This window comes from Triticum urartu, chromosome 3A (assembly GCF_056163025.1).
Source record: "Triticum urartu cultivar PI428250 chromosome 3A, HENAU_Tu73, whole genome shotgun sequence".
NCBI lineage: Eukaryota > Viridiplantae > Streptophyta > Magnoliopsida > Poales > Poaceae > Triticum > Triticum urartu.
The window spans coordinates 722344679-722475304 of record NC_141875.1 but is presented as its reverse complement, the minus strand read 5'-3'; the positions used below and the strand labels follow the sequence as shown (position 1 = coordinate 722475304).

The 130626-nt window shown below is 44.2% G+C and overlaps 4 protein-coding genes, 10 non-coding genes and 2 pseudogenes across 14 annotated transcripts; 10 read left to right on the top strand and 6 right to left on the bottom strand.

Moving 5' to 3' along the window:
• The first annotated feature begins 36119 nt into the window (after window positions 1-36119).
• Window positions 36120-37544, top strand: LOC147982185 (uncharacterized; annotated as a pseudogene).
• A 3781-nt stretch (window positions 37545-41325) lies between these two features.
• Window positions 41326-52398, top strand: LOC125549413 (GDSL esterase/lipase At5g03600-like). The gene is made up of 5 exons (XM_087517282.1): window positions 41326-41429; window positions 51103-51314; window positions 51429-51709; window positions 51804-52080; window positions 52160-52398. Exons 1-5 carry the CDS (start codon window positions 41326-41328, stop codon window positions 52396-52398), a joined length of 1113 nt encoding a protein of 370 aa, XP_087373408.1.
• Window positions 52399-56201: 3803 nt separating this feature from the next.
• Window positions 56202-57021, top strand: LOC147982184 (uncharacterized). Its single transcript, XM_087517281.1, has one exon. It carries the CDS (start codon window positions 56230-56232, stop codon window positions 56854-56856), a length of 627 nt encoding a protein of 208 aa, XP_087373407.1. The 5' UTR covers window positions 56202-56229; the 3' UTR covers window positions 56857-57021.
• Window positions 57022-58704: 1683 nt separating this feature from the next.
• On the bottom strand, window positions 58705-60122 carry LOC147982183 (uncharacterized; annotated as a pseudogene).
• A 9145-nt stretch (window positions 60123-69267) lies between these two features.
• Window positions 69268-74553, top strand: LOC125547303 (GDSL esterase/lipase At5g03600-like). Its single transcript, XM_087516230.1, has 6 exons — window positions 69268-69334; window positions 72943-73091; window positions 73247-73469; window positions 73584-73864; window positions 73959-74235; window positions 74315-74553. The coding sequence occupies exons 1-6, from the start codon at window positions 69268-69270 to the stop codon at window positions 74551-74553; spliced, it is 1236 nt and encodes a 411-aa protein (XP_087372356.1).
• On the top strand, window positions 72589-72662 carry TRNAI-AAU (transfer RNA isoleucine (anticodon AAU)). Its single transcript has one exon. It is a non-coding gene; the product is annotated as a tRNA-Ile (tRNA).
• TRNAV-AAC (transfer RNA valine (anticodon AAC)) lies at window positions 72710-72783 on the bottom strand. The gene has a single exon. It is a non-coding gene; the product is annotated as a tRNA-Val (tRNA).
• A 3431-nt stretch (window positions 74554-77984) lies between the features above and the next one.
• On the top strand, window positions 77985-78058 carry TRNAI-AAU (transfer RNA isoleucine (anticodon AAU)). The gene has a single exon. It is a non-coding gene; the product is annotated as a tRNA-Ile (tRNA).
• Window positions 78059-78108: 50 nt separating this feature from the next.
• Window positions 78109-78182, bottom strand: TRNAV-AAC (transfer RNA valine (anticodon AAC)). Its single transcript has one exon. It is a non-coding gene; the product is annotated as a tRNA-Val (tRNA).
• A 5049-nt stretch (window positions 78183-83231) lies between these two features.
• On the top strand, window positions 83232-88517 carry LOC125547304 (GDSL esterase/lipase At5g03600-like). Its single transcript, XM_048711236.2, has 6 exons — window positions 83232-83298; window positions 86907-87055; window positions 87211-87433; window positions 87548-87828; window positions 87923-88199; window positions 88279-88517. Exons 1-6 carry the CDS (start codon window positions 83232-83234, stop codon window positions 88515-88517), a joined length of 1236 nt encoding a protein of 411 aa, XP_048567193.2.
• Window positions 86553-86626, top strand: TRNAI-AAU (transfer RNA isoleucine (anticodon AAU)). The gene has a single exon. It is a non-coding gene; the product is annotated as a tRNA-Ile (tRNA).
• TRNAV-AAC (transfer RNA valine (anticodon AAC)) lies at window positions 86674-86747 on the bottom strand. The gene has a single exon. It is a non-coding gene; the product is annotated as a tRNA-Val (tRNA).
• Window positions 88518-91948: 3431 nt separating the features above from the next.
• On the top strand, window positions 91949-92022 carry TRNAI-AAU (transfer RNA isoleucine (anticodon AAU)). The gene has a single exon. It is a non-coding gene; the product is annotated as a tRNA-Ile (tRNA).
• A 50-nt stretch (window positions 92023-92072) lies between these two features.
• TRNAV-AAC (transfer RNA valine (anticodon AAC)) lies at window positions 92073-92146 on the bottom strand. Its single transcript has one exon. It is a non-coding gene; the product is annotated as a tRNA-Val (tRNA).
• Window positions 92147-99946: 7800 nt separating this feature from the next.
• TRNAI-AAU (transfer RNA isoleucine (anticodon AAU)) lies at window positions 99947-100019 on the top strand. The gene has a single exon. It is a non-coding gene; the product is annotated as a tRNA-Ile (tRNA).
• A 45-nt stretch (window positions 100020-100064) lies between these two features.
• TRNAV-AAC (transfer RNA valine (anticodon AAC)) lies at window positions 100065-100139 on the bottom strand. Its single transcript has one exon. It is a non-coding gene; the product is annotated as a tRNA-Val (tRNA).
• Between the last annotated feature and the right edge of the window lie 30487 nt (window positions 100140-130626).

Sequence of the window (130626 nt, the reverse complement as noted above, 5' to 3'; positions counted from 1 at the left end):
CAGTGTTTAGTTCATTGCATGTAATCCTATTAGTACTCTAGTTAGGAGTAGCAAAAAAACATTAAGTTCTCTCGCCGATAGGAATAAAACACCATGTATTTATTTACAGAGGGAGTAGTACATTTTTGGTGACATGCATTACTAGATATTGCTAGTCAAATACTAAAATCCAGATGGACGTGGTAGTACTCCTAAATCCAGACGGTGGTGCTACTAGTACTAGTAGTAGTACTACCAATGTAGTAGTAGGAGTACTAGCACTGTACTATCCGTTGGTCAAATTATTACGTGCTGCTCCTCATAGTGAAGTGACAAGACCCTGCGCCGGAGATGACACCTGAGTATAGGAGCCGTGTTTGGCATACCATAGTCAGCCTCACCGTCTGCAGTCAGTATCATCATGGCTGTAGAGCTAGCCTGCTTACAACTAGCCCTGTTCGACATAATTTCCTGTGCGTAGATGCTCGTGCATTGCACGGAACACCAAGATTGGGGGTGGACGGCTCCGGCAGCGGCCATCGCGCCAAATTTTTCCACGGCCTTCTACTCCTAGATGTGGTGGGGAGGAGATGAGGCTGATTGTGAGAGACAAGGAGTTGTTTGTAAATAGGGAACAAGTGCGGGCATCTTTTTGCAAAAATGGAGAAGCTTGGTTTGTATGTGTCAGATCTAGATCCAACGGCTATTGGTGAAAGATGGGAGGCACAACATCATCACCAACTCAGGACCTGTTTGATTCGCAGGATTTTGAAAACACAGGAATAGGTCCATGGTTTGATTTATACGGGTTTTCAGTTTGTATGGTATTAATACTTCGGTAAATATGGTATGAAATTAAAATACGGTTCGGTTTCGGTATATACCAAATTATTTCGGTATGGTTTCGGTATATACCATAAAAACCAAAGTTGACGCGAATTTGGAAATGACGTAATAATAATTAGCAAATTTATGACTCAAAACACATACTATTCTACACAAATAGTATATGACTATATATATAAGTATATATGCATGCATTGATTCATGTGTTGATGGTTATGGACGTGCTTAGCATTTTAAAAATAGAAAAATGACTATGTTACAAGAAAAAATTATGTGCTTAGTAGTGCATTTGACTCATGTACAAGAAAAATGACAACTTGTATGGTTGTTCATCTCAAGAAATATAAATTTATTTATTACTTCGGTTTATTCGGTTAACCGTTCGGTTTTCTGGTATATACCATAAAAACCAAGTTCAAATCGGTATGAAAAGTTCATACCATACCAAAACCAGAAACCATAAAAACCATAAAATTGTTTCGGTTCGGTTTGTTTTCGGTATGGTTTTTCGGTTCGGTTTTTAAATGCACAGAGTGAGGAATAGGACAAGGCATGGATACCTACCTGCAGCACTCGACTATCGATGTGTGGTGGGGAAAGAGGGAGGCCCAATTAACTATAGAGGTACAATGGCTGGTATATGTGTGGAGGAGGAGAGAGGCCTACCTCATGTATTAAGGAGATCGATCTGCCTCATGTATTAAGGGAGATCAATCGGCATCCATGCATATGTGCAGGAAATGAATAAGGTTGGGAGAGAGACAGAGCTAGAGTGTTGGAGGGGGTGGTAGTGGAGTTGCTTCTAACAAATGGTGGGATGGGCTTGCTAGACAAACGGAGGGCACGCCCGCAATATCAATAAGAGAGGAGATGGCTGCTTGTTGTCTGTGCACGTGCGTGTGAGAGACGGGTCAGGAGGCATGCACGAATGATGAGGGGGGACGATGTGGCTGTGGTAAGCAGACGTAACTACATAGGAAGATCAATCGCCCTTTGTAAGATAAAGGAGAGACATAACTTGTGAGGTACGTCGATCGATGGGGGGGTAGTTAAAGTCGATCTAGGTATATGTTGGGAGATCGATCAGTATACATGCATGTGTGTGTTAGAAGCAAATGAGGCACGAGGAGAAGGATAGAGAGAGAGAGGGATGCATGTAGGAGGTGGTACGAGAGGCATACTATATCGAGGGGGAGGAGTGTGCGAGTACGAGAACGATGAAAAGAGTGGTGGGAGTGAGGCATGGACGGTGACAAGAGAAGAGGGGAAGCTTGTGTTTGTGCTAGGAACACCTGGCTAGAGAGGCATATCGATCGATGTGTGCCGTAAAGAAGGAGCTGGGGGGCCTAGACACACCGTGGGTGAACGACCTAAAGTGAAAAGTCGAATTTGCGTGATGGAGCTAGAGAATGCTGAGGGAGGGTGAGAGGGATGCGGGTGTGTGCATGCACAAGAGAAAGTTAGCGCTAGCTACAAAGATAAGAGGGTTGTGTGGGTATAAAAGACGAATAGAGATCATATATTCTTCATTATAAAAAGCGAATTCAGATATTTGAAGAATTTATCATAGTGTTTCAAACCGACGGATGTGTGAATATATATAATGGTGATACACATGGTGTGGTTATGAACATGGTATACTACATTTAATATGTTTTATCTCTACTCTTATAAAAAACGGAGTTGTTGATGATGGTGTGGCTGTCATCCTGCATTATAGGCCGTCTGATTTATATCTGGCAGATAGCAAGGAAACTATGATGGTTGAAGTTGGCAACAATCATGATTGTAGATTCTTATTTAAATAGAGAAACGAATTCAAATTAGTTCGAATTGCAGCGGTAGTATAGACATTTGGAATGCACTAAAATGTTGGTATGAGTAGGTTACATGCATTATACAGCAAGCGAAAAAATTTAATCGGACATAACATGGATTCATACTCCCTCCTTCCATCTATATTGGGCGTAATGAGATTTTTAAGACCGCCTTTGACTATTGACAAGATTAATAGTACATGACATGCACAATGTGAAAATTATATCATTGGAAGAACCTTTCACAGAGGAATTTAACGGTGTGCTTTGTGTAAGTTGCATGTCATATATCATTGCTCTAATATTTGGTCAAAGTTAGCATCGAAAAATGCATTAGGCCCTATATAGATGGAAGGAGGGAGTAGCTTTGAATAGCATTTGTATAGTAAAACGGGGCAAGACTCTCTCTTTGTGTGGTGTGAATAGTTTTATTTTTTCGTTTTCTTTTTGGTTGAGGGAAGTGCGAATTGATTTGGTACGTACAAGTACAATAGTACTACACGTTAGGCTTGTCCCTAAAATTCAACCCGCGTCTTATTATATCCCGAAAATTCAGATATCGTGCTCCCAAAACTCGCACCTTCACAACCCGTGCCTTGCTATCCCGAAATTACAACGCGCGCGAAAACTCCCTCCAGCTGCCAAATCCCGACACGTGAAATCCCCCTTCTAACCCTGAGCCGAAAGGGCCGCTAGTTCAAATCGGTGGGGGTACTTTTGTAACACACCCTACATTTTGGACAAGCGCGTTCCTAAGTCATGCTTTGCCCCCTCCCATCGCCCCCTTTTCGCCATTCGAAATCCCAGGCCGTCATAACCTCTCCGATCCAGCCGCGAAACCCCACCCTCCTCCATCTGCCACGTCACCGCTGCCCAGCCGGAGCCTCTTCCCCGACGATGTCGTCCAGCGCAACAGCTCGATGTCCCTCGTCCACCTCCCCGGATGAGGATCCGTCGTCCATCTCGCCGTCCTGCCGGTTCAGCCGCCCCGTCCTCCACCTCCAAGGAGCTGCTCCGACGATCGCCTCGTCTATCGCGGCTGCTCCATCCCCACAGCGCCGCCTTAACCTGCTCCATCGGAACCGCATCATCCTCACTGACTCCTCGGACGAAGCTGAGGCCTACTCGGCGCCACCAAAGAGGTTGTACACTCATCGCATCGCACCTTCTCCTTAACTCGACCTCCCAGTGCCGACGGTGCTCCATCCCGCACCCCCATGGAGCGGCTACCTTGAAGCCGGTGCCGCGGGCGACATCTCCACGGCGGCTCTCCCCCAGTGCGAGGCCCCTTCGGCGGCGGCGTCCATACCAGCCGGATTTGCTGCTGCTGCTCCGGCTCTCGCTCGATCGCTCGCTCGCCCAGCTGCTGCTGCTGCTCTCCCCCTCGCTCGTGCTGCTGCTCTGCTCTAATTAAGCCACACTTCAGTCAACTGAATCGACTTTTGGGTCAGTCGATTTTCAGGGGTTGGGGGGGCTCGCCGGAGTTAAGTAAGAACCACCCGCAGCGGGGACGGGGGCTCGCCGGAGACGTACCCCACTATCTATCTTAGGGTTCAGGGTGGGGGGCGGGGGGCGGGGGGCCTAGAGGGCTGGCCGGGCGGCGGTTCCGAGTTGTTTCGGGGCGGCGAGGCGGCGCTGGGGCCGGCGGTTCGGCCGGTGGTGGCTGGTGGCTCAGGGGGTGCAGGTTGAAGATGAACTGCAGGCCCTCCCTAAACTACATGTCAAGTGCCTGTCTGCTACCATTGCATTCAGTTTCGACAGTAGCATTCAGATTCCACAGTAAATTTCAGTTTCAACAGTTAAGTTCAGAGTCAACAGTTTTTACCTCATCTGTTGTAGTCAGGTGGTTTTTGGTGATGTTAATTTTACATCCATTTTACATCATCTATTGGAGATGCTATTAGAATCCCACTTGAGATTGACGATGTGTGTCTTGTGCTGCTTCAGCCTTGACGTCTTACGGCTCACCGGAGCTGCTCCAACGACAGAACGATCCGTCACAATAGAGCAGTGCCCTGGACGCCGTCTACAGATTCCTCAGATCTTCCTCCACACCTCCGACAGCCACCTCTGCCTCATCTGCTTCAGCGACCAACCCAATGATGCTGAGGTCGACACGGCTACGGCAAAGAGGTTGTACACTTGTTGCATCACTTATTACTATACATTCACGTCGATCCATTAGGGCTATTTTGGTTCAATGGAAAAACATCGATCCACTGGTTGTTACCATCACTCTAAATTTCTGCATGCTCTCCTTACATAATCTCACCATATTTTTTTCGTATGCATGTCAGATATTGTACACAGTCATGCTGAACATGTAGAGAAAAATAGAAGAGTTTTGCGCGGCAATACAATGTAACGCCCTCAATGCGGCTATATCTCCCACGTGTCGAAGCACGACTTAGAGGCATAACCGCATTGAAAGCAATGTCGCAAGTGAGGTAATCTTTGCAAAAAACCCATGTAATACAATAAGGGAAAAGAGATACATAGTTGGCTTACAATCGCCACTTCACACAATTACATGAATAAAGCATTACATCAACCAGATACAATCAAGGTCCGACTACAGAACCAAAATAAAAGAAGACTACCCCAATGCTACACAGATCCCCGATCGACCCCAACTGGGCTCCACTACTGATCAACTAGGACGAAACAACACAAATGACAAGATCTTCATCGAGCTCCTCCTGAGCTTGGTTGCGTCATCTGCACGGACTCATCGGCACCTGCAAGCTGGTTTTGGAAGTATCTGTGAGTCACGGGGACTCAGCAATCTCACACTCTCGCGATCAAGACTATTTAAGCTTATAGGTAGGGTAAAGGTATGATGGTGGAGCTGCAGCAAGCGACTAGCATATATGGTGGCTAACATATTCGCAAAAGAGAGCGAGAAGAGAAGGCAAAAGCACGGTCAAACAACTATGATCAAGAAGTGATCCTAGAATCAACCTACATCAAGCATTACTCCAACACCGTGTTCACTTCCCGGACTCCGCCGGAAAGAGACCATCACGGTTACACACGTGGTTGATGTATTTTAATTAAGATCAACTTCAGGTTTTCTACAACCGGACATTAACAAATTCCCATCTGCCCATAATCGCGGGCACGGCTTTCAAAAGTTCAAAACCCTGCAGGGGTGTCCCAACTTAGCCCATCACAAGCTCTCACGGTCAACGAAGGATATTCCTTCTAGCGGGAAGACCCGATCAGACTCGGAATCCCGGTTACAAGACATTTCGACAATGGTAAAACAAGTCCAGCAACACCGCCCGAATGTGCCGACAAATCCCGATAGGAGCTGCTGTTGGGGAACGTAGTAATTTCAAAAAATTTCCTACGCACACGCAAGATCATGGTGATGCATAGCAACGAGAGGGGGAGTATGATCTACATACCTAGTAGATCGACAACGGAAGTGTTTGGTTGATGTAGTCGTACGTCTCCACGATCCGACCGATCAAGCACCGAAACTACGGCACCTCCGAGTTCTAGCACACGTTCAGCTCGATGACGATCCCCGGACTCCGATCCAGCAAAGTGTCGGGGAAGAGTTCCGTCAGCATGACGGCGTGGTGACGATCTTGATGTACTACTGCTGCAGGGCTTCGCCTAAGCACCGCTACAATATTATCGAGGACTATGGTGGCTGGGGGCGCCGCACACGGCTAAGGAATAGATCACGTGGATCAACTTGAGTGTCTCTGGGGTGTCCCTGCCTCTGTATATAAAGGACTAAAGGGGGGAGGCTGTCCGGCCAAGGAGGGCGTGCCAGGAGAGTCCTACTCCCTCTGGGAGTAGGATTCCCCCCCCCCCATCCTAGTTGGAATCCTAGTTGGAATAGGATTCGCGGAGGGGGGAAAAGAGAGAGAGGGGCCGGCCCCCTCTCCTTGTCCTATTCGGACCAAGGGAGGGGAGGGGCGCGCGGCCCATGTAGGGCTGCCTCCTCTCTTTTCCACTAAGGCCCATCATGGCCCATATAGCTCCCGGGGGGTTCCGGTAACCTCCCGGTACTCCGGTAAAATCCCGATTTCACCCGGAACACTTCCGGTATCCAAACATAGGCTTCCAATATATCAATCTTTATGTCTCGACCATTTCGAGACTCCTCGTCATGTCCGTGATCACATCCGGGACTCCGAACAAACTTCGGTACATCAAAATGCATAAACTCATAATATAACTGTCATCGTAACCTTAAGCGTGCGGACCCTACGGGTTCGAGAACAATGTAGACATGACCGAGACATGTCTTCGGTCAATAACCAATAGCGGAACCTGGATGCTCATATTGGCTCCTACATATTCTACGAAGATCTTTATCGGTCAGACCGCATAACAACATACGTTGTTCCCTTTGTCATCGGTATGTTACTTGCCCGAGATTCGATCGTCGGTATTCCAAATACCTAGTTCAATCTCGTTACCGGCAAGTCTCTTTACTCGTTCTGTAATACATCATCGCGCAACTAACTCATTGGTTGCAATGCTTGCAAGGCTTAAGTGATGTGCATTACCGAGAGGGCCCAGAGATACCTCTCCGACAATCGGAGTGACAAATCCTAATCTCAAAATACGCCAACCCAACATGTACCTTTGGAGACACCTGTAGAGCTCCTTTATAATCACCCAGTTACGTTGTGACGTTTGGTAGCACACAAAGTGTTCCTCTGGTAAACGGGAGTTGCATAATCTCATAGTCATAGGAACATGTATAAGTCATGAAGAAAGCAATAGCAACATACTAAACGATCGGGTGCTAAGCTAGTGGAATGGGTCATGTCAATCAGATCATTCACTTAATGATGTGATCCCGTTAATCAAATAACAACTACTTGTTTATGGTTAGGAAACATAACCATCTTTGATTAACGAGCTAGTCAAGTAGAGGCATACTAGTGACACTTTGTTTGTCTATGTATTCACACATGTATTATGTTTCCGGTTAATACAATTCTAGCATGAATAATAAACATTTATCATGAAATAAGGAAATAAATAATAACTTTATTATTACCTCTAGGGCATATTTCCTTCAGCTGCACATATCTCGTTCTCAGGGCACACTCAAATGAGACATCCTACGAGTAAAACCAACCCTCAAGTTGCCCCGAGGTGGCCCCGCAGTCTACTCGGTCAGACCAACACTCAGAGGAGCACTGGCCCGGGGGGGGTTAAAATAATGATGACCCTCGGGAGCGCGACTCCCAAGGGAAAGAAAAGGCTAGGTGGCAAATGGTAAAACCAAGGTTGGGCATTGCTGGAGGAGTTTTATTCAAGGCGAACTGTCAAGGGGTTCCCATTATAACCCAACCGCGTAAGGAACGCAAAATCCAGGAACATAACACCGATATGATGGAAACTAGGGCGGCAAGAGTGGAACAAAACACCAGGCATAAGGCCGAGCCTTCCACCCTTTACCAAGTATATAGATGCATTAATTAAATAAGAGATATTGTGATATCCCAACAAAATATCCATGTTCCAACAAGGAACAAACTCCAATCTTCACCTGCAACTAACAACGCTATAAGAGGGGCTGAGCAAAGCGGTAACATAGCCAGACAACGGTTTGCTAGGACAACGTGGGTTAGAGGCTTGGTTCAACAATATGGGAGGCATGATAAGCAAGTGGTAGGTATCGCAGCATAGGCATGGCAAAAGAGCGAGCATCTAGCAAGCAAAGATAGAAGTGATTTCGAGGGTATGGTTATCTTGCCTGAAATCCCGTTAATCAAATAACAACTACTTGTTTATGGTCAGGAAACATAACCATCTTTGATTAACGAGCTAGTCAAGTAGAGGCATACTAGTGACACTCTGTTTATCAAGTAGAGGCACATGTATTATGTTTCCGGTTAATACAATTCTAGCATGAATAATAAACATTTATCATGAAATAAGGAAATAAATAATAACTTTATTATTGCCTCCAGGGCATATTTCCTTCAGTCTCCCACTTGCACTAGAGTCAATAATCTAGTTCACATCGATATGTGATTAATACCAATAGTTCACATCTTTATGTGATTGGTTCACATCTCCATGTGACTAACACCCAAAGGGTTTACTAGATTCAACAATCTAGTTCACATTGCTATGTGATTTACACCCAAAGAGTGATCATGTTTTGCTTGTGAGAGAAATTTAGTCAACGGGCCTGCCTAATTCAGATCCGTATGTATTTTGCAAAATTCTATGTCTACAATGCTCTGCACGGAGCTACTCTAGCTAATTGCTCCCACTTTCAATATGTATCTAGATTGAGACTTAGAATCATCTGGATCGGTGTCAAAAACTTGCATCGACGTAACCCTTTACGACGAACCTTTTTTGTCACGTCCATAATCGAGAAACATATCCTTATTTCACTAAGGATAATTCTAACCGTTGTCCAGTAATCTACTCCTAGATCACTATTGTACTCCCTTGCCAAATCAGTGCAGGGTATACAATAGATCTGGTACACAGCATGACATACTTTATAGAACCTATGGCCAAGGCATAGGGAATGACTTTCATTCTCTTTCTATCTTCTGCCGTGGTCGGGCTTTGAGTCTTACTCAACTTCACACCTTGTAATACATGCAAGAACTCTTTCTTTGACTGCTCCATTTTGAACTAATTCAAAGTCTTGTCAGGGTATGTACTCATTGAAAAAACTTATCAAGCGTCTTGATCTATCTCTATAGATTTTGAAGCTCAATATGCAAGCAGCTTCACCGAAGTCTTTCTTTGAAAAACTCCTTTCAAACACTCCTTTATGCTTTACAGAATAATTCTACATTATTTCTGATCAACAATATGTCATTCACATATACTTATCAGAAATGCTGTAGTGCTCCCACTCACTTTCTTGTAAATACAGGCTTCACCGCAAGTCTGTATAAAACTATATGCTTTGATCAACTCATCAAAGCATATATTCCAACTCCGAGATGCTTGCACCAGTCCACAGATGGATCGCTGGAGCTTTGCACATTTTGTTAGCACCTTTCGGATTGACAAAACCTTCTAGTTGCATCATATACAACTCTTCTTTAATAAATTCATTAAGGAATGCAGTTTTGTTTATCCATTTGCCAGATTTCATAAAATGCGGCAATTACTAACATGATTCGGACAGACTCAAGCATAGATACGAGTGAGAAGCTCTCATCGTAGTCAACACCTTGAACTTTGTCGAAAACCTTTTGCGACAATTCTAGCTTTGTAGATAGTAACACTACTATCAGCGTCCATCTTCCTCTTGAAGATCCATTTATTCTCAATTGCTTGCCGATCATCGGGCAAGTCAACCAAAGTCCAAACTTTGTTCTCATACATGGATCATATATCAGATTTCATGGCCTCAAACCATTTCGCGGAATCTGGGCTCATCATCGCTTCCTCATAGTTCGTAGGTTCGTCATGGTCAAGTAACATGACCTCCAGAACAGGATTACCGTACCACTCTGGTGCGGATCTCACTCTGGTTTACCTACGAGATTCGGTAGTAACTTGATCTGAAGTTACATGATCATCATCATTAGCTTCCTCACTAATTGGTGTAGTAGTCACAAGAACAGATTTTGTGATGAACTACTTTCCAATAAGGGAGAAGGTACAATTACCTTATCAAGTTTTCTACTTTCCTCCCACTCACTTCTTTCGAGAGAAACTCCTTCTCTAGAAAAACTCCGAATTTAGCAACAAAAGTCTTGCCTTCGGATCTGTGATAGAAGGTATATCCAATAGTTTCCTTTGGATATCCTATGAAGATTTACTTCTCCGATTTGGGTTTGAGCTTATCAGGTTGAAACTTTTTCACATAAGCATTGCAACCTCAAACTTTAAGAAACGACAGATTAGATTTCTTGCCAAACCATAGTTCATACGGTGTCGTCTCAACGGATTTAGATGGTGCCCTATTTAACGTGAATGCAGCTGTCTCTAATGCATAACCCCAAAACGATAGTGGTAGATCTGTAAGATACATCATAGATCGCACCATATCTAATAAAGTACGGTTATGACGTTCGGACACACCATTACATTGTGGTGTTCCAGGTGGCGTGAGTAGTGAAACTATTTCACATTGTTTTTAACTGAAGGCCAAACTCGTAACTCAAATATTTTACCTCTGCGATCATATCGTAGAAACTTTATTTTCCTTTTATGATGATTTTTCACTTCACTCTGAAATTCTTTGAACTTTTCAAATGTTTCAGACTTATGTTTCATCAAGTAGATATACTCATATCTGCTCAAATCATCTGTGAAGATCAGAAAATAATGATACCTGTCGCGAGCCTCAATATTCATCGGACCACATACATCAGTATGTATGATTTCCAACAAATCTATTGCTCGCTCCATTGTTCCAAAGAACGGAGTCTTAGTCATCTTGCCCATGAGGCATGGTTCGCAAGCATCAACTGATTCATAATCAAGTGATTCCAAAAGTCCATCAGCATGGAGTTTCTTCATGCACTTTACACCAATATGACCTAAACGGCAGTGCCACAAATAAGTTGCACTATCATTATTAACTTTGCATCTTTTGGTTTCAATATTATGATTATGTGTATCACTACGATCGATATCCAACGAACTATTTTCATTGGGTGTATGACCATATAAGGTTTTATTCATGTAAACAGAACAACAATTTATTCTCTTACTTAAATGAATAACCGTATTACAATAAACATGATCAAATCATATTCATGCTCAACGCAAACACCAAATAACACTTATTTAGGTTCAACACTAATCCCGAAATTATAGGGAGTGTGCGATGATGATCATATCAATCTTGGAACCACTTCCAACACACATCGTCACTTCACCCTTAACTAGTCTCTGTTTATTCTGCAACTCCCGTTTCGAGTTACTAATCTTAGCAACTGAACTAGTATCAAATACTGAGGGGTTGCTATAAACACTAGTAAAGTACACATCAATAACATGTATATCAAATATACTTATGTTCACTTTGCCATCCTTCTTATCTGCCAATCACTTGGAGTAGTTCCGCTTCCAGTGACCAGTCCCTTTGCAGTAGAAACACTTAGTCTCAGGCTTAGGACCAGACTTGGGCTTCTTCACTTGAGCAGCAACTTGCTTGCTGTTCTTCTTGAAGTTCCCCTTCTTCCCTCTGCCCTTTTCTTGAAACTAGTGGTCTTGTCTACCATCAACACTTGATGTTTTTCTCGATTTCTACCTTCGTCAATTTCCGCATTACGAAGAGATTGGGAATCGTTTCCGTTATCCCTTGCATATCATAGTTCATCACAAAGTTCTACTAACTTGGTGATGGTGACTAGAGAATTCTGTCAATCACTATCTTATCTGGAAGATTAACTCCCACTTGATTCAAGTGATTGTCGTACTCAGACAATCTGGGCACATGCTCACTAGTTGAGCGATTCTCCTCCATCTTTTAGCTATAGAACTTGTTGGAGACTTCATATCTCTCAACTCGGGTATTTGCTTGAAATATTAACTTCAACTCCTGGAACATCTCATATGCTCCATGACGTTCAAAACGTCTTTGAAGTCCCGATTCTAAGCCATTAAGCATGGTGCACTAAACTATCAAGTAGTCATCATATTGAGCTAGCCAAACGTTCATAATGTCTGCATCTGCTCCTGCAATAGGTCCGTCACCTAGCGGTGCATCAAGGACATAATTCTTCTGTGCAGCAATGAGGATAAACCTCAGATCACGGATCCAATCCGCATCATTGCTACTAACATCTTTCAACACAATTTTCTCTAGGAACATATCAAAATAAACACAGGGAAGCAACAACGCGAGCTATTGATCTACAACATAATTTGCAAAATACTACCAGGACTAAGTTCATGATAAATTTAAGTTCAATTAATCATATTACTTAAGAACTCCCACTTAGATAGACATCCCTCTAATCTTCTAAGTGATCACGTGATCCAAATCAACTAAACCATAACCGATCATCACGTGAAATGGATTAGTCTTCAATGGTGAACATCATTATGTTGATCATATCTACTATATGATTCACGCTCGACCTTTCGGTCTCCGTGTTCTGAGGCCATATCTGCATATGCTAGGCTCGTCAAGTATAACCCGAGTATTCTGCGTGTGCAAAACTGGCTTGCACCCATTGTAGATGGACGTAGAGCTTATCACACCCGATCATCACGTGGTGTCTGGGCACGACGAACTTTGGCAACGGTGCATACTCAGGGAGAACACTTCTTGATAATTAGTGAGAGATCATCTTATAATGCTACCATCAAACAAAACAAGATAAGATGCATAAAAGATAAACATCATATGCAATCAAAATATGTGACATGATATGGCCATCATCATCTTGATCCTTTGATCTCCATCTCCAAAGTACTGTCATCCAAAGTACTGTCATGATCTCTATCATCACCGGCATGACACCATGATCTCCATCATCTTGATCTATATCAATGTGTCGTCACACGGTCGTCTCGCCAACTATTGCTCTTGCAACTATTGCTATCGCATAGCGATAAAGTAAAGCAATTATTTGGCGCTTGCATCTTATGCAATAAAGAGACAACCATAAGGCTTTTGCCAGTTGCCGATAACTTTAACAAAACATGATCATCTCATACAACAACTTATATCTCATCACGTTTTGACCATATCACATCACAACATGCCCTGCAAAAACAAGTTAGACGTCCTCTACTTTGTTGTTGCAAGTTTTACGTGGCTGCTACGGGCTTTAAGCAAGAACCAATCTTACCTACGCATCAAAACCACAACGATAGTTTGTCAAGTTGGTGCTGTTTTAACCTTCGCAAGGACCGGGCGTAGCCACACTCGATTCAACTAAAGTTGGAGAAACTGTCACCCGCTAGCCACCTTTGTGCAAAGCACGTTGTGAGAACCGGTCTCGCGTAAGCGTACGCGTAATGTCGGTCCGGGCCGCTTCATCCAACAATACCGCCGAACCAAAGTATGACATGCTGGTAAGCAGTATGACTTATATCGCCCACAACTCACTTGTGTTCTACTCGTGCAAATAACATCAACACATAAAACCTAGGCTCGGATGCCACTGTTGGGGAACGTAGTAATTTCAAAAAAATTCCTACGCACACGCAAGATCATGGTGATGCATAGCAACGAGAGGGGGAGTATGATCTACATACCTAGTAGATCGACAACGGAAGCGTTTGGTTGATGTAGTCGTACGTCTCCACGATCCGACCGATCAAGCACCGAAACTACGGCACCTCCGAGTTCTAGCACACGTTCAGCTCGATGACGATCCCCGGACTCTGATCCAGCAAAGTGTCGGGGAAGAGTTCCGTCAGCACGACGGCGTGGTGACGATCTTGATGTACTACTGCTGCAGGGCTTCGCCTAAGCACCGCTACAATATTATCGAGGACTATGGTGGCTGGGGGCGCCGCACACGGCTAAGGAATAGATCACGTGGATCAACTTGAGTGTCTCTGGGGTGTCCCTGCCTCTGTATATAAAGGACTAAAGGGGGGGAGGCTGTCCGGCCAAGGAGGGCGCGCCAGGAGAGTCCTACTCCCTCTGGGAGTAGGATTCCCCCCCCCCCATCCTAGTTGGAATCCTAGTTGGAATAGGATTCGCGGAGGGGGGAAAAGAGAGAGAGGGGCCGGCCCCCTCTCCTTGTCCTATTCGGACCAAGGGAGGGGAGGGGCGCGCGGCCCATGTAGGGCTGCCTCCTCTCTTTTCCACTAAGGCCCATCATGGCCCATATAGCTCCCGGGGGGTTCCGGTAACCTCCCGGTACTCCGGTAAAATCCCGATTTCACCCGGAACACTTCCGGTATCCAAACATAGGCTTCCAATATATCAATCTTTATGTCTCGACCATTTCGAGACTCCTCGTCATGTCCGTGATCACATCCGGGACTCCGAACAAACTTCGGTACATCAAAATGCATAAACTCATAATATAACTGTCATCGTAACCTTAAGCGTGCGGACCCTACGGGTTCGAGAACAATGTAGACATGACCGAGACATGTCTCCGGTCAATAACCAATAGCGGAACCTGGATGCTCATATTGGCTCCTACATATTCTACGAAGATCTTTATCGGTCAGACCGCATAACAACATACGTTGTTCCCTTTGTCATCGGTATGTTACTTGCCCGAGATTCGATCGTCGGTATTCCAAATACCTAGTTCAATCTCGTTACCGGCAAGTCTCTTTACTCGTTATGTAATACATCATCGCGCAACTAACTCATTGGTTGCAATGCTTGCAAGGCTTAAGTGATGTGCATTACCGAGAGGGCCCAGAGATACCTCTCCGACAATCGGAGTGACAAATCCTAATCTCGAAATACGCCAACCCAACATGTACCTTTGGAGACACCTGTAGAGCTCATTTATAATCACCCAGTTACGTTGTGACGTTTGGTAGCACACAAAGTGTTCCTCTGGTAAACGGGAGTTGCATAATCTCATAGTCATAGGAACATGTATAAGAGATGAAGAAAGCAATAGCAACATACTAAACGATCGGGTGCTAAGCTAGTGGAATGGGTCATGTCAATCAGATCATTCACTTAATGATGTGATCCCGTTAATCAAATAACAACTACTTGTTTATGGTCAGGAAACATAACCATCTTTGATTAACGAGCTAGTCAAGTAGAGGCATACTAGTGACACTTTGTTTGTCTATGTATTCACACATGTATTATGTTTCCGGTTAATACAATTCTAGCATGAATAATAAACATTTATCATGAAATAAGGAAATAAATAATAACTTTATTATTACCTCTAGGGCATATTTCCTTCAGCTGCACATATCTCGTTCTCAGGGCACACTCAAATGAGACATCCTACGAGTAAAACCAACCCTCAAGTTGCCCCGAGGTGGCCCCGCAGTCTACTCGGTCAGACCAACACTCAGAGGAGCACTGGCCCGGGGGGGGGGGGGTTAAAATAATGATGACCCTCGGGAGCGCGACTCCCAAGGGAAAGAAAAGGCTAGGTGGCAAATGGTAAAACCAAGGTTGGGCATTGCTGGAGGAGTTTTATTCAAGGCGAACTGTCAAGGGGTTCCCATTATAACCCAACCGCGTAAGGAACGCAAAATCCAGGAACATAACACCGATATGACGGAAACTAGGGCGGCAAGAGTGGAACAAAACACCAGGCATAAGGCCGAGCCTTCCACCCTTTACCAAGTATATAGATGCATTAATTAAATAAGAGATATTGTGATATCCCAACAAAATATCCATGTTCCAACAAGGAACAAACTCCAATCTTCACCTGCAACTAACAACGCTATAAGAGGGGCTGAGCAAAGCGGTAACATAGCCAGACAACGGTTTGCTAGGACAACGTGGGTTAGAGGCTTGGTTCAACAATATGGGAGGCATGATAAGCAAGTGGTAGGTATCGCAGCATAGGCATGGCAAAAGAGCGAGCATCTAGCAAGCAAAGATAGAAGTGATTTCGAGGGTATGGTCATCTTGCCTGAAATCCCGCAAGAAAGAAGAGTGCCACTGGAAAGGTGAGGTGATTTCGGTTGAAATCGATATAAAGATCACCGGAATCGGATGCACGGTTTGGAAATGGCAAGCAAAACAAATATGGCACCGGTCTGCAATTAATAGCAAGTAGCCTTCTAAATGCATCAAGATAAATAAGCTACTGCACTCAAACATAGCAACAGAATACATGGCAGGGATCCACTCAAGATTCTTGACAAAATATGAACACTGAGCTACGGCTAATTCATCCATTAATAGGTTCAAACAAGCATGGCAAAAGTGCAAATGATAACTGGTTTCAGACTTAGTGAAATTAACACAAGTCTGGAATTTATCATCAGGAAGCAAACTTTAGAGCATGAAAAATACATGCTACAAGAACTTAACATGGCAAATCAAGGCATGGCATGAAGCTACTCAAAGTACGTAACAAAAGTCCCTTAGTTACCTTGAGCCAAAAGGGAGCAGAAACTACAATTGCAAGCATGTGAACATGGCAAAAACATAAACAGATTCAGACTTTGTGAAAAACTGGAGCATGCAAAACAGATTAGCAAGTAGGCATGTTTACGAGCTCGATGCACTCACTACAGAGCATGGAATGACAAGCTAAGCATACACCCATCAAGAATACATGACATAGAAGCTAGACATGGCAAGAACAACAACATAGCATGCACAGATCAATAGCAACATCCTCGGCAAAATCGCTAACAAGTCAACAATCTGCCAGGATTCACGATATAGCAAAAGTAGAGCTCGATTGACTCAAGCTAGGGTGCTCCATAAATGCAAACAAAGACATGGATGGATAGAGCACCACAATGTTAACAAAACATCCTTACTGATCATCGTCAAAAGAGGCACGGATCACTAGGAAACAACATGAACATATGGCATAACGACAAAATCAGGACAAGGACTTAGTGAAATTCTAAGTCCCTGAAATCAGCATTACCGATTACGCTACTTTGCAAGCTTGTACTAGTCACCACAAATATCACAAAAATACATGACATACACCACTGTAAAGATGGCATGGCATATAACAAAACACATGTAGAGCTCAGGGTCATAGCATGCACACAATAATCATGGCAAAAATGACAAAATGCCATTTGCTGAAATAGATCTGACAAAATACTCACATAGCCCTCTTCCAACGACATTTCGGGCATCAAGATGAGCTCAAATGAAAATGATGCAATGAGATGAAATGATGTATTCGTTGAGACGAACATTTTGATATGCTACACGCACGAACGGAGCAACGGGTGATGAGTTATGATGCGAAAAGTCAACGTGGGACGGAGTGGTTCCGGGACGGGGTGGATTTGGGACGAGGGTGCGCGTTTGGTTGGTGGACTTGGTGGATCTGATCCATCTTCTCTGGATCTGACCGGAGAGGAGCTCCGGCGAGGTTGGAACTCCGGCGAGGCCGGCGTCGAGGGCGTGGGCGGCAGATCCGGTGAAGGGTAAGGCGGGGCCGAGCGGCGCGGCCGGATAGAGGCGAGGCGACGGCCGGCCGGCGGAGGAGGCGGCGGGGCCGAGCGGCGCGATGGCGGCGGAGGAGCACGCCGGGGCAGGCGCCGGTGGGCGAGCTCGCCGGCGGGAGGCGGCGGAGATGGCGGGCAGCGGCTCAGGGGGAGGAGCAAAGGGCGGCGACACGCGGGCTCGGCGGCGCGGATCTGGCCCGGGGCGGCTCGGGCGGGCCGGCCGCGGGCTCCGCGGGCCCAGCCGCATGAGAGGAGAGAGAGAGAGAGAGGGCGGCGGGAGGTGAGGTGGCGGCGTCCGGTTGGTTGGCGGTGGCGGTGGGGTGACGTGGCGCGACGCCACTGGCCGGAGCGAGGTGGAGGGCGGACATGTCCGTCGGTGGAAGAAACGTCCGGGCGCGAGGTGGAAGAGGACTAGGGTTTGTACTGCGAATTTTGGGGAGGGAATCACATATTTATAGGTAGAGGGAGCTAGGAAGCTCCAAATGAGGTGTGGTTTGCGGCCACGCGATCGTGATTGAACGGCCGAGAGGATGGAGGAGGTTTAAGTGGGTTTTGGGCCACTTTGAAGGGGTGTTGGGCTGCAACACACACGAGGCCTTTTCGGTTCCTCGGTTAACAGTTGGAGTATCAAACGAAGTCCAAATGGCACGAAACTTGACAGGCGGTCTACCGATAGTAAACCAAGGCCGCATGACAAGTCTCGGTCCAATACGGAAATGTTAAACACCCGCACACGAAAAGAGGTAAAAGGAGACGCCGGATGACATAGGAGCGCCGGATTGCAAAACGGACAACGGGGAAAATGCTCGGATGCATGAGACGAACATGTATGCAAATGAAATGCACATGATGACATGATATGCAATGCATGACACGCAAGCAATGACAAGGTAACAACAGTGAATAACTGGAAGACACCTGGCACATCGGTCTCGGGGCGTTACATACAATGTCATGTAGACATCGCTCCATGGTGGGTTCAATGGCAAACCCTCCCACCCCTCTCCAGATTGTAATCCAGAGGAAGATATCTGTTCTGAGGCGGATTCGGACGCCACTGACCACTCCTATTTACCCCCAAGGTGTTTGCTCTACCTTGGCATGATGATGTTAGTCATATCATGCATATGTTGCCTTGTAGTGCCTACTTTTAACATCATATATGTCATCTGCTTAGTTTAGACATGTTCTGTAATGCCACCTGTTTAGTTTCTATATCATATATGGGAATTATGCAGTCTCATGTCTTTTAGCCAGCCATAATATATGTGAAATGTGCAATGCCATCCTGTTTAACCAGGCATCATATATTTGAATGATATCTTGCCCATCCTTTTCTTCATTACATTTCCTTTTGTCGACAATGTTTGTACATTAAACTACTCTTCCTGTGAATCAGCCATTTGGGTGGGAGATGGAAAAATCTGGAGTGAAAACAAGGCCTTCAGAGCAGACAGTGCTACCTGTCGAAGCAGATCTCTTGTTGGGTCCCGATAGCTCCTCAGAGATGGATTCAGAGACAGATGACCAGTCCTATTCCCCCACTGAGGTGTATGCTCTAACTTGGCACGGTTATACTACTCATATCATGCATACGGTGTCTTGCATTGCATAGTTTAGACATCATATACACAATATTCAACACCATGTTCTTAGTTCAGACATCATATCGAATGCCCTTTGTTTAGCATATAAATCACATATGTGAATTAAATGATGCGATCCTGATTACTTAGATAACATGTAGGTGAATTATGTCATGTGATCCTGTTTAGTTATTCATCATATCTTTGAATTATGTTATGCTATGCTATCCAGTTTAGATAGACATCATATATGTGAGTTTATGTCATGCTATCCATTTTAGTTAAACAATATACATGTCAACTATTTCATGCCCTCTTTTTTCCACACTATCTATTGCATCTGTCTCTCATACAATGTTTGTACATTCAACTATGTTTCCTGTTTATCAGCCATTTGAATTGGAGCGGGTGATGCCAATATCTAGCGGACTAAAAACACGGTCTTCAAATAAAACAGTGCTACCTCTTGGTGGAGATAGCACCCCAGTTGTACATGCACAAGAACCAACCCTACCACACATAACCCAAACTCTCGCAGATTGTACCCCTACTATGATGGACAGAGAACCCGCTTCACCCAATCTAACCCCAACCCCAGCCGATAGTAACCCAGTTCATGTTGACACAACACCATCTCCACCACAGAGCTCCCAAACAAGAGCAGTTAGTAAGGCAGCTCCAGTGCCCATAGGGCCAGTACTATCACAGCGAACCCCAACTCCATCAGTTAGTATGCCTATTCCTGTGGAGGAAGCACAACCAGCTAGTCGTAGTTTAGCATCTATCGCATTTGATGTTGTAAAATCGTATGTGCGTATCTTCCCATCTTGGAAATATTATACTAAAGATGAAGGAAAATGCTAGTTGCAAGTGTTTGTCCAGGAGTTATGTGTAAGTAATGTTATTCATGGCAATTACTTTGCTTTGTCCCATACATCCTACCTCCATGATGGTTACAATACAACAAATTTTCCCATTTTCTCTATAGAGAAGGACCGATTTGGAAACTCAGGATGAGGTAACCTGTGCTAATACCTCTACTATCTTCAAGAATGCTTGGTGGCAGTATCAGAATTACCTGAAGAAAACGTACTTCACCGGCAAAGAAACTCATCAAATTCCCTTACGTTCTCCTGAGACACATTTACTGGATGATGACTGGGAACGCCTTGTTCTGTATTGGTCCCGAACCAAGAATATGGTAAGGTCTATGAGCTCATTTTCTATTTTTAAGTACTATATTCTTGCGTCTTACTGTACTGTGTTCATGTAGAACAAGTGCATAAACCTGAAGAACAACTATTCTAATTTAAGATTCCATTGCTACCATAGGACATAGATATATGTTTGTTTGATGCTTTTATTATGTACTAGTACTTGGCAATAGAATACTTGGTAGTTTAATCCTGTCCACCTTACTAATGAACTGGTTCACCGAAATGAGTTTCATATACTAGTACATGCTAAACTTGTTATGTGTCTGCTTGTTTCTTCTTTTAGAATGCTGACAGAATATTGGGGAAGAGTGCCTCATTAAGCAATGGTAAAGGAAGTAATGCAAATAAGGTTCAGGATAGTGACACATCCTGTCTTGGTTTAGTGTTGGAGTTACTGGCCACTACCGCTTGCACAAGCTATTCAAACTCACTGTATGAATCAGTTCGGTTTCTTGAGTCTCAACTAGAAGCTGAAAGACATCGATCAGCTGTGCTGCAACAAGAAGTGGACGGACTACGGAAGTCCCTGGAGCATTCAGATGCATACTTTCTGGTGCAACAGCAAGCGTTGGAGGATTTTAGCACCAAACAGGACAAAGCTAATCAGCTTGCTAAGCTTATTGCCAGCATGGTGGATACCCAGGATAACGTTTCTTGAGCTCTTCTGAAGTTGTTTCAGTTATGCTCTTGTTTTGCTGCCGCGTTTATTTGCACTGGTGGCCAATTTTGACGGCCAGTGTATATGATATGTTGCTTTGTTCCCTATATTTGCACTGGTGGTGAACTTTGATGCCCAGTGGATGTAATATGTGTAATAGCCGTGATAGCCTAGCATTAGTTGCTTGCTTATTTATTTCCTTGTTGTCTTGTTTATTTGTTTGCTTGTAGTCATTGCAGTTATTTTTCCGCGATTAACTAGTGGCTGCAATAACCTATTTTTAAAAACTAGGCCACAATAACCATGGGCTAATATTTACTGTAGTGACACTGGGCCTCCTACGGGGTGTAGAAACAGTGGGCCTTCTATGGGCCGTAGAAACAGTAGGCCTTCTATGGGCCGTATAAACAATGGGTCTTATACGGGCCGTATGATCGATTGGCCAAACATGGGCCAATAATAGGCCGCATTATGGCCGTAAACGGGCTAGAGTTGGAATCGTCCGTTCATGGGCCGACCGTAACGGGCAATCGTTAATAGGCCGTATTTGACGACGCTATGAAAACGGCCCAACGTATTAACGGACCACAAACGGGCCAACTGTAACCACGGGCTGAATTTGGCCCACAAGCAGAAAATGACAGTAACGGGCCGTAAGTAAACGAGTGCTGGAAATGAGCCCAAGAATAAATGGGCTCTGAGAAGGCCGAAAGATAACATGGGCTGGAAACGGCCCAACGGAATAACGGGCCGTTAATGGGTATAAAGTGATACACTGTTCATTACGGGCCAGTTTCACCACGGGCCGTTAATGGGTGTAAAGTGATACACTGTTCATTACGGGCCAGTTTCACCACGGGCCATTAATAGGCCAAGAGTTACATAGGGCCTCATATGGGCCGAAAGACATCATGGGCCATACATGGGCCAGAAGTGAAAACGGGCTGGAATCATATTGGATGGCCCAGATGACGCTACTGGGCCTAATTCGGATAGGGCGTAATGGGCCTTGGGTTAGCGGGCTGTAAATGGGCTATATGCGAACAGGCCGTTAACAGGCTTTCCATGGGCCGGCCCGCCACCTTTTGACCAAGTCAAACGGGTCGGCCTTTTCACAGGAATGGGCCTCTGTTGGGCCGTGCCACGTGTCGACGTATCATAGGCGCCTTCCGTCCAATGAGTGGTTGACATCTGTCCCAACGATGAGCCGACACGTGTTTCCTCCAACTAATGATGATTTTACACGTGGAAAATCCCCATTGGTCGGGGCTGTTAACAGGTTATCGGATCCAAAACCCGACCCGATAGCTTAACGGCGTTCCGTTACGGTGGATGCCACGTGTCGGTCACCCTTGACGAAAGCACTTCTATGACGCGCGATTTATCGTCATGGAAGTGGACACTTCCATGATGATAATTTTGGTAATGTCATGGAACACTTCTACGACAGTACAGGTATGACTATCTTGATTCTGTCATAAATTTGTCATGGATGTACATGCATGACAAAAAAGCGACCTACTATGACAAACACGTATCATCACGGAAGTGTATTTTTTTGTAGTGCTTGATGGTGATTCTTCTCTTCCACTTCTTCTTTTGGGAGAATCTTCTCTTCTCTTGTGGGGAGCTGTACACTCATTGGAGTAGTGTCCGGGTCTTCCACAATTGTAGCAGTTTCTCTCTCGACTAGAAGATCTTTTGTCATTGTAGGACCTTGACTTGGAACTTCTTTCCTTGCTTCTACTCTTGTAGAACTTGTTGAAGTTCTTCACCATTGGTCTCAATTCTTCATTGAAAGTTTGTTTCTCGCTTGATGATGTGGGAGCTTCACATGAGGCTTTGTAAGCACCACTTGAATTGTTATGGAGCTCCTCCTTATCCTTGAGTGACATCTCATGAGCAACAATTCTTCCAATGACTTCCATTGGCTTGAGATCTTTGTAATTTGGCATCATTTGGATCAATGTGCATACGGTATCGTATTTTCCATCCAAGGCTCTTAGGATTTTCTTGATGATGAATTTGTCGGTCATCTCTTCACTTCCTAAGCCGGCAATCTCATTTGTGATAAGAGCAAGCCTAGAGTACATTTCAGCGACACCTTCACCATCCTTCATTTTGAACTTGTCAAGTTGACTTTGAAGCACATCCAGCTTGGATTCCTTGACGGAGTCGGTACCTTCATGCATGTCAATCAAAGTATCCCAAATTTCCTTTGCATTCTCAAGACGGCTGATTTTGTTGAATTCTCCGGGACACAATCTGTTGAAGAGGATATCACAAGCTTGAGCATTGTATTGTAGCATCTTCAACTCATCTGCAGTAGCTTCACGATTCGGTTCTCTCCCATCAAAGAATTCACCTTGCAAGCCAACACACACAATAGCCCAAATGGCGGGGTTATGTCCAAGAATATGCATTTTCATCTTATGCTTCCAACAAGCAAAATTAGTACCATCAAAGTAAGGACCTCTACGGTGATAATTTCCCTCGCTAGACGCCATACTCTCCTAGGTTGTGAAACCAAGGCTATGACCACCAAAAACTATGGAAATCAAAGAAAATGGAGACCAGAGCTCTGATACCACTTGTAGGATCGAAAGTATGTCTAGAGGGGGGGTGATTAGACTACTTGATCAAATAAAAATCTATCCTTTTCCCAATTTTAGTCTTTGGCAGATTTTAGCTATCTTAGCAAAAGTCAAGCAATCTTAACACAACTCAAGCAAGCATGCAAAGAGTCTATGAGCAGTGGAAAGTAAAGCATGCAACTTGCAAGAATGTAAAGAGAAGGGTTTGGAGAATTCAAACACAATTGGAGACACGAATGTTTTTGTCGTGGTTCCGATAGGTGGTGCTATCGTACATCCACGTTGACGGAGACTTCAACCCACGGAGGGTAACGGTTGCATGAGTCCACGGAGGGCTCCACCCACGAAGGGTCCATGAAGAAGCAACCTTGTCTATCCCATCATGGCCATCGCCCACGAAGGACTGGCCTCACTAGCGGTAGATCTTCATGAAGTAGGCGATCTCCTTGCCCTTACAAACTCCTTGGTTCAACTCCACAATCTTTGTCGGAGGCTCCCAAGTGACACCTAGCCAATCTAGGAGACACCACTCTCCAAGAAGTAACAAATGGTGTGTTGATGATGAACTCCTTGCTCTTGTGCTTCAAATGATAGTCTCCCCAACACTCAACTCTCTCTCACAGGATATGGATTTGGTGGAAAGAAGGTTTGGGTGGAAAGCAACTTGGGGAAGGCTAGAGATCAAGATTCATATGGTAGGAATGGAATATCTTGGCCTCAACACATGAGTAGGTGGTTCTCTCTCAGAAAATGTGTATTGGAAGTGTAGGTATGTTTTGATGGCTCTCTCCACGAATGAAGAGTGGGTGGAGGGGTATATATAGCCTCCACACAAAAACTAACCATTACACACAATTTACCAATCTCGGTGAGACCAAAGTGAAAGACTCGGTCAGACCGATTCAGCAAACCTAGTGACCGTTAGGATTTTCGATGGGACTGAGATGCAACTCGGTAGGACCGATATGGTTAGGGTTAGGGCACAACGTAATCTTGGTGTGACCTATTACACAAACTCGGTGGGACCAATTTTGGTAATAAGCTAACCAGAGAGTTGGTCAGGTAAACTCGGTGGGACCGATCGCTCATTTCGGTGGGACCGAAATGTTACGAAAGAGAAACAGAGAGTTTACATTGCAATCTCGGTGGGACCGATCGCTCATCTCGGTAGGACCGAAACGTTACGAAGGGAAACAGAGAGATTACAACCCCATCTTGGTGTGACCGAAATCCCTATCGGTGAGACCGATTTTCCTAGGGTTTGTGGTAGTGGCTATGACATTTGAAACTCGGTGGCGCCGGATAGAAAGAATCGGTGGGGCCGAGTTTGAATTTTGGTTTAGGTCATATGTGGATGTGGGAAGGTAGTTGAGGGTTTTGGAGCATATCACTAAGCACTATGAAGCAAGAACCTCACTAAACAACACCTCATCCCTCCTTGATAGTATTGGCTTTTCCTATAGACTCGATGTGATCTTGGATCACTAAAATATAAAATGTAGAGTCTTGAGCTTTGAGCTTGAGCCAATATTTTTGTCCTTAACATTTTGAGGGGTCCACATTCCTCATCCATGCCATGCCATTCATTGAGCTTTTTCTGAAATATTAATCTTGGAATAGCATTAGCTCAATGAGCTATATGTTGTTAGGAATTACCAAAACCACCTAGGGATAGTTGCACTTTCACCGCCCATTGACCTCGAAGTTCACCGGAGGAGAATGACCTTCAACAAGCTTGGCAAAGATAGGGGAGCACTGCAACACGTTGATGTCATTGTGAGTTCCTGGCATACCAAAGGAGTGCCAAATCCAGAGGTCCCGTGTGGCCACCGCCTCAAGTACCACACTGCAACCGTCTTTGGCGCCTTTGTATATCCCCTGCCAAGCAAATGGGAAGTTCTTCCATTTCCAATGCATGCAATCGATGCTTCCAGGCATCCCAGGAAATCCTCTTGCTGCATTCTATGCTAGGATCCGAGCAGTGTCTTCCGCATTGGGTGTTCGCAAGTATTGCGATCCAAACACTGCCACCACTGCCCTGCAGAACTTGTAGAAACACTCAATGGTCGTGGACTCCGCCATGCGCCCATAGTCGTCAAGTGAATCACCGGAAGCTCCGTATGCAAGCATCCTCATCGTTGTCGTGCACTTTTGGATTGAGGTGAATCCAAGTTTGACGGTGCAATCCTTCTTGCACTTGAAGTAGCTGTCGAACTCTCGGATGGAATTCACAATACTGAGGAAAAGCTTCGGCTCATCCGATAACGGCACTGAAATACTTTGCCTTCGTGTAGTGGAGCGTCGGCGCAGTAGTCGGAGTAGAGCATGCAGTAGCCTTCCAGACGATGCCGGTTCTTTGATTGCATCCACCCCAGTGCCGAGCCACCTCGCCGCGGCCTTTCATTGCTCGCGAGCAGGCAGGCGAGGGTGGCAAGGACCATGAGATGCTCCTCTTCCTAGACATCGGCATCGGCTTCCCCCTCCAGTAGTGCGGCGAGCGTCTCCTCGTCGTCCGAGTCCATTGCCGAGCAGGTAAATCGCCAAACACCTTGCGGGCGTGGTGGGCGCACACAGCCGGTACACTGCCCTGCGCGGCCGAAACACCGGAAAAATCGCCTGGACGGTGGTGGAGAGGCCGCTGCGGCGAAACCCCCTCTATTTTTTGGTGGGAAATGGCCTATCTAGCGGTGGTGGGCGGTGGGTGGCGCCAGGATCGGTAGGGTGGCGGCCGAGCGCGCGCGGGAGGGGGGGTGGGGGCGAATGTGGACGGTTGGCTTGACTTTTCGCCTGACAGTGTGGCCCGGGCATGTTTTTCTCTTGTGCCGGAGCCCCCGAGCGCGCCCCAGTGCGCCTGGCTCGGCCTGCGATCGTCGGGCCCAAAAACTGGCCAAGCCGGCGGATTTCGGCGTCTTGGGGGCGCAACTGGGGCGTTTTTTCGGCGCGGGCGCGTAAAAAGTCACCTGGGGGTCTGTTGGGGCCGTGGTTGGAGTTGCTCTTAACATTTCACTTTTCAATGGGGAGATTTGTCTATAGATGATAAATGTCAAAGGAAGGATTGAAGTAGTACAAAGAGGTAGACCCTCGCTGTAAGTGTTAGGGCATCTCCGACACCGACTCTCAAAACGCCCGCATATGTCTGAACCGTGCTGTCCGAACATGTTGTACCATTCAATCTGAGCATGTATCTGTCCACAGGACGGTCCGGACACACTTTCTTCCGCAAACCAGAGACAAACATAGGGGGCTTTGCGAGCGTCCCAGCTCCCAAGCCTACGTCTGACCACCCTGACCCATCCAAACCCCCTTCCTCGCCTGCGCGCACTTCCCATCCGAAACAGTTCGTGCTGCTCTAGAGCATCAGTGCCACATTCATGCCCGGCCAGAGCAGATGTGACCACTGGCGCCGGCACTGAAGCGATGCGCCGCCCACGCGCACTTCCTGTCTGAAACAATTTGCGCCGCTACAGAGCGTCAGTGTCGCATTCATGCCGGCTAGAGCGGACGCGACCACTGGCGTCGGCATTGAAGGGACATGCCGCCTGCCCGCACTTCCCATCCGAAATAGTTCGCGCCGCTGCAGAGCGTCAGTGCCACATTCATGCCCGGCCAGAGCGGACGCGACCACTGGCGCCGGCATTGAAGTGACGCGCCGCCCGCGCTGCTTCCTGGTGCAGGCGACTGCTCCGCGTTTAAATGACACGACGGCTGTCCACACGTCCGTCTACCGCCCACATTAATGACACACAGTTGCCGAGGCATCTACTTCGACGCCACCCATCCGTCCCTCTGCCGCTCACTATTGCTATATGAATTGCTGCCCCAGCCATATCCGCAGTCATCCGCTTCCGATCCCTTTCACATCTCCGCACCACTCCCACCATGGTTTCCTCGCGCTCCAAAGCTCTCTGGGATGGGTCCATGCTGCAATAGAAGAAGTAGATGGCCATCATTGCCGCCAGCTGATTGGTCGGCAGGCGGATAGAGGAAGATGATGTCCCAATGAAGGACGCGACCGACGACAAGACAACGCCACCCTCCTCGTCAGCGCCACCCTCCTCGGTGCATTGCACCATGATCATCGGCGAGGCCCATGCACATTACATGGACATGGTGTGGGTGGAGCGGGAGGAGTACTTCCGAGTGGCGCAGGCCAATGCCGCCGACCACCACCAGCTCCTCTAGGGGCACCAATAGGCAGAGGGGCGGCTCGCTGCCGGTAGAACGATCACGGTGGACACGGACTTGGCGGACCAGCTGGCGCTGCTCTCAAGTCCTACCGCTCCGCCCGCGAGATCCGCCTCACCGTCTGGCGGTACCGCCAAGGTCAGCGAAACTGGAGGCCGCCTACAAGGATTTTGATGAGGCGGCGGACGAGGTGTTGGGAAAGACCGACGACGAGGCAGTGTACAACGCCGGCTCCGTCAAAGCCGTGCCCCGCCGCCACGACCATGAAGTCGGCACGTCCGTGGGCGCTACTGGCAGCGAGGAAGAGCAGAGCACGGTAGGTCACCACTGCTCGGGTCTCAAGAAGGACACAACTCCTCCCCTCCTATTGAAGCCAAGCTTGGTGGGCTGAACATCGTCGTCCGATTAGCCGCTTGGCGGTGATATGGTGGTGGACAGCTTCACTTTCTGGGTCTCCGAAAGTGGAGGTTACAGAGCCGGAGCTGGAAAGCGTCGAAGCAGAGCTGGCGAAGGCGAAGCTTCAGTTCTAGGGGCTTGTGGCCGGACACAGGGAACGGGCGCCGGCGATCATAGATTAGGCGTACTAGTTATATCTCCAGAGTCGGACCAGCACCTCTTAGTTGATGTATGTCCAAGATGTAATGAGATTGGTCATGTTTATATGACATACGACATGTTTATATGAAATTCGGCCGTTTTTGAACAAATTTCGTCCGGTTAGTTCACATTGTTGTCCAAATATATGTGGGCAGTGTTGGATGGCAGCCTCCCGCATTCGTGTCCGCAGACGGATGTGGGAGGAAATTTACGGGTTGCCGTTCGAGATGCCCTTACTAGGGAGCAGTTGTCCCTTGATTGGAAGTAGACACAGATCTTTAACACTTTAATTTTGGACACTTCTACTTCGGTACAGTTCCCTAAACACAATAACGGCTCAAATTAGCACATATTTCTTTAAAAAAGGGGCATGATAGTCATATTACTCTTCACCTACCGTATACATATGAGCTGTACATGGAGTAGGGTCACACAAACCGGCGCACGTAACCCTTCGTCCTGGGTCTGGCCCATTTATTTTTCTTCTGTTTTTAACCTTCAAAAAATAGATGCATGAAGTATGATTCAAACTCTGAACCTCTTGGATTGCTTCAACTCGCTCACTTGTTGTGCCTAGTTTCTTCTTTTATTCTTGTTGTTGTGCATCTTCTCGTTCTGTTTTTCTTCTTTTGTTTGGCCTTTTTTCTTCGGTTTTATTTGTTTTTAATCTATTTTTCATGTGCTAATTTTTTTGAAGCTTTTCTTAAAGTGATTTTTTTTCAAATCCGTGAACTTATTTTTAATCCATGTTTTTTTTCAAATGAATGAATGTTTTTTAATTTTTTCTTGTCAAATTCATAAAAAAATCAAATCAGTGATGTTTTTTCGAGTTCACGAACTTTTTCCAAATTTATGAACTTTTTTGTCAAATTCGTTAACTTTGTCAAATTCGCAATTTTTTTAAATCAATGAACTTTTCAATTTTATGAATATTTTTGTCGTACTTTTTTAAACTTATGAAGTTTTCTTTAATCTCAGGGTGGGTGGTAGAAACCGAGAAGTCAGTTTTTACCATTCAGTTTATTTTAAATTCCAATTAGCAAAACTATAAACCAAAATGACCATTTGGTTAATTGGCTTACTCAGTTCGATGTTCAGATTACATCGAACCAACTCGTCAAATGTGTTTCTTTATATTATGACACTCGGTCACATTATATAGCAGAGCTCTATGCCCCCATATTCGTTGCTCAGTGGGCTAAATTGAGCGCTATGAACGGCTGGGCGCACACGTGACCGAAAAGCTCAATCAGGTTTGGGCCTTCGTGGTTGGGTCCGCCCATATGGCGTGCAGAGAGCGAGCTCCACTCGCTACTTGGCGTGGGCTTGGCCCCTTGGGTCCTTAGCTCCACTCGCTACGGCGACAGTTTCTGTTTGTCTCGTCAATTCATTTTTCTTCGAACTTTATTATTCTTTCTGAAACCTGTTTAAAATTTTGAAATATTGTTTGAAATACTAAAAAAAATTTGTTTCAACTTTCAAATATTTTTTACAATTTTATAAAATCTTCTAGAATTTAGAAAATATTCCAGTTTTTTGAATTTTTTGTTCACAAATTTAAGAAATATTTGCATTTCAAAAAAGTTGATAATGGTATGAAGTATGAGGTTTGCAATTTGTGTTCACCATCAATTATTGGAAATTTCTGAACAAATTTCAAGAAATGGTTAGATATAAGAATATGTTCTTGTTGATTGATAATGACGGAAATTATAAATAACTGAAGCATTTAAATTAGGAAACTTACATGTTCACGACATCACCCGTCTGCGCTAGTCTAGCACACTCCTCTTAAGTGGTAGTTTTTTGGACCATGGGTAAATGACCCCAACTTCTTGCGCAGTTTGACACGGACATATGAGGCATCCATGCCAGGTTTAAACAACTTCCAACACCATTTGCATGCGGCAACATGTTCGGCCATTTATCGACCATTTTCACCCAAAAAACTTCAGAAAATGCAAAACTTTGGTCATAGAAGCCATTGGGAAAAATTTGGGGCCATTTGACGGATGTAAAAAATAATGTGCTTTCAAGTAGACCCTTCTCGCCCTATCTGAACACCGTCGGTTGCACATGGTTTATTTTTGGACATCCTTAAAATGACCCCAACTTTTGCAAGCAGGCATGCAATGATAGGCATCCATGCCTGATTTGAATGACTTTCGACATCGTATGCAAGTCGCAATATGCCCGACCATTTATCATCATTTTTTATAGAGAAAACTTCAGAAAATACAAAACTTGTCGAAAACTCAAATAACTTGGCATGGTGTCTTGAATTGGTCATAGATGGCAATGAAAAAACTGGGGCCATTTAAGAGATGTCGAGAAACTAGGTGCTCCCAAACGGATCCTTCTTGCCTACACGAACACCCCTCCATTGAATATGGTCTAGTTTTGGACATCCTTGAAATGAACCTAACTTTTGCATTGCAGGAAGGTGGGCATGCCCATGGTATGAACCCTTGCTAGGTTTGGATGATTTCCGGTACCGTATGCAAGTTGCGACATGTCCGGCCATTTATTGGTCTTTTTTCACCGGAAAAAACCAAAAAAATGCAAAACTTATTGAAACCCAAACAAGTTGTCATGGTGCCTTGAATTGGTCACTTCAAGGATTTCGAGAAACAAATGTTGTCACACAGAGCCTTCTCGCCTACCCAAACACCATCCGTTCAGCATGGTTTATTTGGACATCCTTAAAATGACCCTAACTTTTGCAAGCAGGTGGACATGCCCATTGTAGGCATCCATGTCAGGTTTGAATGATTTCCGACACTGTATGCAAGTTGCGATATGTCCGGCCATTTATCGGCCTTTTTCCACCGAAAAACTCTAGAAAATGCAAAAATTATCGAAAACCCAAAGAACTTGGCATGGTTCCTTGAATTGGTCATGCGAGGCTATGGAAAAATTGGAGCTCTTTTAAGGATGTCGATAAACAATGTGCTCTCAGACAGAACCTTCAATCCTACGGAACACCCTCTGTACAACATGGTCTATATTTGGACATTCTTAAAATGATTCAAACTTTTGCAAGTAGGTGAGCATGACCATTGTAGGCATCCATGTTAGGTTTGAACAAATTTTGACACTGAATGCTAGTTGAACTCATCCGACCATTTATCGGCCTTTTTTCACCGGAAAACTCCAGAAAATGCAAAAAATGCCAAAAGCCCAAACAACTTGGCATGGTGCCTTGAATTTGTCATACAAATCCATGGAATTTTTTTTGAGCCCTTTGACAGCTGTCGAGAAATAACATGCTCTCAAATGGAGCCTTTTGGCCTAGTCAAAAACCCTGAGTTGAACATGTTGTGTTTTGAACATTCTTGAAATAAGCCCTAATTTTGCAAGCAGGTGGGCATGCTCATGATAGATATCCATCAGGTTTGAAAGAAAAAGTATTTAAAATCATAATTTAAATAGTAAATGTTTTTAAAAAGCATTTAATAAATATTTGACAGAAAAAATAATTTCAAATCATAATTTTAAAAACTTCCTTTAAATTATTATTTTGGTATTAGAAAAGTTTTTTCAAATTTTTGGAAAAATTAAAAAAGGCAAATAAATTCAAAAGGGAGAAAAATGAATTAACGACAAAAAGAGAAGAAAACGAAAAATATAAGGAAAAAAACGCTCAGGCATGGCCCAACTAGGCGACAACATCGCTCCTGTCAGGAGCCTGTTGGGTCGGCCAAGCGCTCGCAGATTTGAAAAAGGTTCAACGACTAAGGAAAAATGTCCCTGTTTTCAAAATATGTTCACAAATTCATACCATATTCGTATTTTTAATACTTGTTCACAAATTAGAAAAATAATCGATGAGTTTCAAATAATGCTCACGCTTTCAAAATTTGTTTGGAATTTAAAATATATTCCTGTTTTCAAATCTATTATACAAAAATACATAAAAATTGTTCATGTATTGTCATGCTTAGCAATTTATGAAGACACGGAGATTTTATTTCGAATTTATGCACAATTTATTAAAATATTAATATTTATTTTTGAAATAACGCGCATTTTTTGAAATTTTAACAAGTTATTACGAGCATATTTTGGAAAAAGAAGAAAAAAAATTAAAACATGACCAAAATACAAATAGAAAAAAGTACAGAATGCAGGTTTTCTAGAAAAACAACATCAATAATCTGAAAAATATTCAAAAATATGAAAAATACTTCCTGGATTTGAAAAACAATTACAGGTTTGGCATTTTTTTTGCAAATATACTAAAAAAGTTCATGGATTTGAAAAAAGTTCAGTAAATGTTGCAAAAAACTGAGAAAAGTTCATGGATTTGGGAAAAATTCGCAAATTTTGAAAAAAAGTTCGCGAAGTTGAATAAGATTCACATATTTGAGAAAAGTTTGGAATTTCTGGAAAATTCACGCATTTGTAAAAATCTGGCAAAAATAAAAAATAATATAACAAAAAATAATATAATATAAGAATTGTGTAAAAACAGAAGAAAAACCAGCCAAAACTGCCCGATAGAAAAGGAAAACCAGAATCTTTATTTTTAGCGTTATATTTGACAGACTACAAAGAGATGGAAAAAGAAGTACTTCGACATAGGAGGTGAGTTATCCCGCGTGGTTAACTTGTCGGATTATGAACCATGATGTTCTGATTTTGAGGCTAACATTATGCACTTTTTTTTAACACAACACAGACGCAAACGCTCATATACACGCGCATACACTCACTTCTATGAACGCACAGACGCACATCCTACCCTTATGAGCGCCTCTGAAATACTGGGCCGGCATATCATCTTGAAATTTATAAAGTTACCGTAAGCACCTCGTCATTGACGGGAACGTCTTCTCCCAATGAATGCGCATCGCCGGAAATTCTGAAATAAATCCAGGAATACATGCGAGCACTAGGATTTGAACTCTGGTGGGCTGGAAATACCATAGTCCCTCTAACCATCCAACCACAGGTTGGTTCGGAATGCGCTTATTTTTTGAAGAGTGCAAAAAATTGGGCAAATAAAGAAATAAAAAAAGAATAGAACTAAAGAAAAAAAAAGGCAAAACATGTTGGGTGAATAAGCCATGTCCTGCACAGAGGCGATCGTCGTCGGGTGCGGCAGGTACGGTCCGTGCAGGGCACAAGCACGTGTGTGTGTGTGCGTGCGTGGGTATGTTAGTTGGCGACAAGTCTGGAGGGGTGATCGCGTCAGGGCGCTGGACCTGGCTGCATTGTGCGCGTACAAGCGCGACGGGCGCGCGAGCCTTGGAGCGCGGGGCGTGGAGATCGTGCGAGTGGGATGCGTCGGGAGCGCGACGTGGTGCGTCAGTGCGCGCACGTATAAGTCCCCCTCCCTCCTGGTTGTTGCAGCTGAGGTACCGAGTTCAAACTCGTGTGAAAATACAGAAAAGCCATCGGCACTGCGAGGTATTTGTGCGCCACCAAAACTTCCGTGTTCATCCTCTCGCCACACTATCTTGTCTCCGGTGATCACTGGCGAGCCGTGATTCCATTTTTGCTATCAGTTGGCATCAGAGCTTCGGTTGGATCCTGCCGGCGGCCATGGCGATCGTCCCGCACGGCACTGGAGGGGGCACGAGGTCGCTCTCGCTGTCGATGCTCATGCCAGACAACTACATGGTGTGGGCGATCAAGGCAGAGGCGATCCTCGATACCTAGACCCTTTGGGAGGCAGTGTTGCTGGAGGGCGATGCGAAGAAGGACAAGATGGCGAGGGCAGTGCTGCTCGGCGCACTCTCTGAGGATCTGTTGATGCAGGTGTCAACAAAGAAGACGACGGAGGTGTGGGCTAGCCTAAAGACGCGTTTTGTAGGAGCCGAACGTGTCAGGGCGGCACGGCTCTCCACCCTCCGCGGCGATTTTGATCGGCTGCGCATGGACGACAGCGAGGGTCTGGATGCATATGCTGGGAGGATCAGCGGCATGGCGGCGAGGTATGCGAGCCTCGGGTCAATGCTCGGTGACGCTGAGATGGTGAAGAAGCTGCTTGACACCATCCCCGACCGTCTGTACTCCACAGTGGCCGGAATTGAGCAATTCCACGACATCAACGAGATGCCGTTCGAGGAGGCGCTGAACGGGCTGAAGACTTTCGACAAGCGCTCACGGCAACGCGTGCAGGCCGGCGGCGAGCGGGTGGAGGAGCAATTGATGATCACGGCGGCGCAGTTGGAGGCACGACAGTGACAGCACGGCGGTGGCCTCGACCAGGCCGGTGCTACAACTGTGGCTAGCGCGGGCACTTCTGACGGGACTGCACGAAGCCGAAGAAGAGTGCGGAGGAGGAGGAGAGGGCTCTTGTCGCCGCCGCCGACGTCGGGCCGGCGCTCCTCTAGGCCATGGCTTAGGGGGTGATTGTTGCGTGAATAAGCCATGTCCTGCACGGTGGCGGTCGGCGTCGGGTGCGCCAGGTACGGTCCGTGCAGGGCACGAGCACGTGTGTGCGTGTGTGCATGCATGGGTATGTTAGTTGGCGACAAGTCCAGAGGGGTGATCGCGTCAGGGCGCTGGACCCGGCTACGTTGTGCGCGTACGAGAGCGACGGGCGCGCGAGCCCTGGAGCACCGGGCGTGGAGATCTTGTGAGTGGGGTGTGTCGGGAGCGCGACGTGGTGCGTCAGTGCGCGCACATATAAAGTCCCCCTCCCTCCTGTGTGTTTGCAGCTGAGGGTACCGAGTTTGAGCTCATGTGAAAATACAGAAAAGCCGTCAGCGCGATGAGGTGTTTGTGCTCCACCAAAACTTCTGCGTTCATCCTCTCGCCATACTATCTTGTTCCGGTGATCGCCGGCGAGCCATGATTCCATTTTTGCTATCAAAAAAAAATCAAAAAAAGAAGAAAGTCTGAAAAGATGCACAACAAGAAGAATAAAAAAAGTAACCATGCACAACTAGTCAGCTGTCCTAGTTTGTTAAAGCTGGTGGAAGTAAACTAGGTGCTTGGGAGTTCGAATCCTACCTCCCGCACCTATTTGTTGAAGCAAGGCTCAATTTCTGAACAGTAAGATTTCTTTTCTTCATGTCTTAGTTTGGAGTAAAGTAGATGATTAGTACAGAAAGTTGTCATGGAAGTTCAGTTCATACTTCAACTTATTCTGGCATTTCCCGAACATATATATGGATGATAAGGAAATGCGCGGCCGATGAGCTGACGGCGGTGCGCAACGGCGTGGAGGAGTGTCAGCGACGCATGGGTGCAGGATACTGAAGATCACCACCAAGCGGCAACAGAGCCCGATACAGTTCACCATCCGACAAGCGAGGAAGTAACGGCCAAGAACCAGGCCTCGAGCGGGCCTGCGGCGCGGCCCACTCGAGTCAAGATGAAGCCCAGGTGGAACGGTGGCCCTGAATGGGTTCGGTAGTTAAATAGCACTGTATAACGTTCGAATAGGTTGCCTTTGGACTGGACGGCGGCTGTGGCCGATTGTAATGAACTTGTAGCTGTGAGGGAGGTTGGGAGGAAATACACGGGACCGAAATTCTCCATTCCACCATGAACCCTAGTTGCTAGTCGTAGATCGATCCCGACCCTTACACTTGGTATCAGATTTGGCGGTCCTGGCGCTTCCTCAACACCATCACGAGACGCGGTGGTGAGCTCGGCGGCGGGCGGCGACGATGGAGAAGTTGTCGGAGGACGGGCGCGGTGTCTACGAGCTCCTTCGGGCAGATCTCGCGGTCGACCTCGACAAGCGCTTCCGCGACCAAGGTGCGGATCTCCTCAAGGCCATGGAGAAGCTGATCTCGACGAATACCTCGACCCTCGACGGCATGCTCTCTTCGCGTGTGGACGGGGTCCGCGACGAGCTGTTGATGGAGATGGAGCAGATCCGCGGTGACCAGTTGAAAGGGAGTTCTCCTCCACAAGAAGATCCGTCTCCATCGCGTGGTGCTGGGAATGGTCGCGGCGGTGGCCTGACTGATTCCCTCGGCTTCGACAACGATCACCGGGGGAAGGTGCATAATACTTATGTCCCTCCTCCGGTCAGAGGTGCGCGAGAGTCGAATTTCCCGTTCCGTCCTTCACTGGGCCGTGAGTCGAATTCCCTTGATACTGCTGATTCGTTTGCCTTTGGTGTTCGTCTGGAACTGCCACGATTCGATGGAGCCAATCCGCGTTTGTGGCAAACTCGATTTGAAGATCAATTCAGGCTGTGGGGTACACCGACCCATCGATGGATTTCTCTGGCCACATCTCAGTTTGAGGGTGCTGCTGCTCGTTGGTTGGAATCGATGCAACGTCGTCAACCGCAGGCGACTTGGTCTGAATTTTGTCAGAGTTTGCAGAACCGATTTGGGAGAAATCAACGTCAGACACTCTTGCGTTAGTTATTCAGGATATCTCAGACTTCGTCTGTAGCTGATTATGTGGAGCATTTTGCTGACTTATATGATCAGTTGTCTGCGTATGAGGATGCGCCCAATTCGTTGCATTACACTACATGATTCCTCGATGGACTCAAGCCTGGTGTTTGTGTTGCTGTCGCTTTGCAGAAACCACGGGACTTGGACGCAGCGTATGATCTAGCGTTGTTGCACGAGGAGTTGGGGGAAGGGATTACTCCTCTTAATCATGTTTCGTTTGCTCGATCGGGGCCTATGCCGTTGCCACTGCCACCTTCTAAAAGTCGCAGCTCTGACGACAAACGTAGCATGGAAATTCAGAAACCGGTTCAGACTGAAGATCGATGGACTGCATTGAGGAATTTTCACAAGTCTAAAGGTCTCTGTTTCGTTTGCGGGGAGAAATGGTCTAAGGATCATGTCTGCAAGTCATCAGTTCAGTTGCACATTGTGCAGGAGCTTATAGACCATATTCAGTCAGAAGAGACAAGGTCATCTGTTGGCAGTGATCATGATCAGGATAGAATGTCTGTTTGTAGTATGCACTTGTCTGCTGCTGCTGTTGGAAAACAATCTAATGCACCGACACTGCAACTTCTGGTTGAGATACAGGGTATGGAACTAATTTTCCTAGTGGTTTCAGGCAGTACCCACTCTTTTATTGATAGTAACTTGCAGCATCGATTGCTTAATGTTTAGTCACAACCTCCTGTGTCAGTAGCTGTGGCTGGTGGAGGCACATTGCAGTGTGATTCTGTTCTCAAAGCTTGTTCTTGGAGCTGTGGTCAAGCAGAATTTGCTACTACTTTCAGGTTGTTGCCCTTGGCTAGTTATGATGGGATTATTGGGTTGGATTGGCTTGCTCAGCACAGTCCTATGCAAGTGGATTGGGTGTAAAAGTGGATGTCCTTTTCCTACCAGGGTACAGTGGTCACTTTGCAAGGATTATTACCTGAGGATGTTGCTGTTACAGTGTTTTCTATTTCATTAATCAGATTTGTAGAAGAGAAAGTGAAACATCCAGAATTGCAAGTGTTGTTGGATAAACATGTTGTAGTATTTGAAACTCCTACCACATTGCCACCCAGAAGACTCAAAGATCATACTATTCCATTGATTCCTGGAGCAAGACCAGTGTCGGTGAGGCCTTATAGGATTGCTCCTCATTTAAAGGATGAATTGGAAAAGCATATCAAAGAACTGTTGGCCTCAGGAATGATCAGGCATAGCAACAGTGATTTTTCTTCTCCTGTATTGCTGGTTAAGAAAAAAGAGGAGGCACTTGGCAATGGTGATTGATTACAGACACCTTAATGCTATTACATTAAAAAGCAAGTACCTAGTCGTTGTTATAGATGAACTTTTGGATGAGCTGGCAGGTGCTTGTTGGTTTTCCAAGATGGATCTGAAAGCTGGGTATTACCAAATTAGACTAGCACCAGGAGAAGAGTATAAAACAGCATTTCAGACTCATAATGGACATTATGAATTTAATGTGATGGGCATGGGGTTGTCAGGAGCACCAGGGACATTTCAAGGGACAATGAATTATGATCTTTCCCCTGTTTTGAGGAAATCTGCTTTAGTGTTCTTTGATGATATTTTGGTCTTCAGTAAGACCTTAAGCGAGCATTGGGAACATTTGGATGAAGTATTATCTATTCTGCATAGAGAACAGTGGAAGGTAAAAATGTCTAAATGTGATTTCGCTCAACCTAAGATAGCCTATCTAGGACATGTTATCTCAGCAGAGGGAGTTTCTACTGATCCTGATAAGATAGTGGTTGTTCAACAATGGCCTACTCCCCAAAATGTGAAGGAGGTGAGAGGATTTCTTGGGTTAAGTGGCTACTACAGGAAGTTTATTAAGCATTATGGAATAATTGCAAGACCACTGACTGATCTACTTAAGAAGAATGTTCCTTTTGTGTGGACCAGTATTACAGATGAAGCTTTTGTGATATTAAAACAAGCACTAGTCTCTGCTCCTGTCCTAGCTTTACCAGATTTTACTAAACCCTTCATGATTGAGACTGATGCCTGTGAATATGGTATTGGTGCAGTGCTCATGCAACAAGGGCACCCACTAGCATTTGTCAGGAAAACATTGGGGCCCAAGAATAGAGCTCTCTCAGTCTATGAAAAAGAATATCTAGCTATCTTGTTAGCAGTGGATAAGTGGAGGCCTTATCTACAAGTGCAACATTTTACTATCAAGACAGATCAGAGAAGTCTGGCTCACCTGCAAGATCATAGATTACATACAGTGTGGGAACAGAAGTGTCTTACTAAACTGTTGGGTTTAAACTACCAAATTCAGTACAAGCAAGGTTTAGATAATACTGCAGCTGATGCATTGTCCAGAAGACCTCCAGACCAGTCCCAACTTTTCTTAGTGTCCAGTAATCAACCTGGTTGGTTGCTTGAGATCATGGATAGTTATCAGAAGGATGAGAAAGCTATAGCTATAATGCAACAATTAGCTATTCAACCAGCATCTAAACCCCCCCTACAGTTTGGTAAATGGATTACTTAAATATAAACAGAGCATATGGGTGGGTCCTGTTCCTGCTTTGCATCAGAAATTTTTTGCTGCTTTCCATGATAGTCCTTTGGGGGGCCATTCAGGGTTTCCAGTTACATAGAAAAGAATCCATGCCTTGTTTTCTTGGTTTGGTATGAAAAGGTTCATTCTGGCTCAGGTGCAGTCCTGTTTGCTCTGTCAGAAAGCTAAACCAGAGAGGGTTCCTTATCTTGGGATGATATCTCCATTACCAATACCACATCAAGCTTGGCATACTATTTCTATGGATTTCATTAGTGGTCTTCCTCAATCTTCTCAGTTCAACTGCATTTTGGTGGTAATTGATAAGTTTTCCAAGTATGGTCATTTCATTCCCTTGAGACATCCTTTTAATGCTCAGAAAGTTGCAGAGGTGTTCTTGGACAATGTTTATAAGTGGGATGCCAAAGTACATTATCTCTGACAAAGATCCAATATTCACTAGCCAATTTTGGAAAATGTTGATTGCTAGAACTGGGACTCAGCTGAATATGAGCACAACAAATCATCCTGAGACTGATGGTCAGACTGAAAGGGTTAACCAACAAGTGGAGTGCTATCTCAGGTGTTTCATTAGTGCTCAACCTCATAAATGGAGTAAGTGGTTATCCTTGTGTGACTTTTGGTATAATTTCAATTGGCATTCTGCTTTGGGGAAGTCTCCTTTTGAGATCCTGTATGGGTACACTCCAAGATATTTTGGTGTTAGTGAGTCTGATACAATTGCACCAGTGGAAATGCAAGAGCGGTTGCAATCTCGCCAGGCAATTACAGAGACAGCAAGACATCATCTGCTGCGAGCACAACATCATATGAAAAGCCAAGCCGACAAACACAGGTCTAACAGAACGTTTTCTGTGGGAGATCAGGTGTTCGTGAAAATGCAGCCATATGCTCAATTGTCATTGTATTCCAGGGCGAACCATAAACTTGCTTTTAAGTTTTATGGGCCATTCCAAGTTTTGGAGAGGATAGGGGACAGAGCATATAAGCTGGATCTGCCTGCAACCAGCCGCCTGCATCCTGTGTTTCATGTTTCACAGCTGAAGAAGTTCCTACCCCGCGATGCTGTTGTCAATCAGTCCTTGCCTACACCCCAAGCTGCACTTCAAATTCCGGTCCAAGTGTTGCAGCATAAGGTGTGTCAGGTCGGTCGCTGGAATATAGTCCGAGGACTAGTTCAGTGGTCTGATTCTTCGCCAACTGATGCTACATGGGAAGATTTGGAGTTTCTCAAACAACAATTGCTCCGTGCTCCGGCTTGGGACAAGCCGGCTCTCAAGGAGGGAGGATTGTCAGCGACGCACAGGTGCAGGATACTGAAGATCACCACCAAGCGGCAACAGAGCCCGATACTGTTCACCATCTGACAAGCGAGGAAGTAACGGCAGAGAACCAGGCCTCGAGCGGGCCTGCGGCGCGGCCCACTCGAGTCAAGATGAAGCCCAGGTGGAACGGTGGCCCTGAATGGGTTCGGTAGTTAAATAGCACTGTATAACGTTCGAATGGGTTGGCTTTGGACTGGACAAGCCGAAATTCTCCATTCCACCATGAACCCTAGCTGCTAGTCGTAGATCGATCCCGACCCTTACAAGGAGGGGAAGAGGGCATGCAGAGATGAGCAGCTGGCCAGTGAACGACGACGCCCTGTCCATGACAAGCCTGATTTCGACTTGCTTTGCTGGTCAATCCGTGTCCGGCTGTTGTGTGGATCCGACTCTGGTCTAGGCTGCAAGCCCGATTTTGACTTGTTTTGCTGGTCGATGATTCCATAAATTGAAGAGAGGGCCATGCCATGATGTACAAGCATCGCAGACAAGTGCTTTGCATTCCTGATTTCTAGTTGGTGAAACAGTAGCGATTGGGCGATCGTGATCCTCGGGCCGGCAGTAGTAGAACCATCCGCCACCAGAATCGATGAAGCTTCTCCCGGCCGTCCTCGGCCTCGCCCTCCTCCTGCTCGTCCTGAATCCGAATGGCGTGGAGGCCCGGCATGCGCCTACCGGTGGTCATGAGAAGAAGTGATAACCCACAAGTATAGGGGATCGCAACAGCTTTCGAGGGTAGAGTATTCAACCCAAATTTATTGATTCGACACAAGGGGAGCCAAAGAATATTCTCAAGTATTAGCAGCTGAGTTGTCAATTCAACCACACCTGGAAACTTAGTATCTGCAGCAAAGTGTTTAGTAGCAAAGTAATATGATAGTGGTGGTAGCGGCAACAAAAGTAAAGACATCAAAAGTAATGTTTTTGGTATTTTGTAGTGATTGTAACAGTAGCAGCGGGAAAGTAAATAAGCGAGAACCAGTATATGGAAAACTCGTAGGCAACAGATCAATGATGGATAATTATGCCGGATGCGGTTCATCATGTAACAGTCATAACATAGGGTGACACAGAACTAGCTCCAATTCATCAATGTAATGTAGGCATGTATTCCGTATATAGTCATACGTGCTTATGGAAAAGAACTTGCATGACATCTTTTGTCCTACCCTCCCGTGGCAGCGGGGTCCTATTGGAAACTAAGGGATATTAAGGCCTCCTTTTAATAGAGAAACGGAACGAAGCATTAGCACATAGTGAATACATGAACTCCTCAAAGTATGGTCATCACCGGGAGTGGTCCCGATTATTGTCACTTCGGGGTTGCCGGATCATAACACATAGTAGGTGACTATAGACTTGCAAGATAGGATCAAGAACTCACATATATTCATGAAAACATAATAGGTTCAGATCTGAAATCATGGCACTCGGGCCCTAGTGACAAGCATTAAGCATGGCAAAGTCATAGCAACATCAATCTCAGAACATAATGGATACTAGGGATCAAACCATAACAAAACTAACTCGATTACATGATAAATCTCATCCAACCCATCACCGTCCAGCAAGCCTACGATGAAATTACTCACGCACGGCGGTGAGCATCATGAAATTGGTGATGGAGGATGGTTGATGATCACGACAGCGACAAATCCCCCTCTCCGGAGCCCCGAACGGACTCCAGATCAGCCCTCCCGAGAGGTTTTAGGGCTTGGCGGCGGCTCCGTATCGTAAAACGCGATGATTGCTTCTCTCTGATTTTTTCTCATCGAAACTCAATATATGGAGGTGGAGTTGGAGTCAGAGACGCAATAGGGGGCCCACGAGGTAGGGGGCGCGCCCTAGGGGGGGGGGGCGCCCCCCCACCCTCGTGAGAAGGGTGTGGCCCCCCCGGTCTTCATCTTTGGCGAGGATTTTTTATTGTTTTTTCTAAGATGTTTCGTGGAGTTTTAGGTCATTCCGAGAATATTTGTTTTCTGCACATAAAACAACACCATGGTAATTCTGCTGAAAACAACGTCAGTCCGGGTTAGTTCCATTCAAATCATACAAGTTAGAGTCCAAAACAAGGGCAAAAGTGTTTGGAAAAGTAGATACGACGGAGACGTATCAACTCCCCCAAGCTTAAACCCTTGCTTGTCCTCAAGAAATTCAATTGACAAACTGAAAGAAAGAAAGAAAGAAAAACTTTTACAAACTCTGTTTGCTCTTGTTGTTGTAACTATGTCAAGCCAGCATTCAAGTTTTCAGCATAGATCATAACTAACCACACTTGCAGTAATTCTCAGGTCTCATCATTACTCATATCAATAGCATAATCAACTAGCAAGTCATAATAATAAATCTCGGATGACAACACTTTCTCAAAACAATCATAATATGACATAACAAGATGGTATCTCGCTAGCCCTTTCTGATACCGCAAAACATAAATGCAGAGCACCTTTAAAGATCAAGGACTGACTAGACATTGTAATTCATGGTAAAAGAGATCCAATCATAGTCATACCCATAAATTAATAGTGATGAATGCAAATGACGGCTGTGCTCTCCAGCTAGTGCTTTTTAATAAGAGGGTGATGACTCAACATAAAAGTAAATGGATAGGCCCTTCGCAGAGGGAAGCAGGGATTTGTAGAGGTGCCAGAGCTCGGTTTTGAAATAGAGATAAATTGTATTTTGAGCGGTATTGTCAACGAAACAACTAAGAGATGGCGATATCTTCCATGCTAAACACATTATAGGCGGTTCCCAAACAGAATGGTAAAGTTTATACTCCCCCTCCACCAACAAGCATCAATCCATGGCTTGCTCGAAACAACAAGTGCCTCCAACATACATCAGGTCCCAGGGGGAGTTTTGTTTGCAATTAATTTTGATTTAGTTTGCATAAAGCATGGGACTGGGCATCCCAGTGACCAGCCATTTTCTCGTGAGTGAGGAGCGGAGTCCACTCCTCTTGAGAATAACCCGCCTAACACGGAAGATAAGGACATCATTTGTTGATACATGAGCTATTCGAGCATACAAAACAGAATGTTTATTTGAAGGTTTAGAGTTTGGCATATACAAATTTACTTGGAACGGCAGGTAGATACCGCATATAGGAAGGTATAGTGGACTCATCTGGAATAACTTTGGGGTTTAAGGGATTGGATGCACAAACAGTATTCCCGCTTAGTACAAGTGAAGGCTAGCAAAAGACTGGGAAGTGACCAACTAGAGAGCGACAACAGCCATGTACATACATTAAAATTAATAAACATTGGATGCAAGCATGAGTAGGATATAATCCACCATGAACATAAATATTGTGAAGGCTATGTTGATTTTGTTTCAACTACATGCGTGAACATGTGCCAAGTCAAGTCACTTAAATCATTCAAAAGAGGATACCACCCCATCATACCACATCATAATCATCTCAATAGCATGTTGGCACACAAGGTAAACCATTATAACCATAGCTAATCAAGCATGGCACAAGCAACTATGATCTCTAATTGTCATTGCAAACATGTTTATTCATAATAAGCTGAATCAAGAACGACGGGCTCATCATATTTACAAAAACAAAAGAGGTCGAGTTCATACCAGCTTTTCTCATCTCAGTCGGTCCATCATATATCATCATAATTGCCTTTCACTTGCACGACCGAACGGTGTGAATAATAATAATAGTGCACATGCATTGGACTAAGCTGGAATCTGCGAGCATTCAATAAAGAGGAGAAGACAAGGCAATATGGGCTCTGGGTTAAATCAACAGTAATGCATATAAGATCCACTTCAACAATTTAATTATGGTCTTCTCCTACTGACCCCCAATCAAAAGAAAAGAAATAAAACTATTTACACGGGAAAGCTCCCAACAAGCAAAAGAAGAACGGGAAATATTTTTGGGTTTTATTTTTAATTATTACTACTACAGCAGAAAAATAAACTACTACTAATTTTTTTGGTTTTCTTAAGGTTTAACGAACACACAAGAAGAAAGCAGGAAAAAGAAAATAAACTAGCATGGATATTACAGTGAAAAAGTATGAGTACCGACATCTAGCAATGAGTGTGTGTGAACATAAATATAATGTCGGTGAGAAATACGTACTCCCACAAGCTTAGGCTTTTGGCCTAAGTTGGTTTATGTCCACGACTGGCCTGGCGGATATCCATAATAATAGTTGTTGGGGTCATACTGTGATGAGGAAGGATAGTTGGGATCATACTGTGATGAAGAAGAAGACTCTGACTGCCATTGGCTGACAGTCATCTCTGGATCCCAAGAATAAACAGATTGTCATGGAGGATCATCTTGTGGTTCCTGTTCTGGCTCCTCGACTGGTGTAGGGTTCCGGTAGGCATGAATAGCCATCAACGGAACAAGGTACGTGCCTGCAGTCAAATCAAACAAAGAAGGAGCAGGCAAGGTAATAGTCTCAAGATGATGTTTATTAAAGAACAATTGATACTTAAGCTCTCCTGCCCTATTCTTAACAATAAAATCATGTGCCACCATACTTTTATGATCTAGATAAACACGGGGCAGCACCTTTTCTTCCTTCTCAGCATGCCTAATAGGTATGTTAAAATGTGCGGCTAGGCGTGTGGCATAGATGCCTCCAAAGATGGGGCCCTTAGTACGGTTCATATTTAACCGTCTAGCAATAATACCGCCCAAACTAAAAGTGTTATCACTGTATAAACCTTGGAGCAGAATAATTAAATCAGGGATACTAAGGTTTCCAGAATTTCCGCGTCCAATTAAACAACGACTAGCAAATAATGCAAAGTAACGCAAAACAGGAAAATGTATGCTAGTGATTCGTGCGTCGGAAACCTTCCTGGTTTCTCCTACAGTGATATTATCAATAAACCCAGCCACATCATCATGATGTGGTTCTTCTATCTTGCCCTCAAAAGGGACTAAACAAATCCGACAGAAATCATAAAGTGACATCTCCTTATGCTCATCATATAAATGAAACTCCACCGTAGGTGGTGAGTTCCTAGAATGAAAATGAAAGTTTTGCACAAAGGTATTTGTGAGTAAGAGATACTGACCGCATTGGTCGTGGAGGAAAGCGGTGAGGCCTGCATGTGAGCCAATTCATGAAAATCTTCATAGATACCGGCTTCTCTCAAGAAATCATCAGAAGGCCATTCGCACGCCCGAATCTCCGCGGTGCGTGGCAAATTATACTTAGGCTTCGGTGCCTTTTCCTTCGAGTTTTGGCTCGATGAGCCCCTCAATAATCTCCTCATCATTTTCTGAAAATTCTGAAATTTCTAGTAACTTCAAAATAAAAGTGAACCAAACTCAATAAAACTGATAGCAACTACTCCTACAAGTGCCTAGAGCCTATATCAAGCATTAGAACTACTTGGAACCATATAAATTTGACATGCAAGCTCAAGAACATGGTCACCTATGCAGCACAAATTTGCAAAGAATAAATCACTAGAACAAAAACTAATTGGACCAATGGAGGAGTCACATACCAAGGAACAATCTCCCCAAGCAGTTTTGCGAGAGGTGCTTTGAGCAAGGAGATCGAAAATCGCAGCAAAAGTGGCTGGAACTCGTGCTTGAGTTGGTTTTTCGGGTTTGTGTGAGATAGAGGAAGAAGATGGGTGCTGGGATAAGTTGAGGAGGGCCACCGTGGGCCCACGAGGCAGGGGGCGCACCCTATAGGGGGGGGGCGCCCACCACCCTCGTGGCCAGGTGGCAGCTCCTCCCGCGGTAATTTTTGCACAGTAAATCCTCAAATATTCCCGAAAAAAATCATATTAAATTGGCATGGCATTCTGAGGACTTCTATTTTCGGGATATTTTTATATTGCACAGGTAAGTCAGGAAACAGACAGAAAATACTATTTTTACTTTATTTAATCTAAATAACAGAAAATATAGAGAGGGTACAGAAGGTTGTGCTTCTAGTTTCATCCATCTCATGCTCATTAAAAAGAACCCACTAATAAGGTTGATCAAGTCTTGTTAACAAACTCGTTCCGATAATCATGAAACCGGAGAAATTTCGAATAACACTAAGTTACCTCAACGGGGATATGCACATCCCCTATAATAAGTATATCATATTTCTTTTTGACAGTAGGGAGAGGAAATTCAAAACCTCCAATTATAATCGATGGAATTTTTCCAATAGAGTTGATACTATGAACTTGAGGTTGTTTCCTCGGAAAGTGTACCGTATGCTCATTACCATTAACATGAAAAGTGACGTTGCCTTTGTTGCAATCAATAATAGCCCCTGCAGTATTAAGAAAAGGTCTTCCAAGAATAATAGACATACTATCATCCTCGGGAATATCAAGTATAACAAAGTCCGTTAAAATAGTAACTTTTGCAACCACAACAGGCACATCCTCACAGATACCGACAGGTATAGCAGTTGATTTATCAGCCATTTGCAAAGATATTTCAGTAGGTGTCAGCTTATTCAAGTTAAGTCTACGATATAAAGAGAGAGGCATAACACTAACACCGGCTCCAAGATCACATAAAGCAGTTTTGATATAATTTCTTTTAACAGAGCAAGGTATAGTAGGTACTCCGGGGTCTCCAAGTTTCTTTGGTATTCCACCCTTAAAAGTATAATTAGCAAGCATGGTGGAAATCTCAGCTTCCAGTATCTTTCTTTTATTAGTAATGATATCCTTCATATATTTAGCATAAGGATTTGTTTTGAGCACATCAGTTAATCTCATACGCAAAAACATAGGCCTAATCATTTCAGCAAAGCGCTCAAAATCCTCATCATCCTTTTTCTTGGATGGTTTCGGAGGAAAGGGCATGGGTTTCTGAACCCAAGGTTCCCTTTCTTTACCATGTTTCCTAGCAACAAAGTCTCTTTTATCATAACGTTGATTCTTTGATTGTGGGTTATCAAGATCAACATCAGGTTCAACTTCTACATCATTATCATTACTAGGTTGAGCATCATCATGAACATCATCATTAATATTTTTACTAGGTTTATGTTCATTACCAGATTGTGTTTCAGCATCGGACATAGAAATATCATTTGGATTATCAGGTGGTTCAGCAATAGGTTCACTAGAAGTTTTCACAGTTCTATCATTTTTCTTCTTCTTCTTTTTAGAAGAGCTAGGAACATCAATATTATTTCTTTGAGAATCTTGCTCGATTCTCTTAGGGTGGCCTTCAGGATACAAAGGTTCCTGAGTCATTCTACCAGTTCTAGTAGCCACTCTAACAGCATAATCATTTTTCTTTCTATTCATTTCATTAAGCACTTCTTTTTGAGCCTTAAGTACTTGTTCTACTTGAGTGGTAACCATAGAAGCATGTTTGCTAACAAGTTTAAGTTCACCTTTAATATTAGCCATATATTCACCCAAGCGTCTAATCATATAAGCATTTTCTTTTAATTGTCTACCAAAATAAGCATTGAAGTCATCTTGCTTAAACATAAAGTTATCAAACTCATCCAAGCACTGACTAGCAATTTTAGTAGGAGGGACTTCACCTTTATCATATCTATAGAGAGAATTTACCTTTACTACCTGTGTTGGGATATCGGGATCAGGAGGTTCTTCAGTGAATAAATAATTGAGATCATATGTTTCTTCAACATGCGGTATATTAAGACCATGTATTTCTTCAATAGGAGGTAAATTCTTAACGTCTTCAACTTTAATACATTTTTCTTTCATAGATTTCTTTGCCTCTTGCATATCTTCGGGATTGAGAAATAAAACACCTTTCTTCTTCGGAGTTGGTTTAGGAATAGGCTCAGTAATTGGAGCAGGAGTTGGCTCAGGAGCTGGCTCAGGAGGTGCCCAATTATTTTCATTTGTCAACATATTATTCAATAGAATTTCAGCTTCATCCGGTGTTCTTTCCCTGAAAAGAGAACCAGCACAACTATCCAGGTAATCTCTGGAAGCATCGGTTAGTCCATTATAAAAGATATCAAGTATTTCAGGTTTCTTAAGAGGATGATCAGGCAAAGCATTAAGTAACTTGAGAAGCCTCCCCCAAGCTTGTGGGAGACTCTCTTCTTTAATTTGCACAAAGTTGTATATTTCCCTCAAAGCAGCTTGTTTCTTATGAGCAGGGAAATATTTAGCAGAGAAGTAATAAATCATATCCTGGGGACTACGCACACAACCAGGATCAAGAGAATTAAACCATATCTTAGCATCACCCTTTAATGAGAACGGAAATATTTTAAGCATATAAAAGTAACGCGATCTCTCATCATTAGTGAACATGGCAGCTATATCATTTAACTTAGTAAGATGTGCCACAACAATTTCAGATTCATAGCCATAAAACGGATCAGATTCAACCAAAGTAATTATATCAGGATCAACAGAGAATTCATAATCCTTATCAGGAACACATATAGGTGAAGTAGCAAAAGCAGGGCCAGGTCTCATTTTATCTCTAAGTGATTCTTTGTTCCATTTAATTAATAACCTCTTAAGCTCATATCTATCTTTTGCAAGCAAAAATAGCGGCAGAAGATTCCGTATCAAAAAGATAACCCTCAGGAATAACAGGCATATTTTCATCATCACTATCATCATCGTATTCAGATTCAATAATTTCGTTTTCTCTAGCCCTAGCAATTTGTTCATCAAGAAATTCACTAAGGGGCACCGTAGTATCAGACATAGAAGTAGTTTCATCATAAGTATCATGCATAGCAGAAGTGGCATCATCAATAACATGCGACATATCAGAACGAATAGCAGAAGCAGGTGTAGGTGTCGCAAACTTACTCATAACAGAAGGTGAATCAAGTGCAGAGCTAGATGGCAGTTCCTTACCTCCCCTCGTAGTTGAGGGATAGATCTTGGTTTTTTGATCTCTCAAGTTCTTCATAGTGTCCAGCAGATATAAATCCCAAGTGACTCAAAGAATAGAGCTATGCTCCCCGGCAACGGCGCCAGAAATTAGTCTTGATAACCCACAAGTATAGGGGATCGCAACAGCTTTTGAGGATAGAGTATTCAACCCAAATTTATTGATTCGACACAAGGGGAGCCAAAGAATATTCTCAAGTATTAGCAGCTGAGTTGTCAATTCAACCACACCTGGAAACTTAGTATCTGCAGCAAAGTGTTTAGTAGCAAAGTAATATGATAGTGGTGGTAGCGGCAACAAAAGTAAAGACAGCAAAAGTAATGTTTTTGGTATTTTGTAGTGATTGTAACAGTAGCAGCGGAAAAGTAAATAAGCGAGAACCAGTATATGGAAAACTCGTAGGCACCGGATCAGTGATGGATAATTATGCTGGCTGCGGTTCATCATGTAACAGTCATAACATAGGGTGACACAGAACTAGCTCCAATTCATCAATGTAATGTAGGCATGTATTCCGTATATAGTCATACGTGCTTATGGAAAAGAACTTGCATGACATCTTTTGTCCTAGCCTCCTGTGGCAGCGGGGTCCTATTGGAAACTAAGGGATATTAAGGCCTCCTTTTAATAGAGAACCGGAACAAAGCATTAGCACATAGTGAATACATGAACTCCTCAAACTATGGTCATCACCGGGAGTGGTCCCGATTATTGTTACTTCGGGGTTGCCGGATCATAACACATAGTAGGTGACTATAGACTTGCAAGATAGGATCAAGAACTCACATATATTCATGAAAACATAATAGGTTCAGATCTGAAATCATGGCACTCGGGCCCTAGTGACAAGCATTAAGCATGGCAAAGCCATAGCAACATCAATCTCGGAACATAATGGATACTAGGGATCAAACCCTAACAAAACTAACTCGATTACATGATAAATCTCATCCAACCCATCACCGTCCAGCAAGCCTACGATGGAATTACTCATGCACGGCGGTGAGCATCATGAAATTGGTGATGGAGGATGGTTGATGATGACGACGGCGACGAATTCCCCTCTCCGGAGCCTCGAACGGACTCCAGATCAGCCCTCCCGAGAGGTTTTAGGGCTTGGCGGCGGCTCCGTATCGCAAAACGCGATGATTTCTTTTCTCTGATTTTTTTCTCATCGAAACTCAATATATGGAGGTGGAGGTGGAGTTGGAGACGCAACAGGGGGGCCACGAGGTAGGGGCGCGCCCTAGGGGGGGCGCCCCGCACCCTCGTGAGAAGGGTGTGCCCCCCCCCCCCCGGTCTTCATCTTTGGCGAGGATTTTTTATTGTTTTTTCAAAGATGTTCCGTGGAGTTTCAGGTCATTCCGAGAATATTTGTTTTCTGCACATAAAACAACATCATGGTAATTCTACTGAAAATAGCGTCAGTCCGGTTTAGTTCCATTCAAATCATACAAGTTAGAGTCCAAAACAAGGGCAAAAGTGTTTGGAAAAGTAGATACGACGGAGACGTATCAAGAAGCCGTCGAGCGCCACCTTCTTTGTCTTCGGGGATGACTTCGCTGACAACAGGAACCTCCCTCTGACCGACCCCGTCACCGAGATGTCATGGCAATGGGCTTACCCCTACGGCTCCAACTACGTCGATGCCGATGGGTTTCCGCGGCCGAATACCCCGTCCGGCCGCTTCTCAAACTACAAGATCCAGTCGGATTTCATCGGTAAGTACCGTTGTTATACTTATTTATTGCCCTAAAACAAGTACTCTGTTATATTGTATAAATCCCCGGTGCATCATAATTAACCCTACTCATTGTTCTATTGATAACTTGTAGCAACAATGTTGGGGTTGGAGGAAGCCCCTCCAGCACATGCCCGTACAGCGGAGAAAACCTGCGACCCATCCGGCATGACTTTTGCTACGGGTGGTGCAGTGGTGTTGGATAGTACATCACATGAGTTTCCCACCTTTACCAAGCAAGTCAATACTTTCAGGAAGATGGTCAAGGACGGGACCATCACGGAGAAACAATTGACTCACTCTGTAGCGCTCGTGGCCTTCTCCGGCAATGATTATGCAAGCACCGGCGTCATTGGACTAAGTAGCCCCAACGATGTGAGTACTATATCAACATAGTATGCATACACTAGTTTGAACAATTAATTTTTTTGTGCATCTTACTAACTTAATTTTCATGTATGCGGTGCAGATTAATGCTTATATTGGGAAAGTTACAAAAGAGATGGCTGCTAATGTGGAGCAATTGTTGAAGCTCGGGGTGATAAAGGTTCTTGTCAACAACTTACATCCTGTCGGTTGCACACCATCACAAACCCGAACTAACAACTACACCACGTGCGATATTTTTGAAAACTTGGGTGCTTCCATCCATAACAATAACTTGAAACAAGTTATGACAGCAAAGAAGAATGTCCACATCACCGATCTGTACACCATATTCATTAATATTGTGGATAATGTGCCAGGTATGTATCTGCATGCATTCAAAAGTGTCTTTATTTCAAAATTTTATAATCTAAATTAATTTGATGTACATTAATGTAGGTAAAGGCTCAGACCTAACGAAGCAATTCAAGCGCAAACTATCGCCGTGTTGCGAGAGTTTAGATTCGAAGGGTTACTGTGGACAGCAAGGCGAGTTGTCCAGAGAGCTTCTTTACACCGTGTGCGACAAGTCCAATAAATTTTTCTATTGGGACGACATGCACCCGACGCACGTGGGATGGGAGGCTGTCATGAAACAATTGGAAAAGCCCTTGAGGGTGTTTTTAGATCAAGACTAGGTAGTCAGCTTTCATATGTCGTTGTAGCGCTGTTCATCCATGATGACAATATTCTGATTGTATTTGTTCGATAGTTTCAAGCATTTCAAAGACTGTATTTTCTGTATTCCAGGATGAATATTATATTGCATTTGCGTCTTCTTTTGTGAAAACTATATTCCTAAGAAGTATTTAGTGTATATCATTTGGCACATCTACAATAAAGATGTGTTCTAGCTATACAAACCGAATGCTTGCCTATATGCGGCTCAATAAGCTCAAGGCATTTCCACACCGTTTGATTATTTGTTGTCGACTAGATCTATCGGGTCGGCACGTTCTAGGGGTGACGGGTGCCTTGTCACTTAATTGAGGATTGATATAGGGGTATCTGTGGATACCCGACCCGAATGGGTATGGTTTAGGTTCGTTTTTATGTGCATATACAACGCTTAAACACCATCAACTAGTCATGGAGAAGACATGAGCATAACTCTATACTTGCGCAACTAGACCCGATAGTCTAACTCATAGGATCCATAACTGTTTTTTCCACGCCAACCCACGGCAGTGCACTAAGCAATCCTCTCACAAAACATTGCAACCCACCAACACCTCCCGCCGCTTGCCTCCAATATGTGACCTCGCCTAATATATCCATGACGAGCTCCCTGGGTCTCTTTTGGTGCTCCACCTTATTGAAGACTCTCACATTTTTTTGCTTCCACGGGGACCAGGTGAAGACTCTCACCTTTCTTTGCCTCCGCGGGGACCAGATGGAGACTCTCGCATTTCTTTGCTTCCACGGGGACCATTTGACCGCTATGATTAATGTGTCGAAACCAATACCCCGATTCTTCGTGTGTGCAGATTCTGAATGCTACCCTTTTTTGTATTTGTTTTTTGCGCGAACCAATGGCAACATTGTTTCACACGGTTTTCATTGGAAACGACTTGTCGACATGGCATGCCATAGAGTATGGCCTTGAATTGCACAATAAATAAGAGACTATCCGGCGAGTGGGAAATGGGGTGAACATTCGGGTTTGGCGTGGCCACTCGATCCCAAGAGACCCCCTTGCGATCTACCCCCCCCTCCCGAGGCCAGTGCCACCTCCACTGGGTGGTCGAATTCATCTAACAAGGAGGTAAAAAGAATCCGGCTAGGCTGCAACAATATTTTTAGGAGCTGGATGTCGAGGAGATTGCAAAGCTTAAGCCTTAGTGCACATGGAAGCGTGAGCACTCGGAGAAGCATGGTTTACAGTTTGCAACGCTTATTGATTGCCCTTGGGCGAGCATAGGGTAGCGGTGCGTCAAGCAATAAACAGGCTAACACTCGCCCAGATTGGAAGTCCATATGTCACGGTGCCCCAAAAATGTGTATTTTCATATGGAAGTTAACTTCCAATGCACTCGCAAACTAGGAGAATATGTGACATTGCGGTAGTGTGTTGTCTCTCTCTTGCCCACGGGGCAACTGTGTGGAGCGCCATGCCTCTGATGGCCACCAAAAAGCCTTTTATGGATCCGTTTATCAAAGGCTTACCACCCATTATTTTATGATTATGCTGCAAGCATGAGTTTTGAAAGCCTTTTGATCCTGGAAAATAGGACCGTCAAATAAACCAACTCCCATAAAGTAAAATGTCATACATTTCGAGATAGAATCCTATACTATTAAGTACTGAGGTTCAATGACACTTCATTGGCCATTGTAACACTTTACTTTGGTATATTATTTTTTATTAAGAGTGGGCTCATGTTGATTGCTAACCTTACGATCAAGGGGGAGATTGTTGGAATTGATCTCAGGTTGTTATTGACCTAGAGAGAAGGGGGAGTCTTTTTCCACAATGGTGCTTTGATCGTGGGCACCTAGAACCAACATATGGTTTCCATCCTTCGCCCATCAGCCCGTCGTATAAACAGAAGAGGTCACATACCTCTTCGTGTGTGCACACATATATGAGTTAAACCTTGCTAGAGGGCTAACTACCGATCCTAAAAAAGAGAGTTGATGGCCAGAAGACCCTCTACCACCACCGGCTACCACATGGTAGTGTCGGCGGCCCTCCCGCGTACCTGCTGCCGTCTACCCTGTTGTTGCTCTTCTCCTCCGAAGGATTCCACATCACTGGAGACTCATGACAGTAAAATCAGGGACTATCCCATCTTAGTCATACAAAATCACGGTTAGTATGTAATCTTCCGATGTGCTTCAGGTGTTTCAGTCAGAGATCCATATCCTATTATGTTAACCCTTAAGGATTATCTCTAACATACTCCAGTCAGTGTCACAAGAGTTAATTACACGATAGTACCACATTTGGGGCGGTGGTGACGGATTGATACCACTTTTGAAAATTTTTACGTGTCAGTACCACATTTGAGTCGAACCATTGCGAATCGGGCTAAACCTCGTATTTCTACGTATTGACGCTGGAACTGACCGCCCGGGCCCGCGCGTCAGCTGCCACGCTGGCGAATCGGTACCCGCCCGCTTGCTCGATAGGTGCGGTCCGGCTCGAACCAGACCGGCCCGTGCTCTGTCTCTCTTCCTCCTCGCTTGTGCCTCTCTGCTCGCTCCTCTCTCGCCACCCTCGTCGGCGCCTGCAGCGTTGCCGGACCGGACCGCCGCCACCCGCCATGGTTTTCGAAGACGAAAGCAGTGACGACACTTCCAGCCTGCCGTACATGCACTCGACCTCATCCATGGACGGGCTGAGCCAGGTGATTTTCCTTGAGCTAGGTTTAGGGTTAGGGTTACAGATTTGGGTTTTTTTGATTTGATTGATTTCGCTGGGTTTTGATTTGGGCATTTTGTTTGTACGAGCTTCGGCAGGTCCCTTTCAGCGTTGAAGATCCAGATTACCACGGGCTTGAGCTGGAAACGATGTCGGTATGTGAGAAGCACGGGAAGGCATCTGAGAGGCTTGTCGCATTTGAAGGAACAGACACAGGGAGAAGGTTCTTAGCATGTGCAGAGCCGGTATGAACTGTAGGCTGATAGTGGGATATTATATGTCATATTATTCCTCATGCACACATCCCTCATGTTCCAAGCTAACATGCATAACCTTATCACTTTTACATGAGTTTACAAGAAAAAGTGATAAAGGGAGACTTACATGTCACAAGGATAACTGATCTGCTATATAGTATGTTCACATTAGTAAAAGGGCTGATTATTAGGGCATATTTAACTTGGCAGTGGAATCTTTACTGTCATTTTGTTAGGGCTGATTATTCACTTTTGCAACAGCAGTAGCTTGTGTAGTTTAATGACAATGGTACTGTTATTTTGCAGTGGGATTGTTTTTGCCCACATGTGAAATATTCAGTTTGAGACTTCTACAGGTTTTAAGTTGTTATTGTGGCATTTTTATGTAGTTGAATGACAGTGGTACTGTTAATTATGTTGCTGTTACTTTTGCTCCTGTTTGTAACTAAATATTGATTGAACTGTTAGTTTTATGTTGGGATGCACCTGCTGTTATGTATGTAAATGCTACAAATATTCAGTTGAATGGATAGTATGTACTGCAAATGCTTTGGCAGTTCACCAAGTTTGCAGTTTGAGATTGCTTTTGTAGGTGATTAGCAAAAACTAGTTTAAATATGTAGCTGACTAGTGTTGTAGTTTGTCATGTTGTTATTTAGTGGGTAGGTACATCTCAATTACCAGTGTAGCTTAGTGTTGTTATTATTACCAATGTAGAAAGGACAAAATAGTGTTATTGCTTTACACTAGTTATGCACTAACTTGTTTATTTTTTCTTTTTTTTCTTTTTGCAGGAAGGGTAGAATTGTGGGTTTGTTGAATGGGTTGATCACCAGTGGCCCCCAACAATGCAAAATGCATTGTTGAAGCTGTGGGCAATGGTTGAAGATAGCAAGAGTGCTAGGGTGAATGATAATCTTGAAAGTTCTTTCACTATCCACCATCTGACAGAAGAGAAGAACAACCTGGAGGCCAACTATGACAAGCTAGTCCAAGATGTGCATCAGCTTATGAGCTTCCAGGAGGATAGGGTGGTGGATTTCAGACATCTGCAGTCTGCCATTACATATCAGCATGAATGCATAAGTGAATTGGTGGCTGATATGAATGCACAGATGGCAAAGAAAGATGCAGAGTTTGAGAAGTTTAAGCAGAATTATGATGTGCTACTGAACCTGACAAGAGCTCAAGCTATAGTCATCCAGAACCTGAAGTTGAAGCATATTACTGATAAGCAATTGCTTACTGAAGCTAAGGTGAACTTGGAGTTGAAGAATGCAGAGCTCACAAAGTCTGAGGAGAAGCTCACCCAAGATAAGCTAGAGTTAAAGTTTCAGGTTACTGATTTGCTCAAGGGAAAGGAAAAGCATGGTGAAGAGAAGGGGCAGCTAGAGCTTCAGATTGCTGAGCTGATTAAGGCAGAGGAGAAGCTGAAGGAGAAGATCAAGGGGATCCAGGCCATCTTAGAGAAGTGAAGAAAATGAATATGAGAGTAGTGGGCAATGCTGACCTTTTGGGCATGATGGTTGTGTAGTGTATGGCTCTACTAAATGTGAACTTCTCTAAGATGAACTATGGCTGTGTATGTATGTAGTAGATATGCTTTTCATCCTTTTGTGAGAAAAGGATGAACTATGCATCTAAACTCCACTGTGTATTGTGAACAATGGTTGTGTACTTTATAATATGTTGAACTGTAGTAAGTATTGTGTGTTATGATTGCTGGATCAGATATTCTGTGTTATGTTTGCTAGACTTCAGATTATGATTTCTCATGCACTAGGTTTTGATGATTATGTTAGCATTGGAAGACTGTTTGATGGTTATGTTAGCACTGGATTATTAGATGGTTATGTTATATCATGCATGGAAGCCTATGTTTAGGTGGCTCCGTCGACCCCGAGTCACCGTAAACCCTAATGGTTAGGTTTAGGTGGCTCCGTCGACCCCGAGTCACCATAAACCCTAATGGTTAGGTTTAGGTGGCTCCGTCGACCCCGAGTCACCGTAAACCCTAATGGTTAGGTTTAGGTGGCTCCGTCGACCCCGAGTCACCATAAACCCTAATGGTTAGGTTTAGGTGGCTCCGTCGACCCCGAGTCACCGTAAACCCTAATGGTTAGGCTTAGGTGGCTCCGTCGACCCCGAGTCACCGTAAACCCTAATGGTTAATCTTAGGTGGCTCCGTCGACCCCGAGTCACCATAAACCCTAATGGTTAGGCTTAGGTGGCTTCATCGACCTCGAGTCACCGTAAACCCTAATGGTTAGTCTTAGGTGGCTCCGTCGACCCCGAGTCACCGTAAACCCTAATGGTTAGGCTTAGGTGGCTCCATCGACCCCGAGTCACCGTAAACCCTAATGGTTAGGCTTAGGTGGCTTCCTCGACCTCGAGTCACCGTAAACCCTAATGGTTAGTCTTAGGTGGCTCCGTCGACCCCGAGTCACCGTAAACCCTAATGGTTAGGTATAGGTGGCTCCGTCGACCCCGAGTCACCGTAAACCCTAATGGTTAGGTTTAGGTGGCTCCGTCGACCCCGAGTCACCATAAACCCTAATGGTTAGGTTTAGGTGGCTCCATCGACCCCGAGTCACCGTAAACCCTAATGGTTAGGTTTAGGTGGCTCCGTCGATCCCGAGTCACCGTAAACCCTAATGGTTAGTCTTAGGTGGCTCCATCGACCCCGAGTCATCGTAAACCCTAATGGTTAGGTTTAGGTGGCTCCGTCGACCCCGAGTCATCGTAAACCCTATTGGTTAGTCTTAGGTGGCTCCATCGACCCCGAGTCACCATAAACCCTAATGGTTAGGCTTAGGTGGCTTCATCGACCCGAGTCACCGTAAACCATAATGGTTAGTCTTAGGTGGCTTCATCGACCCCGAGGCACCGTAAACCTATCTGCTTAGGTTTAGGTTGGTTCATCCACATGACCAAATAGCAAAACAATAACATTAATGTATGAACATAAACCATCAACTATTCCACCCAAGTGGCATCAATCTATGAACCATCAAGTTATCCACCCAAGTGGCATAAATCCATGAACCATTAAGTTATCTCCAACAGAACCATCACGATATCCATTGGCATCAACACAAGTTGCTTTAGTGGCATCAAACTCTAAATAACACACATGTAGCATGAGCACAAGTTGTTTATGTGTCATCAAAGCAAAATAAAGCACAATGTATCATCAGCACAAGTTGCTTGCAGTGGCATCAAACCAAAATAAAACACAATGTATCATCAACACAAGTTGCTGCAGTGGCATCAAACCAAAATAAAGCACATTGTAGTAGCAGCACAAGTTACTGGAGTTTGCATCACCTTCTGCCACCTCTACTAGCATTGAACCAGGCCATCCATCCAGTGTGTGTGCCATCAGTTGGTGGAGGAGCACTAGAAGTTGAGGCACCATACTGCCTTGGGGCAGAGAAAGGCCTTGAAGAATGAGCACCTCTCCCAGAAGAAGATTGAGCACTAGAAGATGCTCTTCCAGGTCCTCTTCCACCACCAGACCTTCTTCCAGCACCTCTACCAGCACCACTTCCACCACCTCTACCAGCACCACTTCCAGTTCTTCCTCCAGCTGGAGCAGCTCTTGGTGTTGGTGCAGGAGCTCTAGTTGTTGGTGCAGAAGTTGTAGTTGTTGGTGGTGTAGGAGCTCTAGTTGTTGGTGCAGGAGCTCTAGTTGTTGGTGCAGGAGCTCTAGGTGTTGCTGAAGCAGCTCTAGGTGTTGCTGCAGGAGCTGTAGGAGCAACACCTCTTCCTTGTGAATTCCTTGCAGCAGGCTTGGAAAACAATTCAAAGGAAACACACTTAATAATACTAAAAGTAAAAAAATGCACAAGGGAGAAAGGTAATTTACAGAAACAACAAACTGAAGAAGTAGTTCAAAGGGGCTTACCACATGTTTGTTCTTTCTTAAGGCCAACTCAGGTTTCAACTGTTTAAGGCAACTTGTGTATTTATGCCCTTGCAATCCACAATTGCTACAAATAATTGTCCCCATTCTTGAGGTGGACTTTGGCTTTGGAACTTCAAATTTTCCCTTTATCCTCTTCTCTTTCTTTCTTCCTTTCTTGATTTTAAATGCTGGTGGTTCTATGTCTGGACCTTGGGTCTTTGTCTAGTCATGCTCACCAGGGACAGGATATATCATAGGTTCATATGCTGCCAAGTAATATGGTTTCTTGAAAAATTTGCTTACAAAGTCCTCTGGAAACCTTTTTGCCTTGTTAATTGCTGAGATGGCATGGTTACATGGGATGCCACTGAGGTCCCACTTTCTGCAACCACAGGTTTGAAGTTCCAAATTTACAGCATGTGTTTGCTCCCCACTAGTTACTTGCCACAAGTTAACACCTGCTTGAATGGGTTTGCAGTACCTGGCCCTTTCCTTTTCACTCTCCAACTTCTCACTGTAATGTGGTGTGATCTCCCATCTAGCCTCCTTTCCACTCTCTCTATTCCTGTGCCACCTGACCATCTGCTTATCCTTTATGCCATCACACATAGTTCTTATTGGTTTTTTCCTATGATCTAGGATGTACTTGTTGAACACCTCAGACAAATTATTGACAACTAAGTCAGTCTTGCAATTTGTGTCAAATGCATGCCTAGCCCATGTATTCTTGGGTATTGCACTAAGCCACTGCCAAGCTTGCTCACTCTCAGCTTTGAGATCATCCATTGCTTTATTAAATTTGTGTTCATTATATGCATAACTGGCATTATCCATGCACTTCTTAAGGTCTTCCCCCCCTAAAGCCAGCATTTTGGAAGTTTGCATATATGTGTCTTAAGCAGAATCTTTGATTACTGTTAGGAAAAACTTTACTCACTGCATACAGTAGCCCCTGGTGCACACAATTTAAACAGCTAAGCTACTGTGTAATACACATGTCAACACATATTTAGCAGGCAATGCAAGGTGGATAGACATACCTTCTGTCTGTCTAACATTATAGTATATGGACCATACTGTCCAACTTCTCCTCCAAGACAAATCTTCAGTTGGTGTAGAAACCAGCACCAGTTTGCTTTTTCCTCTTGTCCAACAATGCCAAATGCCAGTGGGGATATGTTGTTATTGCCATCTCTACCAGTGGCAGCAAGGATTTGTGCACCAGTGGTCAGCTTGATAAAACATCCATCAACACCTAAAACAGGATGTAAACATAACATGTTAAATGCATTTATATGTGCACGCTACTGAAACTAAAAAAATCAAAGTAGTGCACAAGCTAAAATGAACTAACCAATGAATGGTCTACACCCCTGTAGAAATCCCTCCCTTGCTCCATTGATGCAGTAAAACATTGCATGGAATCTGGGTCCTGGATGTGGGATTTTTTGAGTGGGTGCTGGAGTTACAGTGGTGACTACAACCCTACTCCCAGGGTTTGTATCCATGACAGTCTGAGCATAGTCTCTTAGCCTTGGGTATTGCTTCCTATGATCTCCCAACACAGCCTCAACAGCTAGGTTTTCTGCCCTATATGCCATTGCCTTGGGCACATCCACACCATACTTTTCCATGCAGGCATCAATAAGTGTATTTATGCTAGTAATGACATCAGATCTGAATAGTGGCTCATATTGCTTTGCAAGCCACTTGGCACTTACCCTGCTTGTTTCAGTAGAACTAGGGAAAGTGTGTTGTAATCTCATCTTCTTAATTGCAAAAGTGTTTTCCCCTTTTATAACAGCTGCCACAATGCAGAACTTGCATTGTGAATTCTTGCAATGCACAATGATCCTCTGATCTGAGTTCCTGTGATACTTGAAGTCTCTGCACTGAGTGATGTGCAGGCTCAACAATGCATCTCTGAATTGATGTTGATCTCTGAAACACATTTGCAGTTGTTTTGGTGTGGTTGCTCCAAATCCTCATTGTACCATACTCTAGGTGGCCTCTTCTTTGCCCTGCTCTTCCTTTTTTCAGGTAGCACAAATGCTAGTGGCTGAAACCCATCATCTTCACTGTCCTTAAGTAAACTATTATCTTCTTCATCTGATGATGGTTTCCAATCAGGTTGCACTTCTTCTAAAACACTGGAATGTGACCTTGTTGTTGGTCCCCTCCTTACTTGCATCTTCTGCTTCTTCTTTGCTGGCACAGATATTTTTTCTTCCTCTTCTTGAACAATAGGCCCATCATCCTCCAACTCAAATAATTCCTCTACCTCTGTGTCACCCTCATAATGCACTGGTTCTTCCTCCTCTGTTTCTTCTTCTGATTCTTCTTCCTCTGTTTCTTCCTCATGTTGTTCTTGTACTTCTTCCTCTTCCTCTTCTGGTTCTCTCTGTCTATTTCCCTCTTCCATCTCCATGTCTTCAGCATCATTCATTTCCTCATATAGTTAGGCCTTAAATCCCCCATATAATAAGGGTTAGTGTCACTGTCATATTGCCCTTCAGATGAAGATGCATAACTAGCATCATAGCCATCTTGTTCTTCTTCCACAACTTCTTTTAACTTTGGATTTACAACACTCCTGCTCTCTTGTGTTAAAACAGCAGGGCCTACAGGTGCAATAGAGCAGCTACTCTGACGTTCATAAGCAACACCTTGCTGATCAACAGCATAAACAGGAGGATCAGCCAGATCATAAACCACATGCTCAGAATAAACAATAGGATCTAAATTTTGCTTCTCTGCAAAACCCTTCTGTGCTACACTAACAGCTGGTGGACAAGCCCTAAATAACAAATTAAGCACCAAACTCTCCTCATTCTGCCTCTTGATCAACTGTAGTTTAACATTACTATCAACCAATTCCAAACCCTAATCTCCTGGGGTCTCCATGTAAAACAGCAGTGAATCATCAATACTAAAGCCTTGTGTTTCCATCAAAGCAACCATATTCAGATATGTCACATCTGAACAGCTTAACTTCCTCTCTAACAGATCATTATTGTCAAAATGGATCCTAACATTCCATATGTCTTCATATAAACTACAATTCACATGCAATTTGCCTAATCAGTACACTATAACCCTAATTGCAAATTAAATGAGAAGAAAAAAAGAGAGAAAACTTAGAGGACGCCGCCGAAGCCGTGGGTCAGCTCGTGGCTACAACTAGGGTTCGCCACCCATTGCTGTGCCAGCCGTACCCGCTGCTCCATGGACAGTGCGGGCTCCATGAACTCGTCGTCGTCGCTGGAATACAAGTCAGAGCTCGAGTAGCCGTCGCCGCCCTCGATTGGAGATCTCCCGTCGATTCCTCCTGCCGCGCGGCTGCCGAAGAGGGGATTGTTTGCGCCGCCGCCATCGCCGTTGCCGCCACCGCCGCTGCCGCCACCACCGCCCGGGGTTGCCGCCGCCATCGCCGTACCGACGTGCGGTGGAGCTAGGGTTCGTCGACGAAAAGTGGAAGAGAGGAAAGGAGAGAGAGAGACAGAGCACGGGCCGGTCCGGTTCGAGCCGGACCGCACCTATCGAGCAAGCGGGCGAGTACCGATTCGCCAGCATGGCAGCTGACGCGCGGGCCCGGGCGGTCAGTTCCAGCGTCAATACGTAGAAATACGAGGTTTAGCCCGATTCGCAACGGTTCGACTCAAACGTGGTACTGACACGTAAAATTTTTCAAAAGTGGTATCAATTCGCCACCACCGCCCCAAATGTGGTACTATCGTGTAATTAACTCGTGTCACAATGAAAAACTCTGGGGAACCCATACCTTCAAATGCGTGGAATATTGCAGTTATCAAATGTTCTAGGAGTTCAATAATATCTCTGGTTTTACATGTCAACATACAAAGCTTTCAATGAGAAGTGCCACCGATCAGAAGAATCTGAATCTGAATTCCCCTGCTCCAAGCTGTGAAAAGGTGTGTGCTGTTAAATTTCATCCTTCCCCCAATCTTCACCACCCCGCTCCAACGCACCCTTCTCTCTTTCGCTACTTCGAGGTTGTTAACTGACTTTGGCAATTTTACAGATGCTTTAGTGGACCATGTGAATTACCACTTCTTTTCTTTATTCTTTGTTATTATATCCAAACCATTCAATCAATATCCATCTGTGGGTTCACCGTCATTCACAATACCAGATGGAGCTGAGTTAAGTTGTGATGGTGTTCGTAAGCATGATAAGCACAATTTTTCTAATGCAGCATCGAGATCGAGCCGGCTGGCACATCTTTTTTTTTTTTGCGAGAATGCACGGTCCGGTAATGGTAGTCTTATGTGTGTCTCGATTTCCCGTGGTAACCAACAAAGGCATAGATGTTTGCGTTGCTAGTGTAATTGCTATCTCGAAGGCATAGATGTGTGTGTGTGGATTTCCTGACTGACACCTCTTCTGATCTTTAGGTTTCTTTGTACCGTGGGCTAAGTGTACATGTGTAGGGTGAACAAAAACAGTTTTGTTTTGGCTGATTCAAATGTTCCTTTTTTTGAACTTTAGCAACTTTATTTAAGAAACAACATGATGGTTCACTTCTTCCTCCTCCTGTTACACTGCCAGCTCTGGTATGATACTCCGCTTTCCGTTCTGCATGATATGCCAATCTCACAGTAAAACACCCAGACTTACAAAGTTGTCACGATATGAAGTCCGGTTGATCTTGAACTTTAAAGCTTTTCCCATGTGATTGAAGTAAATAATACTTCCTCCGTTCCTAAATATTTATCTTTGTAGATATTTCAACAAATGACTACATACGAAGTAAAATGAGTGAACCTATACTCTAAAATATGACTTCATACATCCGTATGTTGTAACCATTTGAAATGACTAGGAAGATAAATATTTGGGAACGGAGGGACTATATAGCATGAAAAATAAAAACCACGCAAGAGGTGATAACCAACTACACCACGAAACCTTCATGTCCTGTTGCTACAAAAACATCTTACAAACCAGGCGTCTCCAATAATCTAACAAGATGCCCAACTAATTGAATCACCTGATTGTTTCAGCTGTACAAACCAAGCGACATTAAAGCTGGAAAATCACACGGCTTATATATCTGCTTAACTAATAGCCCACTGCCACAAGGAAAGAAAGATACCATGTGAAGAAAATTAGGTTCACAGCCCAACCAACAAATTATCTACAAAATAGTTGGCTCAACACAACTGTGTCCGAACTGTTCTTCCAGACAAATTCTCCCCATTTTCAGACTAGCTCTTCTTTTTTGTCAAATCCCACACAACCAACATATTTGTTCAGATAGTAGCATAAGAGCATCTCCAGCCGCGTCCCCAACCCCTCAAGGCTTTTTTTTAACGCCAGCGCCAAAAAATCGGTTCAGTCGCGCCCCCACGAGCCTGTTTTTTTTTGCCGGATTGTGCCGAAATTGGCGCCGGCGCACCCAACCTGAACCCGGCGCGCTGGGGAGCGCCCGGGGGCGCTGGCGCGAACGTTTTGGCGCGAAAGAGTGGCGGGACCGGCGCGTCAGCGAGACGAAGGCTGGTCGTCCTCATCGTCTCGGTTTTCCCGCGGGGAATCAATGCCAAGGCTGCCGCCGGTAGCCTGCCATTGATTCACGGGCGGCGAAGTGCGGCGACGCCGCGCTGCCTTCCGCCACGCGTTCGCACGCGGCCACCCCCGAGCCGCTATAAAAGGCGCCCCTGGCCGCGCTGGTGAGGCACCCATCTCTCCCCCTCCTCGCCGCCGCACTTCCTCCCCTCTCTCCGCCGTTCGAGCCCCTCTCTCTCCCCCCGGCAACCATGAGCGCGAGGTACCCCGGCAACGCGGTGGAGGCCAACAGTTTCGGCCGCCGCTCGCTGCATGAGCGGGAGACCTACCTCCTCCACGAGGCCAACTACCCCGCGCCGCCCGACGTACGCGCTCCGTCGCGGTGGAGGCTCAGCGCCAGCGGGGTCCCTGTCCCCCCTCTGCCCGTCGCCGAGACACCCTATTTCCACGCCGAGATCGAGCGTGCGCGGGCGTCCCTGACGGCCACGGAGCGGGCACTCCCAGAGTACGCCGCCAACAACCACGCGGCGTGGGAACGCTGGCAGGAGGAGCGGCTCGTCTCCACCAACAACGCGCGGATGCCGCGCGGCCGCAACAACAGCGAGGGCCGCCGCCTGTGCTGGGGCGTCCCTGGCCGCACGCTCAGCGGCGTCCTCGCGCACGTCGAGGGCGGCAACGACCCGCCGCTCGAGTGAAGCAGCACGCCAGGGCAAGGGGTCGAGCAGTGGCCGTGTCAAGGAGGAGAAGCATCGGCCGTAGTTTAGGTTTTTTCTTCATCCCTTTTATTCGTGTAAAAAACGCCTAAATTTCGTCGAAATTTGGCCGTGTTTGTTCAAATTTGATCGTGTTTGTTGAAATTTGGACGAACTGTGGGAGCGTCTGGGGCGACCTAGGGCGGCGGCTGGGAACGTGCTCACCCCCATGTCGAAAAAAACGCCGGCTTGTCTCCAAACGTCACTTTTTCGTGCCCTTGGGGGCCGAACGGCTGGATATGCCCTGTACACACACATAAGATCTGGGATTACACCGGGATGATAGATCTAACTAAAAGCATGTATTCGAGCACGGCGCATCCGACAAACTTTTTACAGGAACGAAGGACAAGCTTGAAATTCTGTTGCCAGGAATTTAATGTCACCAGTGGACGGTAACAGCAGCTACAATGAACACACTAGCTTGATACCGGTGAAACCAAATGGCCAGCAGCTCTCTCCATGCGAGGGCCCAGCTCCGGCATGAACGCAACCATTAAGTTGCACATATGAATTTTCCTGGGCAAATTCACAGGTACAGGGCCCAACAGAAATTCCCAATCACCCAGTTTTGGATCGGAAATAAATAAACTAATAAGCTGAACATGACGAGTGCCACAAAAATCCACTAGTTTGTACCAGCCGTTGTTTATTCAGCGAGATTTTTTTTTAAGAAATGTTTATTCAGCGAGATAAGATGGCTCTCTGGACAGGCAGATCCGAGCGATCTAGCGCGTACCCCCGAGGTGCTGTTTTGTTGCTTGGGCCGGCCCACTCTTTCTACTTTCATTCAATCCGGTAACCTTCCCTGAACCACTTTTTGTTTTTCATTCGGTTTTTTCTTTTTCTTTTTTTCTTTTTTCTTTTTTCCTATATGTTTCTTTTTTATTTTTTTATTTTTATCTTATTTTTTGTTTTTATCCATAAATAGGCAAGATGACTAAGACCCCGTTTTCCGGAAGAACGGAATGGGCAAGTTACTTGTTGGAAATCATACATACATACTGATGTGTGCGGTCCGATGAGCGTTGACGTGCGCGGTGGATATCGTTACTTTGTCACCTTCACCGATGATTTGAGTAGATATGTGTATATTTATTTAATGAAGTACAAGTCTGAAACGTTTAGAAAGTTTAAGCAATTTCAGAGTGAAGTTGAGAATCATCGTAACAAGAAGATCAAATTCCTATGATCTGATCGAGGGGGAGAGTATCTGTGTTATGAGTTTGACAATCACTTCAAACAATGTGGAATTGTTTCACAGTTGACACCATCTGAAACACCACAACGTAATGGTTTTTATAACTCGGCAATTTTGGAGATCGTAGCTCGATAAGTTCTACATTTTAAAGCCAGCTGAATGTCAGTTGAATATTTGAAGACCAATATTTTTGTCAAGTCAGAGCATTGAAGGCCAACTCAAATGGATTCTTACGACCTCTGTTTTCTTAAGAAGACAAATCAGCCGGAACTGTTCAATTCGTATGACCTCTGTTTTCTTAGAAAGTAAAGTTATCATTTCAAAATTTAATTGAAACAACTGAAGTTGTCCAGAGAATAAATCATGGAACATCGGTAGCAAATCCCCTTTAACAATATGCCAGCACTTTTTATAAAACTCCACCGGGAAACCATCCAGCCCTAGAGCCTTATTATTCTTCATTTGTGAAATAGCTTCAAACACCTCTTTCTCCGTAAATGGGGCGGTCAAAATATCATTCTCATCCGCAGCAAGTTGAGGGACATCCTCAACCCTGGACTCATCCAAGGATATGAAATTATCCTCCGGAGGCCCAAACATCTACTTATAGTAATTGGTTATATATAATTTTAGGTTTTCCTGTCCTAAAATCATCCCCTCATCCTGCTCAAGCTGAAATATCCTCTTCTTTCGGTGCTTGCCATTCGCAATCATATGAAAGAATTGAGTGGTATCATCCCCTTGGACGATTTTGCAAACTTTAGCTCACAATGCCCACCTCAATTCCTCCTTTCGAAGTAGTTCTTTCAGTCTCATCTCCGCCTCCACTTTAGTTTCTAGCTCCCTGGTATATGAAATGGTGGACTCGGCTTTTAAATCTAGGCATTGAATAAGTACAAGTAGCCTTTCCTTTTCAACCATATAAATCCCAGTCATATGCTTAGCCCACCCACGAAGGAATCTTCATAGATGCTTTATCTTATTCTGCCATCTTTCAACAGGGCCCTCCCTCTTGAATCTTTAGGGACTCTTTGATTCATAGGATTTCCCAAATGCAGGAATAGGAAAAACGTGGGATTGGATTGGCATGTCATCTTGAATCCTACATGATTCTATGAGTGTTTGATTGTGCATAAGAAAAACGTAAGATTCTTTTAAAGAGGTTTGAGTGGATGGAAAATTTCCTATGAAATCTAGTGCAAATGAATCCTATGAAAAAATTCCTACGGTTTACAATCCTACGAATCAAACAACCCACATAGGAAAAAATCCTAAGGATTAGAATCCTTCAAAATTCCTTTGAGAATCCTTTGAATCAAAGAAGCCCTTAGCCCATTCCCTTGCTATCAGATCCAGGAACCCTTCTCTTTCAAACCACGCTAATTCGAAACAAAAATGTTTTTATTCCCCACATGGGTTGCCTCGCCAGAGTCAACGAGCAACAGGGTGTGTTCTGAGATAGCGCGCGACAACGCTTGGACTGTTACCAGGGAAAACTTCTGCTCCCATTCGACCCTAGCGAGGACACGATCCAGCTTCCCAAATGTCGGGTTTGGCAATGTATTAGGCCGAGTGAATTTTCTACCAAAAAGCTCTATCTCTCTAAGATTCAAGTTTTCGATTATGGTATCTATTTATTATATACTTAAAACGATAGAAAAAGAACGGCTCATATTTTGTAGTAAAAAAGAGTTAAAAAGAACGGCTGTGATTTAATAAAGAAAATAAGTACGTATGTATGCATGTATCCTTATTCCATCCGATAGAATAGAATACAGAATAAAAGGAAAGAAGAGTTTCCATTGTAATCATGTACACGTAGAGATATTATAAGGGAGATGTGCAGATGTAGGTAAGAGAGAGATATGGAATAAAATAGAAGGAGAAGCAGAATAACCATAAGTGTCCTCCGCCCGGCTCCAACTCGACAACATACGAGCACGCTTGCGATCCCATCGGAGCCTGTGGAGCTGCAGACGTCGGCGCCACTGCAAGCAGGCTAGAGCTAGGAAAGGACAACACGAAGCTCCAGAGGAAACTCTATGGAAGAAGGCCATTAACTTGACCTGAAACGCAAGACCTCATGCGAGAGTGACGGAGAGGCTGGCAACGCCGACGCCGGCGACAACACACAGTCGACGGCTAACATGGACACGATAACTTCTTCTCGAATTGGACCGCCTTACCGTGGGCTCCTTCCGCATCAAGGATCAATGCCCGCACACACTAGTCTTCCGTGCCGTTCGGCACTAGCAAAACTAGGACAAACTTTGCTACTGCCCATTGAGCAGCAGGCTGACAAGCTGCTTCGGGCCCGCCACAACACCACCGGCTTGAACAACAATTGCTTGGACAAAAACAAGCTGAGAAGCATCGTTTGGGTGAGAGCAGCGTGTTAGAAGGAAGACGAGGATTGGAACAAGGGCAGTGCAAGATGCGGCGGGTAAGCAAGGAGGGACCATCCGTGGTGCAATTGCTGTAGAGAGCTTACTGGCCGTCAATGAACGGCAGTTGGTGTGGCAATCGATGTGCCGACACGTACACTGTGGAGCTGGAGGAGGAGCAGGGTAGCAATTAGGAGTGCCCTCATGGAAATGGAAGGTGGAAAGTGCTGCCCACGTGAAAAGCATCTTCTGCGACGCCGATGCCGACGCCGACGCCGGCAGAGCAGCCAGCTTCGAACGGATTGCTGGCTCGACAACTTAAACTGGAGCCAAGCCGAGGCATCTTGAGATGAAATAATGACTCCGTAGTATTGCTGCACCACATGGCGCGTTGGATGGGATTAACCTTTCTTCTAAATCTTATGTCGAACAAGTGGACGAGTTGCTATGTAAAAATAATATATTAAAATGTCAAAAAATCGGATGTTTTTAGTCATTAAAGTTTGTCTTGCATGTCCGTTTAATTCACAATTAAAATTTGATAAGATTTGCTTGAAATTTCTAAAATTATTTTTCATGATTACAAGATTGTTGCTTTCAAAATAAAATAATTTTTCATTGTTTCAGGTATAACCAATTTAATTTTCATTTTCATGTAAATATACATGTGCTTGAAGCATGAATGTGTACACTTGCAAGCACTTCATTTTGTACTATCAACTTTTCTCTGAATTTAGCGGAGAACATTATCCTCCCCTAAATAGCTTCTATATGGAGAATCTTAATTAGGTAAAGTTATATGTTTGCGACAAAATAGACGAATTACACATGAAAGTAGGACAGTAACCGCGCAGGAAATAGAACCAAAGACTTGAGGGTTAAGGAGGGAACAATCTCCAACATAACTATGGCATGACACATGAATATATATCAGGGGCGCTCGATCGAGTCAATGGTCCATCCAACATCAATGTACACCAACAAACATACATCCTTGAAGGCACTTTTCCTATCATCTATACATAACATCAGACAAATATAAGCTTGAAGATGCCAAGAGAAAACGGTAACCTCGACTGATATGGCAAAACGAAATCATATGGAAAAAAGCAAGAAGGCCAGTGAGTGCTCATTAAGGTGGAAAAACATCACAGTTAAGGCTTTGTTTTAATTGTACACTGCCATCCTTAGATCACACACAATAATTATAAGCGGCTTGCACATAATGGAACAATAAATTTGTGCATGAAATTATAGGTTTTGTAAAACCAATGACATAGAAAGGGATTACATAGTATGATATCTATCAATCAAAAATCCTGGAGTACAAGCGAGCTCCACCTTGCTATCATTGCCTTCAAGGATTGTAATTTTACATTATGTGCACTATTTAATAGTTAGGGTTTGGAGAAACATAGTCACACCTAATATAATAATGTAATAGTTGGGGTTTCGGAAATCAAACTAAGTAAGATCATAAAATCAGGTTTGCTGCATTTATTGAAGGCTAAAAATTAGACAAGCAGAAGGAAATCAAGTGACATGAGACTACAACTACTGTTTCATAGTGACAATTACCGATGAAACGTGCCACTCTATGAGAATACAATAGCTTCATGGGTAAAGAAAGGCCTGGCGACAGAGAGCAAAAGAGTGGAATCAATGTAGACATATTCCATATTTAAATGGTATAAATACATGAAGGTAACCGTCAATGCATACATCGTGACAAAAACTAAATCACTTGCTATAAATGTGTTTATTTAAATATCACACTTCAACTTACCATAACATATCTAAGGCCCATTGTCAAACAACTTTTAATGGGACCTAACAAATAAACTTGGAATGGTATACTATGTAGGGTGTCATCACATATAGAAAGAGATGCTCAAATGCCAAAAAAAAATGGTTGTCTAAAATACATAACTAGAAATAATAAACATCTAGCCGCGCAAATGCGCGGGTGGACCCGCTAGTTAAACATAAACGACCATCTGCCGTCAAAATTCTCATTATTCTTTTCCTCCCTCCTTCGAATAATGTTAAAATCGCCCCCAACCTCTTCCGAAGTAAACTTGACAGTGAACTTCCTGACTTCCACCTCTTCCGATCTTTAGGTTTCTTTGTATACTGGATTAAGTGTACATGTGTAGGGTGAACAAAAACAGCTTTGGTTATGCTGATTCAAATGTACCTTTCTGCAAGGTGTTCCTGAACTTTAACTTAATTTATATTTCCTCCGTTTCAGAATACTTGAAGTTCTAGGTTTGCTCTAATTGAAACTTTCTTAAGTTTGACCAAGTTTATAAAAAAAAATCCACGTTTATACTAGTATGAAAATATACTTTCTGATTAATCTAATGAAACTAATTTGGTGTTGCCATAAACAGTAAGTTCTGAAAATTTGAATTGAAAATCAACATAAGCTGATATTTTCTGTCAGCAAATATTGCTTAGTGCTCTACCTAGGTGCAAAGTTAATGTCATTGGTGTTGGCCTGGGCGGAAAAGAACAAAACCAGGGCTCCAAACATGCTTTCAGAAACAGCCTTTTGAAGCATCGTTTTTCGCCTAGAGCAATATGAATGTTTTTTCTTCATGAACTTTTGCACTTTTTTTTTGTGAATATTGTGGTTCGGGACAGAATTGTTTTAAAATAGTTCATCCCTGTCACCTTGGAAACGAGCCTGGCGGCAGTGTGGCAGTCCTTATCCTGATGTTTTTGAGCACCCTCACCGCAGCAGCGCCGACGCCTTCTCTTATCACCAGGGCTCCAAACATGCTTTAACTTAATTTATATTTCCTCCGTTTCAGAATACTTGAAGTTCTAGGTTTGCTCTAATTGAAACTTTCTTAAGTTTGACCAAGTTTATAAAAAAAATCCACGTTTATACTAGTATGAAAATATACTTTCTGATTAATCTAATGAAACTAATTTGGTGTTGCCATAAACAGTAAGTTCTGAAAATTTGAATTGAAAATCAACATAAGCTGATATTTTCTGTCAGCAAATATTGCTTAGTGCTCTACCTAGGTGCAAAGTTAATGTCATTGGTGTTGGCCTGGGCGGAAAAGAACAAAACCAGGGCTCCAAACATGCTTTCAGAAACAGCCTTTTGAAGCATCGTTTTTCGCCTAGAGCAATATGAATGTTTTTTCTTCATGAACTTTTGCACTTTTTTTTGTGAATATTGTGGTTCGGGACAGAATTGTTTTAAAATAGTTCATCCCTGTCACCTTGGAAACGAGTCTGGCGACAGTGTGGCAGTCCTTATCCTGATGTTTTTGAGCACCCCCACCGCAGCAGCGCCGACGCCTTCTCTTATCGCCATATAAATTAGCCTGATGCTCTAACCTGTCGGAGACTCTTTCCCCTTGTGGTTACATTCCACATATATGTCCTGAAGAAAAGTGAAAAGATCAATTCAATCAGTAGGCCTATTAGCTCAGCTGGTTAGAGCGTCGTGCTAATAACGCGAAGGTCACAGGTTCGAGACCTGTATGGGCTATTCTTTTTTTTCTTTACACAATGGAAAATGGAAAAAAACAAATTATATGGCTTCGCCCGGGTTCGAACCAGAGACCTTCAGTGTGTTAGACTGACGTGATAACCAACTACACCACGAAACCTTAGTTATCTTTTTCCTACAAATTCTTTTACAACACTAGACGGATCTAATATCTAGCAAGATGGCCCACTAACTGAATCATCTAATTGCTTCAGCCATTGAAGCTGGAAAATCATACAGCTCATACATGCTTATATCTAATAATAGCCAACTGCCACAGGAAAAGAAAGATACGATGTGAAAAAATTTAGGTTCACAGCCCTACCAGCAAATTATACTGTATATAACAGTTGGCTCGAGCTCGACACAACTGTGATTGAACTGTTCTTCAAGACAAATTCTCCCCACTTTCAGACATCACATAGACAGGTATGAACTTTTTTTCAGTACGGCTAGCTCTTCTTTTTCGTCAAAGCCCACACAGCCATGGTAATTCTGCTGAAAACAGCGTCAGTCTGGGTTAGTTCCATTCAAACCATACAAGTTAGAGTCCAAAACAAGGGCAAAAGTGTTTGGAAAAGTAGATACGGCGGAGACGTATCAAGAAGCCGTCGAGCGCCACCTTCTTTGTCTTCGGGGATGACTTCGCTGACAACAGGAACCTCCCTCTGACCGACCCCGTCACCGAGATGTCACGGCAATGGGCTTACCCCTACGGCTCCAACTACATCGATGCCGATGGGTTTCCGCGGCCGAATACCCCATCAAGCCGCTTCTCAAACTACAAGATCCAGTCGGATTTCATCGGTAAGTACCGTTGTTATACTTATTTATTGCCCTAAAACAAGTACTCTGTTATATTGTATAAATCCCTGGTGCATCATAATTAACCCTACTCATTGTTCTATTGATAACTTGCAGCAACAATGTTGGGGTTGGAGGAAGCCCCTCCAGCACATGCCCGTACAGCGGAGAAAACATGCGACCCGTCCGGCATGACTTTTGCTACGGGTGGTGCAATGGTGTTGGATAGTACATCACATGAGTTTCCCACCTTTACCAAGCAAGTTGATATTTTCAGGAAGATGGTCAAGGACGGGACCATCACGGAGAAACAATTGACTCACTCTGTAGCGCTCGTGGCCTTCTCCGGCAATGATTATGCAAGCACCGGCGTCATTGGACTAAGTAGCCCCAACGATGTGAGTACTATATCAACATAGTATGCATACACTAGTTTGAACAATTAATTTGTTTGTGCATCTTACTAACTTAATTTTCATGTATGCGGTGCAGATTAATGCTTATATTGGGAAAGTGACAAAAGAGATGGCTGCTAATGTGGAGCAATTGTTGAAGCTCGGGGTGACAAAGGTTCTTGTCAACAACTTACATCCTGTCGGTTGCACACCATCACAAACCCGAACTAACAACTACACCACGTGCGATATTTTTGAAAACTTGGGTGTTTCCATCCATAACAATAACTTGAAACAAGTTATGACAGCAAAGAAGAATGTCCACATCGCCGATCTGTACACCACATTCATTAATATTGTGGATAATGTGCCAGGTATGTATCTGCATGCATTCAAAAGTTTCTTTATTTCAAAATTTTCTAATCTAAATTAATTTGATGTACATTAATGTAGGTAAAGGCTCAGACCTAACAAAGCAATTCAAGCGCAAACTATCGCCGTGTTGCGAGAGTTTAGATTCGAAGGGTTACTGTGGACAGCAAGGCGAGTTGTCCAGAGAGCTTCTTTACACCGTGTGCGACAAGTCCAATAAATTTTTCTATTGGGACGACATGCACCCGATGCACGTGGGATGGGAGGCTGCCATGAAACAATTGGAAAAGCCCTTGAGGGTGTTTTTAGATCAAGACTAGATAGTCAGCTTTCATATGTCGTTGTAGCGCTTTTCATCCATGATGACAATATTCTGATTGTATTTGTTCGATAGTTTCAAGCGTTTCAAAGACTGTATTTTCTGTATTCCAGGATGAATATTATATTGCATTTGCGTCTTCTTTTGTGAAAACTATATTCCTAAGAAGTAATTAGTGTATATCATTTGGCACATCTACAATAAAGATGTGTTCTAGCTATACAAACCGAATGCTTGCCTATATGCGGCTCAATAAGCTCAAGGCATTTCCACACCGTTTGATTATTTGTTATCGACGTGATCTATCGGGTCGACATGTTCTAGGGGTGACGGGTGCCTTGTCACTGAATTGAGGATTGATATAGGGGTATCTGTGGATACCCGACCCGAATGGGTATGGTTTAGGTTCGTTTTTATGTGCATATACAACGCTTAAACACCATCAACTAGTCATGGAGAAGACATGAGCATAACTCTATACTTGCGCAACTAGACCCGATAGTCTAACTCACAGGATCCATAACTGTTTTTTCCACGCCAACCCACGGCAGTGCACTAAGCAATCCTCTCACAAAACATTGCAACCCACCAACACTTCCCGCCGCTTGCCTCCAATATGTGACCTCGCCTAATATATCCATGACGAGCTCCCTGGGTCTCTTTTGGTGCTCCACCTTATTGAAGACTCTCACATTTTTTTGCTTCCACGGGGACCAGGTGAAGACTCTCACCTTTCTTTGCCTCCGCGGGGACCAGATGGAGACTCTCGCATTTCTTTGCTTCCACGGGGACCATTTGACCGCTATGATTAATGTGTCGAAACCAATACCCCGATTCTCCGTGTGTGCAGATTCCGAATGCTACCCTTTTTGTATTTGTTTTTTGCGCGAACCAATTGCAACATTGTTTCACATGGTTTTCATTGGAAACGACTTGTCAACATGGCATGCCATAGAGTATGGCCTTGAATTGCACAATAAATAAGAGACTATCCGGCGAGTGGGAAATGGGGTGAACATTCGGGTTTGGCATGGCCACTCGATCCCAAGAGACCCCCTTGCGATCTACCCCCCCCCCCTCCCGAGGCCAGTGCCACCTCCACTGGGTGGTCGAATTCATCTAACAAGGAGGTAAAAAAATCCGGCTAGGCTGCAACAATATTTTTAGGAGCTGGATGTCGAGGAGATTGCAAAGCTTAAGCCTTAGAGCACATGGAAGCGTGAGCACTCGGAGAAGCATGGTTTACAGTTTGCAACACTTATTGATTGCCCTTGGACGAGCATAGGGTAGCGGTGCGTCAAGCAATAAACAGGCTAACACTCGCCCAGATTGGAAGTCCATATGTCACGGTGCCCCAAAAATGTGTATTTTCATATGGAAGTTAACTTCCAATACACTCGCAAACTAGGAGAATATATGACATTGAGGTAGTGTGTTGTCTGTCTCTTGCCCACGGGGCAACTGTGTGGAGCGCCATGCCTCTGATGGCCACCAAAAAGCCTTTTATGGATCCGTTTATCGAAGGCTTACCACTCATTATTTTATGATTATGCTGCAAGCATGAGTTTTGAAAGGCTTTTGATCCTGGAAAATAGGACCGTCAAATAAACCAACTCCCATAAAGTAAAATGTCATACATTTCGAGATAGAATCCTATACTATTAAGTACTGAGGTTCAATGACACTTCATTGGCCATTGTAACACTTTACTTTGGTATATCATTTTTTATTAAGAGTGGGCTCATGTTGATTGCTAACCTTACGATCAAGGGGGAGATTGTTGGAATTGATCTCAGGTTGTTATTGACCTAGAGAGAAGGGGGAGTCTTTTTCCACAATGGTGCTTTGATCGTGGGCACCTAGAACCAACATATGGTTTCAGTCCTTCGCCCATCAGCCCGTCGTATAAACAGAAGATGTCACGTACCTCTTCGTGTGTGCACACATATATGAGTTAAACCTTGCTAGAGGGCTAACTACCGATCCTAAAAAAGAGAGTTGATGGCCAGAAGACCCTCTACTACCACCGGCTACCACATGGTAGTGTCGGCGGCCCTCCCGCGTACCTGCTGCCGTCTACCCTGTTGTTGCTCTTCTCCTCCGAAGGATTCCACATCACTGGAGACTCATGACAGTAAAATCAGGGACTATCCCATCTTGGTCATACAAAATCATGGTTAGTATGTAATCTTCCGATGTGCTTCAGGTGTTTCAGTCAGAGATCCATATCCTATTATGTTAACCCTTAATGATTATCTCTAACATACTCCAGTCAGTGTCACAATGAAAAACTCTGGGGAACCCATACCTTCAAATGCGTGGAATATTGCAGTTATCAAATGTTCTAGGAGTTCAATAATATCTCTGGTTTTACATGTCAACATACAAAGCTTTCAATGAGAAGTGCCACCGATCAGAAGAATCTGAATCTGAATTCCCCTGCTCCAAGCTGTGAAAAGGTGTGTGCTGTTAAATTTCATCCTTCCCCCAATCTTCACCACCCCGCTCCAACGCACCCTTCTCTCTTTCGCTACTTCGAGGTTGTTAACTGACTTTGGCAATTTTACAGATGCTTTAGTGGACCATGTGAATTACCACTTCTTTTCTTTATTCTTTGTTATTATATCCAAACCATTCAATCAATATCCATCTGTGGGTTCACCGTCATTCACAATACCAGATGGAGCTGAGTTAAGTTGTGATGGTGTTCGTAAGCATGATAAGCACAATTTTTCTAATGCAGCATCGAGATCGAGCCGGCTGGCACATCTTTTTTTTTTTTTTGCGAGAATGCACGGTCCGGTAATGGTAGTCTTATGTGTGTCTCGATTTCCCGTGGTAACCAACAAAGGCATAGATGTTTGCGTTGCTAGTGTAATTGCTATCTCGAAGGCATAGATGTGTGTGTGTGGATTTCCTGACTGACACCTCTTCTGATCTTTAGGTTTCTTTGTACCGTGGGCTAAGTGTACATGTGTAGGGTGAACAAAAACAGTTTTGTTTTGGCTGATTCAAATGTTCCTTTTTTTGAACTTTAGCAACTTTATTTAAGAAACAACATGATGGTTCACTTCTTCCTCCTCCTGTTACACTGCCAGCTCTGGTATGATACTCCGCTTTCCGTTCTGCATGATATGCCAATCTCACAGTAAAACACCCAGACTTACAAAGTTGTCACGATATGAAGTCCGGTTGATCTTGAACTTTAAAGCTTTTCCCATGTGATTGAAGTAAATAATACTTCCTCCGTTCCTAAATATTTATCTTTGTAGATATTTCAACAAATGACTACATACGAAGTAAAATGATTGAACCTATACTCTAAAATATGACTTCATACATCCGTATGTTGTAACCATTTGAAATGACTAGGAAGATAAATATTTGGGAACGGAGGGACTATATAGCATGAAAAATAAAAACCACGCAAGAGGCCTATTAGCTCAGCTGGTTAGAGCGTCGTGCTAATAACGCGAAGGTCACAGGTTCGAGACCTGTATGGGCCATTCTTTTTCTTCTTTACACAATGGAAAATGGGAATAAAAAACAAATTAAATGGCTTCGCCCGGGTTCGAACCGGAGACCTTCAGTGTGTTAGACTAACATGATAACCAACTACACCACGAAACCTTCATGTCCTGTTGCTACAAAAACATCTTACAAACCAGGCGTCTCCAATAATCTAACAAGATGCCCAACTAATTGAATCACCTGATTGTTTCAGCTGTACAAACCAAGCGACATTAAAGCTGGAAAATCACACGGCTTATATATCTGCTTAACTAATAGCCCACTGCCACAAGGAAAGAAAGATACCATGTGAAGAAAATTAGGTTCACAGCCCAACCAACAAATTATCTACAAAATAGTTGGCTCAACACAACTGTGTCCGAACTGTTCTTCCAGACAAATTCTCCCCATTTTCAGACTAGCTCTTCTTTTTTGTCAAATCCCACACAACCAACATATTTGTTCAGATAGTAGCATAAGAGCATCTCCAGCCGCGTCCCCAACCCCTCAAGGCTTTTTTTTAACGCCAGCGCCAAAAAATCGGTTCAGTCGCGCCCCCACGAGCCTGTTTTTTTTTGCCGGATTGTGCCGAAATTGGCGCCGGCGCACCCAACCTGAACCCGGCGCGCTGGGGAGCGCCCGGGGGCGCTGGCGCGAACGTTTTGGCGCGAAAGAGTGGCGGGACCAGCGCGTCAGCGAGACGAAGGCTGGTCGTCCTCATCGTCTCGGTTTTCCCGCGGGGAATCAATGCCAAGGCTGCCGCCGGTAGCCTGCCATTGATTCACGGGCGGCGAAGTGCGGCGACGCCGCGCTGCCTTCCGCCACGCGTTCGCACGCGGCCACCCCCGAGCCGCTATAAAAGGCGCCCCTGGCCGCGCTGGTGAGGCACCCATCTCTCCCCCTCCTCGCCGCCGCACTTCCTCCCCTCTCTCCGCCATTCGAGCCCCTCTCTCTCCCCCCGGCAACCATGAGCGCGAGGTACCCCGGCAACGCGGTGGAGGCCAACAGTTTCGGCCGCCGCTCGCTGCATGAGCGGGAGACCTACCTCCTCCACGAGGCCAACTACCCCGCGCCGCCCGACGTACGCGCTCCGTCGCGGTGGAGGCTCAGCGCCAGCGGGGTCCCTGTCCCCCCTCTGCCCGTCGCCGAGACGCCCTATTTCCACGCCGAGATCGAGCGTGCGCGGGCGTCCCTGACGGCCACGGAGCGGGCACTCCCAGAGTACGCCGCCAACAACCACGCGGCGTGGGAACGCTGGCAGGAGGAGCGGCTCGTCTCCACCAACAACGCGCGGATGCCGCGCGGCCGCAACAACAGCGAGGGCCGCCGCCTGTGCTGGGGCGTCCCTGGCCGCACGCTCAGCGGCGTCCTCGCGCACGTCGAGGGCGGCAACGACCCGCCGCTCGAGTGAAGCAGCACGCCAGGGCAAGGGGTCGAGCAGTGGCCGTGTCAAGGAGGAGAAGCATCGGCCGTAGTTTAGGTTTTTTCTTCATCCCTTTTATTCGTGTAAAAAACGCCTAAATTTCGTCGAAATTTGGCCGTGTTTGTTCAAATTTGATCGTGTTTGTTGAAATTTAGACGAACTGTGGGAGCGTCTGGGGCGACCTAGGGCGGCGGCTGGGAACGTGCTCACCCCCATGTCGAAAAAAACGCCGGCTTGTCTCCAAACGTCACTTTTTCGTGCCCTTGGGGGCCGAACGGCTGGATATGCCCTGTACACACACATAAGATCTGGGATTACACCGGGATGATAGATCTAACTAAAAGCATGTATTCGAGCACGGCGCATCCGACAAACTTTTTACAGGAACGAAGGACAAGCTTGAAATTCTGTTGCCAGGAATTTAATGTCACCAGTGGACGGTAACAGCAGCTACAATGAACACACTAGCTTGATACCGGTGAAACCAAATGGCCAGCAGCTCTCTCCATGCGAGGGCCCAGCTCCGGCATGAACGCAACCATTAAGTTGCACATATGAATTTTCCTGGGCAAATTCACAGGTACAGGGCCCAACAGAAATTCCCAATCACCCAGTTTTGGATCGGAAATAAATAAACTAATAAGCTGAACATGACGAGTGCCACAAAAATCCACTAGTTTGTACCAGCCGTTGTTTATTCAGCGAGATTTTTTTTTAAGAAATGTTTATTCAGCGAGATAAGATGGCTCTCTGGACAGGCAGATCCGAGCGATCTAGCGCGTACCCCCGAGGTGCTGTTTTGTTGCTTGGGCCGGCCCACTCTTTCTACTTTCATTCAATCCGGTAACCTTCCCTGAACCACTTTTTGTTTTTCATTCGGTTTTTTCTTTTTCTTTTTTTCTTTTTTCTTTTTTCCTATATGTTTCTTTTTTATTTTTTTATTTTTATCTTATTTTTTGTTTTTATCCATAAATAGGCAAGATGACTAAGACCCCGTTTTCCGGAAGAACGGAATGGGCAAGTTACTTGTTGGAAATCATACATACATACTGATGTGTGCGGTCCGATGAGCGTTGACGTGCGCGGTGGATATCGTTACTTTGTCACCTTCACCGATGATTTGAGTAGATATGTGTATATTTATTTAATGAAGTACAAGTCTGAAACGTTTAGAAAGTTTAAGCAATTTCAGAGTGAAGTTGAGAATCATCGTAACAAGAAGATCAAATTCCTATGATCTGATCGAGGGGGAGAGTATCTGTGTTATGAGTTTGACAATCACTTCAAACAATGTGGAATTGTTTCACAGTTGACACCATCTGAAACACCACAACGTAATGGTTTTTATAACTCGGCAATTTTGGAGATCGTAGCTCGATAAGTTCTACATTTTAAAGCCAGCTGAATGTCAGTTGAATATTTGAAGACCAATATTTTTGTCAAGTCAGAGCATTGAAGGCCGACTCAAATGGATTCTTACGACCTCTGTTTTCTTAAGAAGACAAATCAGCCGGAACTGTTCAATTCGTATGACCTCTGTTTTCTTAGAAAGTAAAGTTATCATTTCAAAATTTAATTGAAACAACTGAAGTTGTCCAGAGAATAAATCATGGAACATCGGTAGCAAATCCCCTTTAACAATATGCCAGCACTTTTTATAAAACTCCGCCGGGAAACCATCCAGCCCTAGAGCCTTATTATTCTTCATTTGTGAAATAGCTTCAAACACCTCTTTCTCCGTAAATGGGGCGGTCAAAATATCATTCTCATCCGCAGCAAGTTGAGGGACATCCTCAACCCTGGACTCATCCAAGGATATGAAATTATCCTCCGGAGGCCCAAACATCTACTTATAGTAATTGGTTATATATAATTTTAGGTTTTCCTGTCCTAAAATCATCCCCTCATCCTGCTCAAGCTGAAATATCCTCTTCTTTCGGTGCTTGCCATTCGCAATCATATGAAAGAATTGAGTGGTATCATCCCCTTGGACGATTTTGCAAACTTTAGCTCACAATGCCCACCTCAATTCCTCCTTTCGAAGTAGTTCTTTCAGTCTCATCTCCGCCTCCACTTTAGTTTCTAGCTCCCTGGTATATGAAATGGTGGACTCGGCTTTTAAATCTAGGCATTGAATAAGTACAAGTAGCCTTTCCTTTTCAACCATATAAATCCCAGTCATATGCTTAGCCCACCCACGAAGGAATCTTCATAGATGCTTTATCTTATTCTGCCATCTTTCAACAGGGCCCTCCCTCTTGAATCTTTAGGGACTCTTTGATTCATAGGATTTCCCAAATGCAGGAATAGGAAAAACGTGGGATTGGATTGGCATGTCATCTTGAATCCTACATGATTCTATGAGTGTTTGATTGTGCATAAGAAAAACGTAAGATTCTTTTAAAGAGGTTTGAGTGGATGGAAAATTTCCTATGAAATCTAGTGCAAATGAATCCTATGAAAAAATTCCTACGGTTTACAATCCTACGAATCAAACAACCCACATAGGAAAAAATCCTAAGGATTAGAATCCTTCAAAATTCCTTTGAGAATCCTTTGAATCAAAGAAGCCCTTAGCCCATTCCCTTGCTATCAGATCCAGGAACCCTTCTCTTTCAAACCACGCTAATTCGAAACAAAAATGTTTTTATTCCCCACATGGGTTGCCTCGCCAGAGTCAACGAGCAACAGGGTGTGTTCTGAGATAGCGCGCGACAACGCTTGGACTGTTACCAGGGAAAACTTCTGCTCCCATTCGACCCTAGCGAGGACACGATCCAGCTTCCCAAATGTCGGGTTTGGCAATGTATTAGGCCGAGTGAATTTTCTACCAAAAAGCTCTATCTCTCTAAGATTCAAGTTTTCGATTATGGTATCTATTTATTATATACTTAAAACGATAGAAAAAGAACGGCTCATATTTTGTAGTAAAAAAGAGTTAAAAAGAACGGCTGTGATTTAATAAAGAAAATAAGTACGTATGTATGCATGTATCCTTATTCCATCCGATAGAATAGAATACAGAATAAAAGGAAAGAAGAGTTTCCATTGTAATCATGTACACGTAGAGATATTATAAGGGAGATGTGCAGATGTAGGTAAGAGAGAGATATGGAATAAAATAGAAGGAGAAGCAGAATAACCATAAGTGTCCTCCGCCCGGCTCCAACTCGACAACATACGAGCACGCTTGCGATCCCATCGGAGCCTGTGGAGCTGCAGACGTCGGCGCCACTGCAAGCAGGCTAGAGCTAGGAAAGGACAACACGAAGCTCCAGAGGAAACTCTATGGAAGAAGGCCATTAACTTGACCTGAAACGCAAGACCTCATGCGAGAGTGACGGAGAGGCTGGCAACGCCGACGCCGGCGACAACACACAGTCGACGGCTAACATGGACACGATAACTTCTTCTCGAATTGGACCGCCTTACCGTGGGCTCCTTCCGCATCAAGGATCAATGCCCGCACACACTAGTCTTCCGTGCCGTTCGGCACTAGCAAAACTAGGACAAACTTTGCTACTGCCCATTGAGCAGCAGGCTGACAAGCTGCTTCGGGCCCGCCACAACACCACCGGCTTGAACAACAATTGCTTGGACAAAAACAAGCTGAGAAGCATCGTTTGGGTGAGAGCAGCGTGTTAGAAGGAAGACGAGGATTGGAACAAGGGCAGTGCAAGATGCGGCGGGTAAGCAAGGAGGGACCATCCGTGGTGCAATTGCTGTAGAGAGCTTACTGGCCGTCAATGAACGGCAGTTGGTGTGGCAATCGATGTGCCGACACGTACACTGTGGAGCTGGAGGAGGAGCAGGGTAGCAATTAGGAGTGCCCTCATGGAAATGGAAGGTGGAAAGTGCTGCCCACGTGAAAAGCATCTTCTGCGACGCCGATGCCGACGCCGACGCCGGCAGAGCAGCCAGCTTCGAACGGATTGCTGGCTCGACAACTTAAACTGGAGCCAAGCCGAGGCATCTTGAGATGAAATAATGACTCCGTAGTATTGCTGCACCACATGGCGCGTTGGATGGGATTAACCTTTCTTCTAAATCTTATGTCGAACAAGTGGACGAGTTGCTATGTAAAAATAATATATTAAAATGTCAAAAAATCGGATGTTTTTAGTCATTAAAGTTTGTCTTGCATGTCCGTTTAATTCACAATTAAAATTTGATAAGATTTGCTTGAAATTTCTAAAATTATTTTTCATGATTACAAGATTGTTGCTTTCAAAATAAAATAATTTTTCATTGTTTCAGGTATAACCAATTTAATTTTCATTTTCATGTAAATATACATGTGCTTGAAGCATGAATGTGTACACTTGCAAGCACTTCATTTTGTACTATCAACTTTTCTCTGAATTTAGCGGAGAACATTATCCTCCCCTAAATAGCTTCTATATGGAGAATCTTAATTAGGTAAAGTTATATGTTTGCGACAAAATAGACGAATTACACATGAAAGTAGGACAGTAACCGCGCAGGAAATAGAACCAAAGACTTGAGGGTTAAGGAGGGAACAATCTCCAACATAACTATGGCATGACACATGAATATATATCAGGGGCGCTCGATCGAGTCAATGGTCCATCCAACATCAATGTACACCAACAAACATACATCCTTGAAGGCACTTTTCCTATCATCTATACATAACATCAGACAAATATAAGCTTGAAGATGCCAAGAGAAAACGGTAACCTCGACTGATATGGCAAAACGAAATCATATGGAAAAAAGCAAGAAGGCCAGTGAGTGCTCATTAAGGTGGAAAAACATCACAGTTAAGGCTTTGTTTTAATTGTACACTGCCATCCTTAGATCACACACAATAATTATAAGCGGCTTGCACATAATGGAACAATAAATTTGTGCATGAAATTATAGGTTTTGTAAAACCAATGACATAGAAAGGGATTACATAGTATGATATCTATCAATCAAAAATCCTGGAGTACAAGCGAGCTCCACCTTGCTATCATTGCCTTCAAGGATTGTAATTTTACATTATGTGCACTATTTAATAGTTAGGGTTTGGAGAAACATAGTCACACCTAATATAATAATGTAATAGTTGGGGTTTCGGAAATCAAACTAAGTAAGATCATAAAATCAGGTTTGCTGCATTTATTGAAGGCTAAAAATTAGACAAGCAGAAGGAAATCAAGTGACATGAGACTACAACTACTGTTTCATAGTGACAATTACCGATGAAACGTGCCACTCTATGAGAATACAATAGCTTCATGGGTAAAGAAAGGCCTGGCGACAGAGAGCAAAAGAGTGGAATCAATGTAGACATATTCCATATTTAAATGGTATAAATACATGAAGGTAACCGTCAATGCATACATCGTGACAAAAACTAAATCACTTGCTATAAATGTGTTTATTTAAATATCACACTTCAACTTACCATAACATATCTAAGGCCCATTGTCAAACAACTTTTAATGGGACCTAACAAATAAACTTGGAATGGTATACTATGTAGGGTGTCATCACATATAGAAAGAGATGCTCAAATGCCAAAAAAAAATGGTTGTCTAAAATACATAACTAGAAATAATAAACATCTAGCCGCGCAAATGCGCGGGTGGACCCGCTAGTTAAACATAAACGACCATCTGCCGTCAAAATTCTCATTATTCTTTTCCTCCCTCCTTCGAATAATGTTAAAATCGCCCCCAACCTCTTCCGAAGTAAACTTGACAGTGAACTTCCTGACTTCCACCTCTTCCGATCTTTAGGTTTCTTTGTATACTGGATTAAGTGTACATGTGTAGGGTGAACAAAAACAGCTTTGGTTATGCTGATTCAAATGTACCTTTCTGCAAGGTGTTCCTGAACTTTAACTTAATTTATATTTCCTCCGTTTCAGAATACTTGAAGTTCTAGGTTTGCTCTAATTGAAACTTTCTTAAGTTTGACCAAGTTTATAAAAAAAAATCCACGTTTATACTAGTATGAAAATATACTTTCTGATTAATCTAATGAAACTAATTTGGTGTTGCCATAAACAGTAAGTTCTGAAAATTTGAATTGAAAATCAACATAAGCTGATATTTTCTGTCAGCAAATATTGCTTAGTGCTCTACCTAGGTGCAAAGTTAATGTCATTGGTGTTGGCCTGGGCGGAAAAGAACAAAACCAGGGCTCCAAACATGCTTTCAGAAACAGCCTTTTGAAGCATCGTTTTTCGCCTAGAGCAATATGAATGTTTTTTCTTCATGAACTTTTGCACTTTTTTTTTGTGAATATTGTGGTTCGGGACAGAATTGTTTTAAAATAGTTCATCCCTGTCACCTTGGAAACGAGCCTGGCGGCAGTGTGGCAGTCCTTATCCTGATGTTTTTGAGCACCCTCACCGCAGCAGCGCCGACGCCTTCTCTTATCACCAGGGCTCCAAACATGCTTTAACTTAATTTATATTTCCTCCGTTTCAGAATACTTGAAGTTCTAGGTTTGCTCTAATTGAAACTTTCTTAAGTTTGACCAAGTTTATAAAAAAAATCCACGTTTATACTAGTATGAAAATATACTTTCTGATTAATCTAATGAAACTAATTTGGTGTTGCCATAAACAGTAAGTTCTGAAAATTTGAATTGAAAATCAACATAAGCTGATATTTTCTGTCAGCAAATATTGCTTAGTGCTCTACCTAGGTGCAAAGTTAATGTCATTGGTGTTGGCCTGGGCGGAAAAGAACAAAACCAGGGCTCCAAACATGCTTTCAGAAACAGCCTTTTGAAGCATCGTTTTTCGCCTAGAGCAATATGAATGTTTTTTCTTCATGAACTTTTGCACTTTTTTTTGTGAATATTGTGGTTCGGGACAGAATTGTTTTAAAATAGTTCATCCCTGTCACCTTGGAAACGAGTCTGGCGGCAGTGTGGCAGTCCTTATCCTGATGTTTTTGAGCACCCCCACCGCAGCAGCGCCGACGCCTTCTCTTATCGCCATATAAATTAGCCTGATGCTCTAACCTGTCGGAGACTCTTTCCCCTTGTGGTTACATTCCACATATATGTCCTGAAGAAAAGTGAAAAGATCAATTCAATCAGTAGGCCTATTAGCTCAGCTGGTTAGAGCGTCGTGCTAATAACGCGAAGGTCACAGGTTCGAGACCTGTATGGGCTATTCTTTTTTTTCTTTACACAATGGAAAATGGAAAAAAACAAATTATATGGCTTCGCCCGGGTTCGAACCAGAGACCTTCAGTGTGTTAGACTGACGTGATAACCAACTACACCACGAAACCTTAGTTATCTTTTTCCTACAAATTCTTTTACAACACTAGACGGATCTAATATCTAGCAAGATGGCCCACTAACTGAATCATCTAATTGCTTCAGCCATTGAAGCTGGAAAATCATACAGCTCATACATGCTTATATCTAATAATAGCCAACTGCCACAGGAAAAGAAAGATACGATGTGAAAAAATTTAGGTTCACAGCCCTACCAGCAAATTATACTGTATATAACAGTTGGCTCGAGCTCGACACAACTGTGATTGAACTGTTCTTCAAGACAAATTCTCCCCACTTTCAGACATCACATAGACAGGTATGAACTTTTTTTCAGTACGGCTAGCTCTTCTTTTTCGTCAAAGCCCACACAGCCATGGTAATTCTGCTGAAAACAGCGTCAGTCTGGGTTAGTTCCATTCAAACCATACAAGTTAGAGTCCAAAACAAGGGCAAAAGTGTTTGGAAAAGTAGATACGGCGGAGACGTATCAAGAAGCCGTCGAGCGCCACCTTCTTTGTCTTCGGGGATGACTTCGCTGACAACAGGAACCTCCCTCTGACCGACCCCGTCACCGAGATGTCACGGCAATGGGCTTACCCCTACGGCTCCAACTACATCGATGCCGATGGGTTTCCGCGGCCGAATACCCCATCAAGCCGCTTCTCAAACTACAAGATCCAGTCGGATTTCATCGGTAAGTACCGTTGTTATACTTATTTATTGCCCTAAAACAAGTACTCTGTTATATTGTATAAATCCCTGGTGCATCATAATTAACCCTACTCATTGTTCTATTGATAACTTGCAGCAACAATGTTGGGGTTGGAGGAAGCCCCTCCAGCACATGCCCGTACAGCGGAGAAAACATGCGACCCGTCCGGCATGACTTTTGCTACGGGTGGTGCAATGGTGTTGGATAGTACATCACATGAGTTTCCCACCTTTACCAAGCAAGTTGATATTTTCAGGAAGATGGTCAAGGACGGGACCATCACGGAGAAACAATTGACTCACTCTGTAGCGCTCGTGGCCTTCTCCGGCAATGATTATGCAAGCACCGGCGTCATTGGACTAAGTAGCCCCAACGATGTGAGTACTATATCAACATAGTATGCATACACTAGTTTGAACAATTAATTTGTTTGTGCATCTTACTAACTTAATTTTCATGTATGCGGTGCAGATTAATGCTTATATTGGGAAAGTGACAAAAGAGATGGCTGCTAATGTGGAGCAATTGTTGAAGCTCGGGGTGACAAAGGTTCTTGTCAACAACTTACATCCTGTCGGTTGCACACCATCACAAACCCGAACTAACAACTACACCACGTGCGATATTTTTGAAAACTTGGGTGTTTCCATCCATAACAATAACTTGAAACAAGTTATGACAGCAAAGAAGAATGTCCACATCGCCGATCTGTACACCACATTCATTAATATTGTGGATAATGTGCCAGGTATGTATCTGCATGCATTCAAAAGTTTCTTTATTTCAAAATTTTCTAATCTAAATTAATTTGATGTACATTAATGTAGGTAAAGGCTCAGACCTAACAAAGCAATTCAAGCGCAAACTATCGCCGTGTTGCGAGAGTTTAGATTCGAAGGGTTACTGTGGACAGCAAGGCGAGTTGTCCAGAGAGCTTCTTTACACCGTGTGCGACAAGTCCAATAAATTTTTCTATTGGGACGACATGCACCCGATGCACGTGGGATGGGAGGCTGCCATGAAACAATTGGAAAAGCCCTTGAGGGTGTTTTTAGATCAAGACTAGATAGTCAGCTTTCATATGTCGTTGTAGCGCTTTTCATCCATGATGACAATATTCTGATTGTATTTGTTCGATAGTTTCAAGCGTTTCAAAGACTGTATTTTCTGTATTCCAGGATGAATATTATATTGCATTTGCGTCTTCTTTTGTGAAAACTATATTCCTAAGAAGTAATTAGTGTATATCATTTGGCACATCTACAATAAAGATGTGTTCTAGCTATACAAACCGAATGCTTGCCTATATGCGGCTCAATAAGCTCAAGGCATTTCCACACCGTTTGATTATTTGTTATCGACGTGATCTATCGGGTCGACATGTTCTAGGGGTGACGGGTGCCTTGTCACTGAATTGAGGATTGATATAGGGGTATCTGTGGATACCCGACCCGAATGGGTATGGTTTAGGTTCGTTTTTATGTGCATATACAACGCTTAAACACCATCAACTAGTCATGGAGAAGACATGAGCATAACTCTATACTTGCGCAACTAGACCCGATAGTCTAACTCACAGGATCCATAACTGTTTTTTCCACGCCAACCCACGGCAGTGCACTAAGCAATCCTCTCACAAAACATTGCAACCCACCAACACTTCCCGCCGCTTGCCTCCAATATGTGACCTCGCCTAATATATCCATGACGAGCTCCCTGGGTCTCTTTTGGTGCTCCACCTTATTGAAGACTCTCACATTTTTTTGCTTCCACGGGGACCAGGTGAAGACTCTCACCTTTCTTTGCCTCCGCGGGGACCAGATGGAGACTCTCGCATTTCTTTGCTTCCACGGGGACCATTTGACCGCTATGATTAATGTGTCGAAACCAATACCCCGATTCTCCGTGTGTGCAGATTCCGAATGCTACCCTTTTTGTATTTGTTTTTTGCGCGAACCAATTGCAACATTGTTTCACATGGTTTTCATTGGAAACGACTTGTCAACATGGCATGCCATAGAGTATGGCCTTGAATTGCACAATAAATAAGAGACTATCCGGCGAGTGGGAAATGGGGTGAACATTCGGGTTTGGCATGGCCACTCGATCCCAAGAGACCCCCTTGCGATCTACCCCCCCCCCCCTCCCGAGGCCAGTGCCACCTCCACTGGGTGGTCGAATTCATCTAACAAGGAGGTAAAAAAATCCGGCTAGGCTGCAACAATATTTTTAGGAGCTGGATGTCGAGGAGATTGCAAAGCTTAAGCCTTAGAGCACATGGAAGCGTGAGCACTCGGAGAAGCATGGTTTACAGTTTGCAACACTTATTGATTGCCCTTGGACGAGCATAGGGTAGCGGTGCGTCAAGCAATAAACAGGCTAACACTCGCCCAGATTGGAAGTCCATATGTCACGGTGCCCCAAAAATGTGTATTTTCATATGGAAGTTAACTTCCAATACACTCGCAAACTAGGAGAATATATGACATTGAGGTAGTGTGTTGTCTGTCTCTTGCCCACGGGGCAACTGTGTGGAGCGCCATGCCTCTGATGGCCACCAAAAAGCCTTTTATGGATCCGTTTATCGAAGGCTTACCACTCATTATTTTATGATTATGCTGCAAGCATGAGTTTTGAAAGGCTTTTGATCCTGGAAAATAGGACCGTCAAATAAACCAACTCCCATAAAGTAAAATGTCATACATTTCGAGATAGAATCCTATACTATTAAGTACTGAGGTTCAATGACACTTCATTGGCCATTGTAACACTTTACTTTGGTATATCATTTTTTATTAAGAGTGGGCTCATGTTGATTGCTAACCTTACGATCAAGGGGGAGATTGTTGGAATTGATCTCAGGTTGTTATTGACCTAGAGAGAAGGGGGAGTCTTTTTCCACAATGGTGCTTTGATCGTGGGCACCTAGAACCAACATATGGTTTCAGTCCTTCGCCCATCAGCCCGTCGTATAAACAGAAGATGTCACGTACCTCTTCGTGTGTGCACACATATATGAGTTAAACCTTGCTAGAGGGCTAACTACCGATCCTAAAAAAGAGAGTTGATGGCCAGAAGACCCTCTACTACCACCGGCTACCACATGGTAGTGTCGGCGGCCCTCCCGCGTACCTGCTGCCGTCTACCCTGTTGTTGCTCTTCTCCTCCGAAGGATTCCACATCACTGGAGACTCATGACAGTAAAATCAGGGACTATCCCATCTTGGTCATACAAAATCATGGTTAGTATGTAATCTTCCGATGTGCTTCAGGTGTTTCAGTCAGAGATCCATATCCTATTATGTTAACCCTTAATGATTATCTCTAACATACTCCAGTCAGTGTCACAATGAAAAACTCTGGGGAACCCATACCTTCAAATGCGTGGAATATTGCAGTTATCAAATGTTCTAGGAGTTCAATAATATCTCTGGTTTTACATGTCAACATACAAAGCTTTCAATGAGAAGTGCCACCGATCAGAAGAATCTGAATCTGAATTCCCCTGCTCCAAGCTGTGAAAAGGTGTGTGCTGTTAAATTTCATCCTTCCCCCAATCTTCACCACCCCGCTCCAACGCACCCTTCTCTCTTTCGCTACTTCGAGGTTGTTAACTGACTTTGGCAATTTTACAGATGCTTTAGTGGACCATGTGAATTACCACTTCTTTTCTTTATTCTTTGTTATTATATCCAAACCATTCAATCAATATCCATCTGTGGGTTCACCGTCATTCACAATACCAGATGGAGCTGAGTTAAGTTGTGATGGTGTTCGTAAGCATGATAAGCACAATTTTTCTAATGCAGCATCGAGATCGAGCCGGCTGGCACATCTTTTTTTTTTTTTGCGAGAATGCACGGTCCGGTAATGGTAGTCTTATGTGTGTCTCGATTTCCCGTGGTAACCAACAAAGGCATAGATGTTTGCGTTGCTAGTGTAATTGCTATCTCGAAGGCATAGATGTGTGTGTGTGGATTTCCTGACTGACACCTCTTCTGATCTTTAGGTTTCTTTGTACCGTGGGCTAAGTGTACATGTGTAGGGTGAACAAAAACAGTTTTGTTTTGGCTGATTCAAATGTTCCTTTTTTTGAACTTTAGCAACTTTATTTAAGAAACAACATGATGGTTCACTTCTTCCTCCTCCTGTTACACTGCCAGCTCTGGTATGATACTCCGCTTTCCGTTCTGCATGATATGCCAATCTCACAGTAAAACACCCAGACTTACAAAGTTGTCACGATATGAAGTCCGGTTGATCTTGAACTTTAAAGCTTTTCCCATGTGATTGAAGTAAATAATACTTCCTCCGTTCCTAAATATTTATCTTTGTAGATATTTCAACAAATGACTACATACGAAGTAAAATGATTGAACCTATACTCTAAAATATGACTTCATACATCCGTATGTTGTAACCATTTGAAATGACTAGGAAGATAAATATTTGGGAACGGAGGGACTATATAGCATGAAAAATAAAAACCACGCAAGAGGCCTATTAGCTCAGCTGGTTAGAGCGTCGTGCTAATAACGCGAAGGTCACAGGTTCGAGACCTGTATGGGCCATTCTTTTTCTTCTTTACACAATGGAAAATGGGAATAAAAAACAAATTAAATGGCTTCGCCCGGGTTCGAACCGGAGACCTTCAGTGTGTTAGACTAACATGATAACCAACTACACCACGAAACCTTCATGTCCTGTTGCTACAAAAACATCTTACAAACCAGGCGTCTCCAATAATCTAACAAGATGCCCAACTAATTGAATCACCTGATTGTTTCAGCTGTACAAACCAAGCGACATTAAAGCTGGAAAATCACACGGCTTATATATCTGCTTAACTAATAGCCCACTGCCACAAGGAAAGAAAGATACCATGTGAAGAAAATTAGGTTCACAGCCCAACCAACAAATTATCTACAAAATAGTTGGCTCAACACAACTGTGTCCGAACTGTTCTTCCAGACAAATTCTCCCCATTTTCAGACTAGCTCTTCTTTTTTGTCAAATCCCACACAACCAACATATTTGTTCAGATAGTAGCATAAGAGCATCTCCAGCCGCGTCCCCAACCCCTCAAGGCTTTTTTTTAACGCCAGCGCCAAAAAATCGGTTCAGTCGCGCCCCCACGAGCCTGTTTTTTTTTGCCGGATTGTGCCGAAATTGGCGCCGGCGCACCCAACCTGAACCCGGCGCGCTGGGGAGCGCCCGGGGGCGCTGGCGCGAACGTTTTGGCGCGAAAGAGTGGCGGGACCAGCGCGTCAGCGAGACGAAGGCTGGTCGTCCTCATCGTCTCGGTTTTCCCGCGGGGAATCAATGCCAAGGCTGCCGCCGGTAGCCTGCCATTGATTCACGGGCGGCGAAGTGCGGCGACGCCGCGCTGCCTTCCGCCACGCGTTCGCACGCGGCCACCCCCGAGCCGCTATAAAAGGCGCCCCTGGCCGCGCTGGTGAGGCACCCATCTCTCCCCCTCCTCGCCGCCGCACTTCCTCCCCTCTCTCCGCCATTCGAGCCCCTCTCTCTCCCCCCGGCAACCATGAGCGCGAGGTACCCCGGCAACGCGGTGGAGGCCAACAGTTTCGGCCGCCGCTCGCTGCATGAGCGGGAGACCTACCTCCTCCACGAGGCCAACTACCCCGCGCCGCCCGACGTACGCGCTCCGTCGCGGTGGAGGCTCAGCGCCAGCGGGGTCCCTGTCCCCCCTCTGCCCGTCGCCGAGACGCCCTATTTCCACGCCGAGATCGAGCGTGCGCGGGCGTCCCTGACGGCCACGGAGCGGGCACTCCCAGAGTACGCCGCCAACAACCACGCGGCGTGGGAACGCTGGCAGGAGGAGCGGCTCGTCTCCACCAACAACGCGCGGATGCCGCGCGGCCGCAACAACAGCGAGGGCCGCCGCCTGTGCTGGGGCGTCCCTGGCCGCACGCTCAGCGGCGTCCTCGCGCACGTCGAGGGCGGCAACGACCCGCCGCTCGAGTGAAGCAGCACGCCAGGGCAAGGGGTCGAGCAGTGGCCGTGTCAAGGAGGAGAAGCATCGGCCGTAGTTTAGGTTTTTTCTTCATCCCTTTTATTCGTGTAAAAAACGCCTAAATTTCGTCGAAATTTGGCCGTGTTTGTTCAAATTTGATCGTGTTTGTTGAAATTTAGACGAACTGTGGGAGCGTCTGGGGCGACCTAGGGCGGCGGCTGGGAACGTGCTCACCCCCATGTCGAAAAAAACGCCGGCTTGTCTCCAAACGTCACTTTTTCGTGCCCTTGGGGGCCGAACGGCTGGATATGCCCTGTACACACACATAAGATCTGGGATTACACCGGGATGATAGATCTAACTAAAAGCATGTATTCGAGCACGGCGCATCCGACAAACTTTTTACAGGAACGAAGGACAAGCTTGAAATTCTGTTGCCAGGAATTTAATGTCACCAGTGGACGGTAACAGCAGCTACAATGAACACACTAGCTTGATACCGGTGAAACCAAATGGCCAGCAGCTCTCTCCATGCGAGGGCCCAGCTCCGGCATGAACGCAACCATTAAGTTGCACATATGAATTTTCCTGGGCAAATTCACAGGTACAGGGCCCAACAGAAATTCCCAATCACCCAGTTTTGGATCGGAAATAAATAAACTAATAAGCTGAACATGACGAGTGCCACAAAAATCCACTAGTTTGTACCAGCCGTTGTTTATTCAGCGAGATTTTTTTTTAAGAAATGTTTATTCAGCGAGATAAGATGGCTCTCTGGACAGGCAGATCCGAGCGATCTAGCGCGTACCCCCGAGGTGCTGTTTTGTTGCTTGGGCCGGCCCACTCTTTCTACTTTCATTCAATCCGGTAACCTTCCCTGAACCACTTTTTGTTTTTCATTCGGTTTTTTCTTTTTCTTTTTTTCTTTTTTCTTTTTTCCTATATGTTTCTTTTTTATTTTTTTATTTTTATCTTATTTTTTGTTTTTATCCATAAATAGGCAAGATGACTAAGACCCCGTTTTCCGGAAGAACGGAATGGGCAAGTTACTTGTTGGAAATCATACATACATACTGATGTGTGCGGTCCGATGAGCGTTGACGTGCGCGGTGGATATCGTTACTTTGTCACCTTCACCGATGATTTGAGTAGATATGTGTATATTTATTTAATGAAGTACAAGTCTGAAACGTTTAGAAAGTTTAAGCAATTTCAGAGTGAAGTTGAGAATCATCGTAACAAGAAGATCAAATTCCTATGATCTGATCGAGGGGGAGAGTATCTGTGTTATGAGTTTGACAATCACTTCAAACAATGTGGAATTGTTTCACAGTTGACACCATCTGAAACACCACAACGTAATGGTTTTTATAACTCGGCAATTTTGGAGATCGTAGCTCGATAAGTTCTACATTTTAAAGCCAGCTGAATGTCAGTTGAATATTTGAAGACCAATATTTTTGTCAAGTCAGAGCATTGAAGGCCGACTCAAATGGATTCTTACGACCTCTGTTTTCTTAAGAAGACAAATCAGCCGGAACTGTTCAATTCGTATGACCTCTGTTTTCTTAGAAAGTAAAGTTATCATTTCAAAATTTAATTGAAACAACTGAAGTTGTCCAGAGAATAAATCATGGAACATCGGTAGCAAATCCCCTTTAACAATATGCCAGCACTTTTTATAAAACTCCGCCGGGAAACCATCCAGCCCTAGAGCCTTATTATTCTTCATTTGTGAAATAGCTTCAAACACCTCTTTCTCCGTAAATGGGGCGGTCAAAATATCATTCTCATCCGCAGCAAGTTGAGGGACATCCTCAACCCTGGACTCATCCAAGGATATGAAATTATCCTCCGGAGGCCCAAACATCTACTTATAGTAATTGGTTATATATAATTTTAGGTTTTCCTGTCCTAAAATCATCCCCTCATCCTGCTCAAGCTGAAATATCCTCTTCTTTCGGTGCTTGCCATTCGCAATCATATGAAAGAATTGAGTGGTATCATCCCCTTGGACGATTTTGCAAACTTTAGCTCACAATGCCCACCTCAATTCCTCCTTTCGAAGTAGTTCTTTCAGTCTCATCTCCGCCTCCACTTTAGTTTCTAGCTCCCTGGTATATGAAATGGTGGACTCGGCTTTTAAATCTAGGCATTGAATAAGTACAAGTAGCCTTTCCTTTTCAACCATATAAATCCCAGTCATATGCTTAGCCCACCCACGAAGGAATCTTCATAGATGCTTTATCTTATTCTGCCATCTTTCAACAGGGCCCTCCCTCTTGAATCTTTAGGGACTCTTTGATTCATAGGATTTCCCAAATGCAGGAATAGGAAAAACGTGGGATTGGATTGGCATGTCATCTTGAATCCTACATGATTCTATGAGTGTTTGATTGTGCATAAGAAAAACGTAAGATTCTTTTAAAGAGGTTTGAGTGGATGGAAAATTTCCTATGAAATCTAGTGCAAATGAATCCTATGAAAAAATTCCTACGGTTTACAATCCTACGAATCAAACAACCCACATAGGAAAAAATCCTAAGGATTAGAATCCTTCAAAATTCCTTTGAGAATCCTTTGAATCAAAGAAGCCCTTAGCCCATTCCCTTGCTATCAGATCCAGGAACCCTTCTCTTTCAAACCACGCTAATTCGAAACAAAAATGTTTTTATTCCCCACATGGGTTGCCTCGCCAGAGTCAACGAGCAACAGGGTGTGTTCTGAGATAGCGCGCGACAACGCTTGGACTGTTACCAGGGAAAACTTCTGCTCCCATTCGACCCTAGCGAGGACACGATCCAGCTTCCCAAATGTCGGGTTTGGCAATGTATTAGGCCGAGTGAATTTTCTACCAGAAAGCTCTATCTCTCTAAGATTCAAGTTTTCGATTATGGTATCTATTTATTATATACTTAAAACGATAGAAAAAGAACGGCTCATATTTTGTAGTAAAAAAGAGTTAAAAAGAACGGCTGTGATTTAATAAAGAAAATAAGTACGTATGTATGCATGTATCCTTATTCCATCCGATAGAATAGAATACAGAATAAAAGGAAAGAAGAGTTTCCATTGTAATCATGTACACGTAGAGATATTATAAGGGAGATGTGCAGATGTAGGTAAGAGAGAGATATGGAATAAAATAGAAGGAGAAGCAGAATAACCATAAGTGTCCTCCGCCCGGCTCCAACTCGACAACATACGAGCACGCTTGCGATCCCATCGGAGCCTGTGGAGCTGCAGACGTCGGCGCCACTGCAAGCAGGCTAGAGCTAGGAAAGGACAACACGAAGCTCCAGAGGAAACTCTATGGAAGAAGGCCATTAACTTGACCTGAAACGCAAGACCTCATGCGAGAGTGACGGAGAGGCTGGCAACGCCGACGCCGGCGACAACACACAGTCGACGGCTAACATGGACACGATAACTTCTTCTCGAATTGGACCGCCTTACCGTGGGCTCCTTCCGCATCAAGGATCAATGCCCGCACACACTAGTCTTCCGTGCCGTTCGGCACTAGCAAAACTAGGACAAACTTTGCTACTGCCCATTGAGCAGCAGGCTGACAAGCTGCTTCGGGCCCGCCACAACACCACCGGCTTGAACAACAATTGCTTGGACAAAAACAAGCTGAGAAGCATCGTTTGGGTGAGAGCAGCGTGTTAGAAGGAAGACGAGGATTGGAACAAGGGCAGTGCAAGATGCGGCGGGTAAGCAAGGAGGGACCATCCGTGGTGCAATTGCTGTAGAGAGCTTACTGGCCGTCAATGAACGGCAGTTGGTGTGGCAATCGATGTGCCGACACGTACACTGTGGAGCTGGAGGAGGAGCAGGGTAGCAATTAGGAGTGCCCTCATGGAAATGGAAGGTGGAAAGTGCTGCCCACGTGAAAAGCATCTTCTGCGACGCCGACGCCGACGCCGACGCCGGCAGAGCAGCCAGCTTCGAACGGATTGCTGGCTCGACAACTTAAACTGGAGCCAAGCCGAGGCATCTTGAGATGAAATAATGACTCCGTAGTATTGCTGCACCACATGGCGCGTTGGATGGGATTAACCTTTCTTCTAAATCTTATGTCGAACAAGTGGACGAGTTGCTATGTAAAAATAATATATTAAAATGTCAAAAAATCGGATGTTTTTAGTCATTAAAGTTTGTCTTGCATGTCCGTTTAATTCACAATTAAAATTTGATAAGATTTGCTTGAAATTTCTAAAATTATTTTTCATGATTACAAGATTGTTGCTTTCAAAATAAAATAATTTTTCATTGTTTCAGGTATAACCAATTTAATTTTCATTTTCATGTAAATATACATGTGCTTGAAGCATGAATGTGTACACTTGCAAGCACTTCATTTTGTACTATCAACTTTTCTCTGAATTTAGCGGAGAACATTATCCTCCCCTAAATAGCTTCTATATGGAGAATCTTAATTAGGTAAAGTTATATGTTTGCGACAAAATAGATGAATTACACATGAAAGTAGGACAGTAACCGCGCAGGAAATAGAACCAAAGACTTGAGGGTTAAGGAGGGAACAATCTCCAACATAACTATGGCATGACACATGAATATATATCAGGGGCGCTCGATCGAGTCAATGGTCCATCCAACATCAATGTACACCAACAAACATACATCCTTGAAGGCACTTTTCCTATCATCTATACATAACATCAGACAAATATAAGCTTGAAGATGCCAAGAGAAAACGGTAACCTCGACTGATATGGCAAAACGAAATCATATGGAAAAAAGCAAGAAGGCCAGTGAGTGCTCATTAAGGTGGAAAAACATCACAGTTAAGGCTTTGTTTTAATTGTACACTGCCATCCTTAGATCACACACAATAATTATAAGCGGCTTGCACATAATGGAACAATAAATTTGTGCATGAAATTATAGGTTTTGTAAAACCAATGACATAGAAAGGGATTACATAGTATGATATCTATCAATCAAAAATCCTGGAGTACAAGCGAGCTCCACCTTGCTATCATTGCCTTCAAGGATTGTAATTTTACATTATGTGCACTATTTAATAGTTAGGGTTTGGAGAAACATAGTCACACCTAATATAATAATGTAATAGTTGGGGTTTCGGAAATCAAACTAAGTAAGATCATAAAATCAGGTTTGCTGCATTTATTGAAGGCTAAAAATTAGACAAGCAGAAGGAAATCAAGTGACATGAGACTACAACTACTGTTTCATAGTGACAATTACCGATGAAACGTGCCACTCTATGAGAATACAATAGCTTCATGGGTAAAGAAAGGCCTGGCGACAGAGAGCAAAAGAGTGGAATCAATGTAGACATATTCCATATTTAAATGGTATACATACATGAAGGTAACCGTCAATGCATACATCGTGACAAAAACTAAATCACTTGCTATAAATGTGTTTATTTAAATATCACACTTCAACTTACCATAACATATCTAAGGCCCATTGTCAAACAACTTTTAATGGGACCTAACAAATAAACTTGGAATGGTATACTATGTAGGGTGTCATCACATATAGAAAGAGATGCTCAAATGCCAAAAAAAATGGTTGTCTAAAATACATAACTAGAAATAATAAACATCTAGCCGCGCAAATGCGCGGGTGGACCCGCTAGTTAAACATAAACGACCATCTGCCGTCAAAATTCTCATTATTCTTTTCCTCCCTCCTTCGAATAATGTTAAAATCGCCCCCAACCTCTTCCGAAGTAAACTTGACAGTGAACTTCCTGACTTCCACCTCTTCCGATCTTTAGGTTTCTTTGTATACTGGATTAAGTGTACATGTGTAGGGTGAACAAAAACAGCTTTGGTTATGCTGATTCAAATGTACCTTTCTGCAAGGTGTTCCTGAACTTTAACTTAATTTATATTTCCTCCGTTTCAGAATACTTGAAGTTCTAGGTTTGCTCTAATTGAAACTTTCTTAAGTTTGACCAAGTTTATAAAAAAAAATCCACGTTTATACTAGTATGAAAATATACTTTCTGATTAATCTAATGAAACTAATTTGGTGTTGCCATAAACAGTAAGTTCTGAAAATTTGAATTGAAAATCAACATAAGCTGATATTTTCTGTCAGCAAATATTGCTTAGTGCTCTACCTAGGTGCAAAGTTAATGTCATTGGTGTTGGCCTGGGCGGAAAAGAACAAAACCAGGGCTCCAAACATGCTTTCAGAAACAGCCTTTTGAAGCATCGTTTTTCGCCTAGAGCAATATGAATGTTTTTTCTTCATGAACTTTTGCACTTTTTTTTTTGTGAATATTGTGGTTCGGGACAGAATTGTTTTAAAATAGTTCATCCCTGTCACCTTGGAAACGAGCCTGGCGGCAGTGTGGCAGTCCTTATCCTGATGTTTTTGAGCACCCTCACCGCAGCAGCGCCGACGCCTTCTCTTATCGCCATATAAATTAGCCTGATGCTCTAACCTGTCGGAGACTCTTTCCCCTTGTGGTTACATTCCACATATATGTCCTGAAGAAAAGATCAATTCAATCAGTAGGCCTATTAGCTCAGCTGGTTAGAGCGTCGTGCTAATAACGCGAAGGTCACAGGTTCGAGACCTGTATGGCCATTCTTTTCTAAACACAATGGAAAATAGGAAAATAAACAAATTAGATGGCTTCGCCCGGGTTCGAACCGGGAGACCTTCAGTGTGTTAGACTGAGGTGATAACCAACTACACCACGAAACCTTAGTTGTCTTTTTTCTACAAATTCTTTTACAACACTAGATGGATCTAATATCTAGCAAGATGACCCACTAACTGAATCATCTAATTGCTTCAGCATTGAAGCTGGAAAATCATACAGCTCATACATGCTTATATCTAATAATAGCCAACTGCCACAGGAAAAGAAAGATACAATGTGAAGAAAATTAGGTTCACAGCCCTACCAGCAAATTATACTGGAGTATATAACAGTTGGCTCGAGCTCGACACAACTGTGATTGAACTGTTCTTCAAGACAAATTCTCCCCACTTTCAGACATCAAATAGACAGGTATGAACTATTTTTCAGTACGGCTAGCTCTTCTTTTTTGTCAAAGCCCACACAGCCAACATATTTATTCAGATATAGTAGCATCAGTATGCACACACATAAGATCTGGGATTACACCACGTCGATAGATCGAACTAATAACATATATTCGAGGGCGGAAGATTCGATAAACATTTTACAAGAACAGAAGGACAAGCTTTGAAATTCTCTTGCCAGGAATTTAATGTCACGAGTGGACGGTAGACCTTCAGTGTGTTAGACTGAGGTGATAACCAACTACACCACGAAACCTTAGTTGTCTTTTTTCTACAAATTCTTTTACAACACTAGATGGATCTAATATCTAGCAAGATGACCCACTAACTGAATCATCTAATTGCTTCAGCATTGAAGCTGGAAAATCATACAGCTCATACATGCTTATATCTAATAATAGCCAACTGCCACAGGAAAAGAAAGATACAATGTGAAGAAAATTAGGTTCACAGCCCTACCAGCAAATTATACTGGAGTATATAACAGTTGGCTCGAGCTCGACACAACTGTGATTGAACTGTTCTTCAAGACAAATTCTCCCCACTTTCAGACATCAAATAGACAGGTATGAACTATTTTTCAGTACGGCTAGCTCTTCTTTTTTGTCAAAGCCCACACAGCCAACATATTTATTCAGATATAGTAGCATCAGTATGCACACACATAAGATCTGGGATTACACCACGTCGATAGATCGAACTAATAACATATATTCGAGGGCGGAAGATTCGATAAACATTTTACAAGAACAGAAGGACAAGCTTTGAAATTCTCTTGCCAGGAATTTAATGTCACGAGTGGACGGTAGACCTTCAGTGTGTTAGACTGAGGTGATAACCAACTACACCACGAAACCTTAGTTGTCTTTTTTCTACAAATTCTTTTACAACACTAGATGGATCTAATATCTAGCAAGATGACCCACTAACTGAATCATCTAATTGCTTCAGCATTGAAGCTGGAAAATCATACAGCTCATACATGCTTATATCTAATAATAGCCAACTGCCACAGGAAAAGAAAGATACAATGTGAAGAAAATTAGGTTCACAGCCCTACCAGCAAATTATACTGGAGTATATAACAGTTGGCTCGAGCTCGACACAACTGTGATTGAACTGTTCTTCAAGACAAATTCTCCCCACTTTCAGACATCAAATAGACAGGTATGAACTATTTTTCAGTACGGCTAGCTCTTCTTTTTTGTCAAAGCCCACACAGCCAACATATTTATTCAGATATAGTAGCATCAGTATGCACACACATAAGATCTGGGATTACACCACGTCGATAGATCGAACTAATAACATATATTCGAGGGCGGAAGATTCGATAAACATTTTACAAGAACAGAAGGACAAGCTTTGAAATTCTCTTGCCAGGAATTTAATGTCACGAGTGGACGGTAGACCTTCAGTGTGTTAGACTGAGGTGATAACCAGCTACACCACGAAACCTTAGTTGTCTTTTTTCTACAAATTCTTTTACAACACTAGATGGATCTAATATCTAGCAAGATGACCCACTAACTGAATCATCTAATTGCTTCAGCATTGAAGCTGGAAAATCATACAGCTCATACATGCTTATATCTAATAATAGCCAACTGCCACAGGAAAAGAAAGATACAATGTGAAGAAAATTAGGTTCACAGCCCTACCAGCAAATTATACTGGAGTATATAACAGTTGGCTCGAGCTCGACACAACTGTGATTGAACTGTTCTTCAAGACAAATTCTCCCCACTTTCAGACATCAAATAGACAGGTATGAACTATTTTTCAGTACGGCTAGCTCTTCTTTTTTGTCAAAGCCCACACAGCCAACATATTTATTCAGATATAGTAGCATCAGTATGCACACACATAAGATCTGGGATTACACCACGTCGATAGATCGAACTAATAACATATATTTGAGGGCGGAAGATTCGATAAACATTTTACAAGAACAGAAGGACAAGCTTTGAAATTCTCTTGCCAGGAATTTAATGTCACCAGTGGACGGTAACGGCAGCTACAATGAACACACATGCCAAGGCCCAGCTCCTCTCTTGCCAGGAATTCTCTTGCCAGGATTTCTCTTGCTTGAAATTCTCTTGCCAGGAATTCTCTTGCCAGGAATCAGCTTGCTACCGGTGAAATCAAATGGCCGGTAGCTCTCTCCATGCCAAGGCCAAGCTCCGGCATGAACGCAACCGTTAGTTGGAGAGCTCCTCTCCGGCGCCCACAGCGCCGCTTAGCCTAGTGAGCACTCAAAGGCGTGCAGTACTGGGCCGGCCCAGCATCGCTCCCCGTATCCACGTCCCCTAAAAAAATAGTCAAAAAACAAAAATAAATATGCAAAATGCGGGATTCAAAACACAGATGCTAACGTTGATGGACTTGGCACGGTAGCCACTGCGGCACATCTCTACTCCTAATGGAGCAGTTGATAGCCTGGTACTTCGGTTTTATTTTCGTCCGTTTTTATTTTCTCCCACCTCCCATCATCCCCTCCCACGGTTTTTCTTATCCATTGGTTTATTTTTTTACTTCACTATTTTTTTTAAAAAAATTAGCAGTTTCCAAACATACAAAAGATCATAGATCCAACTTTCCTAACTTATCCAAATTAACCGATCTGTCTCATTAATGCAATTTGCTTTAGGAAACAAATAATAGATTTTCGGGAAACAAATAAAGAATTTTAAGAAAATTAAGAAGTAAACCATGACAAACAAATCTTATTATGGAAGTGGTACTTTTTCTCTCACTCATAATGTCTGAGTACGTACGTTGTTTAGTGCGTTCGTTTACTTCTTCCCGTTGATCGAACGAGGTCTTCACCCCACTACCGATTTTTTTCAACGCTACCAAACCTGTCATGGTTTTTGCAATCCGTTGGTTCTACCCAAATAAACCAACCCCTCCCCGTTCACTCTTTTCTTTCTAATCAACACCTTCCTTTTTTTTAAGTAAAGCATAGCTTTAACATTAACGGTGTCCAGGCAAATCGCCTTGGACAGAAGCCACAAGCGTGGCAGGTACATCATAGTCCCACTGCATCGAGTGATCAGCCTCGCACAAGCGACCCAAACTAGCAAGTTCGTGGGCAGCAGAATTTGCCCCTCTCCTACATGACACTATTACATGATGAGAAAACCAAAGTTTCAGCTGTAGTTTGATATCTTCGATGACAGCCGAGTAAGCCGACGAGTCTGCCCTTCTCAGGTCCATTGCATCCGCAACAAGCTGGGAGTCGGTCTCGAAGATCACCCTCAACATACCAAGTTCCGCCGCCAGTGCAACACCGTGAGCCATGGCATTGACCTCTGCACCGAAAGGGTCTCCTACATGCTCCTGACGACCTGCGCGAGCACAAATGACAGTACCTTCCGAGTCTCTTGCCACTACACCCCAACCTGCGTGTTGTTCACCTGGCACAAACGAGCCATCAACATTTATCTTGATCATGTCCTCCTGAGGCGGCCTCCACTTGTCATCACACTGTTTCTCAGGTTTTTTGGAGAAGACTTGTTGGTATTCTAAAGTGTAGCTGCGAGTGCGCCTTGCAACCTCCTCCGCGGACCAGGGGAGCTCGCCCTCCCTGAGCTTATTCCGATTACTCCACCACAGCCACCAGGCGGTAAGAATGCATATTCTTTTCTGCTCATCAATCCTCCACAAATGATCCGTCATCTCATGAACTGATGTTATCTCCTCCATCTTCATCCTTTCTTCTTCCAAGGCCAGGTCCCGCCACACCTGTTTCACAACCTTACATTTTATGAATAGGTGAGCTCCATCCTCGACTGCTCGTCCACAGAATAAGCAAGATGTATCTTCAATCGGCACACCCCTCCTTGCCAAGTTTGTCCGCAGCGCCAAAGACTCATGTCTAACACGCCATGCAAACATTTGGACGTTCCTGGGGTAGGGGAGCTTCCAAATTCGTTTCCAGGAATCATCTTGGCACACATCCAAGTTACCCAGCGCTGTAGTGCTACTGCTTGCTCCTCCATCTTTTGCCATCCTCTCCAGCTGCGTGTGTAGTTTGTATGCGCTTTTAACCGAATGTAGGCCTTTGGGGTTGAACTGCCATGCAATGAAGTCTTGCACCCCCTCCCGGACTGGTATTTGCAGGATACACTCGGCATCAACATTCCAGAAGGTGTCCCGAACAAGTTGTTCATCCCAACTACCTGTTATAGGACTGATCAGGTCACTGACATACTCTAATATGTTCCCCCCTCGTGGCGTCATAACTGTCTTCGCCCACGGCCGCGGAAGCCAAGGCTCAGTCCAGAGCTTGATACTCGTGCCGTCGCCAACACACCACACATAACCCTCTCGCATTAGCTGCAAACCATGTAAAAGGCTTCGCCAAGAATAGGAGATGCCATCCTTTGGCTCCGCCTGAAGCACATGGGTGTCCGGGAAGTACTTTGCTTTCAGGATCTGGGCACAAAGAGAGTCCGGGTGCTCAATCATCCTCCAGATCTTCTTTGACAACATAGCAATATTGAACCCATGCATATCTCTGAAACCTAATCCACCTTGGGCTTTTGATTTTGTTAGTTTATCCCAGCTAATCCAGTGGATGGTGTTCTCCTTGTCCTGCTGCCTCCACCAGTAGGACCCCATAAGCGAGCTCAGTTCTTGGCAGAAAGATTTACACAGATCACAAATATAACTTTCCTAACGTCCCACCCTTAAAAAAGAATCTTTCCTAACGTCCCAAGTCAATCGATCCTCGCCCCCTGTCCGGCAGATGCGATCATCATCACCACTTCCTCCCAACGAAACCTAGCACCGCCTCGCAGCCACGGCGACGTTCTCTCCATCAGCCCTCTTTTCCTCCTTTGCTAGGTGTCGCCGCCACCCTGTTCGTGTGGCTTCCTGCTTTGCTTGAGCCCTCGTTTCCTCCTTTGCACGAATCCTCCTCCCCTAAATAGGGTTTGCTCCACGGAGCTCTCCTTCTCCCCAGATCGGTGTCGGCGGCTCACATGGCCCTCATTACACAACCAATCCATCTCCTGCACCATACCCGTGTCGCCAGCCACGGCGCCACAAACGTCCGATGTGGGCAGTGGATATTGCGAGTCTTGGCGGACCGGAGGGTGGAGGATCTCCCGGCACAGGGGGGAAGGCAAGTACTCGTTGCCTCATCGGATGGCCCTGCTCGAGCCCAAGCGGTCGTCCCCACACATCCTTCCTTTCCGTCAGCACTCACCCTTCCTGGCCCCGACATCAATCAGGCCCTCCTCACCGGCCGTCGTGGTGCTGGTGACACAACGATCCAGATTTCAAGCCATACGTGGTGAGCGGGGGCGTCGAGTGTTGGGGAACGTAGCAATTTCAAAAAAATTCCTACGCACACGCAAGATCATGGTGATGCATAGCAACGAGAGGCGAGAGTGTGATCTACGTACCCTTGTAGATAGACAACGGAAGCGTTAACTTGGTTGATGTAGTCGTACGTCTTCACGGCCCGACCGATCAAGCACCAAAACTACGGCACCTCCGAGTTCTAGCACACGTTCAGCTCGATGACGATCCCCGGACTCCGATCCAGCAAAGTGTCGGGGAAGAGTTCCATCAGCACGATGGTGTGGTGACGATCTTGATGTACTGCCGTCGCAGGGCTTCACCTAAGCACCGCTACAATATTATCGAGGATTATGGTGGAAGGGGGCACCGCACACGGTTAAGAATATGATCACGTGGATCAACTTGTGTCTCTAGGGGTGCCCCTGCCTCCGTATATAAAGGTTCAAGAGGGGGAGGCCGGCCAGCCATCATAGGGCGCGCCAGGAGGAGTCCTACTCCCTCCGGGAGTAGGACTTCCCCCCCAATCCTAGTTGGAATAGGATTCGCGAGGTGGGAACAGAGATAGAGAGAAGGAGGGGGGCGCCGGCCCCCTCTCTCCTTGTCCTATTCGGACTAGGGGGGGAGGGGCGCGCGGCCCAGCCCTGGCCGCCTCTCCTCTTCTTCCACTAAGGCCCATTAAGGCCCATGTACCTCCCGGGGGTTCCGGTAACCTCCCGGTTTTCCGGTAAAATCCCGATTTCACCCGAAACACTTCCGATATCCAAACATAGGCTTCCAATATATCAATCTTTATGTCTCGACCATTTCGAGACTCCTCGTCATGTCCGTGATCACATCCGGGACTCCGAACAAACTTCGGTACATCAAAACGTATAAACTCATAATATAACTGTCATCGAAACCTTAAGCGTGCGGACCCTACGGGTTCGAGAACAATGTAGACATGACCGAGACACGTCTCCGGTCAATAACCAATAGCGGGACCTGGATGCCCATATTGGCTCCTACATATTCTACAAAGATCTTTATCGGTCAGACCGCATAACAACATACGTTGTTCCCTTTGTCATCGGTATGTTACTTGCCTGAGATTCGATCGTCGGTATCCAATACCTAGTTCAATCTCGTTACCAGCAAGTCTCTTTACTCGTTCCGTAATACATCATCCCGCAACTAACTCATTAGTTGCAATGCTTGCAAGGCTTAAGTGATGTGCATTACCGAGAGGGCCCAGAGATACCTCTCCGATGATCGGAGTGACAAATCCTAATCTCGAAATACGTCAACCCAACATGTACCTTTGGAGACACCTGTAGAGCACCTTTATAATCACCCAGTTACGTTGTGACGTTTGGTAGCACAAAAAGTGTTCCTCCGGCACACGGGAGTTGCATAATCTCATAGTCAGAGGAACATGTATAAGTCATGAAGAAAGCAATAACAACATACTAAACGATCAAGTGCTAAGCTAACGGAATGGGTCATGTCAATCAGATCATTCATCTAATGATGTGATCCCGTTAATCAAATAACAACTCTTTGTCCATGGTTAGGAAACATAACCATCTTTGATTAACGAGCTAGTCAAGTAGAGGCATACTAGTGACACTCTGTTTGTCTATGTATTCACACATGTATTATGTTTCCGGTTAATACAATTCTAGCATGAATAATAAACTTTTATCATGATATAAGGAAATAAATAATAACTTTATTATTGCCTCTAGGGCATATTTCCTTCATCGAGGAACCAGGGCGGTGGTGGCCGGCTGTTCGAGAGGTAATGGAGAGAGGCTCGACGGCATCAGGATTGCGTGACTAGCGTGGCCGCTTCTCCCCACTGCCGACGGCGCGAGCAGAAGGCCCCGCCAGCATCCACCTCTGTACCAGTTCATATAGAACTGCGCCTTTGGGGAGGAGCAGGTACCCACTACGCAACTATTTTTTCCTGGCCCTTTTTCTCGTACATGATTTTTATTTACTTTTGAGTGCAGATCTGATTTTCATTTTGTTTGCCTTGTATCCCCTTCCTCGTTGAACGGATGAGTCTCTCATCCTGTTGTAGGGGTAGATCCAAATTTTCTGTGGCAACACCGTGTTGATGAGGTCTTGTGATTCTATTGTTAATCTCTTTTGCCGTAGTTATTTTACACATTATACATATGGGAATTTATAACTTGTACTCCTTTTTCAGTGTCCATGTTTTGTGTGTTTGTAGAACTACATTTTTCAAGGTGATTAGGTTGATATCTTTTGTTCCGCCTCTGTATTTTTATGTATCAATTACCGCATGCTCCCCTTTTGTACTCATATTTTTGTCCTAAAAGAAAGGCGCCTGAGAGGTTATATGCACTGCTAATTAGTTTGATGCCATCTCAGTGGTCAAACTTTGAAAATTATCACACATAATTCAAGGAAATTCAATTGAATGTAAATGACTTTGATGAAGTCATTATGAGGTATTGTTCAATGGTAACAGTTCTATTGAGTGTTATGGATTAAACAGTAGCTTGATATTTGATTTATGTATGAGACAATTTGACCAACCTGGAAAATAGAATGGAGTGTGGTACTTAATTGTGAAAGATACGAGAAACGGGTTTAGAGAACACTAACTAATAAAATGCTTTCTTTACTTCCCTATTCATTTTTATGTGTTATTAGAGTACACTAATTATAAGTGTTCTCTGCCCATTGTGTGGTATTGATAGATGAAGTGAGATTGGATCAATGGTGCGGCCCGCGGTGGTGGTGGTGACTGGGGACAACGGCGATGCATGGATGTTCTGTCACTGGGGACCAGATTCGTTCTCATGACCGTGTACTTGACTACTTGTTGCTAATCTATGCCTAAATTAATTTTAAGTTTGCTTCGTGATGGAACACGTTGCAGTCACCTATCTGTACTCATACTATGTTCTTTCCCCTTAGGAACTTCTAAGGCTGATCTGTTATTTTGGTATGAGGAACTATGGTGTCCCACTGCACTTGATTCTCGAGTTGTTTGAGACCTTCTGCAACTTCAGAATTCACATTTCAGATTATGTTTGCGAGTTGTTTGAGACCTTCTGCGACGCTAAATCATAGTCCCAACCTTCTGCAAATTCTAAGGCTGATCTGTTATTTTGGTATCAGGAACTATGGTCCCATAATGTGCCTTGAACACACTTCCAAGCTCCCAACCATCAGCAATTGTAGTCTCAAATCAGATTAACAGTTATACAAATTTATCCAAGAATGTGCAACATAAGCATGCCGTTTGTATTGGTTGACCGTTGAATTCTCAAATTATTTCTTGCGAAAGTAAACAACTTTGTACTAAATCACCTACTTTTGGAATGGTGGGAGTAGTTTATTTTGTAAGGATCATACTACTTGTCGATCTCTGGGATCTATAATAATATTTATCCTTATCTGTTTTTTGTGCAGATAGAGGAGGATAAAGAAATGGTATCCAGATTGTGTAGATACTAACATTGTATTAAGAGTTCGTTCTAGCTATTTCTATTTGGAAGCAATTCCTTCTATTTTGAAGCTGTAGAAGCCAATGGTCTCATACTCAAGTTGGGAATCACTGTAGACTAAAACATTATGTATACTTGTGCTCAGTACCCAGACTATTATAATGTATTGTTTTCGTGCCTTCCAGGTGATGTGCCCAACATGATTCTACATGAGTATGGCAATGGGAAATGAGCATGATTGTACCTATAGATATATTTTTCATCAAGTTATAATTTTTTGGTTAAGATAAAGGACACAGTGGTGTATCCGTTAAATGCCCAACAACAAACATCGTATTTTGTTTCATGGTAATGCACCATTCAACTGTATGTGATAATGTGGCAACAACTTAAGAGACATCGGATCTGCCTTCTTTGCCAGGGAGCGTCATGGGTGATGCATGCCTCCTCCCTCTTGATGACGGCGGCGAATCAACACAAACACGTGGGGAGGGGATCAAGGTGGAAAGTGGGGCGGTTGGCGAGGGATTCTTCATTGGCCATCCGTGGGGAAGTATGATGTGAAGGAGAGAGGACACCATGACGAAGGTGATGTGGGCATCATTTGGTTTTAAAGGAGAGAGCTCCAGCGAGAGATGTCTTGCTACGGCGTGGAACTGAGCAGGAAGGGGACAGTCCAAAAAAAGGAAGGTCGAGACAGTTGAATTCGGGGAGCCTGTCGAGGATAACACAACAACCATATTTCTCCCTACATAATCTAGATTTGGGAGTGCTCGGATGGCAGGGATAGTTGAATTCGGTGAACCCGTCGTTTGATGTCCGAACACGCTTGGATGTATAAGGGAAAAAAATGAGCTTTAACCTTGAAGACCATGTTAGTTAGTTGCGTAACTTATTTATATTTACATGCATTGTAGCCCGTAGCAACGCACGGGCATTCTACTAGTAAGCTTAGTTTTTCTATTTGAAAACAGACCTGTTTTATCCTGGTCTCGATACCAATATAAATTCTTTTTTTAAAAAAAGGAACGTAAAATTGAACAAGAATTCACGAATGTTAAAATAAGATAATTGCTTTTGAAAGAAGTTCACAGATTTTCAAAAGAAATGTTTACAAAAAAGTTCGCCAGATTTAAAAAAAAACATGGATTTGAAAAAAGTTCATCAATCTTGATTAAAAAAAGTTCACTTGATTTTGAAAAATAGTTCATGGATTTGAAAAAAGTTCATCGATTTGATAAATAAAAAGTTTATGAATTTGAAAAAAGTTCACCAGATTTAAGAAATAAATTACGAATTTAAAAAATTCACCAAATTTTGGAAAAAAGTTCATGAATTTGGAAAAAGTTCACCGGATTTTTAAAAAAAGTTCACAAATTCGGATAATGTTCACCGGATTTTTAAGAAAAATTCACGAATTTGAAAAAAGTTCATCGATTTTGTATGAAAAAAGTACACGAATTTGTAAAAAGTTCATGGATTTTCATGAAAAAGTATTAACTCAAAAAAAGTTCATCAATTTTGAAAAAGAACTTCACCAAACTTTGAAAAAATAGGCTCATCGATTTTGATAAGAAAAGTTCAGGCATTTTGAAAACAAGAACGAAAAAGGAACAAGAAAAAAATAAAAAGGAGAAAAGAAAAGAAAAAGAAAAAATAGAAGAAAGAAGAAAGGAATGAAAAGAAGGGAAGTAATCGAAGTTTGTTCGTCGTCTAGTTGGCTGGCAGAGATATTTCTTAACGAGAGGTCGTGGGATCGATTCACAAGCGCTTAACTTTTTTGCAATTCAAAACCAGAAAAAAGAAACAACAGTAAACGGGCCGGCCCAGCGCAGACAGGGGGTGTGCGCCCGTTTGCGCCGATGCCTTTAACCGGCGCAACAGGCGCCGAATAGGATTTGGCGTTTAAGTTGCACATATGAATTTTCCTGGGGCAAATTTACATGTACAGGGCCCAACAGAAATTCCCAATTCCCAATTCCTTAATGGATATCTTAAAAAAGAGTTGTATATGATGCAAACAGAAGGTTTTATCGATCCAAAAGGTGCTAACAAAGTGTGTAAGCTCCAACTATCCATTTATGGACTGGTGCAAGCATCTCGGAGTTGGAATATACGCTTTGATAGTGTGATCAAAGCATATGGTTTTATACAGACTTTTGGAGAAGTCTGTATTTACAAGAAAGTGAATGGGAGCTCTGTAGCATTTCTGATATTATATGTGGATTACATATTGTTAATCGGAAATGATACTGAATTTCTGAATAGCATAAAAAGATACTTGAATAAGAATTTTTCATTGAAAGACCTCGGTGAAGCTGCTTATATATTGGGCATCAAGATCTATAGAGATAGATCAAGACATTTAATTGGACTTTCACAAAGCACATACCTTGATAAAGTTTTTAAGAAGTTCAAAATGGATCAAGCAAAGAAAGGGTTCTTGAGTGTGTTACAAGGTGTGAAGTTGAGTCAGACTCAATGCCCAACCACTGCAGAAGATAGAAAGAAAATGAAAGTCATTCCCTATGCTTCAGCCATAGGTTCTATCATGTATGCAATGCTGTGTACCAGACCTGATGTGTGCCTTGCTATTAGTTTAGCAGGGGTACCAAAGTAATCCAGGAGTGGATCACTGGACAACAGTCAAGAATATCCTGAAATACCTGAAAAGGACTAAGGATATGTTTCTCGTTTATGGAGGTGGCAAAGAGCTCGTCGTAAACGTTTACGTCGATGCAAGCTTTGACACTGATCCGGATGACTCTAAGTCACAAACAGGATACATATTTCTATTGAATGGTGGAGCTGTCAGTTGGTGAAGTTCTAAGCAAAGCGTCGTGGCGGGATCTACGTGTGAAGCGGAATACATAGCTGCTTCAGAAGCAGCAAATGAAGGAGTCTGGATGAAGGAGTTCATATCCGATCTAGGTGTCATACCTAGTGCATCAGGTCCAATGAAAATCTTTTGTGACAATACTGGTGTAATTGCCTTGGCAAAGGAATCCAAATTTCACAAGAGAACCAAGCACATCAAGAGACGCTTCAATTCCATCCGCGATCAAGTCAAGGAGGGAGACATAGAGATTTGCAAGATACATACGGATCTGAATGTTGCAGACCCGTTGACTAAGCCTCTCTCACGAGCAAAACATGATCAGCACCAAGACTCCATGGGTGCTGGAATCATTACAATGTAATCTGGATTATTGACTCTAGTGCAAGTGGGAGACTGAAGGAAATATGCCCTAGAGGCAATAAAGTTGTTATTTATATTTCCTTATATCATGATAAGTGTTTATTATTCATGCTAGAATTGTCTTAACCGGAAACTTAGTACATGTGTGAATACAATGACAAATAGAGTGTCACTAGTATGCCTCTACTTGACTAGCTCGTTAATCAAAGATGGTTAAGTTTCCTAGCCATAGACATGAGTTGTCATTTGATGAATGGGATCACATCATTAGAGAATGATGCGATTGACTTGACCCATCCGTTAGCTTAGCACTATGATTGTTTAGTTTATTGCTATTGCTTTCTCCATAACTTATACATGTTCCTATGACTATGAGATTATGCAACTCCCGAATACCGGAGAAACACTTAGTGTGCCACTACTAGGAAAAACCTTATACACAGGAGCTTACTAGTAGCGCAGGTTATTTTCACGCGCTACTACTACTTAGTAGTAGCAAGCACAGTAAAAACGCGCTACTAGTAACCCATAGTAGTAGCGAGGGTACAAAAATCTGCGCTACTACTAAATAATTTCCATCATGCCTGCTCGGACAGGCAGTAGTAGTAGCGCTTGGTGTTAAATCCGCGCTACTACTAGGTGGATAGCAGTAGCCCGTGTTGTACACCCGCTCTACTACTATGGATAAGACGTATGGGTTGTTCGGCCACCCTCGACCCCGCGCTACCACTACCTCCCGTATCCTCTCCTGTGCCGCCCTCCACCCTCCTGTCTCTCCTCTCACGATTCCCTCCTCTCCTGGATCGAGCAGGCTTCTGGATCCGCACCGCTGTCGAGCTCGGATGTCAAGGGAGACGGGGCAGCCACCGGTTCCTCCCCACGCTCTCTCCCTGGACGCCGCCATGGATATCCGACCGCGCCGCCGCCGCCATCCATGGAGCTCTGACCCATGACCAGCAGCTCTTCAAGGTCTCACCCCCGTCTCTCACCGCTCTCCATCCCTCCCTCTCTCTGCCCCTCTCTCTAATCACATTTGGTGGTCTGGATTTCTCCTGCAGATAGATGTGCGGGGAAAAAAGGAAGAATGGGATGCCCGCTTCATCTCGGGCCGCCGTGCCTCTGCTTCCTGCTGCAACCCTAGTGCCGACGACGCCATGGAGCAAGTCAAGGTCTCTCCCTCTCTATCTATCTCTCTTAATATTGGAAAAGTCAATCTGTGTTGATGGCAAAAATCAATCTATGTCGATGTGCTTATGTTCTGTACAATAACATGTCTAACAATCACGACGGGATCAATTTTGGAACATAACTTGACGGATGTTTGGGAAAACATAATATGAATTTAGTTCTAGTTTCGATTTGGTAGGCTTGGTACCGCGGCTAACCATCAGATCCGAGGACCTAGACTCGGACTAATTGACGCTGATGTGTTGTTGCTGCCGTGTGGCCAAGAGGAGAAATGGTGGACATGGCCCACATGAGGGCAGGAGGGTGGATGGTTTTGGTTCCCCACGGGGGAAGGGGGGTGATACATTCCAACGTATCTATAATTTTTTATTGCTCCATGCTATTATATTATCTATTTTGGATGTTAATGGGCTTTATTTTACACTTTTATATCATTTTTGGGACTAACCTACTAACTGGAGGCCCAGCCCAAATTGTTGTTTTTTTTTGCCTATTTTAGGGTTTCAAAGAAAAGGAATATCAAACGGAGTCCAAACGAAATGAAACCTTTGGGGACGTGATTTTCTCAACAAACGTGACCCAGGAGACTTGGAGTGGCCATCAAGAAACAAGGGAGGAAGGCACGAGGCAGGGGGCGCGCCTACCCCCTGGGCACGCCCTCCACCCTCGTGGGCCCTCCGTTGCTCCACCGACGTACTTCTTCCTCCTATATATATCCACGTACCCCCCAAACATCCAGGAGCACCACGAAAACCTAATTCCACCGCCGCAACCTTCTGTACTCGAGTGATCCCATCTCGGGGCCTTTTCCGGAGCTCCGCCGGAGGGGGCATTGATCACGAAGGGCCTCTACATTAACTCCATGGCCTCTCCGGTGATGTGTGAGTAGTTTACTTCAGACCTACGGGTCCATAGTTATTAGCTGGATGACTTCTTCTCTCTCTTTGGATCTCAATACAAAGTTCTCCTCGATTCTCTTGGAGATCTATTGTGATGGCCTGGCTTATTAGGGATGATAGACTACTCATATCAATAAGGAATTCCTTCTTTTCTGAAAGCCCATTCGGAAAAAACTCCAAAGTTAAGCATGCTCAGCTTGGAGTAGTTTCAGGATGGGTGACCGACCGGGAAGTTGCTCCCGGGTGCGCACGAGTGAGGACAAAGTGCGCAGAAAAGACTAGTATTGATCTGTGGGGCCAGTCTAGATCCCGCCAGGAGTAACGACCATCGGCAGGTGTGTCCGGGGCGTTACAAGTTGCTATCAGAGCCGACCCTCGCGGTTACACGGATGTTTGCGGATAGGTGCGCGGTCATGTTGTTCATGACATTTGTGACCTGTCGTGGCACACAGCATGGCACATTGATAACCCACAAGTATAGGGGATCACAACAGCTTTCGAGGGTAGAGTATTCAACCCAAATTTATTGATTCGACACAAGGGGAGCCAAAGAATATTCTCAAGTATTAGCAGCTGAGTTGTCAATTCAACCACACCTGGAAACTTAGTATCTGCAGCAAAGTGTTTAGTAGCAAAGTAATATGATAGTGATGGTAACGGTAACAAAAGAGTAACGAAAGCAAAGTAATATTTTTGGTATTTTGTAGTGATTGTAACAATAGCAACGTGAAAGTAAATAAGCGTAAACCAGTATATGGAAAGCTCGTAGGAAATGGATCAGTAATGGATAATTATGCCGGATGCGGTTTCATCATGTAACAGTCATAACATAGGGTGACACAGAACTAGCTCCAATTCATCAATGTAATGTAGGCATGTATTCCGAATATAGTCATATGTGCTTATGGAAAAGAACTTGCATGACATCTTTTATCCTACACTCCCGTGGCAGCGGGGTCCTTACGGAAACTAAGGGATATTAAGGCCTCCTTTTAATAGAGAACCGGAACAAAGCATTAACACATAGTGAATAAATGAACTCCTCAAACTACGGTCATCACCGGTAAGTATCCTGATTATTGTCACTTCGGGGTTAACGAATCATAACACATAATAGGTGACTATAGACTTGCAAGATAGGGTCAAGAACACTCATATATTGATGAAAACATAATAGGTTCAGATCTGAAATCATGGCACTCGGGTCCTAGTGACAAGCATTAAGCATAGCAAAGTCATAGCAACATCAATCTCAGAACATAGTGGATACTAGGGATCAAACCCTAACAAAACTAACTCGATTACATGATAAATCTCATCCAACCCATCACCGTCCAGCAAGCCTACAATGGAATTACTCATGCACGGCGGTGAGCATCATGAAATTGGTGATGGAGGATGGTTGATGATGACGACGACGATGAATCCCCCTCTCCGGAGCCCCGAACGGACTCCAGATCAGCCCTCCGAGAGGTTTTAGGGCTTGGCGGCGGCTCCGTATCGTAAAACGCGATGATTTCTTCTCTCTATTTTTTTCTTCCCGAAAGCAAATATATAGAGTTGGAGTTGGAGTAGGGAGGTCTCTAGGGGGCCCATGAGGTAGGGGGGGGGCGCCCTAGGGGGGGCGCCCCCACCCTCGTGAGCAGGGTGTGGGCCCCCTGGTCTTCATCTTTGGCGAGGATTTTTTATTATTTATTGTAAGGTATTCCGTGGAGTTTCAGGTCATTCCGAGAACTTTTGTTTTCTGCACATAAAACAACATCATGGCAATTCTGCTGAAAACAACGTCAGTCCGGGTTAGTTCCATTCAAATTATACAAGTTAGAGTCCAAAACAAGGGCAAAAGTGTTTGGAAAAATAGATACGACGGAGACGTATCAACTCCCCCAAGCTTAAACCCTTGCTTGTCCTCAAGCAATTCAATTGACAAACTGAAGGAAATAAAGAAAAACTTTTACAAACTCTGTTTGCTCTTGTTGTTGCAAATATGTCAAGCCAGCATTCAAGTTTTCAACAACGATTATAACTAACCACATCCTATATACCTAAGAAGTTCATCCCCACTAACTAATTTATCTTAACATGCAGCTACTCCAACTCAGCAAGGTCGCCACACGTACGTCCGTTTGTCTAACATGCAGCCACGTCATGCGTTTGTTTGCAGCCATTGACAACTAGGCATTTTTTGTAATGGGCTTCCCGGTCCAATAAATTGGCCAGTAACTGCATTAGGGTCGATTGATCAGACTTCCATCTTTCCTTACTGCAAGCCCGCTCGCTGTCGCTCTCTCTTCCGTTTGGTGCCGCCATGATCAACAGGCTCTCCACTCACGACAATGAAACGGCAGCCACACATGCATATGAAACGACAGGATTAATCGGCCCTAATTTTCTCACCTTCAGTTCTATATTTAACTGACCGAATCTTCCCCACGACTGCTACTCATCTTCTCCACGGAATTTACTCTCCCCCTATATGAAACACCTCTCCCTCTGCAGTCTGCACGTTCTCCACCAAATCTTACTCCTCCACCTCCCATTGCAGAAATAATCGATGCAACTGCTCCCCGATTCATTGTGGGTGGCTTGGCGATTCTTACTTGCTATATATACTATGGGTCCTTGGCCAGTCTTGCCTCCCAGAGTTCAACTCGGCGCCTAGGAGGAATAAGTCAGAATGATTCCATGTAAGAGATTCTAGCTCCTGCCCCGCGTCTGATTTATTGATCACCTTACTTCTTCCTGGAGCCTGGAGCAAGGGGAGATTAACGGATGTGTTTTTTGGTTGAGGACTTAACAGAAACATTAAAAAATATGTTGCCTGATCCTTGGGGGAGATCCTGGCTGTGATAAAGATGTCAGTCAGCAAGTGCTGGAAGGTGAAGGAAGAACCATGTAAACAGGACGATTGACGAGGTACCAACTGAACATGTACCAGGAATTTACCATATAAGTTATATACTAGATACTAGATTAATTTGATGCTTCTTTTATCTGGAGCTTCATCATTTGGTTATCTTGCCGAACCCTTCTGTTTACAAGATTTGGCAAAATTGATGTCCGGAAAAGTACTTCATAGTGTTTCGCTGTTCAATGAGGTCATGGCATCCAACCCCACTGGCTGCTTCTGAAAACTGCTACAAGCGTATGTATCTTAATAGGTTAGTTGGGTTCATGAGGTCCCCTGAAATCTTCAATGATGTGGTATGATATCTATCTATTTCTGAACAACCATTTGATAATTCTTTTGAGACTTTTCCGTAGTTAGTAAGCAAGTCTTTTAGTTAATGTAGCAGTTCATTATTTGCAATGCTGGAACTGAAGGAGTTCAATTATTTTTTGATCTATATATTTATCTTATAGATTCTCATCTATCAATTTAATCAGAACCACATGAACAATTTCTGGTTTCTCTTTTCTTGATATGTCCTCTATCCATCTTGCAAGTATATACTTTCTTTTCCTTTTCCATTTCTAAGTGTGATGCGTACATCCAAGAAGTGTGCAATTTCAAAAGTTTTCCTCGCGTCACTAAATCTGAACAGACACACTACCAAGTGTCTTATTCCTACAATATATGGTTATATTCGTCGTACAATCATGTATTAAGCTCATCTCTCTTTTCTATCAGCTAACCAATAGCTCATTAACAGTAACATAAATAGGTGTCAAACTGCTGCAAACAAAAATTGAAGCGGCATACATACATGCGTATTTTTCGGTATGATGAACAGGTTGTCTTTCTGGCCAGTAAATTTATTTTACTGTACCAGTCGTTTATTCTAGAGGTACTTATATTCTGAGATCTGGAGCAATGTCTCTTTGCAACAAATTATGCATAGCAAAATAATTTGTATGTATGAAATTGAATTATTATTTTTTGAGGATGAAATTGAATTATTTTGTAGTACAATAAACTTCGGATCATCGCCAGACAAGTAAATTATTTTCTTATGGGTCAGCATCTATATCTGAAAAGGAATCATTTGCAAAAAACCTTCTCTTTATACATTTTACAATTGTAGATTGCGCAACCTCACAAAGATCCTACTACAGTGATAAAATCCATTTCCTTTTTCATATCTTATGTACACTCCAACAATGCACCTTATGAATCTTAACAATTTTGCATACTAATATCCCGCAGCAACGCGCGGGGTATCATCTAGTTCACAATAACGCATAGGTCTCAAGTTTACTCATATCAATGGCATAATCAACTAGCGAGCCATAATAATAAATCTCGGATGACAACACTTTCTCAAAACAATCATAATATGATATAACAAGATGGTATCTCGCTAGCCCTTTCTGAGAGCTCAAGACATAAATGCAAAGCTCCTTTAAAGATCAAGGACTGACTAGACATTGTAATTCACGGTAAAAGAGATCCAATCATAGTCATACCCAATGTAAATTAACAGTGATGAATGCAAATGACAGTTGCGCTCTCCAGCTAGTGCTTTTAATAAGAGGGTGATGACTCAGCATAAAAGTAAATAGATAGGCCCTTCGCAGAGGGAAGCAGGGATTTGTAGAGGTGCCAGAGCTCGATTTTGAAATAGGGGTGAATAATATTTTGTGCGGTATACTTTCATTGTCAACATAACAACCAAGAGATGGCAATATCTTCCATGCTACACACATTATAGGCGGTTCCCAAATAGAATGGTAAAGTTTATACTCCCCCTCCACCAACAAACATCAATCCATGGCTTGCTCGAAACAACGAGTGCCTCCAACTATCAACAATCCCAAGGGGAGTTTTGTTTCACAATTATTTTGATTTTGTTTGCATAAAGCATGGGACTGGGCATCCCAGTGACCAGCCACTTTCTCGTGAGTGAGGAGCGGGGTCCACTCCTCTTGAGAATAACCCGCCTAGCATGGAAGATACAGGCAGCCCTAGTTGATACATGAGCTATTCGAGCAAACAAAACATGATATTTATTTGAAGGTTTAGAGTTTGGCACATACAAATTTACTTGGAACGGCAGGTAGATACCGCATATAGGAAGGTATAGTGGACTCATTTGGAATAACTTTGGGGTTTAAGGGATTGGATGCACAAGCAGTATTCCCGATAGTGGACCCATTCCATTAGCTTAGCACCCGATCGTTTAGTATGTTGCTATTGCTTTCTTCATGACTTATACATGTTCCTATGACTATGAGATTATGTAACTCCCGTGTGTCGGAAGAACACTTTGTGTGCTACCAAACGTCACAACGTAACTGGGTGATTATAAAGGTGCTCTACAGGTGTCTCCAAAGGTACATGTTGGGTTGACGTATTTCGAGATTAGGATTTGTCACTCCGATCGTCGGAGAGGTATCTCTGGGCCCTCTCGGTAATGCACATCACTTAAGCCTTGCAAGCATTGCAACTAATGAGTTAGTTGCGGGATGATGTATTACGGAACGAGTAAAGAGACTTGCCGGTAACGAGATTGAACTAGGTATTGGATACCGATGATCGAATCTCGGGCAAGTAACATACCGATGACAAAGGGAACAACGTATGTTGTTATGCGGTCTGACCGATAAAGATCTTCGTAGAATATGTAGGATCCAATATGGGCATCCAGGTCCCGCTGTTGGTTATTGACCGGAGACGTGTCTCGGTCATGTCTACATTGTTCTCGAACCCGTAGGGTCCGCACGCTTAAGGTTTTGATGACAGTTATATTATGAGTTTATACGTTTTGATGTACCGAAGGTTGTTCGGAGTCCCGGATGTGATCACGGACATGACGAGGAGTCTCGAAATGGTCGAGACATAAAGATTGATATATTGGAAGCCTATGTTTGGATATCGGAAGTGTTCCGGGTGAAAATCGGGATTTTACCGGAGTACCGGGAGGTTACCGGAACCCCCGGGAGATATATGGGCCTTAGTGGGCCTTAGTGGAAAAGAGAAGAGGCAGCCAGAGATGGGCCGCACGCCCCTCCCCTCCCTTGGTCCGAATAGGACAAGGAGAGGGGGCCGGCCCCCTTTCCTCTTTTCCCCCCTCCGTGAATCCTATTCCAACTAGGATTGGGGGGGGGGGAAGTCCTACTCCCGGAGGGAGTAGGACTCCTCCTGGCGCGCCTCTCCTAGGCCGGCCGCACCCCCCCTTGAGCCTTTATATACGGAGGCAGGGGCACCCTAGAGGAAAACAGAAGTTGATCCACGTGATCATATTCTTAGCCGTGTGCGGCGCCCCCTACCACCATAGTCCTCGATAATATTGTAGCGGTGCTTAGGCGAAGCCCTGCGACAGTAGTACATCAAGATCGTCACCACGCCGTCGTGCTGACGGAACTCTTCCCTGACACTTTGCTGGATCGGAGTCCGGGGATCGTCATCGAGCTGAACGTGTGCTAGAACTCGGAGGTGCCGTAGTTTCGGTGCTTGATCGGTCGGGCCGTGGAGACGTACGACTACACCAACCAAACGCTTCCGTTGTCGATCTACAAGGGTACGTAGATCACACTCTCCCCTCTCGTTGCTATGCATCACCATGATCTTGCGTGTGCGTAGGAATTTTTTTGAAATTACTACGTTCCCCAACAGTGGCATCCGAGCCTAGGTTTTATGTGTTGATGTTATATGCACGAGTAGAACACAAGTGAGTTGTGGGCGATATAAGTCATACTGCTTACCAGCATGTCATACTTTGGTTCGGCGGTATTGTTGGACGAAGCGGCCCGGACCGATATTACGCGTACGCTTACGCGAGACCGGTTGTCCCGACGTGCTTTGCACATAGGTGGCTTGCGGGTGACAGTTTCTCCAACTTTAGTTGAACCAAGTGTGGCTACGCCCGGTCCTTGCGAAGGTTAAAACAGCACCAACTTGACAAACTATCGTTGTGGTTTTGATGCGTAGGTAAGATTGGTTCTTGCTTAAGCCCGTAGCAGCCACGTAAAACTTGCAACAACAAAGTAGAGGACGTCTAACTTGTTTTTGCAGGGCATGTTGTGATGTGATATGGTCAAGACATGATGCTGAATTTTATTGTATGAGATGATCATGTTTTGTAACCGAGTTATCGGCAACTGGCAGGAGCCATATGGTTGTCGCTTTATTGTATGCAATGCAATCGCGCTGTAATGCTTTACTTTATCACTAAGCGGTAGCGATAGTCGTGGACGCATAAGATTAGCGAGACGACAACGATGCTACGATGGAGATCAAGGTGTCGCGCTGGTGACGATGGTGATCATGACGGTCCTTCGGAGATGGAGATCACAGGCACAAGATGATGATGGCCATATCATATCACTTATATTGATTGCATGTGATGTTTATCTTTTATGCATCTTATCTTGCTTTGATTGACGGTAGCATTATAAGATGATCTCTCACTAAAATTATCAAGAAGTGTTCTCCCTGAGTATGCACCGTTGCGAAAGTTCTTCGTGCTGAGACACCACGTGATGATCGGGTGTGATAGGCTCTACGTTCAAATACAATGGGTGCAAAACAGTTGCACACGCGGAATACTCAGGTTATACTTGACGAGCCAAGCATATGCAGATATGGCCTCGGAACACGGAGACCGAAAGGTCGAGCGTGAATCATATAGTAGATATGATCAACATAGTGATGTTCACCAATGAAACTACTCCATCTCACGTGATGATCGGACATGGTTTAGTTGATTTGGATCACGTGATCACTTAGAGGATTAGAGGGATGTCTATCTAAGTGGGAGTTCTTTAAGTAATTTGATTAATTGAACTTAAATTTATCATGAACTTAGTACCTGATAGTATCTTGCTTATGTATGTTTGATTGTAGATAGATGGCCCGTGCTGTTGTTTCGTTGAATTTTAATGCGTTCCTTGAGAAAGCAAAGTTGAAAGATGATGGTAGCAATTACACGGACTGGGTCCGTAACTTGAGGATTATCCTCATTGCTGCACAGAAGAATTACGTCCTGGAAGCACCGCTGGGTGCCAGGCCTGCTGCTGGAGCAACACCAGATGTTATGAATGTCTGGAAGAGCAAAGCTGATGACTACTCGATAGTTCAGTGTGCCATGCTTTACGGCTTAGAATCGGGACTTCAACAACGTTTTGAACGTCATGGAGCATATGAGATGTTCCAGGAGTTGAAGTTAATATTTCAAGCAAATGCCCGGATTGAGAGATATGAAGTCTCCAATAAGTTCTATAGCTGCAAGATGGAGGAGAACAGTTCTGTCAGTGAGCATATACTCAAAATGTCTGGGTATAATAATCACTTGATTCATATGGGAGTTAATCTTCCAGATGATTGCGTCATTGATAGAATTCTCCAATCACTGCCACCAAGCTACAAGAGCTTCGTGATGAACTATAATATGCAAGGGATGAATAAGACTATTCCTGAGCTCTTCGCAATGCTGAAAGCTGCGGAGGTAGAAATCAAAAAGGAGCATCAAGTGTTGATGGTCAACAAGACCACTAGTTTCAAGAAAAAGGGCAAAGGGAAGAAGAAGGGGAACTTCAAGAAGAACAGCAAGCAAGTTGCTGCTCAAGAGAAGAAACCCAAGTCTGGACCTAAGCCTGAAACTGAGTGCTTCTACCGCAAGCAGACTGGTCACTGGAAGCGGAACTGCCCCAAGTATTTGGCGGATAAGAAGGATGGCAAGGTGAACAAAGGTATATGTGATATACATGTTATTGATGTGTACCTTACTAATGCTCGCAGTAGCACCTGGGTATTTGATACTGGTTCTGTTGCTAATATTTGCAACTCAAAACAGGGACTACGGATTAAGCGAAGATTGGCCAAGGACGAGGTGACGATGCGCGTGGGAAACGGTTCCAAAGTCGATGTGATCGCGGTCGGCACGCTACCTCTACATCTACCTTCGGGATTAGTATTAGACCTAAATAATTGTTATTTGGTGCCAGCGTTGAGCATGAACATTATATCTGGATCTTGTTTAATGCGAGACGGTTATTCATTTACATCAGAGAATAATGGTTGTTCTATTTATATGAGTAATATCTTTTATGGTCATGCACCCTTGAAGAGTGGTCTATTCTTATTGAATCTCGATAGTAGTGACACACATATTCATAATGTTGAAGCCAAAAGATGCAGAGTTGACAATGATGGTGCAACTTATTTGTGGCAGTGCCGTTTAGGTCATATCGGTGTAAAGCGCATGAAGAAACTCCACACTGATGGACTTTTGGAACCACTTGATTATGAATCACTTGGTACTTGCGAACCGTGCCTCATGGGCAAGATGACTAAAACACCGTTCTCCGGTACTATGGAGAGAGCAACAGATTTGTTGGAAATCATACATACAGATGTATGTGGTCCGATGAATATTGAGGCTCGTGGCGGATATCGTTATTTTCTCACCTTCACAGATGACTTAAGCAGATATGGGTATATCTACTTAATGAAACATAAGTCTGAAACATTTGAAAAGTTCAAAGAATTTCAGAGTGAAGTTGAAAATCATCGTAACTAGAAAATAAAGTTTCTACGATTTGATCGTGGAGGAGAATATTTGAGTTATGAGTTTGGTGTACATTTGAAACAATGCGGAATATTTTCGCAACTCACGCCACCCGGAACACCACAGCGTAATAGTGTGTCCGAACGTCGTAATCGTACTTTACTAGATATGGTGCGATCTATGATGTCTCTTACTGATTTACCGCTATCGTTTTGGGGTTATGCTTTAGAGACGACCGCATTCACGTTAAATAGGGCACCATCAAAATCCGTTGAGACGACGCCTTATGAACTATGGTTTGGCAAGAAACCAAAGTTGTCGTTTCTGAAAGTTTGGGGCTGCGATGCTTATGTGAAAAAGCTTCAACCTGATAAGCTCGAACCCAAATCGGAGAAATGTGTCTTCATAGGATATCCAAAGGAAACTATTGGATACACCTTCTATCACAGATCCGAAGGCAAGACTTTTGTTGCTAAATTCGGAAACTTTTTGGAGAAGGAGTTTCTCTCGAAAGATGTGAGTGAGAGGAAAGTAGAACTTGATGACGTAACTGTACTTGCTCCCTTATTGGAAAGTAGTACATCACAGAAAACTGTTTCTGCGACACCTACACCAATTAGTGAGGAAGCTATTGATAATGATCATGAAACTTCAGGACAAGATACTACTGAACCTCGTAGATCAACCAGAGTGAGATCCGCGCCAGAGTGGTACGGTAATCCTGTTCTGGAAATCATGCTGCTAGATCATGATGAACCTACGAACTATGAAGAAGCGATGGTGAGCCCAGATTCCGCAAAATGGCTTGAAGCCATGAAATCTAAGATGGGATCCATGTATGAGAACAAAGTATGGACTTTGGTTGACTTGCCCGATGATCGGCAAGCAATTGAGAATAAATGGATCTTCAAGAAGAAGACTGACGCTGATGGTAATATTACTATCTACAAAGCTCGACTTGTCGCAAAAGGTTTTCGACAAGTTCAAGGGGTTGACTACGATGAGACCTTCTCACCTGTAGCGATGCTTAAGTCTGTCCGAATCATGTTAGCAATTGCCGCATTTTATGATTATGAAATTTGGCAGATGGATGTCAAAACTGCATTCCTGAATGGATTTCTGGAAGAAGAGTTGTATATGATGCAACCAGAAGGTTTTGTCGATCCAAAGGGAGCTAACAAAGTGTGCAAGCTCCAGCGATCCATTTATGGACTGGTGCAAGCCTCTCGGAGTTGGAATAAACGCTTTGATAGTGTGATCAAAGCATTTGGTTTTATATAGACTTTCGGAGAAGCCTGTATTTACAAGAAAGTGAGTGGGAGCTCTGTAGCATTTCTGATATTATATGTGGATAATATATTACTGATTGGAAATGATATAGAATTTCTGGATAGCATAAAGGGATACTTGAATAAGAGTTTTTTTAATGAAAGACCTCGGTGAAGCTGCTTACATATTAGGCATAAAGATCTATAGAGATAGATCAAGACGCTTAATTGGACTTTCACAAAGCACATACCTTGACAAGATTTTGAAGAAGTTCGAAATGGATCAAGCAAAGAAAGGGTTCTTGCGTGTGTTACAAGGTGTGAAATTGAGTCAGACTCAATGCCCGACCACTGCAGAAGATAGAGAGAAAATGAAAGATGTTCCCTATGCTTCAGCCATAGGCTCTATCATGTATGCAATGATATGTACCAAACCTGATGTGTGCCTTGCTATAAGTCTAGCAGGGAGGTACCAAAGTAATCCAGGAGTGGATCACTGGACAGCGGTCAAGAACATCCTGAAATAGCTGAAAAGGACTAAGGATATGTTTCTCGTATATGGAGGTGACAAAGAGCTCATTGTAAACGGTTACGTTGATGCAAGCTTTGACACTGATCCGGACGATTCTAAATCGCAAACCGGATACGTGTTTATATTAAACGGTGGAGCTGTCAGTTGGTGCAGTTCTAAACAAAGCGTCGTGGCGGGATCTACATGTGAAGCGGAGTACATAGCTGCTTCGGAAGCAGCAAACGAAGGAGTCTAGATGAAGGAGTTCATATCCGATCTAGGTGTCATACCTAGTGCATCGGGTCCAATGAAAATCTTTTGTGACAATACTGGTGCAATTGCCTTTGCAAAGGAATCCAGATTTCACAAAAGAACCAAACACATCAAGAGACGCTTCAATTCCATCCGGGATCTAGTCCAGGTGGGAGACATAGAGATTTGCAAGATACATACAGAGCTGAATGTAGCAGACCCATTGACTAAGCCTCTTCCACGAGCAAAACATGATCAACACCAAAGCTCCATGGGTGTTAGAATCATTACTGTGTAATCTAGATTATTGACTCTAGTGCAAGTGGGAGACTGAAGGAAATATGCCCTAGAGGCAATAATAAAGTTATTATTTATTTCCTTATATCATGATAAAAGTTTATTATTCATGCTAGAATTGTATTAACCGGAAACATAATACATGTGTGAATACATAGACAAACAGAGTGTCACTAGTATGCCTCTACTTGACTAGCTCATTAATCAAAGATGGTTATGTTTCCTGACCATGGACAAAGAGTTGTTATTTGATTAACGGGATCACATCATTAGTTGAATGATCTGATTGACATGACCCATTCCATTAGCTTAGCACCCGATCGTTTAGTATGTTGCTATTGCTTTCTTCATGACTTATACATGTTCCTATGACTATGAGATTATGTAACTCCCGTGTGCCGGAAGAACACTTTGTGTGCTACCAAACGTCACAACGTAACTGGGTGATTATAAAGGTGCTCTACAGGTGTATCCAAAGGTACATGTTGGGTTGACGTATTTCGAGATTAGGATTTGTCACTCCGATCATCGGAGAGGTATCTCTGGGCCCTCTCGGTAATGCACATCACTTAAGCCTTGCAAGCGTTGCAACTAATGAGTTAGTTGCGGGATGATGTATTACGGAACGAGTAAAGAGACTTGCCGGTAACGAGATTGAACTAGGTATTGGATACCGACGATCGAATCTCGGGCAAGTAACATACCGATGACAAAGGGAACAACATATGTTGTTATGCGGTCTGACCGATAAAGATCTTCGTAGAATATGTAGGAGCCAATATGGGCATCCAGGTCCCGCTATTGGTTATTGACCGGAGACGTGTCTCGGTCATGTCTACATTGTTCTCGAACCCGTAGGGTCCGGACGCTTAAGGTTTCGATGACAGTTATATTATGAGTTTATACGTTTTGATGTACCGAAGGTTGTTCGGAGTCCCGGATGTGATCACGGACATGACGAGGAGTCTCGAAATGGTCGAGACATAAAGATTGATATATTGGAAGCCTATGTTTGGATATCGGAAGTGTTCCGGGTGAAAATCAGGATTTTACCGAAGTACCGGGAGGTTACCGGAATCCCCCGGGAGATATATGGGCCTTAGTGGGCCTTAGTGGAAAAGATAAGAGGCAGCCAGAGATGGGCTGATGAAGCCATGTACCTAGGGTAGGGGCACGTGCCTGTCCAAAGAGCCCCACCCTGGGATATCCCTAGGAGAAGTCACCTATCAATCGACTTGAAGGTATCCCACTCGACGGGTTCAAGACACTCGACCAAGAAGCCATCACTCGACCATGAAGCCAACCACTCGACTGCCAGGAGACCTAAAGTCACTCCGCAGGCAAACGGTCGGCTATTAAGTAGTCTTTATGGTCATTATCACACTTTATTAGGGGCGTTACCAGTAACGCCCAACCTTAAATGTACCTTAAACCCTGCATTACTGAGGGCAGGAGGGGGCCGGCGAACTCTATATAAGCCACCCCCCTCCTCAGTATGAAGGGTTCGCACCTCTGTTATTCACACGCCAGTAATCCAATCGACCGCCTCCGGGCACCGAGACGTAGGGCTGTTACTTCCTCCGCGAAGGATCTGAACTCGTACATCTTGGTGTGTTTACAACTTCCCAATAGCTGAGATCTAGCCTCTCCATACATACCCCCTACATCACTGTCAGAGTTAGAACCACGACAGTTGGCGCCCACCGTGGGGCAGGAATCTTAGCGCCTGATTGGAGAAGTTGCGATTTTTCTGATCCCTTTGATCATGGTTTCATGCGGAGTTTTGGTGGAGGGCCACGAGATCCGCCTCGGCGCGCTCACGTTCATCACCGACGACTCCGCCTGGCTTCAGGAGGCGCCACTCGACATTGACACGCTCCCCGTCCGCGGTGCGACGCATTTCCGCGCATGCGTTCGTGGCGTCCTCCTGCGGCAGCCGTCGACCCAGTATCGGTCGGCCCCCGTATCGTCTCCCCGCTCTGTCTCCCACCAGCGCAAGTGCTCCGGTCGGTCGAGACTTCAGAGGTGGGTGAGGCATGCCGTGGCTCGCCAGTCGGCCGCCCCGCAAGTCGCGGCAATCGAGCCCGACGAATCTCTCTGCGGCCTGTTCGACCTGTCGACTGGCTCCGCGGAGACCGCATCCGAGTGCGACAGCAGCGACCCAGCGGCTGAGATTCTGGCGGTCGATGAAACACACAGTCCTCCCGATTTCCCTCGCGCTGATGGAGGCGCGGGTGGGGGCAACCCGTCGCATCCCCACGATGAGTATCTCCCCGAACCTCTCACGTCATTACAGCGAGAGGAGCTTCGCCGCCGGAACATGGACGCTCTCCGCACTCCTATCGTCGGAGAGACCCCCGAGGCCCGGGCCTTGGAGGACGCGCGCTTGGCTAATTTGGCCGAGTGCATTCGACTGGAGAATCTCCAGCGAGCACTCGACGAGCAAGCGCGTCAGCGGGCTCCCGAGTCTAGTCGACGCCAGCTCTTCCCGCCGACACAGGTATACCGAACCCCAATTCAGAATTTGGCCGCCGCGGCCCGTATAGCAGAATCAATTCAGCCCTCCCAGTCGGAGGCTGGCAGGGGCTTGTTACAGATCAGAGCGTTGCTCCGGGCGGCGGGAAACCAGAATTCCGCTGTTTCTCAGTCGCGGAATAGGATCCACAGTCGATCCGTTGCAACAGATACAGTCCAGTCGGCTCACAGCCCGAGGTCGCCCCCGAGGCGTGAGGGACGTGGTGACCGGCATGATCAGTATAGAAGGAATGAGCAGGATGATCACCGATCCGATTGTGATGATCGACGTCGAGTGCCAACCCCTCCCCCGAGGAGTGGGTCATATGCGCCTCGACATCGAGATGACAGGCGACCTCATAGCGTTGGGCAGAGGATTCCAGTCGACCCCAGGGACCCAGGCTTTGACGCGAGATCTGTCCTCGTTCAAGGTTTGGTTGACAGGAACAGGGCTCATCGGGAAGGCCAGAACAGAGATGCGCCCGCCAGCAGTAGAGTACGTGTTTCAGGGCCAGAGTGTTTCAGTCGAGCCATCAGGGCCGCAGTGATTCCTCCCAACTTTCGGTTGGCGACTGGAGTCAGCAAGTTCACCGGTGAGTCTAAGCCTGACACTTGGCTCGAAGATTACCGAGTGGCTGTGCAGATTGGCGGTGGCAATGATGAGGTGGCCATGAAGCATTTGCCTCTCCTGTTAGAGGGCTTGGCCAGAGCGTGGCTGAATCAGTTAGCACCCAGCAGCATCTACACTTGGGAGGATCTCTCTCAAGTGTTTGTCACAACCTTTGAGGGAACATGCAAGCGACCCACATGCCTTACAGAATTGCGGTCTTGCGTGCAGAAGCCGAGTGAAACTCTAAGGGATTACATCCAGAGGTGGATCACTTTGCATCACACAGTTGAGAACATACCGGATCACCAAGCAGTTTGTGCCTTTAAAGAAGGCGTCAAGAACAAAGAGTTGAACCTGAAGTTCGGTCGGACCGGAGAAATGTCCCTGAATCGGATGATGGACATTGCCACCAAATACGCTAACGGAGAAGATGAAGATCGACTCCGGAGTGGCAAGCAGAAAGCAGTCGCCCAGGAAACCGGAGGCAATTCCAGTCGGAAGCAGAAGCGGAAGGCCGAGCCAGCCGCCCCTGGGGAGGCCCTGGCCGTAACCCAGGGAAATTTCAAGGGAAAACCCAAAGGCCCTTGAAAGCCCAAGAAAGTCAAGGATCAAGATGGAAATGATGTTTTGGATCTGCCATGTCACATCCACACCAAGAAAGATGAAGAGGGTAATTTTATTTACCCAAAGCATACCACTCGACAGTGCCGGCTCCTGATCCAGCAGTTTCAGGGCAAACAGCCCAAAGATAAGGAAAACGAGTCGGACAGAGTTGAGGACAAGGAAAATAGCGACGATGGATACCCCCAAATCAATTCCACCCTGATGATTTTTGCTGATGTCGAAAGCAAAATTCGACTGAAAGTCATTAACCGTGAGGTGAATATGGTTGCTCTAGCGACACCCAGTTATCTGAAGTGGTCTCAGACTGCCATCACATTCGACCAGTTTGATCACCCTACGCACATTGCCACCCCTGGGAGGCAAGCTTTGGTGGTCGACCTAGTTGTCGAAGGCACTCGACTGACCAAAGTCCTGATGGATGGTGGCAGTGGGCTGAACATATTGTATGCTGAAACATTGAAAGGGATGGGCATTCCGATGTCCAGGCTCAGCGCCAGCAACATGAGCTTCCATGGAGTCATTCCTGGAAAGAAAGCCGAGTCACTCAGCCAGAT

Excerpts from the sequence above, each read along its gene's own strand:
- LOC125547303 (XM_087516230.1), top strand. The coding sequence starts at position 69,268 with ATGAACGGCAGTTGGTGTGGCAATCGATGTGCCGACACGTACACTGTG. Across the intron at positions 69,335-72,942 it reads GGAGCTGGAGGAGGAGCAGG|GAAAAGAAAGATACGATGTG; the intron begins GTAGCAATTAGG and ends CAACTGCCACAG. Across the intron at positions 74,236-74,314 it reads TATTGTGGATAATGTGCCAG|GTAAAGGCTCAGACCTAACA; the intron begins GTATGTATCTGC and ends ACATTAATGTAG.
- LOC147982184 (XM_087517281.1), top strand. The coding sequence starts at position 56,230 with ATGCAAAATGCATTGTTGAAGCTGTGGGCAATGGTTGAAGATAGCAAG.
- LOC125547304 (XM_048711236.2), top strand. The coding sequence starts at position 83,232 with ATGAACGGCAGTTGGTGTGGCAATCGATGTGCCGACACGTACACTGTG. Across the intron at positions 87,056-87,210 it reads TTCAGACATCACATAGACAG|ATACGGCGGAGACGTATCAA; the intron begins GTATGAACTTTT and ends TTGGAAAAGTAG. Across the intron at positions 87,434-87,547 it reads GATCCAGTCGGATTTCATCG|CAACAATGTTGGGGTTGGAG; the intron begins GTAAGTACCGTT and ends GATAACTTGCAG.
- LOC125549413 (XM_087517282.1), top strand. The coding sequence starts at position 41,326 with ATGAAGCTTCTCCCGGCCGTCCTCGGCCTCGCCCTCCTCCTGCTCGTC. Across the intron at positions 41,430-51,102 it reads ACCGGTGGTCATGAGAAGAA|ACGTATCAAGAAGCCGTCGA; the intron begins GTGATAACCCAC and ends GATACGACGGAG. Across the intron at positions 51,710-51,803 it reads GACTAAGTAGCCCCAACGAT|ATTAATGCTTATATTGGGAA; the intron begins GTGAGTACTATA and ends TATGCGGTGCAG.